This window comes from Coccinella septempunctata, chromosome 2 (assembly GCF_907165205.1).
Source record: "Coccinella septempunctata chromosome 2, icCocSept1.1, whole genome shotgun sequence".
NCBI classification, from domain to species: domain Eukaryota; kingdom Metazoa; phylum Arthropoda; class Insecta; order Coleoptera; family Coccinellidae; genus Coccinella; species Coccinella septempunctata.
The window spans coordinates 3,409,230-3,545,971 of record NC_058190.1 but is presented as its reverse complement, the minus strand read 5'-3'; the positions used below and the strand labels follow the sequence as shown (position 1 = coordinate 3,545,971).

General features: G+C 34.3%; 4 protein-coding genes across 4 annotated transcripts; 2 read left to right on the top strand and 2 right to left on the bottom strand.

Moving 5' to 3' along the window:
• Positions 1–749: 749 nt before the first annotated feature.
• Positions 750–13,854, bottom strand: LOC123308135 (phenoloxidase-activating factor 3-like). Its single transcript, XM_044890684.1, has 6 exons — positions 13,575–13,854; positions 9,440–10,111; positions 7,134–7,239; positions 5,003–5,199; positions 4,273–4,374; positions 750–1,104 (listed from the first exon to the last, which is right to left on the bottom strand). Exons 1-6 carry the CDS (start codon positions 13,615–13,617, stop codon positions 782–784), a joined length of 1,443 nt encoding a protein of 480 aa, XP_044746619.1. The 5' UTR covers positions 13,618–13,854; the 3' UTR covers positions 750–781.
• Positions 13,855–24,085: 10,231 nt separating this feature from the next.
• On the bottom strand, positions 24,086–52,721 carry LOC123308088 (serine protease grass-like). The gene is made up of 6 exons (XM_044890631.1): positions 52,474–52,721; positions 35,427–35,828; positions 30,691–30,784; positions 28,896–29,089; positions 26,628–26,729; positions 24,086–24,628 (listed from the first exon to the last, which is right to left on the bottom strand). The coding sequence occupies exons 1-6, from the start codon at positions 52,529–52,531 to the stop codon at positions 24,315–24,317; spliced, it is 1,164 nt and encodes a 387-aa protein (XP_044746566.1). The 5' UTR covers positions 52,532–52,721; the 3' UTR covers positions 24,086–24,314.
• Positions 52,722–62,622: 9,901 nt separating this feature from the next.
• On the top strand, positions 62,623–71,978 carry LOC123307468 (allergen Tha p 1-like). Its single transcript, XM_044889795.1, has 2 exons — positions 62,623–63,015; positions 71,577–71,978. Exons 1-2 carry the CDS (start codon positions 62,793–62,795, stop codon positions 71,792–71,794), a joined length of 441 nt encoding a protein of 146 aa, XP_044745730.1. The 5' UTR covers positions 62,623–62,792; the 3' UTR covers positions 71,795–71,978.
• A 6,585-nt stretch (positions 71,979–78,563) lies between these two features.
• LOC123307467 (eukaryotic translation initiation factor 4 gamma-like) lies at positions 78,564–132,394 on the top strand. The gene is made up of 2 exons (XM_044889794.1): positions 78,564–79,018; positions 130,959–132,394. Exons 1-2 carry the CDS (start codon positions 78,820–78,822, stop codon positions 132,131–132,133), a joined length of 1,374 nt encoding a protein of 457 aa, XP_044745729.1. The 5' UTR covers positions 78,564–78,819; the 3' UTR covers positions 132,134–132,394.
• The last annotated feature ends 4,348 nt before the right edge of the window (positions 132,395–136,742 follow it).

Below are 136,742 nucleotides of genomic sequence, written 5' to 3'. Positions count from 1 at the left end.
TTCGACTTGAAGGCATTAATGCTCTTATTTTCTGTAGGCGATTTTGGGTGGAATGACTTATTTTGTCAAAAAAGACCAATCTATGAAAACAATCTGTATATATTACCTAATTGTAATGATAGTCAAGTAATCCAATTTAATTTTTATTAGTAATTATGGATATTTATGAGTACTTTCTATGTTATGAAACATATTATAGTCCTGGTATCAGTAACCTCTGTGAATTGTTTTTTTTAATCCCTTATAATTAAGATGTCTCGACGCTATGTGACTCTTTCTCTTCTCTCCTTTTTTCCAACGACAACGCCCCATGCGAGGGTATGCCTCCAAAGGTACTCACATAATTCAAAGGTTTTTGTGCATTTTGTATTAGCAATTCCCAAACAAATTTGCCAAGTGAAGCATTCAAGGCTGTGGATCGAAGATTTAATGAAAAAAGAAGAAGTTACTTACATCAGTAACCATAAACAAAATAAACAGCTAGAAATATTTTGTTCCTTGTGACCAGAAATTCCAATTCTTATAATTTGAGGAACGGAAGGCATGGCTCAAATATTGATATTCAATCTATGTTTGACCAGCCTGAATCATACCAAGGGTTCTGTTGGCAACCCATTTGATAAGACTTGTCAAAGCTTATTGAAAATTCGATTTGTATAGCAACAGACTGAAAAGAAATGTGGATTTCTAGCACGTGGAGAAAAAATTATAGATATGATAATTTTTTTAGGTAAGGAACTGAAAGACCATTTCTTACGAGGCAATAATATATTATTGATTTTCAAGTGACAGTATCTAATATCCATTTAAGATATTTGTCGACCCTGGTGTAGATGGTGGGTAAGTTCTTATCTCCACAAGTTGCTGTACCGAACGAGACAATTCCAAACTGAATATGTCTCACTTCTAAACTCTTATCGAGTGTTATATTCATCAAAGGTCCTCCGCTGTCACCTTTACATGCATCTTCTGTATTTTGACCATTAGCACATATCTGCGTATCACTGAGAGGTTTCACTTGGGTAGGAATGGAGCTATTGCATTTATGCTGATCCCAGGTCGTCACCTTGGCAAATTGAAGGATGTCCGAGCCAAAGAGGTTTCCTAAAAAAGAATTCAATTCATTAGAAATTAGTTTCTACTCATACACTTGCCTTAATTGATTCAGAATTTAGGTATACGTTTAGGTGTCTCGATAAAACGGAGACACCCTTGATATGTTTCATACAGGGTGCGGCAAAGCCGATTGACAAAAAAGGGTGGTTTGTCGGGTTGTATTAGGACAGGTAGATGCAGTAAGGCTCTTTGTGTTCCTTAGGGTCTGTGATTTTAAGTCAGCATAATGATTTGGAACGGAATGCATGAGTGATACCTGAACTACAACTTTTTAACCTAACGAGATGTATGACACATTACGATCGTCTTTTTTCGAGAAACTAATGATGCCATCAACTGCATTCCTCTGTCTTCATTTGTTTTCGAGTTATAGACCAAAATTTAAATTTCAACTTTGGTCATTATTATCTCCGTTCGTGTTTGTGCTGAGATGTTGAAATAAAACCATTACATCACTTTTCGGATAGCAAACCAATGGCGTACTATGATTTTTTCCAACAGGTATATAACATAAAGATATGTTTTTCCTTATGAAAACAGTAGTTTGAAACGACTTAGAAAGACTGACGTCGATGTATGATATATTTCTGAAACGATAAAAATGTCGTTTCTTTCTAAGTCATTTTAAACTACTGTTTTCATAAGAAAAATTACAACTTTATGTTATAACTCAGCAAATAAACTTGTAGAGAAGAATCATTGTATGCCACTGGATTGCCATAAAAAAAATCTGTATAATGTTTTCACTGCAACATCCTAGCACAAACAGAAACGGAGAAAATGACTAAAGTTGAAATCGCCCAAGTTCACCTTTTGGCCTATAACTCAAAAACAAAAGGAGATAGAGGAATGCAGTTGATGGCATTATTAGTTTCCCGAAAAAAGATCATCGTAATGTGCCATTGCTTTTCCTCTATCACGTTATGGGTTAAGAAGTTGTAGTGTAGGTATCAGTAATTTTGCCCACACTGTATATTAGACATAGAGTAGAGGTTCAACCTCTACCAAATCATTTATGTATTCTTTTCTTGTTTTCTACGGTTGGATTTTAATCATTCCTCAATTTTGCCCACCCATACAGGATGTATATATAGTGAGTCTTGATCAAGACTCATCCTCTGTATCGACATCCTGTATGGGTGGGCAAAATTGGTGATACCTGAAGCACAATAACTAAACTAAACTGAACTAAAACTGGGATGACATGTTGTGTTCGAAAAAGATTCATCAAATAAATATATATTCCGAAATTCATTTAATTCTATGTATATAAAACCGTTTATGAAAAACTAAAAATAAGATTTTTTATGGTTTTTCAACATCCAACAAAGACCGGAGTCTTTGACTCGTACAAATATTTCAACAGTACATTCTGGAACTCAAAAGAAACACTTTACTATTTTTTCCGAATCGGCTCGGTTTGAAAGATACAGGATGTTGAAAAACCATAAAAAACTCTTGAAATTGATTTGGACGCTATCTGCATATTTAAGCGTTTTGTAAAATGAAAGTATTCTTCCTATTTACTCGTATAATGCGCCGTTTTCTAGTAATTTGATGTTCAAAAATAAAAAAAAATCCGTGAAATTTGAAAAATTGGGTAATTTGGCTCAATACAACTCTGTTCGAAATATCCGCAAATGTATAGTGTCACAGATTTAGCTATAGTTATTCTGAAGGTAATTTTATTTTTTCAGGGATGGCACAACTCATTATTAAAACTTAAAATGGCTATATCTTTTTATCAGGACCGAGTAGGAAAAAATGATATGAGAAAAAAGTGTTTCTTTTGATCTCAAGAATGTACTGTTGAAATATTTGTATGAGTCAAAGACTTACCTTGTATATTCTAACAAAAGATTCCTGGGGTCAAAAGAAACACCATGCATTTTTTCAATTTGGCTCGGTTGAATAGATATCTAATAGGCCATAGAAAATCCATAAAAAAATGGAATTTTCAGTGATATACGATGTAATCGAATCAAATCATTTTCGTAATATAGTTCTTTATTGATCGAAGAAATGATAATTATGAATATCATATGTTGGAAAACAAAAGTATTCCCCATATTTCCATGTATGATTCACCGTTTTAGAGTAATTGACAAATGAAAAATTTCTCTGAAATTTGAGGAAGTGGGTATAGCGGCTGAAAGCAACTCTGTTTAAAAGATCCACAAAATTAGTTTATCAAGTATATGAAATCATTTATGAAAGATAATTGATTATAAATATAGACAAACATATAATATGAAAAAAAAAAACAAAACTGAACTAACGAAATAAAGATGGAGTAAAAATTACTAGAAGCTCAGAATATATAAATATGAGTTTTTTTTTCAGTTATGTCTCTCTGTGGGTTTCTCGTACCTCTCTCGTACATGTTTATCAACCATGTTTTAATTGTCTCTTCTGCATGTTGTGCGCCTCGCACATTATTACCACAACGAGAAACAGAGTAAAGTCTGTTCAATATTTTACACAGTTCAATAGTTTTGCACACACAATTCAGCTACTCAACAAATCTTTACTCTCTATCCAAATCTAATCTAAAGCAAAATATGGCCAACGCCCAACGACTAATGTTAAACTTCCAACAAAGGACAGACCTTTTTAGGAAAATCGGCAATAACCTACTGTACTGATCGTAGGTACCTATCTGCCCTTGGAGCCGCAATATAGAAACTGTGCAGTAACTGCATATCAAATAGTGCACTTTCAAAATGCAGAATTATCAATACAGCAACTGTACAGAAACTGTATTAGCAAAAATTATCAGATTTATCAATTCAAAAGCTATGCAGTAACTGTCGTTCACCCAATTCTGCATTTTTTGAACGCAAACTCATCAAAACAAATACTGTACAGTAACTGTATATCAAATACGTTATTTGAAAATGCAGTATTGTCAATTCAGAAACTGTATAGCTTCAGTACAACAATTTCTGTGCTACATACAAATGGCAGTGGTGGCACTTGTAACTTGTAATGCAGTATATCTGAAAAGTTGTTGTATGTTGTGTTTGTTGAGAGTTTAACACTTGAAACACTAGGTGCTTATTTTATATCAGAATAAAAATTTCATTCCATTTATGTTTGTTTTCGTTAAAATAAAGATTTTTTTCCAGAGTATGATTCGTAAGCGTTTACACTTACCTGACTGGGTTTTGCCCCAACCACTAACAGTGAAATTCTGAGCTGTCAGATCCGAATATGACCAATTCTTATCGAACGGCAAGCAGATTGCTCTCACATAATCTGAAAATTGAACAGATATGTTGTTAGTTGTGTTTTGATAATGACTGAAAAGAACAATGTATTTCAGTGTATAATTCAAAAAACTGCAAAAAAATTTGTCATTGAAACTACTTGCGTCAGTTGCCTATTTATTTTTTTTCAAACCTCCATCTAAACTCAAAACAGAAAAATCTGAAAAATATTTTTTAATTAGATATCAAACAAATAATAGAAAAAATGTAAGAATAAAGAAAATGTGTATCAGATTTTTCTTTCTTGAAAAGTTCTTATTCTACTGGAAAACATATTGTGAATTGTTTATTTCCTCATAGCTTTTCAAGAGAATTTGGGAATGGAGAAAACTGTCTAAGAGTGCCATTTAATTAGCGTTAGGTAATTATCAATTTTCCTTTTTCCAAAATATATTAATTGTTCAAGAGAGATTCAATGAATATAAAATTTTTCTTCAAAGCTTAATATTTTGGGGAAAGATGAAACATTCCTTCAATTTTTGTTGGTTTTTTTCAAATTGAAAATATTCCGTTGTATGATTCAGTGTATACCAATGAACATATTGTTTGCTAGATTGTTCAATATTGATCGCATTATATGAACCAATTTCCTTCAATAATATTTTTCATTATTTTACCTGTTTCTCGCACTTCGTATCTCAATCTTATGAGTGCAATGTCATTTTTAAGCGTTCTTCTGTTATATTCGGGGTGCACCGTAACCTGTTCAACTGGTACATCCACATGTTGATCAGCACATATAATTCGGTCATCTCCAAAACTAACACAATCCCTTCCTGTACTAAGATTGTACTCTCCAAGCCTGACGAAAACTCTGAAATGAAAAAGTTCTAAAGAACACATCGATGCAGTGCTGAGATGTGATTTGGCAATGAAATGCTGAAAAAAATACGGAAGCAGATACTAGAGCGAATATATTCACGATGGAAACGGTTTTCAGGTTGCTAATTTTTTTAATCACACCTCTATCATAATTTTTGATCTATAAACTAATAAGCAAGGAAGTCACTTCGAGATTGAATACGCAGTGCTTTAAACTTAGGTACAGGTAGCAAAACCAGGTCCAGACCTTTCATTTAATTTATTTATTATATGTATAACATCCAAAAATTTAGAAAATCTACTTTATTTGAGTAAATTGAATGTTGAATAAATCCACTATTCTGTTTGATATCTGAATTCGCAACAAAGCACCAAATTACGAGGATATATAAAAAAAATTTTCGCTTACTATAGAACCAAACAAAATTTTAATGTCAAAATATTTTATTACTCAACATATTCTCCTCTTCAATTTAATACGTTCATTACAGCAAACCTGCAACGTCTCTATACTTTGAAAAAAAAATGTTTCTTTTTGCTCTGCAAATCAGACCTCCACAGCTTTTATTCTTTCCTCGTTGGAAGAAAATTTACGGCCTTTTAAACTTTTTTTCAGTAAGTAAAGAGATGATAGTCGGATGGAGCCAAATCTGGTGAATAAGGTGGGAGTTCTAGTAATTGAAACCCTAAATCACGAATTTTTTGCATGGCAAAATGATGTTTGTGTGCAGGAGCGTTGTCCTGCAAAAACAAAACACCTTTGGATAGCTTTCCGCGTCTTTTCTTTTAATTTTTTCCCGTAGAGTTGTTAGTAATGTCGAATAGTAATCTCCGGTTATTGTTCTACCCTTATCCAAAAAGTTAATCATGATTACTTCAAGGCAATAAAAAAAAACTGAAGCAAGAACTTTTCCAGCAGATTTTTGGACACCAAACTTCTTGGTCTTGGAGAACCAGAGTGTCGCCATTCCATCGATTGTTGCTTTGTTTCTGGATCGTAGAAATGTACCCAAGTATCATCCGTAGTATCAATTCGGTTTAAGAAGTCTACATATCGTTTTCAAATCGAGCACAGATCGAACGCGATGCTACTACCCTTGCAGGCTTTTGGTCAACATTCGAACATTTGGGGATCCATTTTGCAGCAATTTTTCTCATGTCCAAATTGACGTGAACGCGTTCGTAGGAAATATTCAGTGCTTCAGATATCCGTTCTAGCCCAATTCGACGGTCTGATAAAATCATGTCATGAACTGCATCTATATTTTCGGGGACTGACACAGAAACTGGCCTTCTGGATCGGTCATCATCTGCAATGTAAAATTTACCTCTCTTGAAGCTTGCAGTCCAATTTTTCACGGTAGCATACGAAGATCGTTGATCTCCAAGGGTATTAAGCATATTTTCGTAAATCTGCTTACCTCATAACCCTTTTGAATACTCGTACTTGATGATGGCTCGATACTCCACTTTTTCGATTTTCACAATTTCAGTGGACATCTTCTTTCTTTTAATGTATAGCGTAACTCTGGTTTACTTTTTTGAACTCAAACTTCACACTGACATTTCTAATGAGTAATTGTTCGTTGCTATGGTAACGCAATATTTTTTTTATGCATGGGACTGGTCTAGGCTAACTAGATATCAATACATCCTCGTACAATAATCCGTATATTCCCTTTTAAAAAAGGTTAGGGGTTAGGGAGTATAGTGTGAGAGAAATATCAAATCAAAGAAAGCATAGGAAGAGTTGCTTTTGAAATTTAAAATCGACGGATGCGAGGATATACGTTCTATAACGATCACACACTCGTATCAAAATATTTTAATTTCGTGCTTCTATAACGATTGTGTGGTTATACAATGGAGTGTGCTATTGAACGATGTTATTAAATCAATAATTTATTCGAAATATTTATTACCTACAATTCTAGAGGTCTGTTTTCGATGATACAGTGTGCTGCTGTCAAGACATGCCTGGTCGTTATTAGAGAACCACCGCATAAAAATTGAGGATCTGGTTGAGCAGCCTCTGAAAAAATCAATGATTTATCTGTCTGATATGATATGAATGTCTCCCATACCCATGGGAAGAAAACAATTTCCAATGACCAACGATTGTCTCTTTCAAGGTTTTCATCATCAGATGTATCAGCGTATGAAATACCTATACTCCATTCACATTTATATTAGCAGTCGGTTGGCCATGAAATAATTTTCTCAAGTTTTTGTAACTAGAACGGAGTAAGGTTGGCACTCATGAAATGTCGTTAATGTCATAACGCCGTTGCCACAACTAATATCAGTTTTTATTACGAAAATGCCGGAAGCGATTGAAAAAAAAACAGGGTTTCAGGAAGTGCTATTCAGAATTAAGGTCCACTTATTCAAATAGTTATACCCTGATATTCTAAAATCCACAATACGTCAGACGGTAGAGAACATATTCAATGTAAGAGAATTTATATAATGTTTTATCTGAATTTAAACGACTCATATTTCAGCTGAATATTTCTACAATCAGAAAGATTGTGAATGAAGAGGATGACAAAGAATTTCCTTCTATTGGGGGACCCAAAAATGTGGTGGCATTTGAGAATTTTATGTTTGAGTGAATTAATGCGAAAAGTTTACTTTAGGATTTTCGATGAATATTATCGTAGAATAAGTTCCCGAAAATTGATTTTTCTATTTTTCATTTGACTTGTCCTATACATTGTAAATGTCTTAAGGTACCAATAAATGCCTAATTGTTATTATTATATCAATGTATTAAGATGAACAGCCACACATATGCGCCAGTAGTCCTATTAATTGTTTATTCATATGAAATTTTTGTTCAAAGGTAAAGTTCATCTTGACTTGAAACTAGCTTTAATTCCTTTTACTTATATTGATGCAAGATGATTTTTTTGAAGAATTTAACATTCTTGTAATTATCTGTTGATTCCTTCGGGAGATATCCATTCCCAACCACTGCATCATATGCATTTCATTTCATTTCATTTTCGGGTTAATATTTTTGAAATCTACAACTGATGTAACGTATTCAAACTTTAGCCAATGAAGATAACGAACATTAAATCTCCTCAAGCTAGTGCATATTATGATATTATATTGATCTCTTGTATTGTCCATGCGAATAACTGGATTTGGTATGCCTTCTGTTTGTATAAACTTCAATTATGTTCGTCACATATTTTCCGAAGATATTCGTCATTGTAATAAAATACGTAATAACAGAAACTTTTACGTAGAATGGTCAACATAGCGTTGATTCAAAACACAAAAATGTTTTTACAAGCGTCATAACCCCACATTTTCGTACTATTCAGAGTAAAATGTGTTAAATTTTCATGGCCAACCGAGTGCTAAAATAAAAATGAATGGAGTTTACATATTTTCTATTTCAGAGTCACTCTTCACTCATTTTATGTTTTTACTTTTTTGAACCTTTGTATATTTTTTTATATTTATTTCTATAATCCAATTTTCTTTTTTGAAGCAAATTATTATCTAAGCTCAGTGCGGGAAACTTGGACCAGTGATTATGTCTCCCGACCATAGCATGGGTCAAGTCTCCTGCACTCCCTCTTTGTCTATTCAACAAATGCCTACTTGGAATTTTTCCAACTATCGTTTAAAAAGCTCATCATTTCTATAAAACAATATTAATCAATGGAAGCAATAAAAAATATATAAAAATATAAAAAATAATAAAATGCACCTATTTAACTATGTAACAAACAAAAATTATTCCATTTCTTACTTCCTAACAACAAAATCACGTTCAACCCTCTTACTCTTGAACTGTTCTAATGGCGGCCAAAATGGAGCCGCCACTAGTTGTACCTTTTTACGAGTTTGTCGCAAGCCAAAGATTATAGAGTTAGGTATAGAGGTTAACCTAACTCTATAATCTTTGGTCGCAAGCTACTTCCGATACCGGCAGCGCGAAATTTGAATTGAAATATTTGAGGTGGTTCAAGTCTCTTACCTGAGCTTCCCGGACCCCCCTACTTTTCAAAAAATTATTTTCGATAGTTTAATTCATTTCGAAAGGACTCTTGTAATTTTTTGCTTAAAGTAACGGTTTTTGAAAATAAAAGTTATCAATAGGTAGGTACGTAGCTGCTGTGAAAACCAGTAGTATAATGGTTCTCAAGTTTCGAAATTTAACACACACTCCATCTTTTAGAGGATTGCTATACACAATTCTGAAATATACTCACGTCTAAAGGCCAGCAGTGCCATCCATGGAAACTGTCCAATTTCTGCTACTTTTCCTCCAGTTACTTTATTATCTGCGAATGTCAATCCGCAATTTTCTTTGAAAGGTTTCCTCCTTCTTATAACTGGGTAATTATCCCTCTCTTCAACAGTTTGTTCCACATTTTCAGTTTTTCCTGGATAAGTTCGATTATCTACTGTATTGTAATCCGGAATATTGAATCTGACGTGTTCAAAAGGTTCCGCAGAAATTGGTATTCTGGTTGTTGTTTTCGGATCGTTGGGATAATAATTGAACACTGGTCTATTCGATATGGAGCCACTCAGGCTTGCATTCCGCGAAAACTCTTGGTTTTCCTCGTATTGAGTACTTTTATCAACGTTTTTAATAACATTTAAATCTTGCACTTGATTCTGTCCTAAATTCTGCTGAAAATTATTTGTTTTTCCGAAGTTGCCCTTGGTACTGTAGTCGAATCTATCTGTTGTGGTTATAAATTCGTACTCGTTCGTTATTTTACTAGTCAAGGGACGATTTTCCAGGATAGGGCAGCATATTTTCTTGCCCCGATTGCACGGATACACTACATAATCGTCGAAATTAATTTGGCAATCGGATGTGGATAGGCAATCAAAGTTGGGCTGGCACACGTTCGTTGGATTTTCTGAGGTACCTGGAAAAGGGAGAATAATCAAACAGAGAGGGGCAATAAGATCCAACTCATGAAAAAGGCAGCTTTCATTTATTTGTTCCAAGTCTCAGTTTGTAGGAAACGTTTTTCGCTGTCATCTTGCAATCAATAGGGAGCTATGGAAACGTTCGTTTTTGAGCAGTTACCGCTAATATACCATTCTACAAAATTACGGAAGTTCAGAAATTTTGCGACCGTTTCAAAAGTGTCCGATTCTTAAGCATAAAATGTTAATTTATGAGAAAGCAAACATTTACTCTCTTATACATCTGAATCGTTTTTTTGAAATTCTTTTGTTCGATACCTTCGCAAGTTTTTCAGAGACAAATAATAAAGAAATATTCATGATAATAATATATATTCAATAACAAGAACAAAAATATTTAAAGAAAGATAATAAAGATTCTTATATGAAAAAAATTGATATTTTGAATAAAAACGGAAATTCATCAGTGAAATAAATCAGAATATGCAACTTGACTTGATTCAACAAAAATACATCTATTAGTGGTTAAATTGATGTGGAAGTTTTTTGTTTCAAAAATTTTAAAAAATTTCGCTGGGGAAAGATTAGCTTGTTCGATCCATTACAGAATTTTTCTTTTCGAAAAACAAATTATTTCAACACCCCGAAGTTACTAATTTTCGAATGTCACTTAAGATATAAGAGAGAAAATTCCTCAGAAGCCTGAGACTGAGACGGAAGTGATTCTGTCAGATCAGATTCAATAAAGAATATTAACATGCTGAACCTAAAATTCAGTTGACTCCGTTTAAAAAGAGAGAACTATGATAAAATTTGAAGAAAAATCCACATTTTCTGATACTTTTTAGGGTTTTCACTCCCAATCTAGCTCTGGAACAAAATCAATTAAAAAAATTGACATAACCGATTTTCTCCTGCGTACATTTTTGTATTTATTTATCAGGAGCTAATCAAGTAGAAAAATTTGTTGCCTGACAATGAACTGAAAAAAAGAAATTAGTGCAGGAATTTACGAAGGAGCAAATCGTTTATTTCAATTTTCAATTGATTTTGTTCCAGAGATTGGGAGTAAAAACTCTAAAAAGTTTCAGAAAATGCAGAATCCTACCAGTTTGAATTTCAATCGATATCCAAAAATCCACAACTTCTTCAAATTAGAAAATTTTATTCAGATTTCACAGAGGATCAATTTTTATTCTGATATGCGCACCCAGCACTCATATTAACATTTCCGATCTTGTTCAAATATTTCATGAAATACTATAGTATGTCATTCTAAAAAAAAATTAGCAAAAATCATTTTATTCAAACACTTTTTCCACTGAAGAACATTGAAAATTCAAAAATACGCGCTCAATATCAGCTTCGTCATCAATGATAGAAACTGCCTTCAATAACACAATTTAGTCCTGAAATCCAAAGACACTGAAGAAGTCAGAATATTGAAAACTTTGACTCTGGACACACTCTCAACGGGGTTACGAATTCGAATAGGTACTTGTATTTCTAGAATGGAAATAGAAATGAAAAGATTCTATAATACTTTCCCCCTACTCAGAAAAAAATTTCCCGATTTGATCATTTTTGAAACATCAAAGAAGCCGCCGGAAGAATCCCACATCAAAGAAGCCACCAGGCTGCCCAATAAAACGATCATCTGTTGACGTTTAATGAGAATGCCGACAAGTTTGATGAACATAAAAACTCTTCAAAATTTGGAACTATTTCTCTATTTTTTGGGTATAATAGGGAATACTCCCACTAATGAAAATGATGTACTTAAAAATGAAAAATAAAAATGGGTATTTAAAATTTAAAGCGTTTCGTTTCTATTGCACAAGTTGGCAGCATCGACTGAAATATGCGTTGATTAGGAAGGACAACAAATACACTATCTTGATGAGATAGACAAAGATGGCTGTCTATGAAGTCTGCGACGAACGAGGAATGTCGTAAAATTTAATGGAATTTTTATGGCCAGGTGCTGTTGAGGCTCGCCAGTGAATACGCGCCTTATGATGGCTGTAAATCAGGAGCTGTTATTTTATAAACAAACCATTATTCTTTTTATATTCTAGTAGACGCTGATGCCAAATCGCAAACTAGAAACGAAGCGATTTAAATTTTAAAACCTCATACTTGAAGAATGGTTTCGAATAGTTTCCGTTGTGCATTTGAAAAATTCATGACTGAAACTCATAATTATTCAGTTTAAACTTGCATATGCTGTGATAACCCAAATTGAGGAGAATTCCCCATTGTACCTTCATTGGTAAGTATTGAATTCATATATTTTGTTCTTTATAATATCAGAAAAATATCGCGAATCAGCAAGTACAACAGAATAATATTGTGGAGGCCCCATTTACGACATTTCCATTTGTCTTGAGGGCTCCTGCTATGCCACTGTACACACCCTTAGGATATACGGATATACCCTGCATGTGAAAAATTGCGTCATTGAAAATAAAATTTAAAGCATATTCTACAAAATAGTAATTAATCAAAATATGAATTTTGTGCGTTAATGGTCACTCACACTGTAAATTATAACAAAAAATGTTTGACTAGACAGGCGGAACCCCTTGAAAACTACCTTTAGCTAATTCAATGAAAAATCACAAAATCATATAAGCTTATAACGGGTCTTTATTATTATATACTAAATCAATACTCAACATTTGACTACGTAATGTTACTCTATGCTGAAATAATGAAGAAAAAACGATCCCTGTTAGATATTTTTCAAGCAATCTTATAATCTTAGTAAGCAATTTTGGTCATGAGTTCATCAGACAAAGACCAATTGTTTTTTGGCGTTCAATATGCTGAAAATATCATGATTTTTAATTATATTTCTGTTGTTTTTCAATCAAACCTATACTAATCGTATTGTGCTGATCTAATGTGAAGATCAAAAAAACATACCAAACATATACATCTAAATAACTAATAATCCAGTAATATTTAATATTCCGAGATGCATATTTTTTGAATAAGTATTTTGGATGGGAATTATAGGACCAAGCATCATTATTTCGATAGTTTTCTATGACATTGGAGAGGAAATAAAATTAGGATTCACCCAAAGAAATTAGAGTCTCTGATTCTGAAAATATAAACATAAACAAAAATAAACAAGGAGAATTAGATGAAATCATAGCAAAATGATTTTTTTACATTCAGAACTATTTTCTATTTCGCAACTGATTCTTTTTGAATTCTGTCAAAAAAGCATTCTTTCCGGATATATCTACTGGAATTAAATACAAAACACTTCAAGTGTGTGAAGATCTGAATGTGAGGTTTGGAGAGAAATGAGGTAATTTTTGCATCATTCGTTGGTTATTCAATGAACTTCCGGTAGGAAATTATGTATGGTAATGAAGGACTTGAACAGTATTCTCAATTTTCTTCTTCAAAATGATCATTTTGAATGAAAATTCAACTACTACTCACATGAAAATAAGGCGAATAGAACTAAACCCACTGTCACGGTCATTTGAGCAAGATTGAAAAACTCACAAAACAAAACAATAGGAGAAACTTGTTCTTCTAAGTTCGACACACATGCGCCGACCGAACTTTCTGTATTATTTCAAAATGACACTTGTTCGGGTTACGAAAGGGTTGATAGCTTTCGGCCCGATCCGACCAAATGAAGTTTTTTCAATGAAAACGTTCTTGAGATAACACAATCAAGGTTGAGGTTATAAGAGTGATTTGACCCACTAATATCCTCTCTCTCGATGTTGATTAAATATCTAGTGGAGATGTGGATAATTATAAATCCTTATATTCGAAATATAAATCCCAACAATAGGTAGATTCAGTGGCGTCCAAGGAAAAGGCAATATGTTGTTATCCAGATTTCGATTTAAGTAGGTATCCATAGATTACAGTGTGCTTTTGTGACTTGTTGATTAAACCGGTATGATTTAATCATATTTTTTCTGAATGCGCAGTCAATTTACAATTCAAGTCTATTCAAGAATTTTTGAGATCCCAGTAGGACTTCAAAGTACAGATGCTCCTTAATATCGGTAACCACAAGATCTCCATAATGTCTGTAATTTTGAGTTTCAATCACAAAACTGGAATATACAGGTTGCTTCATTGGAAAATGCGGATACAGTAAGGGTAGATAGAGGACACCATTGACACCATGGTGCCTTTAAGTAACCTATATTTTATGGATCCACCTTTCTTTTTATTACTATAGGATACAGGATGATTTAGTGGATCTCCTCATTTTTTCAATTAACCTTACACGTTTTTATAATATTTGGCATATAAGTCGATACAAATAATAAAAAAGTCGTTTTTTCCAGGTCTGTCATAAAAAAAATAAATTTGTAAATCTTGAGTCGAAACAACACCCTTATGTCAATATTTCAAAACTTTATCCACAAATTTGGACAGACCGTGAAAAAATGAGTTAAACTGAATGTATTTGGTTCTTCCGCATACAAATTTTTACAATTTATATCTTGAGTCAAATTAAGATGTTTCGTTGAAGAGATGGCAGATTCCTCTACGACATACTATTTTCCGCAAATCGTTTAAGATTCGATAGACACTAATAAATTTTGAGAAAATCGCGAATTATTTTATTCATAAATGTAGATGCTTTGAAATTCGTAATGAAATTGGTTGCGTTACTATAGAAACGTATTAATGTCAAACTTGTCGCATATAAATTTAATTGCTGGTGTTTTCGAAAACAAAACAAATGATAAATGATGATGAATTTTCAATTTCTGGGATTCCTCCACAGCTGGTTGAGTCAGTGAATACTGCTTCATTAGAGTTATTGCCAAAAAATCAAGAGAAAAGTACGTATATACATATAAACGTTTAATGGACTATCGTAAGAGTAAAAATACGAGTTTTTTCTCAGAAAATGTTGTAATGACATATATAATAAACTGATTTTAAAATGTATTCTGCATCCAGCTTCTCAAAATATGAATTAATTTCTTATAGACGACGTGTTTTCAATAATTTATCTAGAACACTAACAACTGTAAGGAAATATCATTTCCTTACAGTAAATAAATGAGTACATATTTACAGTGGGGAAATCTTGACTTTTTCTTTGAGAAATTTTGTCTGGAATGTAAAAATTTCCTAGCGATTTGCGGAAAATGAATTGCCTTCCCCAAATAATACTCTTGCAGATTTATTCCATGAAATCATCAACCTTCTTATTTTCTTTCACTGGATGACAGTTTCATTGAAAAAAGTTACTGGGACTTATTACTATTATTATTATTAATGAATGAGTCCCAAACGCATTTGCAGAAAACAACTTATTTTTTAAAATTTTGTGCCACCTTATATCCGAAACTTTTCGATTTGACAAGTGAAAAATTTGTACGTGGAAACACCAAATAGGTACACTCAATCTAATTTATTTTTTCTGTTCTTCACAAATTTTGTAATGAAATTTCGAAATATTGATACACAGGGTGTTGTTACGACTTGAAACCTACTCACTTTTCAGAGCCGGACCTGGAATGAGAATTTTTGTATTATATTATTCGATAGCACCCCTGATAAATAATATAAGAATCAAATATCAAATCAAAATATTCATAAGATGTAATTAATTGAATAAATGGAGAAAATTATTGTATATTGGTATTTTGGTTGCAAAGAATGGTAGACTCATATAACATAGGTAGGTTATTTAGAGCCACCTTCGTGTCCTCTATTCACCCTAATTGTATGCGGATTTCCTAATGAATCACCTCGTATAAAGATAACCTATAGTCCATTCACTTTTATTTTAGTACTCGGTTGGCCATGGAAATGTGACACATTCCACTCTGTATAGTACGAAAATGTCGGGTTATGACGCTTGTCAAAACATTTTTGGATTTTAAATCAGCGTTATGTTGTCCGTTCTACGTAAAAGTCTCAGTAATTACGTATTTTATCAAAATGTCGAAAATATGTGACGAATATAATTGACGTATATACAAACTGATTGAAGGCATACCGCATACCTAATATATGTAGTTATTTGCATGGAAAATACAAGAGATCAGTTTTTAAATATATTTATTTTTGCTATGGAAGAAAATTGAATTATTGACACATAATATGCACTAGCTTGAGGAGAGTTACTGTTGGTTATCTTCTTTGGCTAAAGGTTGAATACGTTACATCAGTTGTAGATTTCAAAAAAATCAACCCAAAGATGAAATGCATATGATGCAGTGGTAGGGAATGGGTATCTCTGGAAGGAATTAACGAGTAATTACAAGAATGTTAAATTCTCCAAAACAAAAAATCATCTTGCAAGTCAAAATAATCAAAGGAAGTTTCAAGGCAAGAGGAACTTCACCTTAAAACAAAAATTTCACATGAATTAACTATTAACAGGACAACTGGCTCGTATTTATGGCTGTTTAATACTTTGATAGAATAATAATTATTATACAGTACTCCTCAAAATTATGGAACAAATTCATTTTCTCAAAAGAAAAATATTGGCAACAAAATTCTGAAACAGGTTAATTTTTGTTTCACTTTTATCAAATTTTTATATATTTTTGAAGGATATTTGTTGCATCCTGTGTCATCCCCGTCAACCCTCAAAATTTTTTGAATAGGCAAAGTGGGTCATGTGGTACTTTTTTGGTAAAGTCTTTGTATCTTCTTTACAGGCGTGGAGGAAATTTCCAAAAAAAAGTTTTTAAATGAGCCATGACAAAGTGTACATACTGAGAACCGCTTTGGACTAACACATTTAAAAAAAAAAAATTTTTTTCAAAAATTTCTGCACGCCTGTAAAGAAGATACAAAGACCTTGCCAAAAAAATACTACATGTCCCACTTTCCCCATTAAAAAAATTTAGAGGGTTGATGGAAATGGCACAGAGGGTGCAACAAGAATCCTTCAAAAATCCATAAAAATTTGTTAAAAGTGAAACAAAAATTGACCTGTTTCAAGATTTTGTTGCCAAATATTTTTCTTTTGAGAAAATGAAATTTTCCATAATTTTGACTCGCACTGTATATTAAGACAATCACAATGTAGAGGACAAGTTAAATGAAAAATAGAAACATTAATTTTCTGGAACTTAGTCTACAATGACATTATTCATCGATAATCCTGTAGTAACTTTTCGCATTCGTTCCCTAAAATAAAATTCTCAAATACCATAACTTTTTTTATTTGTCATCCTCTTCATTCACAATCTCTCCCTGTTGGAAACATTCAGCTAAAATTTAAGACGTTTAGATCCAGATGAAACATTATATAAATTCATTCATATTGAATATATTCGCTACAGTCTGTTATATTGTAGATATTAGAATATCAGAGTATAACTATTTGAATGAGCGGACCTGAATTCTAAATAGCACTTCCTGAAGACTGTATTCTCCCTTTTTCAATCACTTCTGGCGTTTTTGAAATATTAATTGATATTAGTTGTGGCAACGGCGTTATGGCATTCACGACATCACCTTACTCCGTTCTAGTAACAAAAATTGAGACAATTATTTCATGGCCAACCGAATGCTAAAATAAAAGTGAATGGAGTATTATATAAAAAAGAATTCAAACTGAAAAAATACTAATCAGCATTCGAAATTGATACAATTATTCACTCATTTTTTTCGATTAAATTAAGAACATCAGTTCAAAAATTAAACTATTTTAGGCCAGTTTCTATATAATTGGTCCATGGGCCAGTGTTCGTTCTCAATACCAACATGAGTTCCGCAACTCTAAGGTCCGGTTCAGTTCAGGTTCAAAATTGAACCCAGCCTAAATTTGACAATTCAATTCAATTTTGACAGGTTAAGCTTGGTTTAACGTTGAACTCGGTTTAAACAGGAACTGTACAACCGGGCCTTAAATATCACTTTATGGGCTTTTACTTTCTTAAGTTCGATTTTCCACAGTCACCCTAGATTTTGAATGGACATACAAGTAAACAAAATTCGGGGAGTATATTTCTTTGAGTAAAATTTCATTTAGATCACTGTCTCAAAAGTTAGAAGTCATTTTACGACAGAACCCATTATTGTTCTCGCCACTGTTGAGAAACAAAATGTTTTTTTTAATCACCACCAGACGATTCAATTCATCAGACCAACTGCATGTACTAAATTTCATTTGAATCCCGAAATTCTGTCAAAACTATCGGACACCTACATTTAATATATTGACTAAGTAGATTAGACCTGTAGAATCACCTCCTGAAATATATGAACGTAAAATCCTGGTATATCATACAGAAATAACAAATAACTTATAATGGCCACCACAAATTTATTGGAAATGAGTTATCCATCCCCAGTTTGCTTCACTAAATTCACAAAGATTACCCAACGAAATGAAAATCGAGAACGATTAATCGATACAGTACAGATAAACGGAAATTCCGCCTTACAAATTGCAGGGATCTCCCTATACACCTACAATCACGAAAAATGACTCATCGTAAAGTATTTCCGAAAACAATTGTTGTGTTTTACAATGCTGATATCGCATAGAACATCTTCGCAAATTACGTTCTGAATATTTAAGTCATTTTTCTTGAAGGCCTACTGCAAATGATGATAGGTGTGTTTTTCCCGAAGAAATCCATTACGAACTTAACTATATTTTGAGGTGCGATAAATTGAATAAGAATGCCCAATGCTGGGTGAGCATAGAAGGTCCTACATCGTTCAACTTCCGCAATTGTAATTTAACACTGGTCAAAAATTGGAGTGGATAATTTACTTACTTATCATAAAAGGCTGTTTCATAAATATTTGAAGTCGGAAAGGTCCTGTAGACCTAGAAATGATTCTTTGCCAGCCTTACATGTTCACAAAATGAATTGTATAACTTAGAATTAATTTCTAATGGGTAGAAAACATGGACTAGATCTAGCGTCCTCAATTTCCAGCGTCGTGTAGATCAAAAAGTTTCATTAGGAATCAAGTTTGTCGTAAATTCGAAGCTCAAATTCGAGAAAATTATTTTCATTCGATATTACAGTGTTCTATTATTAGACGTTTCTGGAGAACTGGAGATATTTGAAATCTAAAACTGGGATTATGATATTGTTCGAAATTTTCTACTGAGCTAAAATTTTTTTGGTGCCTGAGCACTTGCGGTTTTACAAGGTGTGAAAATTAATTTAATCTAAAAATTTGTTTTCAATTCTTTCGGTTCTTATATGAATGAGTATTCAATGCTGAATACATTTCTGTTAAAACTATTGTATTCATTCAAATAGTTTTCAAAGTTTCGAAAAAAAAATTGAAATATGAATGAGATATGCGTATTCAGTATTATCTTCGTTATTCCTATATACAAATATCTTAAGCACAAACCGTTTTTACATTTTTGAAGTCGAAGAATATGTTAATATCGGACATTTCCTGAGTTTTGGAAAACTTGCCACAGGTGTTCCAAATGTTGTGTCCAAAACTAGAACCAACCAAATTTTTTATGAAACCGTTGGATTCTGCGAAGAAAAATTTACATATTTGAAAAAAAAACGCAAACAACAGAATTTGAATGAATAAAAAAAAAATTTCAGATAAGATTATTAGATCTGTCACTTGTGAATTATTCATTGTCTATGACCATAGATTATTGATATGAACCAGATTGTATCAATTTGACTCTACGTACGACTTAAATAATTCAGAAAATCCTATGTAACTCATAAATTATTCATTTTAGGGGCATTAACGAGTTAGAACCCTATCATTATTTTTCTTCGCAGAATTTAACGCAATGATAAAAAAATAGGATTCTCTTTTGAAAAACGAAAGTTATGGCAAATCTTGATCCCAATTATTGACACAACATTTTGAACACCCTGAGACAAGTTTTTGAAAATTCAGGAAATCTACAATATTTCCACATTCTTCGTCTTCAAAAATCTGAAAACGGTTTTTGCTCAATATATTTAGAATATTAATAATAAACATAGTACTGAATACGCATATATCTCGGTTTTTTTTTTCAGTTTTTTTTTCGATATTTTGAAAACTCTTTGAATGAATACAATCATTTCAACATGAATGTATTCAGCATTGAATACTCAAACATATCAGGAACGGAAGAATCGAAAAATTATTTCTTCAACAAATTATTTTCACTTCTTATATAACCGGAAGTGCTCAAGCTTAAAAAATATTTAAGCTCGGAAGAGAATTCCACTCAATATCATAATCCCAATTTTCAGATTTCAAATATGTCCAGTTCACAGAAACGTCTAATATGCACTCGAACTTAATTTCCACCAGTGGCGTTCGTACGTAATTTGACCTACCTATTTTGGCAGACATTGATGATACGCCACAGATTTTTCCTGAAATAAAAATTATATTTGAAATTCCCAATCCTTTCTTACCAAAGTTGAACACTTGACTTTTTTCAATCCGATTCACAGCAACACTACAAAAGAAGGAATTTTGGGTAGTATTCCTGAATAGTTCGCTATTGAATGTATTCCATAATTTTTGGGGATCATGCCTTGTTTTTTCTCAAACAAAGATCTAATTCAAATTTTCTGTTTTGCTTATTGGTTCCTAAGTTTCGCCTAGCGTGGTGTGAAGAATAATATAGTTCCCTGAGTGCCAAAGCCAGAAAAAACATGCCTGTTTCAATGAGATTATGACATGTCATAGCTCTCTTTATTTCCATTTTATATTTATAACAACATTCATAACTTTATGGGACCGTGCCGAGTCCTGTTGGGAGCTTCATGCTCTGTTACTGTTCGGCAAATACAGCAGCATGAAGGTGGTAACACATCGAATCAGCAGATCGGTAGTTAGCAGCAAAAATTAGAGAGTAGAAAGATTGGAAACGAGGCGACTAAAGCGATGTGAGCGCCATCTGTAGGTCAAGCGTGTTTTTAAGTCGCTAGGACTGTGCCCATGGCAGACACATATGAAATTTTGTGAGATTTCAGATGTCCATTTTGATCAAAGAGGTTTTGAATGTTTTGATTCTCGTATCGTTTTTGTTTATCTAGCTCGTTCTAGTTGCTGATTATTGAAGTTTTCTGTCTTATTTCTTAGTGAAAACACCAAAATATTGTTCGAAAATTATTGAATGGTGTGAAATTGTGAATCAAATAATAACATGGATTTTCCGAGATTAAGTTTTTCACTCAGCTAAGCAAAATGGAAGCGTAATAAGTATTAATATTCATAACATGTGAATCGGTCATTCATCGATTGTAATTTTCATTGCTCCGAAGTGGATAAAACTACACCATATGCAGTTAACATTTCACTGCAGGTCAATTGAGAACTGTTCATCCAGTTGTTGTATGCAGAAAGCATCCCTTGCATGAACGGCCCATTAAGGGTAAATTATGACCTTTATAGGTCCATTCAATGATTCTCAATTGCTACTCTTTCAATATATTCAGAAATGCAGAGGTTTTATTGATTTCAAATTGGGAACCGTGTGACTGTCAAATTGTTGTTTGGAAAGTCAAAGTTTTATGAAACCTGCTGTGAGTTTTTTGCCCACTCAGTAATCAATTTGTATATTGTTGCATAAAGAGACCATATCATAAGGAAATCATAAAAAAAGCACCAAGAAACTATACTATGATGTTTTCTATGATGGCATATTGAATACTGGTTCATAATATTATAATTTGTAAGTTTATTAATTCAAAACAACCTTTTGCACGGAAATAACACCTTTGACGTAAAGCAGATATTGCATATATACTTCATTCAATTTTATTTTAGCAGTCGGTTGGCCATGGAAATTTGACACATTTCACTCTGTATAGTACGAAAATGTGGGGTTATGAAGCTTGTCAAAACATTTTTGGGTTTTAAATCAACGCTATGTTGCCCGTTCTACGTAAAAGTTTCTGTTATTACGTATTTTATCACAATGTCGAATCTCTTCGGAAAATATGTGACGAACATAATTGAAGTTTATACAAAATGTTTGAAGGCATACCAAATCCCGTTATTTGCATGGAAAATACAAGAGATCAGTATAATATCATAATATGTACTAGCTTGAGGAGAGTTAATGTTCGTTATCTTCTTTGGCTTACATCATTTGTAGATTTCAAAAATATTAACCCGAAGATGAAATGCATATGATGCAGTTGTTGGGAATGGGTATCTCCCGAAGGAATTAACAGATAATTGCAAGAATGTTAAATTCTTCAACAAAAATCATCTTGCATCAATATAAGTAAAAAGAATTAAAGGAAGTTTCAAGTCAAGATGAACTTCACCATTGAAACAAATTTCACATGAATAAACAATTAACAGAACAACTGGGGCGTATTTGTGGCTGTTTATCTTAATACATTGATATAATAATAATAATTAGGTATTTATTGGTACCTTAAGACATTTATGTATAGTACAAGCCAAATGAAAAATAGAATAATCAAAGAACAGAAAATTTCCAACTCGAAGTGTGATGGACAGACTATCTGAGCTGCAGTGAAGAAACTGAAATAGAATGAATTTTTTTTTTGAATTTTTGTAATTCACTAGGCTGAAGGACTTCGGTAGATGGCCAATAAAGAACAGTTATTATTATTATTAAGACATTTACATTGTATAGGACAAGTCAAATGAAAAATCCATTTTAGGGAACTTATTCTCCGATGATATTTATCGAAAATCCTATAGTAAATTTTTCGCATTACTTCACTCAAATAAAAAGTTCTCAAATGCCACCACTTTTTCGGGTCTCCCAATAGAAGGAAATTCTTTGTCACCCGCTTCATCACCAATCTTTCTGATTGTGGAAATATTCAGCTGAAATATAAGTCGTTTAGATTCAGATGAAACATTATATAAATTCTCTTACATTGAATATGTTCGCTACCGTCTGACGTATTGTGGATTTTAGAATATCAGGGTATAACTATTTGAATGAGCGGACCTGAATTCTAAATAGCACTTCCTGAAACCCTGTCTCTTTTTTCAATCACTTTCGACATTTTCGAATTTTCGTAATAAAAATTGATATTAGTTGTAGCAACGGCATTATGACATTAACGACATTTCATGAGTGCCAACCTAACTTCGTTCTAGTTACAAAAACTTGAGAAAATTATTTCATGGCCAACCGACTGCTAAAATAAAATTGAATGAAGTATACTTTTGTGTCCTAGTCAAAGCTATATTTATAAATTTAAATTTTTGTGAATTTTTATAAATTGCAAATAAAAATATAGCACATCCAACGGCGTTTTTCATTGATATCAATTGATTTCAAACAATGTTCAGATCAAAGGTAATATCCTGATGATGACGAAACAAAACCACTTTTGTTTTGTCGCTCAGGATGTTTGTTTTCTGATGGCAATAAAGTCGATACTGAAATTTAATATACAAGGAATAGAATTCGAATTTCGCGCCCCTTAATTATAAAAAAGAAATTGTTATTAAAAGGTTTTTTTGTATTCACAGTTACAGTGACTCTGACGAGACAGTGGCGACAATTGGAAATTTAGCAAGAATATGGCGGCTTAGACGCCATATTCGACGACAGATTTCAACGCTTTGATCTCTAATTCGGAATGCGGATTGGCTCACGTCACGTCACGTGACCAAATCCGCCATATTCTTGCTAAAACGATGAAAAATGAGACCACAATTGTTGCCACTGTCTCGTTAGAGTCACTTTATTGTTTATAGTGCTTTTTCAGCGCCATCTCATTGTCAAGCGTGTTTTCACTGACCAAAATGTAGTCGGTCTTAAGTACTAGAGATATGAGCGCGTTTCCTTTCTTTCTACTCTATAATCTTTGGTTAGTAGTTAAGGTCAGTAGGGACTTTCCTTTAATGGAGACTAAACATTTATTGGCGGATCTAGTCGATATATTACAACGGGTTTCGTATACATGAATAAATAATTCTATCATCGCTTTAGGGGCCAATTTGACAGTTTCATGATATCAAGATTAAAACCCCTCAATAAGTAGCACCACAGAATAACTCATAAGAACAGTGATTTTTTTTATTAGTCTATGAGTGTGAACGAAAAAAATCTACAATAAATTTCTTCAATAGCATCATGAATCATCCAGTGGCGAACAATAATGTAATATGTATCTTATGGAGCAATTTGCTCCTAATTCGTTATGGTCGAAGGAACACAATCCTGTTGTCATCACAATTCTCTGCATTCTAAACAGCTGAGGAACCATTCATCATTGCAGTACTTCAAAACTGTCAACGAGAAATATTGTCTAGTATCCAATCCATGAAATAAGCAATCCTTGTGTAAACTCCAGGGTTTCCTTCAGCTCCACAATTACGAGGTCCAAAGGAAGTAATTCCTTGTTGCACATACTTGGGTTCGCCCAGATAAGCTGCTGCGATTTGCAGTGGACCACCGCTGTCTCCGCCACAGGAGTCTTGTCTATTTCTTCCACCAGCGCATAACTGTTTGTGAGTTATGGGCGCTGCATTTTGATAAACTCTTCTGCATTCACTTCTTTCGATGTATGGAATTTGGACCTTCAGTAGGGTGGGGCTATTTCTGCCTAAAAAAATTTTTTTATCAGTTTTGGCCGGATTGGTCTGGGAAGAACAACGAAGAAGAAATGGACGAACCACCAGTAGACGACAAAATAGAGAAACCAACTTCTCCATTTGAAATAAAAGAGATAATCAGAAGCTTGAAAAATAGAAAAGCTCCCGGAAGTGATAAAATAACGAATGCTATGTTGAAGAAATTACCTAGAAAAGGTATAGCTGTTCACAAATATTGCGAACGGTATAATGAGGACTGAACACTATCCGAAAAAGTGGAAAAGTGCAAGTCATCGTGTTCAACAAACCAGGCAAAGATAAAAAATTCCCCCAAAACTACAGGCCGATAAGTTTATTGTCCGCCCTAGGAAAAGTAGTAGAAAGGGTAATCGCTAGGAGGCTTACAGAAGAAACTGAAAATCTGAATCTCATTCCAACAGAGCAATTCGGATTCAGAAGAGATCACTCAACTGAACAGCAATTACTGAGACTCACAGAATACATAACAGAAGGATTCCAAAATAAACAAGCAACAGGTCTTGCACTACTAGATGTCGCCAGAGCATTCGACAGAGTATGGCATGAAGGATTGATTTACAAAATGAGATATGCTGGATATTCAATGAAACTATGCAAGTTGATTAGGAATTGTTTGAGGAACAGAAGATTCTACGTGAAAGTGGAAGGAGAAAACTCCACAACCAGATATATGGAAGCAGGGGTGCCTCAAGGGTCAGTACTTGGGCCGTTACTGTATAACATATATATTCACGATATACCAAAATCTCCAAGGACTATGCTATATGCCGACGACACTATATGCCGACGACACTATATGCCGACGACACGGGAATCGCAATTCGACATTGCAAGCCAGAAATCATAGAAGGAAAATTACAAGAAGCTATAGATGAAATAAATGACTGGTGTATTAAATGGAAAATAAAGCTCAACGGACAAAAGAGACAAGCGATATTACTGCAGAAGAGGAGACTAAGAACTACAACAAATCTAGAGGTAGATGGAGAAGAAATCGAATGGAAAAACGAAGCGAAATATTTAGGTATCACCCTAGACAAAGGTCTAACTTGGAGAAGCCATATCAAACAAGCCGTTGATAAAACCAAGGCAGCGATGAATATGCTCTACCCGCTGATAGGTAGAAAGAGCCACATGTCAAATGAGACAAAATTGAAAATAATCAAAGCCGTTGCTAGACCGCAACTGACTTATGGATCAGGTGCTTAGGGATTCGCGGCAAAGAGCCATATACAAAGAATTCAGGCAACAGAAAACAAGCTACTACGATGTGCCTTGGTTTGTCAGGAACAAACAGATATATCGAGATTTGAAGTGGGAAACCATCATCGAATTCATGAAGAGGAAAGCTGAAAAGTTATTCGAAACAGCGAAGGAACATCCAAACGAAGAACTCGGGAGACTAGTGGACTACGATCCGGAGGAAGACAGAGGAAGAATGAGAATTTACAAAAGGAGACCGCGAGATCAATTGAGGAGAGATTAAAATGAGTACGGAAACTTATTAAAACTATACTAAGAAGAGATATCCGAAATGGACGAACATGAAAACCCTAGCACGACAAGAAATTAACCGATTAAGGGATAAATGGTTTATAGGCAAATGCCCGGAACCAATGTAAAGCAGGTTAGGTTTAGTGGGTCGCGAACTCAGGAGAGTGAGTAACCCCACAGTCTTCCCTAGAAATGGGTTCCTCTGGGCGAGAGATAGAGCCCCGTGTTTTCACGGTTGCAGATTCCCCCTGTTATAAAAAAAAAAGTCTGGGAATTTTATGTTATCGCCATATCCACGTTTTTCCTCTTTCTCGACCTTCTTTTTTAAATTTCTAAATCCAAAGTGGGCAGTGTGTTTTCGAAACGCCTTAGCACTAATTTTGTTATCATAATCTACCTAATACGAAGATTTTCTTTATAAAATGTAAATAGGAAACAAATTTCATTCAAATATCATATATCTCTTCAACATCTCACCTGTTTCAGTTGCTCCAAATCCTGTCACTATAACTTGACGGGAACTGAAGTTATAAGCTGCTAATTCAGCTGTTACTGGCAGGCAAACTGGTGCAATATTAGCTGAAATAAATGGATTATATTTTACATGGTTTTTGAAGGAGACCAATGTTGAAGAAAATAAATATTAGTAGTTTGTTGAATATCGAGCTCTTCACAACGATAAGAATGAGGAGTATTGGATCCTAATAAAGCATCAAAAAAGTAAAGTTAAACGATTTTAGGCCATAATCGAAGACTGCTGCCATTAACTGAAAGTTCTTAGGGCCCTCAACATGGTTTTTTGCAGAATACCTAGTTTGAGACTCATGAACACCGATAAAACGACTGCCAAGATCAAAACTACTACACTAAAGCCAGAAATTGAAAGCGGTAGTATTAATGATGAATTCAAATTTTGTTTGGTGACGTGTTGATCTATACTCCATTCAAATTTATTTTAGCAGTCGGTTGGCCATGATATAATTTTCTCAAGTTTTCGTAACTAGAACGCAGTAAGGTTGGCACTCATGAAATGTCGTTAATGTCATAACGCCGTTGCCACAACTAATATCAATTTTTATTACGAAAATGCCGAAAGTGATTGAAAAAAGAGACAGGATTTCAGGAAGTGCTATTTAGAATTCAGGTCCGCTCATTCAAATAGTTATACCCTGATATTCTAAAATCGGACCACAATGCGCCAGACGGTAGCGAATCAATATAAGAGTATTTATAAAATGTTTCATCTGAATCTAAATGACTTATATTGCAGCTGAATATTTCCACAATCAGAAAGATTGTGAATGAAGAGGATGACAAAGAATTTCTTTCTATTGGGAGACCCATCAAAAAAGTGGTGGCATTTGAAAATTTTATGTTTGAGTGAATTTATGCGAAAAGTTTACTACAGGAATTTCGATTAATGTCATCGTAGAATAAGTTGCAGAAAATGGATTTTTCTATTTTTCATTTGACTTGTCCTATACATTGTAAATGACTCAAGGTATCAATAAATACCTAATTATTAATATTATATCAATGTATTAAGATGAACAGCCACAAATACGTGCCAGTTGTCCTGTTAATTGTTTATTCATGTTAAATTTTTGTTCAAACGTGAAGTTCATCTTCACCTGAAACTTCGTTGAATTTCTTTAACCTACATTGATGCAAGATGATTTTTGTTAAAGAATTTAATATTTTTGTAATTATCTGTTAATTCCTTCGGGAGATACCCATTCCCAACCACTGCATCACATGCATTTCATCTTCGGGTTAATATTTTTGAAATCTACAACTGATGTAACGAATTCCAACTTTAGCCAAAGAAGATAACGAACATTAACTATCCTCAAGCTAGTGCATATTATGATATTATACTCTTGTATTTTCCATGCAAATAATTGGAAATGGTATGCCTTCAATCAGTTTGTATAAACCTCAATTATGTTCGTCACATATTTTCCGAAGAGATTCGACATTGTGATAAAATACGTTATAACAGAAACTTTTACGTAGAACGGACAACATAGCGCTGATTTAAAACCCAACATTTTTTGACAAGCTTCGTAACTCCACATTTTCGTACTATACAGAGTGGTATGTGTCAAATTTCCATGGCCAACCGAGTGCTAAAATAAAAGTGAATGGAGTATATAGAGTGGAATTATATTTTTTCAATCAAGAACTTAAAACGAAAACGCTGAAACCCGTCAATTGATTTTTAATTACCCTCACTTTCTATCAATTAATAGTTTCTCAACCAATAACTAAACATGGCGAAACACGTTAATTGAGTTTTTGTTATATTTATTTCCGGGAAATGAAATTTAATATTTTCCTCCAACCCCTCAGTCGCAATCCATTCAACTTTCGGTTTTCAATTGGAAGCATTTGAGCTCGTTGGAGAGCTCTCGGAAAATGGAATAGTACCAAAATCGTTGTTTTTTTATGTGTGTAAAACTCAAAAGTCTCTTGACTTAAATTATTAATATTTAATTTAAAAAAACAAACATTTTTATGGGATTCCTCTTTTCCATTTTCAGTTATTGGTTGGATAAATAGTTTTTATTTTTTTTTTGCACGCTTATGCCCCTGTATATCCTGGGTCTGGCCGACCTGAAGGGTATGAGCCCTAACCGACTGCTTCACTATGGAAGTGTTTGTGTACGTTCATTTACAGATGAAGTTATCTATCCGTTTCATAAAGAAAAAAAATAGAAGATGGATTATCAGATGAAGTCATACCTACGAAGTTCAATCTCGACCCTAATCGAATGAGGCCAATATCGTTAGTGAATGACGTCCTATTGTATCCAGGATGAACAATCAACCTTTCAATCGCGACATCCTGAACAGGAGGAGCACAGGTAGTCCTATTCTTGACTGTCTCACAATCTCGCTTAGTTCGTAAGTCATGCTCTCCAACTCTGACGCCAAGTCTATAATATCAAAGAATCCGGGAATTATTCAATATATTGATGAAAATATGCCTACCATCGTAGGCACACCTACATTATTACTGGGGGTAGGTAATCATACAAATCATAGTTGTCGTTGAATATATAAACAAATTTCCAGATTTGAACCGATTTAGACACACCATCATGATATCCCATATTGCGTACCCGTAAAAACGAACAGATCTACCTAAAGAGTTGAATTTCTCGTGGTAATTTTCTAAAAAAAAAAACTGAGAACAAAACAAAAAAGAGTTACTTTATCGAGAACTACTCTTTGTGATTCCGAAAAAATATTCAAAATCATTTATTTTATTACGCTTACTCAAAAAACCTGTTCAAATGAAACCATATTTTGAATCAAATTCACAATGCTAAAACTATGGCATCCCGGACTTTTTCATAGATTTTTTCGAGCTTTAGAAAATGTGCACCCTTACAGTTTACTCAGAAAAGAAGGGGATTATTCCGACGTTTTTTATTGAGAAATGCCCCTCAAGAGTAACAAGGTCCAGTGAATAACTGTGCGATCCACATACGACTTTCGTCATAGACAGCAGTTGTTTCTGACACTCGTACTTCTTGAGAAATATGATGATCATGGTCTAGGGATAGACACCCTTTTCGTGATTTGACTTGAACCGACTCTTTCGCAGACGGCAGATCTACTTGAAAAAGAGTATTGAGCCAAAATGAAAAGCATCTATCAACCTGCAAAGAATCGCGATCGCAACTTTCCAACAATAACCTAAAAAACGAAATACATATGATTACAAAAACAGCAAATTCATAAACATTCGCACTGACAGTTGGATTCAAACACACATCGCTCGCTTTAGGATGGCCATGCTTTTATGCTTTGGTCTAGCAAAGTTTAACTTAACTGAAGAGGTAAACCTCGGCGTATGTGCCACTACATCCGATAAAACTCCAGAGGTGTGTGGGCTCCAAGTTCTCAAGATAAATAAACGCTACGTGGATGGGCGGCTTTATATTACCGAGTGGTCGGTCGAGTGGTGGGGACTAGATGTCATAGGGAGACTCACGCTTAAATTAATTTGTTGCCAAAATATGTTACTTTTCAACTTGCAACTATTCGTTGAAGGAAGATGCATCAATGAGCATTTTTCGTCAGGAATAAAAGTCGAAGATGAGGGTCATATTCTTTCGTATATTGATATGTTGACGTTCGAAGAGAATGCGGACAAGCTTGATAAACATAAAAAACTCTTGGAAATAGGGGATCACACCTTATATCATGTTTTTTACTCAAATTTTGTACTTCCCTATTCTTTTAGGTATAATTGTTTAAATTTATATGTTTTGTTCATTATATCATAAGAGAAATTCGGCAGATATTAGAGGTGTTTGTCTAGCTAGAGTATATTAGAATAGACACCAGAGCAGGGCATTCATACCACTACCCCTTTTTCCTTATATTTTGAAAGCAATTTTGAAATATTCAAAGAATATAGAGACTCTATAATCTTTGGAAATATTTATGAGCTCAACTGGCTTAGTGTAAGGGAGAAGTAATAAGATTTCTCAATCGAAGTAATGAGGAAGGAATTATTTAGACTTACATTGGATATTTCAGTTCCGTTATACAATGGGCTGCAGTCAATATATATCTATTGTTGATAATAGAACCCCCGCATCTGAACTCTGGTCCATTTGCTGAAATAAATGCATATACTCTTTTAATGATTAACTAATTAATAATCAATGATCAAGGCACAACATCATTCCAGATATACTAACTGACAGAGAAACTGCAACACATAGAAGGAGCTGTTTAAATTTCAAATTTTTTTTGGTGAAACATAGATAGTATAGCAAGAATTATATGATTAAAATTTGGAAAAGAAATCGTGAAGGTTTTTTCATGAAAACATTTTTTGTTACTTAAATATTGTAGTCGTTTTTTGCAATTTTTTTAAAATTTTACAACAAACCAGCTGTTCGAGGAGATCCAAAGTCGATGTTTAGTTGTTGTTAAAATGCACGTGTACGCAGAATTTATCGCCAGCTAAGTGAATTTGAAAGAGGTCGAATTATTGGCGGGGTTGTCATTTCGAGAAATCGCTAACCGTATGAACAGAAATCCAACTACTGTTATGAGATGTTGTCAAGCGTGGTTTGATAATGCACCGGACGTTGAAGGGACACAAATGAAGTTCAAGATCGGCGTTTAAGACTTATGGCCATTAGAGACCGATTTTCGATAACTCGATCTTTGGCTAATGAGTGGTTAGGAACAAGGCCATCCTTAAACTGTCCGAACGGTTTACCTGTTTCGAATTGGGTTGTGAATTCTAGGTCAATCTGACATATAGAAATTAATTTAATTATCTCACTTCTTCTGCTTTTGTTTTTTTTTATTTCAGATAAAATTTTCTGCTAACTTGGGAAAGACTCCCTGGATGATGAATTTTTGTAAAGCGAGATGGCCTTCAATATCAAATATTTAGCAAATTGTTTCATTTCTTGCAATCCAGAGAGAAAGAATTTTTTACTGGGGGTTGTTGCCTAAGCTCTTGTATCATAGGCCAAATTGTATTGTAGCGGCGTAATTGTACCCATGGTAGAAGAATACCTCATCTCACCATGGTAGTACCAGAGGTAGCCAAACGATGGCATCACTGCTCTCAACGGTTGCGATCACAGGGTAGCATACATGTCTATTACGGTGCAGCATACGCCAAACGATGGCGCCACCGGCGACGCACTACTCTATACCTTCGACGTAACCGGCGTTTATAGCAGGCAGGAACTACGACCCTACCAGTATCGCACTGAACGTTAACATTAAACGGTAATATCTTGGAGTGGGGGTCTGAAGTCAAATACCTAGGAATAACCCTGGATAGCAAACTTCTGTGGAATAAGCATGTTGATAATGCTACTGGCAAAGCTACAAGGGCTCTGATGGCGTGCAGACGTCTATGCGGCAGGAATTGGGGCTGTAACCCAAAAATACTGCGATGGATGTACGTCATGATTGTAAGAACTATAATCACATATGGGGCAGTAGCCTGGTTTGCTAAGGCAGGTCAGGTAAGTACGAGGAGAATGCTCGACAGAGTACAAAGGCTTGCCTGTGTGTGCATCACAGGAGCCATGAGGACGTGTCCAACTAGGGCGCTTGAGATCATCACAGACCTCACACCTCTACATCTAGTGATTGATAGGGTAGCTCATGAGGCCATCCTCAGATTATCTAAGGAAGGAACAGGTAACGAGAGAATCAAGAGTCAGAGAGTTTGGTCCTCCCTGAACGACTACATCTCATCTGCAAACCTTCCTAGTTACTTAATGATTAAGAAAGTAAGCATTGAGAAAAATTTCAGTACAATGCTAAGTGAAAGAAGAGATTGGGAACGGGAGTACACCGCCTACAATCTTAAAGAAAATACATTAAAATGGTATACAGATGGTTCTAAAACCGCTACAGGAGCTGGCGCTGGGATTTATGGGCCAAGTACCAAGTGTGCACTATCGTTAGGCTCCTGTACAAGCGTCCTTCAAACGGAAATACTGGCAATCGAAAGATGCCTAGATGTAAATCTAGAAAGAAACTATCAGAAGTGTGATATAGCTATTCATACAGATAGTCAAGCTGCCGTAAAGGCACTGAGCTCCTATGTCATCGATTCAAAGCTGATTTGGGAGTGCCGGAATAAGCTCAATGATGTAGGCAAGAAGAATAGGGTCTCTTTAATCTGGGTTCCCGGTCACTCGGGAATCGTAGGAAACGAGAAGGCCAATAAACTTGCCAATGAGAGCGCACAAACGCCACTCACTGGCCCAGAACCCTTCTGTGGTATAGGAAAATGCACCTACAAGAAGGAGTTTATGGAGAAGGAGAAAGCCGAAAGGGAAAAACTCTGGCGGAATCTCCCAGGAATGGATCACTCCAAAAAGTTCCTTCGGAACTTTGAAACTGCTAGATCCAAAAAATATCTGGATCTCAGTAAGAACCAACTACACCTACTCACTGGCTTTCTCACAGGACATTGTCGCCTAAAGAAGCATCTGTTGAGAATGGGTTTGTCGGACACTGACGAGTGTAGATTCTGTGGGGAGGAGGAGGAAACTCCTATTCACCTGGTTACGGAATGCTTTGCCATTGCAAGCCAAAGGAAAGAGTGCTTTGGACGAGAAACTTGTAGGAGTGGGGAATTATCCTCGTTGAAGCCGTCCCAGATATTGGATTTCATCAGATCTCTGGATCTGGAAGGCGAGCTGTAAAGGGCGCGATGAAAACAGCTCTGTTAGGGGGCACAATAGACCTTAAGGTCGCAGTGAACTGTAACCCCTTCTCACTATATACTATCGCACTTGAATCATTTAATAATTCCAATTATAGTGGATATAGTACTAAAAGCTCCTAAAATAGGTAATCTACTCAGTGAAAAAGGTGGTTTTTTATTTTAAATTTCCCTAGAATATATATAAATTTTGATACTCTTTATAGTCTTTAACAAAAAAATATTCACACAATTCATTCTTGATATACCGTCTCTCAAAATATGAGAATATAGAAGAGCCAAAAACCAGAAAGTTGTTTCACTGAGGCATCACTTCATTCTCGAAGAAATTGGAGTTTGGTGTGCTATCACCCAGATGCGAATTGTTGGATCTATTTTCTTCGCTGGAAGTTCAACAAAAAAACGTTGTGAATATTGAACTGATGTTGCCGATACTTGATGAAAATCCATAATTGATCTTACAACAGATTATGCCATTTTCACAGAATGAGTTTTCAAACCACGACACGTGTTTCGCTATCACAATAGCATCTTCAGGTTGGTAAAAGTAAACAGTCTACCCCCATAACTCCAGCAGTCAAATGTCATGGCAAATGTTGTGAATTCAAAAAATTTAGGGGGTTGACCGAAAATAAAATGAAGAAGTAGGAAAAGGTAAGGTAGTTAGTTATCTTTAAATCTTTCATTGAAGTAATTCTTATCAGCTAAAGAACATTCATTCATCCCGTAACCGGGAATTAATTTACAAAAAATAAAAAAAAACGGTGCGAACAGACTTATACTTTCTTAGGGCTAATTGCGACTGTGTGCCCTCCTGTGACTGAAGAGACCCAACCGTGATCTACAGATCCTTCCACACTATTGGATAGTCACCAACCAGATCTGGCCGCCGCTGTATTCTTCTCAAGTCTCCATCATAACTGTGTACCAAAGGTCTCCACTGATCTGTCTAACGCTAGTTGTTCCCAGTTATGATTGGCATTGACTGATTTTAGGGATTGATGTAGTAAATCCTTAAAACGCTTATACTGGCCTCCTGGTTTCCGGACTCCCTCTGTGAATTCGCCATACAGAGCTATTTTGGGGAGTCTTGCATCTTGCATCCTCAGAATGTGGACGCTCCATCTGAGTCGGGCCGTCGTTACTTTAGTCTCAATTGACTTCTGCATTTGAAACTTTGTGGAACCATCTAAAGTGCATTATTTGTCTTAGATCACGTTGTTGCGTTTGTTCAAGTTCTTTAATATGTCGCCTGTAGGGCATCCAGCTTTCGCTTCCGTGAAGAAGCGTTGGGAGGACCACTGCTTTGTAAACAGCTGCCTTGGTCTTCAGATTGAGGTCATGATTTTGAAATACTCTGTCCTTTGGCTACCAGAATGCCCGTGATGTCGAATTGATAAGGTTGTGTATTTCCATGTCTAGGTTAGCCCTAGTATTTATGAAGCTACCCAAGTATTTGAACTGCTTGACCTGTTCTAGATTTTCATTCTCCAGGCTGATATCTGTTTGAAGGCTTTCTGGAGGACTTACCAGGATTTCGGTTTTGTCGACATTGAATCTATATAAGGCCTTAACTTTCGTATATATGTTTAAAGGTGTCCAACATTATCTGTAGATCCTCTGAGCTGCTAGCGATAAGTGATAAACTTTGTACGGGTTTTTGCTCTGAGGCGCTGAGCTAAAAAACAGCAGAATAAAAAGAGACACCGGGGGGAACTAACAAAATAAAAATAAAAGGATTCCAGAGAATATTAAATCATGGTTACATCGGTAGAGAAGCTAATAATGTTGCTTCAAGAAATTAGTCCTCAATTACCTAGACGTACTAGGCTGTAGAATTTTGAAGGATGATGTTCTCTGATCTTTGACTGAACGTAATTTTCTCACTTCATGTCTCCAAAATTAAAATATATAAAGTTATTTGAAGGTTTACCTCCACCCACCTGAAGATGCTGTTGTGATAAATAATATATAAAAACTCCTTTTGTGTTTTATCACAAATCCTCGCTACTTAGTAATTGAAAGTGTGATAGGTACTTAATACTCACTTAATCTGTAAGACAATAACGCCATCCAAGGAAACTCGAATAGTCCTGTCTGGTTCCCGTTTATTATCCTTTCATCCGTGCTCAACCGTCCGCAATCTTCAGGAAGCAGTCTCAGATTCCTGTGGGATGAAACATCGGGAGCTTCTGGGTCCCCATCGCCGCCTCCGCCAGAACTGGACCCCACCAAGCGTGCAATTTCGCCAGGATCTGAAGGACAGCACACTTTTATGTTCGTCTGCTCGAAGCCACATTGGTAACTCCTGATCAGATCGGCGTTTTCTCGAGACAACGGTCTGGGAGCGTTCCTCAAGAATGTGACTAGTGGCTGACAAGAGTAGATGCCTACACATGATCCATAACCTCGGAATGGTGTGTTGCAACCATCGTCGTCAATCGCCCATTCTGAAATCGGAGGGGAAATGAGAAAATGTATGGAAGAGAGATTGAGTACTATAAATGTTCTTCGTGCTTTGCCAATCACGCAATCTTTTTGAGGTCCTAAAAAATCAGTAGGTAGGTAGTAGAACATGACTGGTTCTTCTTTTTATAGACCCCTGAAGAAGCTTCACAATGGAAGCGGAAGCTTAGGTACCAATCAAGAGTAAAACCAATTAAGACCTTCTTTTGGACTCCCAAAAGGTGCTTTTACCTTTTCTGAATCCGTACTGACTAAAGGCCAACAGACCATTTTCCTAGAAAATGGTCTGATATAACCTTCTCAAGGATCTTAGAAGAGATTGGCACCAAGGAGATCGAACGATAATTATTTGGATTGATTTTTTCGCCTTTTTTGTAAACTGGTATCACCTTCTGACATCCAGAATGACTAAAAGGAATATCAAATAAAAAATAATGTATATGAAATCGAGAATTACCAAATCAAGAACAAACATAGTATGACCGAATAAAAAATGATTACTGCCGTCAGGAAGAGCAGTCCTATTTATCAACATTTTAGTTGACAAAATTCATGCTGTATTAATCAATTTTACGGTGTTTTTGTAGACGGAAAAACAACATCGAATCCAGGATGACACTTTTTCTTCGTTCTAAATAATTACGGCGGATTAACAATGGAAATTTCAACTTAACGGATCTTGAATTTAATTACTCAATTCTAAGAACACTGAAAAAATGTTGGAACGAAACGGATATTCTACGTATCCGAACTAAAATTGAAATTTTCATCAGGTGGGAGTTGCATAGCCTCAATCCGAAAAAAATAGCGGCATCTAAAATGAAACCTGATTTTTATCAAAAGTATCGAGTATCATTACAATTTCCTACGTTGTAACGTGGTCACCTCGAAGAAAACTTATCTCGAGCGCCAGCTATTCTTTTCGCTAGGAAGAATAGCAAACCTACCAGAGTAGCTGCTAGTCGGAGACAGAGTTCGCTGTTATCTAGGGTGGTAGCGATAACGAAGTAGTCAAAATCAAATTATGTACTAGTTTATTCACACCTTCGGAAACTGGTTTTATATACAACGGAAATATGTGTAGGTATGAAATATGAGCGAATCGATCAGCAAACATACATTCGGGAAATTCGATCCGATCACGAGCACTTTATAAAGTTTATACCGGGTACAGTGAAAAATCAAAGGTTGTTCAATAAAATGCGCCAACCAGAACTGACGAAATGAATACTAAGGATGACCTCGCGAAGTGAAATGACTTGCTATACGGTATCGGGATGTAATTAATTGTATTTCTCCAATGAAAAGAAACACAACCAGGGCGGATCTATACGAGACCTTTATTCGCTACCCCAAGGGCTAACGCTCCATGACCGATAGCGAAAAAAAGGGCTATTTTTAGCGCAACTACGGGATTTCACTGACGACGAGCGGTATCTCTTATTCTCTACCCCAAGGGCTTACGCGTCATGACTGATAGAAAAGAAGAGATTTCGGATTCAACACTTATGACGCGGAACGCGAACAGGGGGGTTGACGGGACTTTCTCTTCAGTACCCCAAGGGCTTACGCACCATGACTGATAGGGAAGGGAAAAGTCAGACTCGCGAAACAGGGTAAAGTACGATATAAAATAACAGAAATCGATACAGTACAGCAGTGTCAAAGAAGTAACCGGTGTAGGTCTAATGAAGAAACTGAACGGTAAAGACGGGGACCTACCTCCTTTATTTCAGGCACTAGCGGAAAACAAACGAAAACTAAAAATTAATTCCTAAGAGCACTAATACTCGCAACACGAAATTATTTATAAATTTGTTGAACGGCTTGTCGTGCACACAATTAAAGTCGAATCGCAGAAAAGTACGGAGCGTAAACTAACTAAAGAGACTAAAGAGTAAAACAGTCAAAGTCAAAGAGTCGAAAGTAAAAGAGCAGAAGTGAAAAGTCGAAAGTAAAAGAGACCGTCGCGGGGAAAAATCTGCTTTTATAGGCAAATCCCCCCACACGTTAAAAATCTGAAAATTCCAGAATGCGACAAGAGTGAAAAACGTCTTCAGCTCCGGTTTATCGCATATCAACATCAGAAAAACGTCGAAATCTTCAACGGCATGCAAGAAAAACAACGTTAAACACAGATAAACGGTTTTTTACATTTACTCTGCCTATCGGAATGAATGTACTGAATATTTGAGATTTAAATATTTTCAAAGGCGGAAATATGAAATGAAAGGAATGCACTAAAATGAACTCCAATTTTCCTCAGAAAACTGGAGATCATTACAACGTATCAATCATATGCTTTCCTTAGGTGAGTAAAGCATTCAGTTTTTGAATGAGTTCACTAGCTTATTTACGACCGTTTCCAATAAACCTATCTATCCATCGTTTCACTACTGACGATTGGTAACCATTGGTAACCATTCTAAAATATATCTACAGATAGATCATTGAAACGAAATAACATGCATTTTCTATCTTCAGTAAGTGAAACAATGGATAGAAGGATAGAAAGGATTATTGAAAACGGCCGTTAATGAGCATCTATTTTTTGATACTTAAACAAAGTTGAGGTTGAATTTTATTGACATATGAGGATATATTGAGAATTTCTTAGCCTACTATAGAACCAAACAATGTCCAAATATTTTATCACTCAACATATTCTCCTCTCAATTGGATACATTTATTACAGCGAACCTACAACGTCTCTAGAACTTTAAAAAAAAAATGTTTCTTCTTGCTCTGCAAACCAGACCTCCACAGCTTTTATTACCTCCTCGTTGGAAGAAAATTTACAACCTTTTAAAATTTTTTTCTTTTGAGGAAGGAGATTGTCGGATGGAGCCAAATCTGGAGAATAAGGGGGGTGTTCTAGTAATTCAAACCCTAAATCACGAATTTTTGCATGACAACATTCAGATTTTTGTGCAGGGGCGTTGTCCTGCAAAAACAAAACACCTCTGGATAGCTTTCCTCGTCTTTTCTCTTTGATTTTTTCCCGTAGTGTGGTCAGTGAGGTCGAATAGTAATCTCCGGTTATTGTTCTATCCTTATCCAAAAAATCAATCATGATTACTCTATGGCAATCTCAATAAACTGAAGCAAGAACCTTTCTAGCAGATTTTTGGACACGAAAATTTAAGTCTTGGAGAACCAGAGTGTCGCCATTCCATCGACTGTTGCTTTGTTTCTGGATCGTAGAAATGTACCCAAGTCTCATTCATAGTGACAATTCGGTTTAAGAAGTCTACAACGTTTTCATATCGAGCACATCTCGAACGCGATGCTTTTACCCTTGCACGCTTTTGGTCAACATTCAAACATTTGGGGATCCATTTTATAGCAATTTTTCTCATGTCCAAATTGACGCGAACGAAATGATGAACGCACTCGTATGAAATATTCAGTGCTTCAAATATCCGTTTTAGCCCAATTCGACGGTCTGATAAAATCATGTCATGAACTGCATCGATATTTTCGGGGACTGACACAGAAACTGGCCTTCCCGATCGGTCATCATCTTCAATGGAAAATTTACCTCTTTTGAAGTCCAGTTTTTTACGGTCGCATACGAAGGACATTGATCACCAAAGGCATTAAGCATATCTTCGTAAATCTGCTTACCTCTTAACCCTTTTAAATACAGGTACTTGATGATGCCTCGATACTCCAATTTTTCGATTTTCACAATTTCGGTGGACATCTTCTTTCTTCAAATTTATTTCTTAACTCTGGTTTACTTTTTTGACCTCAAACTTCACACTGACACTTCTAATGAGTCATTGTTCGTTGCTATGGTAACGCAATATTTTTTTAGGCATGGAACTGGTCTAGGCTAATTAGATATCAATACATCCTCGTAGGTACTGATCACAATCTCGATCTGAACTGTTCATGAATTTTTAGGTCGATACAATTAGGAGGCTGAAGAACTTGAACGACTTCTGTAATCCAAGTTCACTTAAATTCCATTAAAATTTTGACTGGAATGCTTTACCTCATTGTTATAGTAATTGAACTGAGATTATTCTGGCAAAAATAAAATGAGGGAATGAGGCTGAATGAGCAGTTACCAGGAAATGAAAACTAAACACATTTCAACAGAAGATGCGAATAGAAATCACATGCATGCATGAACTCACATACTGAGAAACAATTCAAAAAGACCAAATTGCATAGTTTGTATTCAGATTTTAACAGGAGTTTATACCACGGGACTTTCTTGGCATCCGTATAAGGCGTAAAGGGGGAAAGACTACCAAAATCTAGGGATATTACAATCGTTTCTGATTTCCTAGAAAATATGGCAGCAATTAACGAATTTTTTTTTCAATTTCACCAGGATACGAATTGTAGCCAATGGAGAGACTTTTCGAGAAATTTCTTCATGTGGGAATTCATAGAAGAGATTATTACATCTCGGAAAGTTAATAACGTGAATGAATATTTGTTCTTCAACGAAAAGTTTCTGACTTTCCCAGGTGACGAACTGATTGAATTGAATAATGATGAAAACCCCACATAAATTAGTGGTTTCTGAGGTAAGATATTCATCGTCTCTTTTTGAACTGACCACTAAAACGGTGTAGACCCCTCCTAATGAGTATCATCAACAATTATTCTCTTTCGGAATCAGAGAACTCTCAACTGCCACTTTCACCTTGCTTTCTTGTCTATATGGAGAATGGAAAAAGCTTAGCATTATGGATATAAAAAAATTATATAGAATATGTGACAAAAAGAAATAACTTTAATCATATAATAATATATCATGAAAACCTTTAACAACACAACAGAATTTTTCACTGGAAGTTCCTACAATTTTACTATACGAATAGTGGAGTTAATTATACCCTTTATTTATCAACTCTCTAGTCTCTTCACAGTGTATTCACTAACTACATAGTAAAATTTTTGGGAATCGAAGTTCTGTTAAAGAGAATGAATAGTGACAATTCTTGATTTCTGAACCGTATGTAAATGTAGGCTTTGTAAAACTTCATTCCTTCTGAAGATTTTGAAGGCATCTCGATTCTTCAGAAAATGTAAAACGAACGTTGTGTGTGAGATCTTCCACGTAGATCTATGAGTATCATAAGCCCAATCATTTTTTAATATAGGGACATTAATATGTTCAATATTATGTTGGGCCTGTTCCGATATTGCTGGTTTTACTGGCCAGCAATTGAATAACAATAGAACTCGAACGACTGGACCAATAGGCATCGTCTCTGAAATACTGACAGTACTGTTCAGGAATATCGGAACAGACGGGTTATAACTTTCTTAACTATGCTGAATATATGTTAGAGCTATATATATTATTTTCCCAGAAATGGAAGTTTCAGAAGTGCGAGAATAACAGGAAATAATTTGAAATAGACACCCAAATGCTTTTTTGTGCTGTCGTTCAGACATTTATTGAGAAATAGAACCGTTTTGCTATGATTTCCCATTCAGATTTCAACACCCCATATCTCCCCCCCATATCTTCCATTTAAAGAAACATAACTATCATTCTTTAGACCTTTGTGGGCGACTCTGTATATTTCAAATTTCAATCTTTCACTGATAAATGAATTTTTAACAGCCGTACATATTTTACATAAGAAATGTTCAGGTAACTTCCGTATATCTTGAAATAATCGATCGTTATCAGTAATTTTTCCTACTATTTGAAAAACAGATGCTAGATGGGGTTACGACTTAGCGGTTGAAGACAAATACCAAATTTAATTGCCACATAGTGAGAGTAGTTGTATCAATTGATGGGTTTCAGAGTTTTCATTTTTAGTTGTTGGTTGTATACTTCATTCACTTTTATTTAAGCAGTCGGTTGGCCATGGAAATTTGACACATTTCACTCTGTATAGTACGAAAATGTGGGGTTATGAAGCTTGCCAAAACATTTTTGGGTTTTAAATCAACGCTATGTTGCCCGTTCTACGTAAAAGTTTCTGTTATTACGTATTTTATCACAATGTCGAATCTCTTCGAGAGATATGTGACGAACATAACTGAAGTTTATACAAACTGATTGAAGTCATACCAAATCCAGTTATTTGCATGGTAAATACGAGAGATCAGTATAATACCATAATATGGACTAGCTTGAGGAGAATTAATGTTCGTTATCTTCTTTGGCTTACATCATTTGTAGATTTCAAAAATATTAACCCAAAGATGAAATGCATATGATGCAGTGGTTGGGAATGGGTATCTCCCGAAGGAATTAACAGATAATTACAAGAATGTTAAATTCTTCAACAAAAATCATCTTGCATCAATATAAGTAAAAGGAATTGAAAGAAGTTTCAATTAAGATGAACTTCACCTTTGAAAAAAAATTTCACATGAATAAACAAGTAACAGGGCAACTTGCGCGTATTTGTGGCTATTCATCTTAATACGTTGATGTAATAATAATAATTAGGTATTTATTAGTACCTTAAGACATTTACATTGTATAGGACAAGTCAAATGAAAAATAGAAAAATCAATTTTCGGGAACTTATTCTCCGATGACATTTATAGAAAATCCTGTAGTAAACTTTTCGCATTGATTTACTCAAACATAAAATTCTCAAATGCCATCACTCTTTTGGGTCTCCCAATAGAAGGAAATTCTTTGTCATCCTCTTCATTCACAATCTTTCTGATTGTGGAAATATTCAGCTGAAATAGAAGTCGTTCAGATTCAGATGAAACTTCATATATATTTTCTTACATTGAATATGTTCGCTACCGTCTGACGTATTGTGGATTTTAGAATATCAGGGTATAACTATTTGAATGAGCGGACCTGAATTCTAAATAGTACTTCCAGAAACCCTGTCTCTTTTTTTCAATCACTTTCGGCATTTTCGTAATAAAAATTGATATTAGTTCTGGCAACGGCGTTATGACATTAACGACATTTCATGAGTGCCAACCTAACTTCGTTCTAGTTACAAAAACTTGAGAAAATTATTTCATGGCCAACCGACTGCTAAAATAAATTTGAATGAAGTATAGGTAGATTATTAATTTAATTCTATGCTAATGCCCAACCCTCTGTATTTTAACGCTGTACCAGTCCACCTACAGATACAATCGTATTGAAAAAACATGTATCTCATCTCATTTTCATGAGTTTCATAATGAATCTCCAAAGATAAAATAGTAGAGAAGCTTTTTTCCATTCACTATAAAAGCCTTCAACTATCTGTGGTCACGCACACGCAACATCACACCACAGATATAAGTTCGTATGATTTCTCAATGAACTATGATAAATCAAGGAAAATCCAAACCTGGTTCATAGTCCCAAGATCTTAAAAGTGCAAAGCGAAAAATACGTTTTTACATTTTCTTGGAATAGTGCCAATTTCTAATGCTCATCAATCATAAATTCACTCCATCCATACATTAGAAATACAATATCGACTAGAGCTGATTCCACTCTTTTTCTTTAGTAGAACTTTTTTTCATTATTAAGTCAGTTGCATCAAACAAATATTTTTGTGCATCATTAGTGTTTGTATTGATTATTATTCATTACTTTTCCTAAGATGCCTACCATATCACTCCCACCTTCAACCAACCCTTATGTATTTTGGTTCATTAGCATGAATCTGTAATGTTGAAAGTAAACACTATTAATTCCTGCGATCAAACAAGAGGATATATAATTAGGTGTTTATCTTGTTTCCTTCCTCTTTTCTCTGGAATCGATCGATAAAAATTCCCAGTTACATGAGCAATTGAAAGTGCTTTAACTATCCTACGCGGAGTTTGAGTGACTTCCGACCGACTTTTGAATTGAAACAATTGAAAAACACCTCGGTCGCAACCTACTTTATAATATAAAAACAGCCCTGAGCGAGGCTCTGAGCGATAAGACGCCTACAAACAAACCTATATTTTCGTGAGAATTGCTGTCCAACCAATTTTCACACGTATAGTCCTCTCTCTCTCTAAATGCTAATTGAATTTTCAATCAATAAAAATTTTCGAAGTCTTCCTGCTGGAGTATGCCGCAAAATTTGTACATGTTTGAAAGCATGATCAAATACCTACCGAAAGAAGAATAGAGCAGTTAGGTAACTCCCCAACCTTTTCTGTTGTCCAGATTCATTATCAGTTAATATTGTAAAAATTAAAGATTTTTTGGTAATAATTTATACAGAGAGAAACGCACAAAATACATAACCTCGATATTCACTATATTTCTTATGAAAATGCTCGAACAGGCCAATTATTATTATTATTCAAGCCACTCTACATGTATAGGGAGGGAACGGGGATGTAATTGATATATAGTTAGCCCAGACCAGTTCCATGCATAAAAAAAGATTGCGTTACCATAAAAACGAACAATAACTCATTAGAAGTGTCAGTGTGAAGTTTGAGGTCAAAAAACTAAACCAGAGTTACGCAATAAATTGAAAGAAAGATGTCCACCGAAATTGTGAAAATCGAAAAATTGGAGTATGGCGCCATGATCACCTGTATTTAAAAGGGTTAAGAGGTAAGTAGATTTAAGAAGATATGTTTAATAACCTTGGTGATCAATGTCCTTCGTATGCGACCGTGAAAAATTGGACTGCAAGCTTTAAAAGAGGTAAATTTTCCATTGAAGATGATGACCGATCGGGAAGGCCAGTTTCTGTGTCAGTCCCCGAAAATATGGATGCAGTTCATGACATGTTTTTATCAGACCGTCGAATTGGGCGAAAACGGATATCTGAAGCACTGAATATTGCTTACGAACGCGTTCATCATATATAGTTCAAGTCAATTTGGACATGAGAAAATTTGCTGCATAATGGATCCCCAAATGTTTGAATGTTTATCAAAAGCGTGCAAGGGTAGAAGCATTGCGTTCGATCTGTGCTCGATTTGAAAACGATGTAGACTTCTTAAGCCGATTTGTTACTATGGATGAGACTTGGGTACATTTCTATATCCAGAAACAAAGCAACAATTGATGGAATAGCTACCTACACTCTGGTTCTCCAAAACCTAAGAAGTTTCGAGTCAAAAAATCTGCTGAAAAGGTTCTTGCCTTTTTTTTAAAGGTCTAGAGACTTTGCAGGTTTGCTGTAATATATGTATCCAACTAAGTGGAGAATATTTTGAGAAATAAAATATTTTGAAATCGAAAGTTTGTTTGGTTCTATAGTAGGCTAACAGAGCCGGAACTAGGATTCTGGCGCCTGTGGCGAATTCTCATAATGCGCCCCTAAGAAATTCTCTTTCCTATGTTGATTTGTATTTATCTTTCATAATCGAATACCTAGCTTTTTTTGCTCGGAAAAATCTTTCCTATTTTGAAGAAATTATTACAAATAAAATCAAAATAAAAGGGATACGAAATAACAATAACATGCATTCAAAATGAACTATAATTTGACTTTTGTTGCTTTGGTTTCTGCAAGAATATCAATGATGTCGTGATTCTTTTTCTTTTCTATTGATGGGACTGCTATGCTAAATAAGTCAGCTTTTCCTGTCCAGTTAAAGACCTTAAATAGGTTTTCACTAATTTCAATTTGTTGAAAGAACGTTAATATGTAGCTGTGGCAGCTGTAGTTACTGATAAAGTCAAGAATATTTTGAGTGGACACAAATTTGTATGGATCTGAATCGGGACTATACTTCAATGCTTTCTTGTTTAATTCGCCAAGTAGAAAGCCTTGCAAACGTATTCCCTCGAGGAAGCTGTCTTCAGAAACTTCTGGCAAAACACTGAATCTTTCTTCGAGTTGCACTGAAATATAGTTCAATACTTGAATGAGGTCCTTTTTCAGCTTATTCTTCTAGTCAAAATTAGAATGTTTCATCATCAGCTTCTTCTCCAGGCTATTTTATTTTTCTTCTCTTTTCCTCTTCTGTAACCTCTATCTGTGATAATTTACCAGCTCTCCAGTTCTCCAGGAGCTATTGTTGTCTATGTTCTGAAGGAAATACCCCCAATCGGCTAAGGTTTTGCGCCTCAATCGGTCTCCGATAGTTTTTTTGTGCGTAGATCTCGACATGGCCTTTGTTATCGCGTTGGTAGTTATGCGACGCCACAGCCGTCAATAGAGACGTTCTTTAGAAGGCTGTGGCGACGCATTCTGTTTTCAGACTGATGGTGTGGACTATATCTTCATAATTTATTATTATTAAGTATTTGATTATTATTCTCCAGTCCATGCTGTGGACTACGGACGTTTACAGTCCCACCTGTATAGTGTTCGTTTACGTTCAGATTAATTTAATTCACACACATATGTATAATGTGTTTGGCATATTTTTATAATATTATGTTTTGTGTTAAATATTAAATGAAAAATATTCAATTGGAGAGAATACTGTTTTTTTATTATTTTTATTTTGCGCCCCCAGATCGCTAGCGCCCGTGGCGACCGCCTCTCTCGCCACGCCCTCGCTCCGGCTCTGTAGGCTAAGAATTTTTCAATATATCCTCGTAGTTCAAGCTTATGAATAGCAATCTTAACATTTTGTGCCAGAAATGGACAGGGCTTTTATTGCTGTGGATAATTTGATGACGATTTTCATGAATTATCTTTTTGTTTTAGGGAGAAAATGGTTGAATTCGTTGAATTCTAAGTTTTACCTATTGAAGTAATACTACAAACTTCATTTTTTCAAATGGGACACCCTATATCCTATTTTCTATCCCAACTCCTGATACTTTCTGAGATATTAACGGTTTTCCACGAAACATTGCCAAAACCAAGCATCCAATGAAATATGCATAGAAAAAACTGAAGTTCTGAGAATAGGTTACTGGGATCCTGAGGATTAGTTTAGTGTAGAAAAAACTCGGTTCGTGATATAGAGGTTGTTCCAGAATTCTTCGCCTTATCACTCGATACAGAAACGGCAATGAAAACATCTCACTTTTCATCTGATATTTTCAGAAGGAATCCAAATTCGCATCTAATGGCATCATTCTCCTCATAGTTTCGGAAATAAGAGCAATTTCTATGAAATCGAGGGTTTTCAGCGTAGGACTTCTATGAAAAGCCCTTTCCCTCAAATATGTATCTACTAGAGATTGAAGTAGTTGTTAACGCTGAGAATGAAGCTCGCATAGACTGGAATTGCGCTTTTCCAAAAACCAGCCAAATATAGTCCTTTTAGATTCTAGACATAGAGCTGAATGTGAAATACTGACACGGACTTGTACAAGGATTCACTTCTTTTCATTTCATTTTTATATTATTCTTTCTCAGTTTTTTCATAAATAAAATTCGAAAAGTAGAATTTTGAGTAGTGCTCTGGGAGGTGGAGGTTAATAGCCCCTTTACCCTCCATATTGAACCGCCCTTGCTCCAAAGTCCAAAAAGTCATTCCTCTCTTCCTTGTATTTCATGGCCGGGTTTGCCTCATTTCCTTTTCGACGATCAAGTGAGTATTAAATCCAAGGAGTTCGTCGATCCGTTTCGTCTTAGAGGATACGTAGTAATTTAAGAATGGATTCACCTCAAATCTGGTCAAGTTGAACCACTTTGGTGAGTTTTTCGACCTTCGCGACAATAGAAAATACATATGATTTAAGATATAAGTAGAATATTGCTTTCGGGTATATGAGGACAGAAAAACCCAGTATATATGTATAGATAATTTCGAATATTAGATTGGTGATGGGTTGAATGCTTCATCGATTATAAGAATTGTTCATTACTGATCAGGATTTGATTTGAAAAATGTGTTGGAAAATGGAAATCACAATCTTCAACTTACGATTTCCATAAATTTCGAACAATTTACATCTTTTTTCGAAAAATAATGAACCAGGTTAAATGGAATATAAGATAATAACGGAAAAAATGACAAAATATAGTAAAAAAATTTTAACAATAGATTCTTGTGGTAAAAAGAAACACTTTTTATATGCACTATTTTTTCCGATTACGGCCCGATAAAAAGATATTCAGCTATTTAAGATTTTCATAATGATCTGTGCCATCCCTGCATACACAAAATTACCTTCAGAATAAGTAGCTAAATCTGTGACACTACACATATGTGGATCTTATAAACAAAGTTTTATTCAGACAAAGTACACAATTTTTCAAATTTCAAAGAAACTTTTAAATAAGGCCGTTTGTGAGAACTAAAAATGACATTTTATACAGCCTGTATATTCTAAACCGTGCCGATTCGGAAAAAATGGTAAATGAAAAAGTTCATTTTGGCCAGAAGAATCTACTGTTAGAATATTTGTACGAATGAAGGACTCATCTTGTTTAACTAAGGAACCGAATTACATGATTTTCAATAACATTTGGCCAATTTCTTCAATTACCCATGACGTTCGAACCACCCTATATATTTTGATGATATTTGGTGCGTTTATTTTTTTCAAAAACAAGTTGCTAGCTTCCGCCCATTTACCAATGAATCACCTTGTATAATTGCATGCTGTCATGCACTCTGCACTAGAGTTGAGTCCTTGTTCTAAAAGATTCTAAAAGAGCAGAAAGAACAATACAATAACCAAAATTTACTCATTTACTAAAGTAGTTGTTTCGGGGAATAAACGTACCAAATATCATCAAAATATATAGGGTGGTTCGAAAGATATTGGTAATTGAAGAAATTAGCAAATTAAGTAAAACACTCTGTATCTTGATTATAAAGAGAGATAGGCTCTTTAATTATAAGTTATTCTGATAGTCCTAGGAGTATCTACCGTTAGCTTCCGCCCATTCACCAATGAATCACCTTGTATATGAAAACATACTTAAATGAAAATAAAAATTGAGCGTTTTTCTTCAAAATAAAAGAAAATGGACACATTAATTTTTCGCGTTGCATTTTACTCACACTGTATAGGAAATTAATACAACAACATTTGATCACCGAATCTAAGGAAAAAAGTAGAGGACTCTTATTTTTTATATTTTCCAAAATTCTTCCGAACAATTTTTTTTTCAGTTTTATGCGAAATTAATTAGTGGTACCTATTTTAGCGATGGGCCCCCTTAATGCACTTTTTACTTGGGCCACAATATCTTTGGAACCACTAAACCTTAACCGCGTATTTTTGAATTCCTTGAAAAATTTCAAACCATAAGAGAAAAACTTGTATGTCTCTTGCAATTTTTCATGAAACGCAAAGATTCTTGAGAAAAATTTAAAAGTATGATCTAACGCATTTCGATATTCCTATGGAATTCAACGTTAAAAACAGTGGGCAGCTGATCTTATTTAATTGTTGAGAATAAAGAGTCCTTATTCAGAGAATTTCAAAGTGGATGCCATACTACCTCTTGTCTTTTCAATTTCATCAACAAATAAACGTTAAAAAAGTTCTAGCATTTGATACTCCAAATCTATCACTGTAGGGATGTATATTTGACATGATATTAAGGCGAAAAATCACGTTCTGCATTTTTGCCTCATCTTTATTGAACACTCTTTTTTTGATGAAATGTTTATTTTCTATACCAGAATTTTTTTGTCCCTCTTCTTCTTCTACAGGAAGTAGTGTCTTAAAGATTTCAATAAAATTATTATTACTTTACTGTTTTCCGTTTAGATGTTCTCAATTATCTTTTTTTTCTCTAGGTAGTGTAAGGGGTCCATATATTGTCATTGTCTAGCAATCTTGGAAAACCTTGAAAATTTCAGCATGATGTGTTTTTATACAACTCCGTTCAACAGGTATTGTTTCCGAAATCGATTTACACTGAAGTAAATTGCAAATTAACGAAACATTTAAGACAGGATGATAATTATACATGTGGTCGGCACAGTCAATTAGTTCAATGTGAAAATTATTGCAGTCATTATTGGTCTGATTATATGCTTTAAATCATAATAATTCATTGTATACCATGACTAAACTATTCCGGCTGTTGCAATGAAGACAGTTCAAGCACTTCAATGCTAAAAAGAGTGGCTTTAAATTGTACTGTCAGATATCTACAACTTAACCTATAACTCCAGAGTTCCAACTCCACTTGAGAGGGCTTCATTTCTCTAATAATTTTCTTGCATAATCTTGCAATGGCGAGGCACTTTCATCAACAGGATTTTTCTCCTCTTCCCAAAAGAATCTACACACCACAGTTTCTGATAGGCCCATTCTCATCGCTTTCTTAGACGACAGTGTCCTGTGAAGAAACCATTGAGGAAGCGTAACCTATTTCTTTTAAGATCCGAATACTTCTGGGATCTTGCAGTTTTAAAATTCTTGAGGAATTTTTTGGAATGATCCATTCGTGGAAGATTCCTCCAGAGTGTTTCTTTTTTGGTTTCTTCCTTCTCCAGAAACTTTTTATTATCAGTGATCAGAAACACAGAGTGAAGAAACTTTGTTGTTCTTGCCTATTTCATCAAGTTTCCTTCGTCACTCCCATATCAGCTTTGAGTCAAAGACATGGGAGTTCAATGCTTTGATAGCGGCTTGACTTTCAGAATGGATCACTTTATTACATCCCTGATAGTTTCTCTCCAGGTTTCTGTCTAAGAATCTTTCGATTGCAAGTATTTCTTCCTGATAGACAGTCGGGCAGGAGCCTAATGATAGTGTACAGAGTGGGCAAAATTCTATGGTATTGAATGGCAGCTCTGTAACCGTCAGAGCTAGGGAAAAATTCATGACACGTTTCTTACTTCGACTTTCAAAAGATGGATAATGGCTAAAACCGAATCCCTTTATCTGCTTTTGTTTTCAAGTTATAAGTAAAATTCATTTTTCAGCTCTTCGAAGTTGTGCCTCTATTTTGTAAAATTTTGATGATTTCGAAAAACAAATTTAACATTCTACAGACACTTTTTTATGTTGAATGCAGTGGCGTAGCCAATGATTTTTTTTCAGTCCGCCACTTCAGTGATATAATAGTAACTTTTTTTTCCAAATAAACCCAATGTTTTTTTTAATATTCCAGTCAAATATTTTTTTTATTCAGAATCTATATTAATAAAAGAGGATCTATGGTTTACTTTAAAATGCTTTATTGTTCAAACGATCGCACCAAATTGGACAATTCTTTTTTTGTTGTGTTTATTATTGTTAGGGCAAGGTTTATATAACAAAATATTCCCAAAAAAAATTGTACAGAACAGAAAAAAAGGTATTCCTTTTTCTTACGACCAATCGAGCAATCATAGAATACTTATAGGTTTTCGACATTTGGACAAAAAGTTATTATTATCTACCCTAGAAATAATTTAAATGGCAAAACTAGGTTTGCCGGGTCAGCTAGTATATAATAAAAGTCGTCTCTCTAATTTTTCTTCCAACAAAAAGAACTCAAAAATTAGTTCGATCGAGTTGTCAGGTTATTTTCATTGATAATATGATAATGAACTTTATGCTTCTATGTTGTGTCAGGTTATAAGAGACTTCGAAGATCACTTTCATTTCAGATATACGAGAAGATGCTCGGAAAATGAGGAAACAGTGAGAATTTCAATGATGATTTCATATTTACCTATATACAAGTAGTAGCACAGGCGTCGTCATATATAAAGGTTTCTGAAAATGCCTTAATACTAGTACCTACATATTTATATAGGTTATCTACTAGTTGAAAAGATTTCGGAACATATTTCCTTCCATTATTTGAACATTTTTGTTAGCTTTAAGTTGTTTTAAATAATTAACAAAAAAAATATGGGTTGCCTTTTGAAAAAATTAAGATTTTGATGAATTTTTGTTTCGATAATGGATCTACGTTTTCGTCGACCCTGTTTATAATATGGTGATTTACAAAAGAAATTTTCAGTGTATCATTTATTAACTAGACACGGTCCAAATTTGAATCCATTACATAGAATGGGGACAGAGCTATAGTCCTTTATGTAAGTACCTTAAACTGTCAAAATATTGATAAAAAGTCAAATTTCTCGAAAACCGTTGAGAATTCAGACATAGTTGTGTTATCAAACTTATATTCAAATTCAACAAGGAATTCAAAAATGTGAAATATATTCAGGATATTCTATTCAAAATAACGAGCGAGGCTGTGCAGAAGAAATGAAGCAATTTGCATAGTTTTAAATAATTTAAGAAGATGCTCTACTTAAAAAGAGGAAAGTTTTATTTGGAACACTTCTTCGTAAAGTTATCAGAATTAGAGTAATTGACACCCTGTATATCCGAGTAAATGGTACTCATTTTTTACCTTTCAAAAAGTGATATTTTGTCACCAGTCAACCGAGAAAAAATGTCAAACTTTTTCCCAACACAGAAAAAAGGCTATTTTTAGGGGCTGTAACTCAAAAAGAGAGGGCCTCCTGGCAAGAATCACAAAAAGGAGGCTCATATTTTGCCTCGAGAATCTACGACCAAATTTTGTCACATTAATTTCGGGATACTTACCCTGTATAATATCCTACTCCATGTAGTATATTCGAAATTCAATAAGAAAAGAATTTTTTAGGTTGAAATCTGTTTTTAAGAACCATCCCGAATCTGAGTTGAGAAACAATAATTCACGAATGAAATTCTTCACAGTGTAATCAATCTTATTTACATCAATAAACACTTTGAATGTTGATGAAGATATTCGATCGTTGAAGGTGAAACCCTGATTTTTTCCGGTTATAGTTGAATCGTTCATAACAATCATTACTGAATCTCGAACTTCCAAAATGAACAATATTCATGTAAAAACTTACGTCCTTTCACGAAACACACACAGAGACACAGGCATGTCACGAATGTCAATTTACTCATTCTGACCGAAGTGAAAAGTTCGAAACACTGATGAATTGGAACGGTCGTGAAAACAACGTCGCGGATGTGTCTTATCGCTGCTGGTGGACCTGCTAGTCTTGCCCCAGGCTGACAGTATATAAGACATTATCCACATGCCGATCATGCACGCTTCCACGTTATTTCATTTGGTTTTTGTACGAATTTCCGAGGAATTCGGGGAAGGAATGTGTTGTCGGGAAATCCGCTAATTGACGATCTGATCTCCCTCTTCAGGGTTTTCGATTTTCGATTTCGGATAATGCTCTCTCAATCGGAGGAAAATAACCGATAACTCTATATGATTAAAGTTATTTTTTGTATGAGTGAATGGGATAGCATTTTATACACGCAAGAACGTTCAAACGGTAGAGCTAAGCCAGAGAGTTGTTAATTTTTAATTAAATGTAGTCCAACGAAAACTAACACCTCGATTTTCCGGCTTTGAAAGGAAAATATGGAAAATTGCTTCCCCGTTAGTTTCTGATTCGAGAGGGAACAACTTTTCCGCACTTTGCATCATCACATTACATGATTATAGTTGGGGAGCCGGGATTTACTCAAGCGTCGTGGAGACCTAGAAGATTTTGAAGATTAGATGGTAGAAAGAAAAAAAGGTTCTATGATGTATGCACAGCGGTGAGGAAAGCGTCTGCAGGTTTTCAAAGATTTAAAAAAATCGTCGGGTGTACATACTCGAGCGTGTCACATTAAGATACTGTATATGCCCAGCCTATGGTACATTCATAGCCATATATCTGAAAAACGTGCAAACGTTGCTCCGGACAAAATCTTCAGAGAATGTTATGCTGTACAACTTTTATAATGAATGCGAAAACAATTTGAAGCCCAGGAGAGGAGATAATTCAAAAAAACTGATTTTCTGAAAGTTCAGAAAAAATATAATCTGATTGTTTCAGTGGGCCGAATTGTTTCGTCTTACTGAAACTATTAGATTATATTTTTTCCGTTATTCTTGAATCATTAGCTTTAAATTAAGAAAAAAAGCCACCGCGCTAGAGAATGTATATGTAACGTTTGTTTTTGCAAGTTTGGTGTTTTCCCACACATTTTCGCTAGGCTTAAATTCCAGATTAAGAGAATATATTATACTTTTCAACATAGAATCATTCGAGGCAACTGTGCGCACTTTTGCCTTTCAAGCCAAATGTTGAAGCTAGGAAAATTAAAAAATATTCATAACATAGAGAATTTTCTAATCTATAAAAAAAACCATCAAGAATCAAGAGGTTTTTTTTTCCGCAAAAAAAATTCAATAGTGAAAGTCGGAGTGCGTTCACATGCCCCATATTGCGGGTAAGTGTGCGCACCCTCACGGGTTAAGTGAACGCAGTGCTTAGTGAACCACACCATCAAAACAAATTACAAAATAATGTCATCAAAATGTTACAATATCAGGGAAGTGGTGTTTATTGTCAATACAGAAGCGCCATTTTACAAGCAGTGCATTATTGTTCGTGCCACCATTCCTGGTGAACACAACAATTGATACATTTCCCTGTTGGTGGCTCTTCATATTTTTCTGAACAAATAGGACAATATTGATCGACTCTTAACCAAGAAAATCAACAATGTCATAATTTATTCCTCACTGAACTAATGCCCATGTAATTAATATTTGCGCACACTTTCCCTAGTAAGCCAAAATTTGAATTAACGTTCTTATAGAGTTGAGCAGCTAAGAGAACCTAAAATTTTTTATCATATATTTGGATTAATATGCGGATGATCGAATAAAATATTGTTTAACACTGTCGGACTCGGAACTTGGACCTGGCAGAATTTGCAGAGATGCTAAAAATTAAGAAGGAAACTAGTGAATTTGATTGATTGCAAATAAAAAGTTAACGAAACGTCGCACGGGGCACTGCTATGAATAACTAATTTGGCGATTCTGCGCCCTTGCTACATCCGAATGAATACCCTCTTTCATACATTGCATAGTCGAGATATACGCACTGCGCACACTTACCCACTGCGCTCAGTTACCCCGAATGACTCTATAATTAACCACACATCTTAATCTGACACGCATCGAGTATGTACAATGATCGTTGTCCTAGACTCTAGACAATTCCCCCTTTATACAGGTCTAATTTTTGGTAGAGGTACTCTACAGGGTCCAAGGTATCTCCCCTTACATTAAGCTGACACGCTCGAGTAAATCCCGAATTTACCTCTTGGGCTCCCTAACTATTACCTTGAGTTTTAACTCATTCATCATCATTTCATCTCTCAGTGAATATGGCTCCATCTTGAAACTGTTCAATGTCGTCTCTGCTCTTATTTGGGGTGGCAGTTTATTGAAAAATTTTGTGCAATAGTACTCAGCATTCCTCTCAGTTAAAGTAAGCCTATGTTTTGGGTATTTCAATTCAGTTGTTTTTGTGTTTGTGGTTTTCCCTTCGAAGTTACTCTATTCTTATAGACAAATGACAGACATTCCTGAATGTAAATGGCGAATGCTGTTAGTAAATTGTTTTCATGAAATTTTCCTCTACATGATTCTCTGAATTCCAGTCTATAGGATACCATCCATATGATGCGAATAGCTCTCTTTTGGAGTTTGAAGATCTCCTCCATTCCCGGAGATGCCCCATAGAAAATGATACCGTATCTCACCTTTGATTCGAATACCGCTTGATAGATTGTCTTTATAGATGTTGAGTCAAGTTATCTACTCAGAACACCCAAGGAGTAAGATATAGAACTGAGTTTTCCACATAAGTTGATAACATCATCACGCCAGTTGAGACTTTCATCTATGGTCAAGCCCAAAAAGTTACAATTTCTTTCCAGGGGGAGCTTAAAATCAACAATCTCAATGTATTGAGGAATTTCAATATTTGCGTGGTTGGTGTGAAACATTGCATCACTTGTCTTCTGAGTATTCAAACATAACTGATTTTTATGAAACCACTCATTTACTTTTTTGATGGTAGATTCAATCAGGCATTTTAGAGCACCAAGAGTTGTTGCTTTTAATAAAATATTGGTGTCATCGGCATTATTTATCAATGAGCAATCGGTGATTGAGGCTGCCTCAGCAAATAGATCATCAATGAAGACAATGAAAATAAGTGGACTCAAAATGCTTCCTTGTGGTACACCCAAATCAACTGGAAGTGGATCTGAGACGGCTTGGGTTTCTTCGTTGGTGATTGAGACTTGTTGTGTTCGAGAAGGGAGATATGATCTGAACCATTTAAGTGGGATATCTCTTATTCCATAGGAATTCATCTTTTGCAGTATGTGTTCGTGGTTGAGGGTATCGAAAGCCTTTGAAAGATCAAGAAAGACAGCCATCACAATTTCCGAACCCACCAGGACCCCCAAGGTTTTCCTAATGAACTCGTATATTGCAGTCTAGGTAGATTTTCCTTTTATGAATCCATGTTGTGAGGAGGACAGAATATCCTGATCAATAAGGAAGGCCACGAGTTCAAATATTTTTGAGAAAGATGGAAGAAGGCTTATTGGCCTGTAATTTCCTGGTGCATCTTCACAACCCTTCTTGAACAATGGTTTCACAAGTGCTTGTTTTAAATGTTTAGGAAATTCACCCAGTTCCAGCGAGTTATTGGTCAGGTATGTCAAGGGACGGGCAAGTTGTTCTTTACATCTTTTGATCACGTTCACTGGCACACCATCTATTCCAGAGCTGCTTTTATTTTTCAACAGATCAATCATACTTATAATTTCCTTCTCATTTACTTTTTCGAATCGAAATGTATTAGGATTTGGTGGAATATTGGAAGAAACTTGTGATATTTTTTGTTTTATTATGTTTTTAGCCGAAAAAGCTTGAAAAGTAAGAATTAAATCGCTCTGCCATCTCCTTAGGATTTTCTAAAATGGCGGAAGTTCTTGTACCTTGACCTTTGATGGTTCTGACTATGTTCCACAAACTTTCAGTTTTGTTGTCTGACTCTACAATTTGCTTCTTAAATAATTTCCGTTTTTAATTTATTAGTAGGTTGTCATATTCTTTCTTTACTTCTTTATAGGCCTCATTGAAAGCAGAGTTCTTCGTTTTGTATAGATGTAGGATATCAAGTTTCATCTTGCAGTTTTTTATATATCGTTCTCTGGTCTAATATGGTTTGGCTTAATAACAGGCATTCTCTTCAGCGGACATGCATTCTGAAATTAATTCATAAACAGTCCCAAGAAGGTATTCCACTGCTTGTTAATATCGTGTTTCGGTATTTCATGTAGACCATTCCAGTTTACATATTTCAGTCTTTTTTTAAGTTATCAGTTCTTTCCTTGGACATCATTCTTTTATATTGATATTTTGTAGATATTTTTTGTGTAGGTATTGTTAATATCATAACATTATTAGAATAAAAAAACATTCAATTTTTGGGGAACCCGAGAGAATGCAATCTTTGCTATTCATCTGACCAATACCGACAGTTATCATCCTCATTCAGTTCTTGAGCCAATGGTATCTTACAAATTTGGAATTTATGTAGAGGATTTTCATGATTGTTGTGCGTGAAAAACCAGAAACATCGGACAATTTCCTAGTACTAAAGGTCGGATGTATTGCTACATGACCAAAGACAGCCAAGTCCCCCGCTTTATCTCTTTCATGCACCCTGTTTTGATTTCCGACTGAACAAGTAGCGTAAAATTTGGCAACCAGTTGCACAACGTAAGTGGCAGATACATTTTTTCCAGGATGTCGTTCGTCAAATAAAGCCACAAGCACAGAGTAGTTGTAAGTTAGGTATATTGAAAAAATAATTTAATTATATCAACCCTTACTTCTACGGAATACACCATTTTAATTGCACTACAAATTTACAATCACTGTAACACAATTTTATCGTATAACTATAACCAAAGATTATAGAGTAGAAAGATAGGAAACGCCCTCATATCGCTAGTGCTAAGAACCGACTACATTTTGGCCAGTGAAAACACATTTGACAATGAGATGGCGCTGAAAACATATTGTCCTGATATTGTTTTCTGTTTTATAATTGAGGGGCGCGAAATTCGAATTCTATTCCTTCTATTTAATTGCAATATTGACCTTGTTGAGACCAGGAAACAAAAATCCTGAGCGACAAAACAAGAGGATGGTTTTGTTTTGTAACCAGGATGTTAGTTTTCATCTGAACATTGTTTGGAATCGATTGATATCAATGAAATACGCTGTTGGATGTGATAAATTTTTATTTGCAATCTATAAAAAATTTACAAAAATTTGAAATTATGGACAACGAATAGAGCTTTGACTAGGGTACAAGAGTACAAGGTTGTTATCTGCTGTGGGTAAGTGAAAGGTGTTTTTTCTGTGGAAACGTTTTGAATTAATAAACTGAGTTGAATTTGTACATTTTATATCAGAAATTGATGCGAACCAATATTCAATTTACCGTCATAGGATACACATTTCTGTTACTTACATATTATTTACAAAATTTTCAGAACCACAATTGAATAAAACCTTACAGAGGTATAAAAGACCGTCAGTATAATTTCTTCATGCTTTTTTATGATTTCTTCATGGTATAATCTCTTTATGGCAAAATATACAAATTGATTGAAGAATGAACAAAACACTCACAGAAGGTTTCATAAAACTTTGACTTTCCAAACGACAATTTGACAGTCACCCGTTTCCCAAATCGAAATCCATAAAACTTTTGTATTTCTGAATATATTGAAGGCAATTGAGAATCTCTGAATGGACGTATAAAAGTCATAATTTCCCCTAAATGAGCCCTTCATGTAAGGGATGCTTCCTGCATACAACAATTTACGTGGATGAACAGTTACTTGCAGTAAAACCATTGCAAATGGTGTAGTCAGTATTGTTTGCAGGCCTTTACGCCCTGAAAATGTTATCCACTTGGTAGCACTGAAAATAAAAATCAATTAATGACCGAGTCACATGTTACCAGTTTTAATACTTACATTCCCATTTCCTTAGTAAAATTCGTTTTATTTGATCCACAGTTCTTCACCATACAATAATTTTCGAACGATATTCTGAGGTTTTTGCCAAGAAGTTACACAAATTTCAATAATCAGCAACTAGAACGGGCTTGAAAAACAAAAGGCGATACGAGGTTGTCTATGGATACGAGAATCAAAACATTCAAAACCTGTTTGATCAAAATGGCCATATAACTGTGACACCTCGCAAAATTTCATATGTCCCTCGAATTAAAATTTCAACCAGTCTTAGGGCCTTAAAAACACATTTGAAACACAGATGGCGCTCACATCACTTTAGTCGCTTCGTTTCCTATCTTTCTACTCCATAATCTTTGACTATAACAATATACATTTGACATGTATCAGATACGAATAGGTAATATTCCCGAGAAAGATTCCATATTGCCTCCTTTAATATTTTGACTGTTGTTTCATTATCGATGGATATTTTGGAGTCAGATATTACTTGATACGATCTTCAAAATTAGTTATCGCAACTATTCAAAACCAAGGGTTTGTGCTCATCCCCTTTGGGGGGTTGAATTTTGGTTGGAACACTCTATATGTGACTGTCCAATGTGAGATGTGACCTATCAGTTTTTCGTATGATAGCTGGGGCACCATTGATCTATGCATAAAGGTCAGATTTTTTTCATCAGCTGAGTCGTTGGTCCCCAATATGGTCAGAGAGAGATTAACTCTATGTCTATAATCTTTACGTGAAAGATGGTTTTATATCTTGGAGTATAGTCCAACAAAGGATTATTTTATGAATATTTGAGGCATTTGCTCCATCTACCATTTCATAGAGGTATTAAGAGTCATCTTGTTCATAGTAATCTACAATGGTATCTGAAAAGACTACTTACTGCGTTTCCCCATTGTAATGATAGTCTAGTAAATGAAAGTTATCGCCTCATTAGCCTTTGAACGAGATTAGAATTCTTCGGAATTTTCGATAGGTAGCGGAAGCTAGCACATCAGTAGTAAGTGGTACACAAACAGAGGAAAAGTTTGGGAAAATTCCTGAGAACTCTTTCGAATTGATCGAGAGTTTCGAAATGTGAATTTTACAAAAAATGAAGAAATTAATTCATGAAAATAAATTCAGTTCCAGTTTCCAATATTTTTCAACCTGAATATTATCCATGTAACGAAGGTAGAAAATTGTTATATACGTACAATGGATATTTTTGATTGAATTTTTTGGACAATAATATTCTCAATTTTCACTTCTCTCGATTTAACTTCATTTCTTTAGTTTTTTGTCTTTGTCTTAGTGTCAAAATGCTGATCAAATATGTTGAATGACCTAAAATGAGTAATTTGCACATTGAAAGAAAAAAGAAAAACATTTTATGATTCCTCGTTCGTTCGAAGGAAAGAGGAATGCCTTTTTTTCTTCCCCATACGACTTTTTCCTGAAGTATTTCGTGGCATAAACTTTGTCCTGGCAATAACGAACGCAAGAAAACAAAAATTATCCAATTTGGTGCAGTCGTTTGCTTACATATTTTTCATAGATTGTCTTTTATTTATAGAGGGTGAGTCTTTGACTCCGTACAAATATTTCAACAGTAGATTCTTGAGGTCAAAAGAAAGTCTTTTTTCACCATTTTTTTCAGATTCGGTCCTGATAAAAAGTGTAACCATTTCAAGTTTTCATAATGAGCTGTGCTACCCCTGAAAAAACAAAATTACCTTCCAAATTACTAAACTGCTCCACATGAGTTAGGGATATTGACTTAAATTGCAAAAAAATATGTATAGTTAAAATAAGATTTTTGTGATAAAAATTCAAATTAGAATGATTTCAAGTTGCAAATTAATTTTAGCCTGTCTGCAGCGTATAATAACGAAATTTTATTCCCAGAGAATTTATGCATTTTAAGACCATCACTACAATGTATGGCCTCCACGGGCATCAATAACAGCTTGACCTCTTCTTTGCATACTACACACGAGGTTGTTGAACATTTCTTGAGGTATTTGGTTCCATAAACCGGGAAGAAGATCTCTCAGATCATTTAAGGATTCTGGAGTAGGTTGATGATTATCTAATCTTCTTTGGAGCATATCCCATGCAATTCAAATCTGGTGAGTGCGGAGGTATTGGTAAATGTGGAATACCAAGCTCCTCGCGCGCAATCTCAACTATGGCTGCACGGTGCGGTCTAGCGTTATCGTCTAGAAATTGAAAAGTTTCACCAATAGCAGCGTGAAAACTTGACACAACATTGTCAATGACATGCTCCCTGTAGTATAAGGCGGTCATATTCCCAGGACAAATGTGTAGATCTGTGCGCCCGTTGAAACATATCCCGGCCCATACCATAACAATACCCCCTCGGAATAGATGGACTTCTTGGACATAGCGACGATTACGGGGTGTGCGTGGAATTGTCCACACCCTTATTCTTCGAGAATCTGAAAATCGTCCATATCTGGATTCATCGGTGGAAAGGACACTACGCCATTGATCGTTCTAATTGACATGTTGCCTTGCCCATTCCAGTGTTTGACGCTTATGGTCACTTGTTAATGGAACTCCTCAATGGACGTCTAGAACCTAGATTCACCTCTCTCAAACTTCGCCTGATGGTTTCGATGGAATCTTGGACCCCATCTGCATTTTGAAGAGTATTCCGTAGCATTCTACACGTAGATGTAGGGTTTCTTCCCGTCGAAACGGTGATGAAACGATTCTGAGCAGGTGTTGTTTTTCGTCGCCTACCAAGCCCTGGTCTTTCCAACACGGAACCTGTCTCCCTGAACCTATTCCAAAGTCGAAATATCACACTTTAGCTGACTTGGAGCCTTTCCGCTACAACCTGAGTTAGGCCACCCTGTAGCGTAGCATTCCGATAGCCCTATTAGCCTCAGCGTTTGTTAATTTACGTCTTGGCATTTTCAGAAAACTCGTTTCAAATCGAAGCCGTTGATAAACTGACGTCATTTCAAAATGAGAACATTCATGAAGCATATGCAAAGAACTAAACTTCAGAAAAAAGGCGACCAGATAGACGAAATGTTTCATACTGATTTTTATTGGATCAATTCAAGTTGTTATTGAGTTTTAAATGATTTGACAGAGATTTTGTCGATGATTACATACTCTTAAAACGATTGAATACGATATCCCTAACTCTTGTGAAGCATTTTAGCTGATTCTGTGACACTACACATCTTTGGATCTTTCAAATAGAGTTGTATTCAGCCAAAGCACCCAATTTTTTAAATTTCTCAGCTACTTTTCAAGTTTCAACATCAAATAACTCGAAAACGGCGCATTATACGAGAGAATATGAGGAACACTTTCATTTTACAAAACATACAAATATTCATTATATAGTGTCCAAGTTAGTTTCAAGAGATGGATTCCTTGAATTTTTGGTACTTTTATTCTACGTAATGGTCATAATGGAAAACGTAGGTGATATCTTATGTGCTTAAGAGATTCTTCAAATAAATTAAAAACTATATTCTGAACTTCATTTCATTCGATAAAACCGATTGTGAGATATATTGTTTTATGGTTTTCAACACCTTGTATCCTTTAAACCGAGCCTATTCGGAAAAAAATGGTAAAGGAAAAAAGTGTTTCTCCTGACCTCAAGAACCTTCTGTTAAAATATTTGTGAGAGTCAAAGTCTCATCCTGTGTAGATATTATGGATCAGTCTGTAAGTAAAACTATTTTTCGAAATATGAGCTGTGTTTCATTTGAAAGGCTTTTTTAATGAGACAATTCATGAAAAATCGACATAAAATCATAGGTACCTTGAATATTTTATCCTTTGTTTTGTGTTTGAACACAATATCGCACCTTGCGGTAAGCAACAATTATTCCATTTTGCATAAAAACTGTGTGATGCTTTGACTTCCCCAGTATACAAGTAGAATAGGTATATAGTAATTATTTACTTGAATTTCAAATCAACCTCTCCTCTATGGAAAAATATGACAATTTCGAACGTAGGAATGAAAATTTATTTCGAGTAAATAATGAACGATGAGAATAGAAAACAATCCTTTTTTAATTTAAGACATAATCTTAATATTCTAGAATAATATATCACTGACCTTAAGGTTTTTTTTCACTAATTACAAATAAAGTGATCATTAGCAGAAACTGAATCTCTAGATCCAGTCCCAGTATGACTTCAACTATATCCCGACCAGGTTACCTTGAGTTCAAGCTGAAAAATAAGTTTATTCGGGGATAAAATATCATATTATTCATCAGTTTGGGCTCGATACCTCCCGAAATGAATTCAATATTGCCAGTTCTTGCAATCGTATTAACATTTTTCAGCATCAATGGAGGGTTTTGTATGCACGTGAAATTAAAAAGAATGGTTGAGACATATCCTACGAAATATGATAATATTGATGTGAATGCTATTCTGGCAAGTGAAAGATTGCTCAAGAATTACATGAATTGTTTGTTGGATAAAGGATCTTGCTCTCCCGAGGGAAAAATATTGAGACGTGAGTTATCTATTGACATTCATAATTTACCTTCTTCATAAAGATTTGATTTAGGATTTCAAATCAAAAATTGTATTTTCACTGTCCAGTTCCAAAAAAACAGGGGTTTATCAATTATTGTCACATAGCAGTTGGTATTGAATTTTATGTTTTTTTATTTAATGAAATGAAGGTTTTTAGCGGCATGCAGACAGGAATTGAATTCTGAAAAAAGTACCACCCTGTCTGCATGCCGCTAAAAACCTTCATTTCATTATATTTCAGACAATAAAACTATCATCACAGTTGAAGTTAATATCACATAGTTTCAAAATTGACTCCCTACGATGTTACCATCATTTGAGTATGAAGACTCTATATAATATATAATAACATGTACCTATCTTTGAAATTTCTATAATATAATATTGCTGATTTTGGTATTCTTAATATTTCCAAATCCATTTGAAAAAAAGCACTATTTTGGCTGTATACAGCCAAGAAATCCGATATATTGGATCATTAGATGTGCCAGAAACGAAAAATAATTCTCTACAGTCTTTCTCAAAGAGAAAATAGTGTAGGTGGCTTCATAATGGGTTTAAAAAATTATGTCAAATTCACAGGAGAAGGATATCTGAAAAACAAAAGAAATGAAAGATTTGAGGGTATACAGGGTGATTCACCTCGATTGCGTTTATGGATAACATTATACAATTTTGTGTTGAAAATTTGCATGTTTCGGTTTTCGATAATAAAAATTCTGCCTAAAATATTTTTAAACCCCTGCAACTAAAACAGCCTACTACTTTCTTACATTCTACAATTCATGAAATATCGAATATTAGTTTCCTTCCATGGAATAATTAAGCAGTTCTAAGTTGCTGTTTCTCCGTATTTTTTGTGTTTTCTTGATAACGTTGAAAGTTCTCATTTTGGGAATAGAGTTTAACTGGGTAAACCCCTTTCTTTACGTAGAATCAACTGAAATGATAAAGAATATAGAGTATAGGTTACTACTTGAAAATCTTGAGTTTCAATAAATTCGATTCTTTCAACTTGACGATTTTCTCGTTAACATACATGTACATTTTCACTCTAAAGAACAAAGAGTATCGAAGTAGGTACTATTGGGCGAGTCCGGGAGACTTGCTCGGGTAGGAGACTCGCACCACCTCAAATATTTCAATTCAAATTTCGCGGTACCGGTATCGCAAATAGCTTGCTCGTAACAAGGCACACCTAGTGGCTGCTCCATTTTGGCTGCCATGAGAACAGTTTAGGAGTGAGAGGGTTGAACGTGATTTTGTTGTTATGAAGTAAGAAATTGAATAATTTTGGTTTGTTACACTGTCTCAAAAAATTGCGTAGTGATATTTAGTTTTATTACTTTCATTCATTGATATTATTTTACAAACGATGAGCTTTTTCAATAATAGTTGTAAAAGTACAAGAAAACATCTGTTGAATAAACTCTAAGGGGGTGCGGGAAACTTAACCAATGCTATGGTTGGGAACATAATCAGTGGTCAAAGTTTCCCGCACTGAGCTTAGATAATAGGTTGCTTCAAAAAAAAAGAATTGAATAATATAAATAAATATAAAAGAATATACAAAGAGGTTCAAAAAAGTAACAAACTTCTCAACAAAGATTATAGAGTAGAAAGATAGGAAACGCCCTCATATCGCTAGTACTAAAAACCGACTACATTTTGGCCAGTGAAAACATGCGTGACAATGAGATGGCGCTAAAAACGCACTGTCAATACAGGAAAACTTTTTGATAACAGTTTTCTGTTTTTTAATTGAGGGGCGCGAAATTCGAATTCTATTTCTCGTATTGCATTCCAATATTAACTTTGTTTCTATCAGAAAACAAACATCCTGAGCGACAAAACAAAAGTATAGTTTTGCATTGCGATCAGGGTGTTAGTTTTCATCTAAACATTGTTTGGAATCAATTGATATCAACGAAAAACGCTGTTGGATGTGCTATATGTTTATTTGCAATTCATAAATAATTTACAAAAATTGAAATAGTGGGCAATGAATGAAGCTTTAACTAGGACACTAAAGTTAAAGTATATGGTGATCTGCTATACGTCGAAGGTGTTGTTTCTGTACAATAGGTTGTTCTGAATTAATGAACTTAGTTGAATTTGTAAAATATACATATATCAGAAATTAATATGAACCAATATTCAACATACCATCATAGCATACATATTCCAGTTACTTACATATGTAGGTATTATTTAAAGAATTTTCAGAACCTCACTTAAAAAAAACCTTACAGACATATGCAAGACCTGTATGTCAGTATAGTTTCTTGGTGCTTTTTTTATGATTTCCTTATGATATGGTCTCTTCATGACACAATATACAAATTGATTAATGAATGAACAAAACACTAACAGCAGGTTTCATAAAACTTTGACTTCCTAAACAAAAATTTGACAGTCACATGGTTCCCAAATGGAAATCAATAAAACTGCATTTCTGTATATATTGAAAAAGTAGCAATTGAGAATCATTGAATAGACCTATAAAGATCATAATTTCCCCTTAATAGGCCGTTCATGCAAGGGATGCTTTCTGCATACAACAATTTACGTTGATGAACAGTTCCCAATTGACCTGCAGTAAAATGTTCATTGTACATGGTGTAGTTAGTAGTGTTTGCTGACTTAATTGTCTTCAAGCTCTGAGAATTTTATCCACTTCGGAGCACTGAAAATTAGAATAAATGGAATGGCCGATTCACATGTTACGACTTTTAACACTTACGCTTCCATTTTCATTAGTTGAGTGAAAAACTTAATCACGTAAAATACATTTTATTATTTGATCCACCGTTCTTCACCATTCAATAATTTTCGAACAATATTTTGATATTTTCACCAAGAAATAAGACAAAAAACTTCAAAAATCAGCAACTAGAATGAGCCAGATAAACAAAAAGCGAAATGAGAATCAAAACATTCAAAACCTCTTCGATCAAAATTGACGTCTGAAATCTTAAAAAATGTCATATATTTCTGCAAATGGCACTTAAATTAATATTTTAACCAGTCCTAGCGTCTTAAAAACACGCGTGACACACAGATGGCGCTCAAATCGCTTTAGTCGCCTCGTTTCCCATCTTTCTACTCTATAATCTTTGCTTCTCAAATAAGTGAGAGTGACTCTGAAATAGAAAATATGTAGGGGAATTACGTACAAAATGACATGGTGTTTTGTTTTTTCATGATATTTATTTAACGCGATTGCAATCAATCTTCTTGGTTTTTACTCATTTCAGGTTCATTGACTCTCAGTAGTCTCAGAATCAAAGTCTTTTGATTGAGTAGGAACTATAAACAAATATATATTAAGAAAAAATGCAACCTATCATAGAAACCATTTTGTCCATATAGTACGGAAAAATGGTACTAAAATATTAACAACACAATTCACAAGTATATCGTTTGGTAGACTTTGGGAGATCACCGGGCTAAGAACGTGAAAAGAAATATTTGCTTCTTGAGCTACCATCTATCTGAGCAATTGTAAGCTGCCTCGACAGTCTCAATCTCTCTTCTGATGATGGAAGCAGGAATATTTCCTTTATCATCATCAGAATTTTTTTTAAATTGTCTCTTCTTTTCTGCCCGTGGATCCTTTGATCCGTTTTTGGCAATAATTTCTGGCATTTTTGGAGCGAAGTTACAAAAAAACACCTTTGTCTGGTTTATATGCTTTCTCTTTTTTCTTGGCCTCGAATGAACTGGCTCTGTGGTGCTGGCGAAATAGTTGCATCTGGATATGTCGGTGATATTTTTTTTGTGAGGAATTTACTTTATCGTTATTTGCTGCCGTTGGATATAAAATAGATTCAGCATCGTTATTCGCATCTTTTTGGACTGTTGAGACATTCAGTTGATGGCAAATGTGAGCTGGTAATAAGTTCAGGTGTAATGTCTCCAATATCCATTTGATTCAACGCAATATTTGTGATTTCTGCAGGTTCAAACGTGTAGTAGAAAAATATCAGGATTGATGAGCCAGACGCCTGTCTATTCGAAACCTACTTGGATTGATTTTCACGCACGCTTCATTAAACAAACACTACTCTAACTCCAACTTAAGATGTCTAAAAATATGGTGTATGCACTCGTCAATTTTTGAATGGAATGACATTAGACTAAATCGAAAATAAGAGATTCGTTTCGTGGCGGCGCCACCATGTTCTATCCTTGTTCTATGAAAGAAAATCTGATGATACTCTCTCGCTTTATTTTGTTCTGCGTTTATATAGATCACAGATTACAGTCACCTCTGTGTTCCTGATCCATCAAAGAATCAGCTGTTAACGAATATTTTTTGTGATTTACACTTGTATTTTCGTTGTAAAAACGAATCTGCAGATATTTCAACACTATAGAAGGATTCGAAGGAGTACTTCTATTTTTCTTCGAGATAATTTTTGTTTGACAAAGTGTATTCGTGAGGAAAGGAATTCAATATGATTTCAATAAAACACAGTTGATTGGCGAAATATTCAATATATTCAGTTGACTGAAACGCAATTTTCACTATACTTGTGAAGAATATTTGAAGAACAGACTCGAACAGATTAACATATTTCTGTTTCTTAATACATGCTCACAATTCACATTACTTATTTTCAATACAGTTCCTTTATTGCTTGAATATTGCAGAAGTCACCATAAAACTGTTAGCTCTATCCGTGCCGAATGTTCATCTGATTTGGCTCTGCCTCAATTTCCAACAACAAAGTGTGATAGTCCAACAACACCGAATTCTTTGCTGTAGTTCTTGATTGTCCATACAGAAAACTGAACGACATGTTCCATAAATGAATATTTTACGACCTTTCTCGAAAGTAATACATTTTCACACACCAATAACCGCTAATAAATACAGCACATTCGCAAGTCGTAGGAATGGATTCAAATTATTTTCAAATATCATTTGACAACTGTCAATTCCTAAACGGCGCTAGCTACAGTGGGAAAAACGAAACTTATCTCTTATTTTCGAAGCGGGAAAAACAAAATCTAATCAGTGCATACACCATGTTTTTAGACATCTTACTCCAACTCCAGTTGAAAAAAAACACAAAAAAGCAACAAATAAGTCACAAGAGAGAAAGGAGAAAATCACTGTAAAATAAATTTTTATAGGCACGAAACACGTTCGAACAAATGACTGCGGCTAGACTGTGACAATGGCGCTCAACATTTCACAGTATTGTAAATATGGCTACCTTCACATGGTACGGTTGTTGGCAATTCGCTAAAGCACACCAATTTTGAAATAAGGCGACTATGTCATTTTGTACATATATGTCATTTTGTAAGTATTTCCCCTATCTAATACCCTGATACATCTGATGATGAAAACCTTGAAAGAGACGTTGGTCATTGGAAATCGTTTTCTTTCAATGTCTTTCCTGATAAACAAACTTATGGTCAAGTCTCTCAAAATTATGTATTCAAAACAGTGTGGCTTCCCGTTTTCACAATTCCAATAACGCATAAACCGTTAAGTTTTCACCCAAAGTATGGCATATACTGTAGCAATTTTCATCAAATCAGGTATCAAATGATGCAAGGATATTTGAATCATAAGGTAGTAGTTTCCGCTATAACCGGAAGTATCATAAAGGTCTGAAAACATACTATAAGGAGAAAGTTTATTGTCAAACACCCCAAAATGCAAATTTTCAGCACAAAATTATGATTAGTTTCACACAAACGTCTAATAGACCGTTGCAACAGCGAATCATCCTGTATATCACTCAAATTTGCGTATCTCCAGCCAGAAAACCAGAATCGTCGAATCTTAAAAATCAGGAACTTATTATTTGAGGAACGTGAATCTACCAAGATCAGCTGAATTGACCTACTAATAAAAAAATTCATTATTCGTTCAAGGATTTTTTTGAAGAAGAATTACCACAAATTTCCATTAATCGCTGAATAATCATGATTTTAAATGCAATGACACTTTAATTGAAGTTGAATAATGATGTTTCTATGTGTAAAATTCTTATGTGTTGTGAATATAATGATGAAAATGATCTCATAATTAATACCTTTATTCATTTTTTCATGGAAATAACTACTGACGTTTTTTTTCAAACTTTTGGATAATTCTAAGGGCCAAGAAAAATACTGTGTTTTCTAAAAACTTATCTGCTTATACAGGGTGAGTCTTCGATTCGTGCAAATATTTTATCAGTAGATTCTTGAGGTCAAAAGACTTACTCTTTCACTATACCATGTTCTTCGAATCGGCTCGGTTCGAAAGATACAGGCTGTTGAAAGGCCATAAAAAATGTTATTTTGTGTTCTATCCCACACATTGATGAATATTTGAACGTTTATAATGCGCCGTACTAAAAACCGAATACAATTTGGTGAAAACACACTTGACAATAACATGGCGCTGAAAACGTACTGCCAATACAGAAAAACTGTTTGATAACAATTTTATAATTGAAGGGCGCGAAATTCGAATTCTATTCCTTATATTGGATTTTAATATTGACTTTGTTGAGACCAGAAAACAAACATCCTGGGCGACAAAACAAAAGTATGCTTTTGTTTTGTGACTAGGATGTTAGTTTTCATCTGAACATTGTTTGGAATCATTTGATATCTATGAAATACTCTGTTGGATGTGCTATATTTTTATCTGCAATTTATAAACATTTACAATAATTTTAAATTATGGACAACGAACAAAGCTTTGACTAGGACAACTCTTGTGATCTGCCATACGTTAAAGGTGTTATTTCTGTGCAATAAGTTTTTTAAATATTATACACTTAGTGGAATTTGTACAATTTATATCAGAAATTAATATGAAAGAATATTCAATATAACATCATAGCATACACATTTCAGTTACTCACATACCTATTATTTACAGAATGTATGTTAACATGTCAGTATAGTTTCTTTATATAATTTCTTCATGATATGGTTTCTTTATGACACAATATACAAATTGATTAATGAATAAAGAAAACACTCATAGCAGGTTTCATAAAACTTTGACTTTCCAAACAGTTTGACAGTCACTCGATGCCCAAAACGAAATCATTAAAACCTTTGCATTTCTGAATATATTGAAGGAGTAGCAATTGAGAATCTTTGAATGAACGTATAAAAGTCATAATTTCCCCTAAAAATGCCCTTCAGGCAAGGGATGCTTCCTGCATACAACAATTTACGTCGATAAACAGTTCTCAATTGACTTGCAGTAAAACATTCATTGCAAATGGTGTAGTCAGTAGTGTTTGCAGGCCTTTATGCCCTGAAAATTTTATCCACTTCGTAGCACTGAAAATAAAAACCCATGAATGACCGAGTCACTTGTTAGTTTTAATACTTACAAAAATTTCAATAATCAGCAACTAGAACGAGTTTGATAAACAAAAGGTGGTACGAGAATCATTCAAAACATTCAAAACCTCTTTGATCAAATGATCAAAATGGCCATCTGAAATGTCAAAAAATTTCATGTTTCTGCAAATGTCCCTCGAATTAATATTTTGACCAGTTTTAGGGCCTTAAAAACACTTGTGAAAAACAGATGGCGCTCACATCACTTTAGTCGCTTCGTTTCCTATCTTTCCACTCTATAATCTTTGATTGTAACGAAAAAATGGATGCATAGAAAATGCTGCATTTCGATTGCAACATTCATGAGAAACTTCCTTTTTTCACATCGAAAACCCTGTTAATGTTATCAGATGTATTCCTGAAAAAAAAAATATTGTTCCATCAACCATTTGTGTTATTGGCCATCTTCTAGATATTTCAGAAATTACACGTGCCTAAGTTACAGGTAACGCACTTTACCATAATAAAACCGTCATCAAATTTCTTAGAATAAAAAACAAAAATTACTCCAATGACGGTGCCTGATCTGAAAAAAAACACTCAAAGTTCATTTCAAGGCATTTGTTCACGCGTCACAGAAATGCTTCATGTGTTGCACTCCTAATTTCATCGGAAGGAGGAGATCTGGCAAAGGAGTTTGAACAATCTATTAGGATTGTTAAAACAAATCAGTTACTGGTCAGATAACAAAGAACACTGGAACTGTATGACCATTTGGGCGTCAGCAGCAACAGTAAATCTTAGCCTCTAACAGGGTTCCTTGAAAATTTACGTGAAAATCCGAGGATAATTAACAAATATCACACATGCTTTTCACAACATCGGAAGTAAGATATGGGTTATAACAACAGTACCTTCTACACATATTCCTATGTTTGCAGGTGATGGTCAATAAGAATCGATTTGTCGAAATGAAATATGCCCATACTTGTTTCAAATAATTTTATTTTTTCGAATCATATCCATGAGAAAACATGCACGACCATTCTTATTTCCGACTCATCTTATACTTCTCTTCGAAAATTAGTTGAGCCACCCAGTAGGATTGAATGCAAACCTACGTCAAAGTCCAGGATATACTCTCAATGTTTGAAGATTCAGAATATTCACCCCGTTTATGAAAGTTGCGTAGGAATATAAACACTTATAATCGATTAACTTTTCCAGAATATCTACCCGATGCTATGCAATCTGAATGTTCGAGATGCAGCGAGAAACAGAAAAAAATTGCTGGAACCGTACTGGCTCACTTGTTGCAGTATCATAAGGACTATTGGCAGCAACTATTGAATAAGTATGATACGGATGGTTCATTTATCAAGAAGCATCAGGGCTTTGCACCCGGTGAAGCAGAAGATTACTCAGATTTGGATGAAACAAGATGATGCCTATATTAGAATTAATTATAAGAATGTATAATCTAGATTCACGAAAGAGAATCAGTGAAATGTTATGAAACTCAGTAGATATTTCGATGGAATCTAACAAAATTGAATTATGAATGAAATATAAAATAAACTCTTCATTTATGTGTAAAATGAGTTCGAAACTATGAAACAATTACTCATTTCAAATAAACAGACTATCCATATTCCTTGGACATTTCCATTATACAGGGTGTCCCATCGTGGGTGGTCTATTAGAAGTTTATAGAGAACGTCATAGCTTTGTTCTGAAAATTTGGTTGCTAAGGTTTACGCTTCTGATCTATCTGAATAAAATATTTTCAGCGACATTATCGCTTATACGAAAAAATACTACACAAACGGTATTTCAAATGAGACACCTTATTCATTGTAAATTTTTTCGCTTCGCTATCCCTATCTGAGAATTTTAGTATTTTGTCTAGTATTTCCCTATTTATATTCCTGATACTTCCGGAGACATCAATGGTTTTCCAAAACAATTAATTAATACATGCATCCGGTGGAATAAGGGTGTAAAACGACATTTATTTTTTTTGGATGCTGAAATTTTGAAAATAGGTCATTGAGTGTAAAGTTTCGTGTAAAAAACTTGTTTCATATTATAATAGACACGGTGTTCCACAAATCTTCGTCTCTTCACTCGATACAAAAACCACAAAAAACTGATTTTTTTCAAATAGATAGAAGTAGCCAAATTTTCAGATCAATCCTATGATCCGTTTTCCGTGAACGTCTATGAATTGATGTGGCCTATTCTTGATGAAAATTCGTAATTAAATCAAAAACTGATATTACCTGATTATCGCCAGGATGAGTCAAGAAAAAAAATCATCCTTAGCAACAAAAGGTCTATGTCTATCCCTTTCTGGAAAAAAAGTTAGGGTTGCCACTATACAGTGTGGAATATGTTAAATTTCCGTAGCGAAACGAGTGCTTCTATAAAATGAAATGGAGTATACTCTCAATCATTCATTTGAAATAATAATTATTGACCTATCAGAAAATTTCTCTACAAAATTGTGAATACATACCGTAGATTCGGGTGACTTGGGACGATTGTTGAATTCAACTTTTCTCATATTTTCAAAACGATAACCTATTTTTATCTTAAAAAGAGGTTCGAATATGCTTAATGACTCAGACTATTGATTCAGATATACACCATGCTTCAGAATTCGGATATAAATTTTGAAAAAAATTAAATATACTTGTCCCAAGTCACCGACCGATTTGGGAGGCTTGGGGCAGTAGTAGTAGTAGTAGTAACAGTCGTTTATTATAAGGACCTTAAAAAAAGCGCGCTTTTACTCTCCTGAATTCGTTAATTTTTCCTGTCAATTCAAACGCTCTGGTCAAGGCGAACTCAACAGGAATTAATTGTTAAACTAACCAATCTTATGAGTTTGTCCCTTCACTCATAAATGGTAAGAAACAAAGAAATCTGCACGGGGGGTAATTATCCCAAGTTATAGGACTCTCCCAAGTCACCCGAATCTACCGGTACCGAAAATATAGCATAATAAGGTCTAACTCAAGAAGAAGAAGAAGTATGATTGTGATTTTTGTACAATTTTAGTATAGCGACCTCACGAATAGGTGTCTCATCCACCGTTTCTGACCCATGTGATAAAAATTCCAGACGTAGTTCTTTTTAAGTCAATGGCTTTCTGAGCTTTTTCATATAAACCATAGTTATAGAGAATGGACTGAGCATTATCTGCTTGAAAGTGTATACTCTGTAGAAAGAGATAAAGCAATTAAACGGCTATTACCTGTCTCTTTTATGTGGACATAGACATGAGTGTGGACCAATCAAAATTCTAGAGACAAACAACTATTGGCCGCACGTTGGGTTGTCACTTAATTTTTCTGTCATAGAAGATGATTAGGGAAAGCTCAGTCCACAGTCGATTCTCTATATGTCTATGATAAAAGCCCTACTAGTAAAAGACTATAATTGTATAATATATCTCCCATTATTAGAGATCCTTCAACATTTGAAAAAAAGAAGAATCATTTTTTAATGGTAAACCGGCACTGGCCAGCCCTCAACAGCGATTTTCATGATAAAAAGGGATAAAACAGATTTCAGACATGGGGACTGCCAGGCTCGCTCACTTTTCGGCCTTCCACTCTAGAATGATATATGGCATAATCATATGGGGACAGAATGTTGCTTTGGAAAAGGTTCTTCTGAAACAGAAAAGAGCTGGTATCAGAACATTTTATGGAATGCATCAAACTGAAAGCTACCGACTTGTATTCAAGAGAGAAGAGATACTTACAGCAACATCTTGTTTCATTCTTACGTGTGTCAAATATGTACATCAGAACAAAGCAAAACTTCCCACAAATTCAGATTCCCGCAGCTACAATACTCGACGCAAACATGATTTCAGTCTTCCATATTCCAGAATAAATAGGGCGCAGCAAGGTCCTAATTCAATTTGTCTCATCCTTTACAATAAATTGCCTGAAAACTTCAAACAGCTAAGAGAACACAATTTCAACAAAAAGGTTAAAGATCTGCTGCTTCAGAGGACTATTTACAGATTGAATGAATTTTAATTGTACTATGTCTCTGTTTTTTCGTTATATTGTGATGGTAATTGTATAATTGTCTTTTATTTCTTTTGACAAACCGTGTAATCATTTTGATGAAAAATATTCATAGTATACGCTTTAAATGAAGCTACATTGATAAATAAATATTATTATTTTTATTATTAAGCCCGTTTGCAACAGCCTAGTATTCTCTAGAGAATTTACTCGAAAATTCATGCGCCTTGAATTATTTACCGTTGCATACGCACTTTCGGTAGAATTCTCTGTTCAGTTACATACAAAATAATCTCTGCCGTTTTGTTGCGAGAATTTTGTAAATAATTCTCCAGAGAATTCTCGGCTGTTGCAAACGGGCTTAAAACATGATTTTGAACATTCTGAATAACGACATTGAAGGTATTTTCAACATCTAAAGTGATTATTCACTAAAGTTGGCAAAAGATTAAGACGTAAAGGTCTTCATCCTTGTAACTGAAACCCCCTAACGGGAAAGAGCACAACATCCAACCTCCCGATTTTAAATAGGGATGAGGGGTGTTTCGATACCTTATGTTGAAGATCTTATCGAGAACTATCCGAACCAGAAATTTCGCTTAAAAATTTTCATCTATAACGAAATGATAGGCAAAATTGTGGAAGAATACTTACTTTCGTGATTAGTTTATTAAATGCAGGAAATGGGCAGTGCCGTGAAATTCCCGGGTATAAAAAAAGGTCAATTAGGTGATTTCCATAAATACTCGCCCGAATATTTAATTTTTAGGGAAGCTAAGGACGCACCTCACGAAATAATCTTGAATTTTCATCTGACCAATACCGAGAGTTATGCCGGTTTACAATGCCGTTAAGGTAAAATGAACCCTCGTCCGAAAAATAGATATCTTACATGTAGTTTTGATTACCGTTAGTCTTTCATTGACCAATTGAATTGATTTGGCCGATATTTGATGAAAATCTATTATACGATTTTCAAAAAATGACTTTCCAAACCACGACTTGAGTTTCGCTATCAGAATAGCATCTTCAGGTGGGTGAAGGTAAACTGAAATATTTGATGCCGAAACAAAATTATATAAACACTAGCTGACCCGGCAAACGTTGTTTTGCCATATAAATAATTTCCATGTTGTATCATAAAAAAATAGAAATTAAAAATTTTGTCTAAAAAATAGAAAAAAAAATTAGGGGTGGACTACCCCTAACATTTAGGGGGATGAAAAATAGATGTTGGCCGATTCTCATAGATAGCTGACCCGGCAAACGTTGTTTTGCCATATAAATAATTTCCTAATGATTAAATTACTAAAATGGCTATTAAAAAATAAGGGTTGATCGTAGAAGGGTGAAAATTGAGGATTGTATGTATTTTTGTATGTTGTATCATACAAAAATAGAAATTAAAAATTTTGTCTAAAAAATACAAAAAAAAATTTAGGGGTGGACTACCCCTAACATTTAGGGGGATGAAAAATAGATGTTGGCCGATTCTCATAGATACCGGATAAGCACAAAAAATTTCATCAAAATCGGTCAAGCCGTTTCGGAGGAGTATGGTAACGAAAACTATGACACGAGAGTTTTATATATTAGATGCATTTGACTCTACTCCTAAGAATCTGGAATGGGTAATGTAATGATAGTTTCCGGAATGTTCCGAGCGCTTTGAGACAGAAACAAATCAGACTAGAGCTAATTATGGTAATTTCCGGAAATGTAACAAGGTAGGTGGCAATCGCAATCGCTCATAAAATAATATGTGAAATGAAACTTTCAATTATTTAAAATAACAAAATCTTTATTCGCCGATGTTATCGAAAACTATAATCTACCCTTAGATTTCAACGAAGTTTTTTACTTTTTCCTTTTTTTTTTTCATTTTTTACATTTGAATTTTATATATTTTTTTGTTTATTTTATGTTAGCACTACTGAACTGACAAAAATGCTGCTAGTTGAACACAAACATTCAAAATAAATTCAGTAATGAGGAATTATTTAGGTAATCTGGTCCTTGAGTAAATCCCACTATAACTTACAATTATAGATTTCCAAACTGTCTAAAAGATTCAGTTTCTGACTCTTAGTTTCTATACAGGGTGGCCATTTGAAAACGAAACAGACGAGATTACAGACGAAATAAATTTTTTCGATAGAAATGCTCGGACAGGTCGATTTCTGTTTCGAGGGGGACAACTTAAGATGTAGGTTACGGACGCATAGCGCTTCAACCCTTGCTACTACAACCCTCACCCCCAATTTTTGAATAGGGAAGATGGGGTGAGTGATACCTCATTTGGAAGGTATTTTTATACTGATTTCAGCACAGTAATTGTTTTTTCATTTTATGCATTAGTTCTCGAAATATTCTTAACTAAGTATTTGAAAATGAAGTGGTGTTTTCATGGCACTTGTAGTGTTTTTTTGTGAAAAATCGACATTTTGAGCTTCAAAACAACCATGACTGTGGCTTCCTCCCTCCAATCCACTGACATAGTAGTAATGGGCATTACTACCTTAACTACCTTAAGAGTCATAGTTACTTTCTGGGCGTATATTTACGTCAGAATGTTATAGTTGAAAAAATTAAAAGTAACTATGACTCTTAAGGTAGTTAAGGTAGTAATGGGCATTACGCAAGGGGTGGAAATACCAAGTATTAAATCACTTTTCAGCATTTCAGTATTTTGAAAATTGTTCATTTCTCTTCTTTCACATAAGATTCGGTGAAATCCTGAATTTTTCTTCCATTAAGGCCCGGTACTTTCACCTTCGAATAAATTTTATTCACTGTCAATAAGAATCCGACAAATAATTTCCTATCTGAAGAATACCTTATTTCGGTGATTTCAGATGAAATTCTTTGACGAATAACAATTCTGTGAAAACACGGTTTACTACTTTTCACTGATTAATGTAGAATAAGAGTCCGCATTGTAGAAATTGTCATAATTCCAACTACAAAGCAAATATTTCATGAAAATCACACAAAAAATAACCATACATCCAGAATCTTAAAAATTCAACCAATAATGACGTACCGACATTCGATCTATGACAAAAAAATCTTATTAACGAGTTTCAATGACAGATTCATTCGATGAATAACACTATCTGAAAATGAAAAGACTGCATTTTTACTTATCCTAAGTAAAGACTTATTTATCGAATAAATTTAGTTATTCGCACGTGAAAGTACCGGGCCTTAATGTGTCTTGTTTCGTTCAAAACCTTCCCGAGATAACATAAAAAATATAATAAGTTATAAAGTCAATGTAGAGTGAACTTTCATTAAAATTGAGATTTTCGGAATGTGCGTTAATTTTTTTGCGCAGTGAACACATTTGAAATGTGTCAGATACGAATGATATTGTCGAGATAAATTCCACATTGCTTGTTTTACTATTTTCACTGTTATTTCATTATTGATGCATATTTTGAAACGAAATTTTATGGTCAGATAGTACTCGATACGATCTTCAAGAGTCATCGCAACATCCCTCATCCCTATTCAAAATCAAGGGGTTGTGCTCATCCCGTTTGTTACCTAGATGAAAAAAGTGGAAAAGTTTTTCCCCTTCGAATCAGAAATTGATAGTTCCGAGCGATTTTCTACATTTTCATTTTAAAGTCGGAAAAATGAGGTGTTGAGTTTTCGTTGGACCACATCTTCATGTTGTTTCCCAAAGCAAACCTGTAAATGAATGACTTCTTTGGTCTATCTGTTATTTATTGGTCTATGGGCTCACTAGATGAGGCTTCATGTCCCATCGGCCGAGGGGCATGACAAGACCAGACTTTATGGTCTCGTCCCGTGGTCATTACTAGGATAGCTACAACCCCAATGTCCAGAGACTCTGCCAATGACTTTTATGCTTATGCTCACTCGATTTTTAGTTGAGGAATATGGTACTGTCGAGGCAGCATCCATATTACCTAAGCATATTGATATAAAGAGCATTTTACTTCATCAGTACTCACGTACTCATCATCAATTGATACGGTATCGATTTCAAAAGCATCTTCATGGAACCTGATATCTCTCTAATGACACAGGTTCTGTTATCACTGATGTTCAGTACGATCTGGTAGGAAAAAGAAACGACTAGAAATTCACGAAGAATATAAATCGCCTCAATTAACACTAACGCTCATTACCGCTCCAAGAATGACATTGAGTTCTGTTCGAAACGCCAGAACGACAATCGAATCGCCTATCTATGATAATAATCACGAAAATTGAGTGAGAGACCGAAAATTTTCTCACACCCATCAGAAGAGTCGGAGAATAGAGGGTGCTACCGAAAAGAAAGGTCGCACTTCGTAAACAATAACACTGACCTCGCTCTCGACGATTTCCTTCCCGCCGAAGACTTCGATTCAGTAGTGTTTACCTGGCGAAGCACGAGAGAAGTTCGAGAAATGAAATTCTTCATCGTGGAGGTAGTTGTGACAGTTGCAGTGATAGTTATCGCGAAAGGTAGTCCGATACAGTTCTATGCAACCAAGTATGATCATCTGGACATCGAGGAGATATTGAACAATAGGAGGATGGTGAAATATTATGCCAACTGCCTACTCAGCAGAGGTCCTTGCACGCCACAGGGTGCAGAATTGAAGAGTGAGTGTTATCCCTAACTATTTCTCTTCCTAAGGATTATTTTCGAATTTTGGGCAATGCTTACGCCTGGAAGCCCATTGAACTTGAGGGAAAAAATATTTCGAATTTCTTCAACGTACTTTTCGAAGAAATACGAATTAGTCATCTAAACATACTGCGAACATTGCAGAAATAAGAATCTTCCGATTTAACGAAAGGCCACATAATATTTCGAAAATATTTTTCGCAATATTCCGTCATAAGTCTTTTTTTATTTATTTTCAATTCAGTGCGGACAAGCAGAGGGTGTTGTATGACAACATGGATCAATTCCTGATATACAGAGGGAGATCCTGAGTATAGGTACACTATTTTATATTGTTTTTCTCTAGGTTGTTCGAACAGGTACCCTACAAAAAGGCTAGGGGGGTCCTAGACTGATTTTCTGGGAAGGGTAGTAATTGAAAGAACAATTGAAATTACAAATTAAGACTTCAAATAACACCTTATAGGTATCTCTGAGTAGCATTTGCAGTCCCATATTTTTTTTCTTAAAATTGTACAAGGAATCTCTCCTTTTCATTTCGTTATAATATTGTTTTTTCTTAATTTTTCCATATGAAAAATTTGAAAAATCGAATTCGTTGTGGGTTCTGGGGGATAATTACCCCCTTTACCCTCCCCGTAGGACCGCCCTTGCGAAAAGGACATGTTTGCTATAACACTTCAAAAAAATCAACCTCTCCTTATGCGTATTCGATTAACCTTAAGACACAAAAAATAAGTGAAAATTCAATTCAATATCACTATAACTATTATTAAAAAAACTCATCAATGACCAAATAATCCTTACGAACTAGAGATTAATTAATTTCTGGTACAAAAACCTATTTTATTCCTTGAATATTACACTCAAAATAGTTCCTTTTTCTTGGAAAGCTTCACCTCAAAACTATTGAAGTTATCGAGATTTTCAGCATGCAAAATTTTTCATTTTTTGATACTATGAAACAGAAATATTCCAAGTACTTTTGTTCCTGAATTACAGGAAGAAAAGGAAATTGTTCACTTCTGGAGATGTTATTATTTCTCAGAACCTGTTTAGGAAAAATGAAAACTGCTCATGATAGATATTTTTACATGAAAGTCAGTGGCTGAATAAAAAATTTTTTTTAAAGCATTGTTTTCAAGAATGGGCACCAACTTGGTATTTTTCAAATGGAGCACTCTGCATATTTTAACATCAATTTTTTTGCAATTTTTTTTCTGAATACATTGATGAATCACAGCCTAATCTTCAATAAATTTAGATTTTCAAAAATCTGAATAATCCATATTTATATCTCTTCACAAACCTTTTAGGGCTTTCACTCCCAATCTCTGAAACAAAATTAATTAAAAATGAAATCAACGATTTGCAGGAGCAAATCGTTGATTTCATTTTTAATTAATTTTGTTTCAGAGATTGGGAGTGAAAGCCCTAAAAGGTTTGTGAAGAGATGCAAAATCCTCCCAAAATAAATTTCAATCGAAATCCATATTTATGTTTGTTTTTTTGAAGATAGGACATGAATTCTTTCACATATGCATTTAATTATTACTTTTTTGAAACGCCTTGTGATTTAAACCCATTTTTCAATTATATTTTAAACATAAACTCAAAATATCGCTCTTCAACATTAACTCAAAAATGTTTGAAATATGAATAAATAAATAGATTCAAATCACATGGCGTTTTGAATAAGTCTCGAAACAAGTAATAATGGAATGCATGTTTGAAAGAATTTATGGCCTATTATTAGAAAAACAAACATCAGAATAACAAACAATCTAAATTTACTAAAGATTAGGTTGTGTCACATCAATGTTTTCAGAAAAAAATTGCAAAATTTGACGTTAAAATATACAGGGTACCCCTTTTGAATAATACTAATTTTGTGCCCAATCTTGAAAACAGTGCTCTGAAAAAAATTTACAATTATGCCACTGACTTTTATGTAAAAATATCTATCATAAGCAGTTTTCATTTTTTTTTTAACTTATACAGGGCCTGAGAAATAATAACATCTCCAAAAGTTAATATCTTCTTTTTCGCCCTGTATATCAGGAACAAAAGTAGTTGGAATATTTCTGTTCGTAGCTTTAAAAGTTTTACAAAAAATTGATACATAATACAGGGTCGAGAAAACCACATGTCTCTATCTTCAATAATAGCGTAGATACGATGCAGACTCAATCAAAATGGGTTTCACATAAGCGGGAGTCCCTGGATTTTGTGGCTTATTAATTGGAGAAAACTGAAAAATGAGCCATCAAAGTGATAGTACTTCTCGAAGAGAATCTAAATGTGCTATCGGAAAAACTATAAGATATTTTTTATAGGTAGAAAAGGTTATTACGGAAAGCCCATTAAAAAAAAGTTTTTCTGGTTTTCAGATTGAATGGTTTAGAGACAATTTCTGAACTATCTTTTCTTATTTCAATTTCCGATTCAGAATTTTTCTGAATGATCGATAAATAAATTCTTAATTGGAATATGTAAATATAAAGGTAATATATAATATACATATAATAGAAATATAATATAAAAATGTCCACGTTGTCTAGGGTTCAATGAAAACTTGATGGCAGAAAGGTATTGAAGTTTTATCTATTTTGTTCCATTTCACGCCAAGTTCTTATCGAACAATCTACAACATACGATATATTTATGGCATTTCGATTTTAAATTTCGTCAAGGTAATTTTGATTAAAATTGCTTGAAATGAATATAAAAGCACCATATTTTTATATATTTAAATTGAGAATTGATTGAGTGATCGGAAAATATGAGCAGAATTTTTCTAAATACACCATAGATTAATAAAACAGGAGATAGAGCATCTCGACAAAAACGCGTTCACAAAATACTGCCATAAATATGAATTTGGATATCTTGGGTGGGGGAACTGGACAGGGGCGGATTCAGAACTAGTCACACTGTGAATATTTCAGGTAGTCAGCAATAATTTTATATCGAATGGAAATATGTTTCAATGCAAAGATTTCGAGTATTTTTCTTATGACAACTAATCAAAGGGATGTAGAACTAATATGTAATACCAAAACAACTTATGTAAAAAAGAATTTATTTTGAATACAATGTTACCATTCACAAATAGTCAATATGACCTTAACCTACATACAGATTATTTGAAATTTTATTCACTAAGCATAAACTGAAAACCAAAAATTACTTTCATGAAAAAAATTCCCTTTAGAATGGTTAATTCTCAAATCAATAGAAGTGGAAGCAGCTGAAGTTTATGGAATTTGTATAATGAGAATCTAATAAAGTTTGTTCATTGAAGAAATCCTCAAGTCTTCCGTACAGATTTTGCGGAATGAAACAGTAATGTAATACTGTAAACATGAACCAATGATTGTGAAATAGGAAATTATTTCTTATTGTATACAGTAACTCATAAAAGAATCCCTCAATTCTAGATGAAGCATCAATATTTTTTTTTACGGGCAGTTTTAAATTGAATTAAGTTATATTGCATATAAACTAAAGAGCAGTGTTTTTCAGCAACTCAAATACCTAGTTCAACAACCTGCTTCCCCTTTCAAATTTTTATACCACCTCGAAAGTGCTTTTTGGTGTTATAATAATCAAGAGTTATTTTACGAAACTGTAAGCTCTAACTCAATAATAATGTAACTTTTAAGCAAATTGTTCGAGGACATTGCCAAATTTATGTATTTTATGCATGCAGCTGTCTTCGAAGAAATTTTATAGTAGGTATTTGCCTCGGCTTTCCAAGCTTTCATCTTGAATTTTTCTTTCCAATGAATTGGGAACTGCTTGTAGTACTGACGACTCACTGGTAATCTTAAATCGGTTTTTTGACGTCAATTAGCTGTTTTTTAATTTCTGTTCTCCGCTTGTCTTCGGCAACAATTTTTCAACTGAAGTTTTACTTCGAAATATGAGGTATCCTGATAACAGACATTTTCATTTAATAAATCATAAAAATAATGGGAATATCTGAGCTCTAATTGAATGGTCATTATTGTAATCATAATTACAGTAGTAGCATAATTTCTACATTGAAATACATTTTAGAAATAAAGGAAACTTTTTGATTTTCACAAAAAGTTCCAAACATGACCTCAGCTCATTTTTATGGATCTTCATTCCTAAGACGAGTTCTATTTGCCATAGCAGTTTATAAGGAATTTTGTATACCTTCCTGGGTAGGTATGTACCTCACTTGTTTTATCCTTGAACTTCAAGAAGCTTTCATTTCTGCAAATCCTGAACTGGCATTCGTGTTTCTTGATATTGTTCCCATTTTCCTTCCATTTTCCTCAAAAACTCCAGTACTGATAACAGGTTTGGCACAGTAGTGGCTATAATTACAACATTATTGAAGCAATTAAAATCTCGTTCTACTGTTCATCTCGAAACCAGGAAGAATGTTTATACAAAAAAGCATGATATAATAAGAAAAAGAGAATCTACTATAAATTTCAAGTTCAGAAGTATTCAGAAATCACTTGCAAAATTCCAAAGAAAGTGATAATCAGACAATAAAGCGAGTTAAATAAGTGGTAAACTACCTATCTTACCTCACTCGAGATGGCATCTGCTTTCAAATTTACGGCAACGATTACGATTACTCTCATTATACTGAAGTCTGGAGTATAAATTACAAGAGAAGTGTAAATTGTTTTCAAGACCCAGTGCAACTCTCCACTGCCTTCGTCTGGTTTCATTTCTGGGAAATCTAAAATTGAAATCAATTATTTGATTAGATAAACTCAACATTTCAATCCCATCATTAGATGGGATTCAAACAAAATACGACCCTGGCGTCCCCTAACTCCCTCCCCTAATTTCATAAAGTCGTGAACTCAAACAAGAATAAAATATCAAAAACTTACCAGAATAAATAAATCGCTTTCCTCTTTCGTGTATAAATTGCACTTTTATTTCGAACACACGTTTTTACGGCACATCGCTGCTTATTTTCCAAAATATTACGACGTGAATGATTGAAATAATATTTTGACAATTACAAATACACACGCCGTCTTAGAAATTTTAGAAGCGATCTGGAGGGGAAAACAAGCGAAAATTCATTTCATTGGTGGTTATTGGGAGTGGGAATAATTTGAAAAATGAACAGTCTGGAAAATAGCTTATGATCCATCTATTTAATCTATGAAATACACTCACTAGCAAAAACATTCGGCCACCTAAAATTTTACTGATGTTCGTTGTCCAAGAACTTTCTTGATTTTTCATCGATTTCAATTCTTTCTATTCCAAATTAAAAAGTACTTAGATAAATTCTTTGGTATTGAAATAAACTGCAGAAAAATTTTACAAAAATGTTGATATTAACACAGGGTGAAAAGAAAAACTGAGTTTACGCTCAGTTTATTACAAAATCCATTGCTTCGCCATCTTTCAGTTTTAATTTCACTTTGATATTTTGATTTCTTTCGAAGATACTTGTCTTCAAATAAAAGCCTGGAATTTTATGAACACTCCAAGCTCTATACAAGAAATAAAAATATCAAGGAGGTTCTGTTATGGGCCGGTATATCAAGAGTAGCACCTACCGAATTATTATTTATTGAAAACGAAGCTCTAAATGCTCAACGTTACAAGAAGAAGTTCATGAGGGAGCTGTTATTCCTTATGCTCCATTTGTTGGAGATAACTTCATTTAAATGCACGACAATGCAAGACCATGTCGCAAATATTGTTAACCAATATTTGGATGAGGTTGATATCCAACGTTTAGAATGGCCTGCATGTAGCACAGATCTGAATCCGATTGAACATCTCTGGGATGAAATTCAAAGAATGTTCCTCAAGATTGCATTATTCGTCTTATCAATTCGATGTCTCGGTGATTGCGTGCAGTTATTTCCGCTAGAGGTTTTTCATTTTGTTTCAAATTGCTGTTGAATACTTAAACATTACAAATAAATTTTATACCCCTAAAAAAATTCCAGGCTTTTATATGAATACTTTTTGTATCTTCGAAACAAATCAAGATATCAAGGTAAAATGAAAACTGAAAGATGGCGAAAATGATAATCCTTGTAATTATCTTAGCTTAAACTCCCGAAATGTTCCACAGAGAGTTAAGAAATTGGACTACAAATACATGTTTTTTTTTTCATCCTGTATAAATCAGCAGTTCTTGGACCACGAACAGCAAAATTTCGGGTGGCCGAGTTTTTTGCTAGTGAGTGTATATTGTGCAAGAAAAATTTTGTAGTTCTCGAGAAAACCGGAAGTTGAACAATTCAGGATAAACACGATTTCATCTACAAAAAATCAGATGAATTATCTTGAATTTGAATGAAATGATATTATGTACTGAACGAACGAGTAGGTAAATAAAGTGAACTCGGAAACTCATAAAATTTGCACAATTAAATATTAACGGTCATATCAACCGTCTTGCTCAAATTGCGGAAATATTCGCAAATGAATATCATTGAGTCTAACCTGTTTATGAATTTGTTGGTCATAAAAACCAAAGCAACCGTCTTCTTTAATTTCATTCCTCCCGCGATATTCAGAGGATGACCTTTAATACAGAAATTGCATACCTACTGCAATAGAATGTCAGAATGGTGAACTATGGATAAAGGAATACTTCATTCATATGGCTGAAGTGTTGACTGATGATGTTGAGAATTTTCCTTCCATAAATGAAAAAGTGACGAAAATTCTGTTACTCTCAACAAGTCATGCCATGTGGAATGAGTGAATTAGTTTACAAGAATTTCTTTGACATTAAGAGAATTAAGAATTGATGTCTCTGATGCCGATAAATATCTCCTTGTCAGATCATCGTTATGATCTGGAGTTCACAAACCTTCTTAGTCCAATTTGATAGCCTCAGAATTAATAGTCCCCTTGCGGTATATTATGGTACACTTCATTCTTTTTATCAAGGTTTACATAAGATACCAATTTAAAATGGAATCAAATTAATTCACTGTTATAAAACCAGATTGGAGCAAACACGGAGATAATAAAAGAGCAAACAACAAATGGCCTATGAATCTCCTCGTGTGAATAAATTAACACTTAATACGCAGCTTCACCCTGGACCCTGATGGAAGCCAGCTCATTAACAGTGTCACATAAAAAGAAGTTTAGTATTGATTAGAATTCCCATTTTATTCTTCTCTGTACAGTGTGTCTCACACAGCTTAGTGCTGAGAATTTTCATGTTGTTTTCGACAGTAAACTTTCTCCGGAAACAGCCAAAATCAAGCAATTTGGGATACCCTGTACAAGGTGGGCAAAATTGGTGATACCTGAACTACAACTTTTTCAACCCAACAAGATGGAAAATGCATGGCACATTACGGTCATCTTTTTTCGAGAAACTAATAATGCCATTAACTGCATTCCTCTATCTTCTTTTGTTTTTCATTTATAGGCCAAAATTGAAATTTTTACGTTGGTCATTGTCATTGTTTATGCTAGGATGTTGAAATAAAAACATTGTACAGACACTTTTTGGCATACTATGTTTTTTCCAACAGGTACGTATATTTGCTGAGCAGTAACATAAAGATATGTGTTATCTTATGAAAACAGTAGTTTAAAATGACTTAGAAAGACTGAGGGATTTGTATGATATATTTCTGAAACGGAAAAAAAATGGCGATTCTTTCTAGTCATTTTAACTGTTTTTATACGAAAAAACACAACTTTATGTTATAGCTCAGCAAATGAACCTGTTGGAAAAAATCATGATACGCCACTGGAATGCTATCAAACCAAAAGTGTCTAATGTTTTCATTTCAACATACTAGCACAAACAGGGACGGAGAGTTGAAATCGCCCAAATTTAAATTTTGGCCTATAACTCAAAAACAAAAGAAGATAGAGGAATGCAGTTGATGGCATTATAAGGTGAACGTAATGTGCCATTCATTTTCCTCTATCTCGTTAGGTTAAAAAGTCGTTGTTCAGGTATCACCAATTTTGCTCACCCTGTACACTGTTTGCTGTTCGGGCCGAAAAGGTACAAAGTGTTTATGAGAAGATCATAAAGTTGTACAAAGCGTATTAAAAATTTATTAACCCTTTGTCATCTTGGAATAAAACTAAAAATTGTGTTTTTGTTTGACTAACAGGATACATAAAATAAACACACGAAAAAATGATGACTTTCATGTCAAATTTTATCGAGGTCACGTCAGAAACAATTTCAAAACAATTGAAATTATGGATGCAGCCAACAAAAAAGTGCCTGGTCTCAAATTATTCACTGCAGCAAATATTAATTGAATGAGAAAACTTTTTTTGCTGAAGATGATTTAGTTATTTATCATAGATTAAATGAACTATGATTATTTATGACACTTCAGAAGTGATTGATGTTTTTAAAGTGTTATCACAATTACGCCCTCGATTACGCCTTTTTCGTGAGGTATCAATTCATGAAATATCTTAAATGAAAAGTCCTATTTCACTCATCTTTCTACAATTGCGTCGATCCAAAAATATCAATCACTTCTAAAGTGTGTACCTATCATGGGCCTCAAAATACACAAAAATGAGATTATTCGAATTCGGTCTATTTAACCATTTCATTCCAGTAATGACCAAATAATCCTCAGCAGTCAAAGGTCCATCCATTCCAACAAAACCTTATTCAAAAAAATTACAATCCCACCCCTCTTAGGACGCATAGCAAACTCTTCAATATTACATGAGTCTCGTATTTATAATGAAAATTTATCTGTAATTTTGGTAATTTTACTTTTTACTCACTCTGCGTATAAAGGCATTTTCAATTCTCTGAAGCACTTTACATTCCCCTTCTTTCATAGCGATAAATTCATTATTTTTCGAGTTACGTTAATTATATTATTTTGATTGAAATGTGTATTGAGTAATTAAAAAAGGTTCTCATGTCATTGGATTATATTGTTTACACAAATGAAACTGTAATACGAATAAAGAAAAAACATTCGCGTGGAGAATGCAATTCAATGACCAAAAAATCTTTCATTATTAATGCCGTTGTAATCAGAATAATTGCGTTGTTCTTGAAATATTGGTGAAAATGATAGATAACTTCATCGCAGAGGGGAGTACAATATTCACGTAGAAAGTATTTAAAAATTGTTATAAAATTGCACTTCCTCCAGTAGAGTAGAATTTGGCTAAACAGTCATGTGCCCTGTTCAAACCCTGTTGTTATAAAAGAGATACCTACGTTTATTTGACATATTATTTAGTAGAACTACAACAGTACCGATATTTTTGTTGGAAAATATGACAGGTAATGTTCTTCAGAGTAAAAGTTCTGCACAAAAATGATTTGAAAAGTCAAATGAAACATCCTATGACTCGGACGGAAAAACATAATGTCAAAAATTTCTATTAGAAAGAGAGTTTTCAGCGTACGATTTCTGTTGCTACCATTTAAATACTGCCACATTCATTTCGTGAGTTTCTAAACTCATTGAAAACTATAAAAACTCGACTGTAGGTGTTGTGTTAGATAAAATAAGCAAGGTACTCTGAAAACTCTCACTTTCAGAGGAATTTGACTTTATTTCCGAAACCATGAGGTTCTCGTACAGGAAGATGATACATCGTTTGATGCACATTTTTATTTTCTTTGAAAATATCAGATGAAAATTGTGGTGTTCTATTTGAAAGAATGAAGCTTTCGCCGTTTTTGTATCGAGTGATAAGACGAAGAATATAAACTATGCTTTTCCTACACAAAACTCATCCTTCAGAATCTGAGGGACCTATTTTCAAAATTTCAGCTTCCTAAAATATGGAATCTCTTCTCTCATTGGATATATGTTTTAGGCAATCTTCTGTGGAAAATCGTTAATATATCCGAAAGCATCAGGAATAGGAATAGGGAAGTAATGGTCAAAAATTCTCAGATGGGGCTAGAGAAGCGAAAGAAGTTATAATGAATAGGGTGTCCCATTTTAAATAAAGAAATTTTACGTATATTTTACTATAAGCGGCAATGTCTCAACATTGAAAATAAACTGCTCCACAAATATAGTTAAAATAATATTTTTATGATGACAATTCATATTAATATGATTTCAAGTTGCAAATTAATTTTAGCCTCTAGGTCTGCAGCGTATACAGGGTGGTTAAGAAAAAATTCGAGTAAAATAACGAAATTTTATTCTTAGAGAATTCAAGCATTTTAAGACTATCAATACAATGTATGGCCTCCACGGGCATCAATAACAGCTTGACATCTTCTTTGTATACTACACACGAGGTTGTTGAACTTTTCTCGAGAAATTCGGTTCCATAAACGGGGCAGAAGCTCCCTCAGATCATTTAAGGATTCTGGGGTAGGTTGATGATTATCTAATCTTCTCTGGAGCATATCCCATGCATGTTCTATGCAATTCAAATCTGGTGAGTGCGGAGGTATTGGTAGGTAAATGTAGAATACCAAGCTCCTCGCGCGCATTCTCAACTATGTCTGCACGGTGCGGTCTAGCGTTATCGTCTAGAAATTGAAAAGTTTCACCAATAGCAGCGTGAAAATTTGGTAAAACATTGTCAATGACATTCTCCCTATAGTGTAAGGCGGTCATATTCTCAGGACAAATGTGTAGATCTGTGCGACGTTGAAACATATCCCGGCCCATACCATAACACTACCCCCTCGAAATGGATGGACTTCTTGGACATAGCGACCATTACGGGGTATGCGTGGGATTATCCTACCCTTATTCTTCGTGAACCTGAAAATCGTCCATATCTGGATTCATGAGTGAAAAGGACACTACGCTATTGATCGTTCCAATTGATATGTTGCCTTGCCCATTCCAGTCTTTGACGCTTATGGTCACGTGTTAATGGAACTCCTCTTAATGGACGTCTAGAACCTAGATTCACCTCTCTGAAACGTCGTCTGATGGTTTCGATGGAAACTTGGACCCATCTGCTTTTGGAAGAGTATTCTGTAGCATTCTACACGTATATGTAGGGTTTCTTCTCGCCGAAACGGTGATGAAACAATCCTGAGCAGGTGTTGTTTTTCGTCGCCCACCAAGCCTAGGTCTTTCCAACACGGAACCTGTCTCCCTGAACCTATTCCAACGTCGAGATATCACACTTTGGCTGACTTGGAGCCTTTCCGCTACAACAACCTGAGTTAGACCACCCTGTAGCATTCCTATAGTCCTATAAGCCTCAGCGTGTGTTAATTAACGTCTTGGCATTTTCCAGAAAACTCGTTTCAAATCGAAGCCTTTGATAAACTGACTTCTTTTCAAAATTAAGAACATTCATGTAGCAAACGAAAGAACCAAACTTCAGAGAAAAGCCGACCAGATTGACGAAATGTCTCATACGGATTTTTATTGGATCGATTCAAGTTGTTATTGAGTTTTAAATGATTTTACAGCGATTTTCTCGAAGATTACATACTTTTAAAAACGACTGAATACGATATAACTAACTCTTGTGGAGCAGTATATTTTAGCCAAATAGATCAGAATCGTAAACCCTACTACCAAAATTTCAAATACAATTCTATAATCCGTTCTCAGTAAACGTCTAATAGGCCACCCACCGATGGACACCCTGTATTAAGATGCTCTTCACTAACAATAAGTACCAATTGGGAACAACGATGTGTAGGCAGCTGAATAGTTGACTAAAGAGAATATTTTCGGAGAACACTTGTGATATTATTGTGAAGGGTGCGTCAGTAACGAAATGGAGTCTGCCTTCACATTGTATGTTAATTTCTTCAAGAAATCATAAGTCTATGTTGACTGTTTGAAAAGTAATTAATGTACGGTATAATTCGAATGAATTTTGTTTTTGTTCAAGGTTCCAAACAGACATAGTTCAAAATAAAATGGTCACAACAGATAGTTATAACTTATAATACCTGCAACCTACTTATATGTCAAACTGAAACAAGACTCATAGCTAAATTAACAAAAGATTTGATACAGTCCCCTTTATTTTGTATTTAGATGGCGATTTGCTTTCATCTGGTTTTCAATTTAAAATCTATCCCTCAAGCTCCAAAGGCTATTTCTTGAATTGAGGTGACCGATACTTGATGAAAATCCATAATTTAACTAAAAGCAAAAATTAAAATTATATGATTTTCACTGACATGAGTTGTTAAACCACTACACGCATTTCGCTATCACACAATAGCATCATTAGGTGCTACTTGTACACGTTCTGAATTCAATACCAGTGACATACCATATAGATTTTGGATTGTATTCTCACTCCGAGCCGAGTATAGTTCTCGACAATTAAACCAGTAAAACTCATAGTGTAGATGTCGACATGCAAGCATTTCAACGTTCAAATAACTATCATTTTGAATTATTACGGTATTAATAATAAAATAATTTCAATGACTCCAGATAATGAAGGATGATTAACAGGGTGCCAGGCTATGAAACAGATAAAAATTATGGTGTTATAGGGATTGTCAATTTATTGCTAAATGCCATATACAAATGTCCAAAACCGCTTCATTGCCGTCATACAGAGTAATTCATGAATTTAGAGAAAAAATTCAATTCACCCAACTGAATACAGGGATTGGCAGATTGAATTTTAATGAAGTACTTGAATTCAATTGAACCTCGAATTGAACTGAAGGACCTCTACATGTAGACCTGTTGAAAAAATCCAATATCAGGTCTGATGGAATATTCTTCTTTTTCTTTTCATGTCAATTTCTTGTGAGAATGATCCTTTATAATAATAGCCGCAATATACTATAATATACTATACTAAAATATACTATACTATACTATGTACAGGGTGATTCATAACTATTGGGACGTAGGCTAAGGGCAGATTGTTTGGACCAAAATATGGCGATAGGACCAAATATACCTCAATAAAATATTGCTGTAGGAAAAAGATAGAGGACGTTAAAGTTGAATTTTTTATAAGGGGGCGGAAAAATATTTTCTTCGAAGTTCGAAAGACCTTTATTGAAATAATTAGAAAAGGCATAGAAGTCGGAGGAGGCCACGTAGAACATTTAATTCAAGTTTTCATTGTTTTAATTTATGCTTTATCGTCGAAATAAATAAATAAAATAAATAAATCGTTACTTCAAATCCCCTTCCGATGCTCTGAACTGTTCAATTGTGTTTTTCTTAAAAAGAGATGAAAAAATATACAGTGAAATTATTAGCAAAAAACGAAAAAAAAAATTCAACTTTAAGGCCCTCAATTTTTTTCCACAGCAATATTTTATTTGGTCCTATCGCCATATTTTGGTCCAAACAATCTGTCCTTAGCCTATGTCCCAATAGTTATGAATCACCTTGATTATAATGATTCTCCGGAGGTACCGAAGTATACAAAATCAAATCAAATCAAATCAAATCAAATCAAATTTATTGTATAAATTATTACGAACAAATGGTAACAATAATATTCATATAATAGAATACCAAAAGGAAAAAAGGAACAAGAAATATCTATCTGATTATGAATTTTTACTACCTGGAATCATCTTACATGAATTCCCCAATCGAGTAGTAACATTCAGACATCAAAAGAATCCTGAGACGTTTTTTGAAATCGTTCGTCCATTTTATTTCTTCCGGAAGTTTATTATATAATTTGATTGCTAAGTAATTAGTAGCTTTCTGAGTTCTCCTTATTCTGTGGTACGGTACACTCAGATCTTGTCTGTAACGTGTGGCATATTGATGAAATTCACCACTTTCGATGTATGCATTATACGAAAAAATATGAAGAATTACAAAACGTCCAAATATTCATGAGATAGTGTCCGTCTTAGATTCAAGTGTTGGGTTAGTTGAATTTTTGGTACTTTTATGATACGTAATGGTCATAATGAGAAAACTGGAAGACTTGAGTGATATCTCGTGTTCGAAAAAGATTAATCGAATAAATGAAAAACTATATTATGAAATTCATTTCATTCGATAAAACCGTTTGTGAGATAGAATTAAAAATAAGATTTTTCTTTGAGGTTTTTCAACAGCCTGTATCTCTTAAATCGAGGAGATTCAGAAAAGAAGGTAACGGAAAAAACTGTTTCTTTTGACCTCAAGAATCTACTGTTAAAATGTTCGTACGAGTCAAAGACTCGTATATTGCCGATCCACCAGGTATATTTAATTTCTATAATTTTATATATTAGGAAATCATAATGTATGAATTCTTCTCCGTTACATCCCAAGCTGCAACAGATGAAATAAGTTCAAAATACCTCACTTTTAGCGTAGGCGTAAATTTAGTGAACACCCCTGTTGATGACCTTAACATTTAGGAAAATATTTTCATGTGAAAACAGGATTAATGAAATCTCGCCGAATTTTTTTGTCAGCTGGTATCAATATCTAGAATATTTTGCATATACCATTCGCACAACCTGTTTCGTGGATTGATAATTACCTACCAGTCACAGAAATATTTCAACTGACCCATAATGTATTTTTTATGTTGGGTGGGTGCGAAAGTATTTCGAATTCGATTTATTCAGTTTTTCTGGTATCGTCAACCGAATAGTAAGGGAATTGTATCATGTAATTCGATAAACATGGTGTACCTTTCGGCACTTTGTGGCTGTTTCTCAGGTGTGATTAAAGTAAAGAGGGTGAGTCTTTGACTCGGACCAATATTTCAATAATAGATTCTTGAGGTCAAGAGAAACACTTTTTTCCTTTACCATTTTTTCCCATTCGGCCCTGATAAAAAGATATAGTCATTTTAAGTTTTCATAATTAGCTGTGCCACCACTGGAAATACAAAAGTACCTTCAGAATGACTGGCTAAACATGTGAGACAACACATCTGTGGATCTTTTAAAGAAAGTTGTATTCTGCCAAAATATCCAATATTTTAAATATCACAGATACTTTCTTTAATTTTTGAACATCAAATTACTCGGAAATGGCGCATTATACGAGAAAATATGAAGATGAAGAATACTTTTACTTCACAAAAGGTTCAAATATTCTTTAGACAGCGTCCAACTAAGGTTCAAGATTTGTGTTCTTTAAATTTTTGGTATTTTTATGGTACGTAATGGTCACAATGAGAAAACTGGAAGACTTGTGGGTGATATCTTGTGTTCAAATAAATGAAAAACTATATTTCGAAATTAATTTCATCCGATATAACCGTTTGTGAGATAAAACTAAAAATAACAATTTTTTTTATGGTTTTTCAACTCAACAGCCTATATCTTTCAAACCGAGCCGATTCGGAAAAATGGTGAACGAAAAAAAAGTGTTTTTTGTGACCTCAAGAATCTACTGTTAAAACGTTTGTACGAGTCAAAGACTCACCTTCATATCGACATCTAATATAATATATTTTTGAAAAGCTAATATTTTTCTGTATAACATCAGATCAAAATAAATCACCTTTTTTTGAAATCAAGAAGTAGTCCTTAGTTCAAAACGAAAAAATGTTGAATATAGTGTCGTATTCCTAATGAAAAAGTGCCTGTAGAAAGTTTTTATCGTTTTCTGTAAACAAAGATAAAATGACACATCTTTTAAATCGACAAAACATAAGAGTTTGGTTATATCTTCAAGGCAAATATAGATATCGTGACTAATGGACATTTCTCGAAAATCGACCCAAGACTACTTTTAACGTGTTTACCTATCTACTCTAGAAGTATAAGACACAGCCAAAATCGAGTAATTTGGGATACTCTGTACAAGCTGGTCAAAATTGGTGATACCTAAACTACAACTTTTTAACCAAACGAGATATAGGAAAATGAATGTACCATTCATGTCGTCTTTTTTCGAGAAACTAATAATGCCATCAACTGCATTCCTCTATCTTCTTTTGTTTTTGAGTTATAGGCCAAAATTGAAATTTGGGCGATTTGAACTTTGGTCATTATCTTCGTTCCTGTTTGTGCTAGGATGTTGAAATGAAAACATTATACAGACACTTTTTTGATAGCAATCCAGTGGCATACAATGATTATTCCTACAGGTTTATTTGGTGAGCTATAATATAAAGTTGTGTTTTTTCTCATGGAAACAGTAGTTTAAAATGACTCAGAAAGAATCGCCATTATTTTAGCGTTGCAGAAATATATCATACATCGCCCTCAGTCTTCCTAAGTCATTTTAAACTACTGTTTTCATAAGAAAAAATACATCTCTATGTTATAGCTCAGCAAATATACCTACCTGTTGGAAAAAATCATAGTACGCCACTGGACTGCTTTCAAAAAAGTGTCTTTCTAATGTTAAACATCCTAGCTAAACGAAAACGGAGATAATGACCAAAGTGGAAATATCAATTTTGGCCTATAATTCGAAAAAAAAAAGAAGATAGTGGAATGCAGTTGTTGGCATTATAAGTTTTTCGAAAAAAGACAACCGTAATGTGCCACGCATTTTCCTTCATCTCGTTGGGTTGAAAAAGTTGTAATCCAGGTATCACCAATTTTGCCCACCCTGTACATACAGTATCGCAGAAAAGAATATTTTTCTGATGTCTTTCTTCAATTGAAATTCAAATCTCAACTGAGGACGGTATTCAAATGAAACTGAAACAACTCGACAAATCGTTGGATCGTTAGAAGTGAAGTATACATATTTTATTTGAATATTTGCATAATTCTGAACGAAATACGAAAAGACCATTCGCCCGACGACTTGATGCATTACTGTCGAGGACAAAACTAGACAATACCCCAAACAACCTTCAGAAAAAACTTTTTAAATCATCAGGCTTCTGTATACGGAAGTTATAATTTCATCTTGAGAATTAATGATTTTGGGTAAACCAATTTTTGAGTTGATTCGGATTTTTGTGTTAACTAACACGAAATTAGCCAATTGCTTCATGAATATTTCATTAGCCTTGTTGAATGCATGGATTGATTTTTTTTTTCAAGTTCGGAAAAATGAATATATGTATAAACACTGAGGAATTGATCTGAATAATGAAAGGAAATTTATACATTTGAAGAATACCAGAGTCAAGTTCATTCAAGTGAAAAAATGTTTGGCGCAGTACGTAAACTTATAAAATTCGAGTTTATTCAATTGAACATGATGCAAGTGTTGAGATGAGTGAATAGTGAAAGTTGTATCAGACTTGCATCTACCCATGAATTGCACGAAATGTTATTGATTTGAAGATAAGAGGAATTAGTGTTGCAAAATGAGATTCTTAAATATCGTTTTATTGATGGACTTCGTCGAAAAAACATTCGAGGTCACTTTGCCCAAAAATGTATTCACCTCTAAAGAAGAAGATTCCTTGGATTTCTAGAAATAAAAACCAGTTTCACCCGTAGTGGATATTTCGCATATCTCTTCCCGTAAACAACAATAAATCGAAGTCGATTTATGTTAGAGCCGTATGATGCAAAACAGGTTGTTGGAATTTTCGAAGCAGACAGGCAGAAAATTTCGATTCATTATGCCCTAAACGTTATGAACTGAATGAAACGCGGGTTCAAAAAACTTCGTCATCAAGTAGTTTATGGCAGTGGCGGATTTACATATCCGCCGCCAGTAGGCTATTCAAATTTTGCCGCCCTTACCATAATTATTTAGTTCAAAATATTAATGACAATTTTTGTGTCAGTGAAAATGTAACTTTGGAATTTGTACACGTTGGTCCTTATAACAACTAATAAATTATTGTGACCTAGGGAATCGATGTGTCCGAGTTTCCAGATCATTTTTACAACGCAACGATTAAGTTGAGATTTCACAAGAAATAGAACGTTTATTTCTGAATGAAAGAAAATTTAGTCAAAGACTTCTAATAAGGGAAAGTAATGGATATATTAATTGATATTAGTCACACAGTGATATACATTCAGTAAACTTGATAATTTTTGTTGGGCACACAGTTCAAAATAGAATAGATAAATTCTATATCAAACGAAAAGAAGAAATTTATTATCATTAAGTATGGCACAGCATATATACATGGTTACATGGTCCATAGGAATAGTTGCAAAAAAATTAAGGGGGTGATTCTTCGTCAGAAAATAGGGTGGACCTTTCATATGCAATTGTCTTTTCTGAGTCCTCCTGCTTAGTTACAGCCCGAAAAGCAGTTTTCAATTTTTTTCTTGCTAATCGAAAAACTGACAAGAACGACGAAATCAAGCAGATATTTTATACGGGGTAGAAAATCTCGGTGCTGTTCCTCTATGATTGAAAGTGCTAGAAAAAGCTACCCCTAAATATTGTTCCGCAAGAAACTTTTTTCCATATCCGTATTTCAAAATAAAAGATTGATTTTGGATAGCTTGATTCATTCCTAATAAATAAGGTCTCTTGTAGTTTCTTGGGAAAATTCACGGAAAAAAAAGACAGTAAACAAAGTGCATAACGAATATTTCTGCGTTTGTTCACACAATCATCTTGATGAGTTTATGTGACAAAAATCTCAAAATGATTTTTTGAGAAAGGATTAAGTTATCCAAAATTAATTTTTTATTATAAGATATGAATATCGAAAAAGTTTCTTGCGAAGCAAGGATCAGTAAGTCATAAAAGTCTCACCTCGGGTTTCATAAAGCTTGATCAGGGAATCAACGCTTGATTGATCAACAGAAGACGTCAATTTGTTTTCAATCGATAATTCAGTCATGATCATTCATAATATCATTCTCGTATCAAATTATGTTCATACGTCCATTAAATTATTCTCAATTGCTACTTGTTCAATATATTCAGCAATGAAAAAGTTTCAGTGATTTCGTTTTAGAAATCAAGCGTTGATCGCGCAATCGAAGTTTTATGCAACCCGCTGTTAAAATATCTTTCTGCTATGTCGTCATACGAAATTTTGTTTAGTTATGACTTTATACACGAAAGAGCCAAAGCGTTCAGCTTTTCTTGGCTCAATGTGGTTCTTAGGTACCTAACTTTTCACCTTTTTCAAGCAAAAAAAGCTTCTCTCACCCGAACAATAAGTCGATGGTGTATACAGGATGGCAAAATTCTTTATCTACTGAGGGAAACTCGAGAACTATGGCAGCTGAAAGAAAACGGATGACACATTTTCGAGCTCAGAAAAACAAAGAATGGTAAAAACCGATTTTGAGTTATTAGCAAAAAATGAAATTTTGACGATTTCGAAGTTCGAAGTTCTCATAACTTTTTTGTCTTTGAAGTTACAGATCTGAAACTTGAGCCTTCTACAGACCCTTTTTTACGTGCAATCCACTTACGAGCACCAAATATTTCTTCATTTCGAAACATTACGCGAACTTTTGTTTTTTTAAATTGAATTTGTAATTTTTGAAATGGAAAAGAAGATTCTGTCAGTAGAATCTACGTATAAAAGTGACTAAGGAAGTAAGTTTCAGATATGTAACTTCAAACACAAAAAAGCTATGAGAACTTTTCGAATTCGTCAAAATCCCAATTTTTGATTATGACTCAAAATCTAGAAATGATAGGCCGGTTCTCTTTTCAGAATTGGATTGGTCATGAAAAAAGAGCTAGATAATGTGTCATCCGTTTTCTTCTTGCTCTGATAGTTCTCGAGATCCCCTCAGTAGACAACGAATTTTGCTCACCTTGTAAATAGAGGCAATAGAGCCAAAGATACGAACATTTCTTGAATTGTGTTTTCGTAGGAACCGAAGAAACACATCCCATCGATTCAGAATCTGGTTACACCAAAATTTTTCAACCTCACGAAATTTCAGTATAGAGTCCAAAGCGGCCGAAATAAGAGTGGAACAGGAAAATAGTAATGATGTACTACTTGGTCAGTTTTTTTTATAATTAGGGAAAATCAGATGTAGATAGATATTAAAATATCTTTGAAATACAAGTATTTCAGTTTCTATAATTAGTGCAAGCAAAATTGTCCCAAAATTTGCCGCCCCCTGAAATCTGCCGCCCTAGGCTGCAGCCTACTTAGCCTCTATGGTAAATTCGCCACTGGTTTATGGAATATTGGAAATTGATATTCTGGGCTTTAACGTACCTACCTAATATTAAGCTCCTGCTAGGTATAACTCTGCGCCTGGTATAACTCTCAAATTTTATAAAAGTATCAAATAGTAGGACTAAGAAAAGCTTTAAAATTGCTAGGACTTAAAAATTGATTATGAAAGTGGATGTGGGCGTTTTAGATTTCACAGGAAGTGATTAATGTCATTGAAAGATTAACATATTGTCACCCTCCGAATGATGTTGTAAGTTGTACAAGAAAAACATGATAAAACTAATAAATAAAATGAAATAAAACCAGGGATTTACCATAGAATAATTTTCTTCACTTTTTGTAAGTAGAAGGTTGGTACGCATGAAATGAAGTAAATGTCAAAACGGCGTTGCATAAATCATTCACCAACTCCTATTTTTTAACGATTCAAAAATGTCGAGGTTGCTTGACACAAAGCAGAGAGAAATTATCACTAACTGCTACTGTGAATTGAAGTCTCCTGGTTTTATTAAGTAGTACCCAACATATTCGATTTTAGTGAATTTATTTTATATTTCATCTGAATATGAACGACTTGAGGGTATTTTAGCAACACGTTTTCACAATCAGGAAGGTTGTGAGTGAAAATGATGACAAAGAGTTTCCTTCTATTGAGGGACCCAAGAAGATTGTGGCAGTTGAGGATTTTATCTTATAAAACATCAGCCAGCAGCGACAAATTTAGAATTATAACTCGAAAAATGAACACTTCAGTATATTTACATACACACCACTTATAATTAATGAATACAGGGTGTATTTGAAGGTAAGGCTTTTTTTTCAAAAGAAAATAGAACTGGTCAAAAAAACGTTTCACCAAAACTCAACTATATTAATCTTCCAAATGATAAAGTTGAAAAAAAATTTAAAATGATTACTGAAATTGATCCTAATAGGACCCTAGAGGGTTTGTTAGACGAATTATTGCAAAGCAGTGGGAAAAAACTTTCGATCGATTCAACCGTGTGGTTTCGTTTAGGATATTCGTTCGATATTTACGTGGTAATGAAAATGGAAACTTAGGATTGCCGAATTGTTCACATTATTTTTTAGTTACTTACACGATTTTATGAAATGGCTCATTTCGATACCAACTGACAGAAGAGACTTAAGATACAATTGTAAAACATAGAATAATACTTCAAAATCTCCCCGATAAAATTCATCTGAATTATTCACGAACTTTTTTTCATAATGGGCATCACCATTTTCTTTTTCGAACATTCCAACAATCTTCGTGAAAATGGCATGAAATGGGGAAACATCATAGCACTTTTTCAACATAACTAACATAAGCACTTTCAAGAAACTGCCTCGATTTCACACTTTTTTTTCACCCTAAATTGCACGATACAACAATTATGATTCTCTCAAAAGTGACCTGATGCATCTAATCCGATGAACTTGGTACTGAACCATTGTCTAGCCATATGTTTATGTTTTGTTTCGTTTTTGCGATGCCGGAGTCACCTTCCACAGTCCCGTACTTGAAATTCAATAAAATTTTGTCGAACTAGGTTTTGTATCTCAGATATCTTGGATATTTTATATAGACAATTTTTGGTTCACCGATTTATTTTGATGAGTTCTACCTTCTGTCAAAAAAAAGTCTCACCCTGTATATAATATAATTTGCAATTAAATGGGAGACGAACATCACTTCACAAAATTTGGAATTCAATGGAATAAAAATATATAAGTGTGAACGAACGTAAAATTTTACGTGAACAATATCATGATATTGTAGCCTTAATTACTTCACAATATAAATGTTTGGATGAAAATATTCGATTCCTAGATGAAACTTTGATTTTCCAAAACTGATGTCGTAAGTCAATTTTTGGTAAAAGAGGATAACCAACATTTTTTCTTTCAAGCATCTGCATATTTTGTATCAATAATTTAAATATACTTAAATCTCTTGTTTAATTATTAGGACCTTAGGACAACATAGCGCCGATTTAAAACTAAACCATTTTTCGACAAATGTCATAACCTTACATTTACTTTACAGGATAAGGCCCAGTTGCAGGAAAGTCCATTAAGATTTGATGTCCTATCAAAATTTAAAACTGTCATTTTTGAAGGGGAAAATGGAGGATTAAGATTTTAATGAAGTATTAAATTTTAATGGACATTCCTGCAACTGGACGTAAGTCTTTAACTCGTACAATTATTTTGACAGTATATTCTTGAGGTCGAAAGACACTTAAGCTTTTTGTCCGATTCGGCCCTGTGAAAAAGATATAGCTATTTTAAGTGTTCATAATGAGCTGTGTCACCCGTGGAAAAACAAAATTACCTTCAGAATAACGAGTTAAATCTGTGACACATTTGTGAATATTTCAAAAAGAGTTGAATTCGGTCAAAGTACCCAATTTTTCGAATTTCACAGATATTTTTTATTTTTGAACATCAAATCCTCAAAACGGTGCATTATACTGGAAAATATAAAGAGTACTTTTTTTTTTCAAAACGTTCCAATATTCAGTAGATAGCGTTCAACTCAGTTTCAAGAGTTGGGTTCTTCGAATTTTTGGTATTTTTATGGTACCTACGTAATGGTTCATAATGAGGAAACTGGAAGACGTGGGTGATATCTTGTGTTCGAAAAAGATTCATCAAATAAATAAAAAACTTTGTTTCAGGATTCATTTCATTCGATAAAACCGTTTGTGAGATAGAACTAAAAATATTTTTTATGGTTTTTTCAACAGCCTGTATCTTTCAAACCGAAACGATTCGGAAAAAATTGGAATTCTTTTGACCTCGAAATCAACTGTTACAAAATATTTGTCTAAGTCAAAGACTCGTTCTGTATAGTGTGGAGTGTGGCAGATTTCCAACCGACTACTTTTATAAAAGCGAATGAGCTATACAAGCTGAGCGACACAGAACATCATTCGAAGTCCATAGTCTACTTGACGAGAAATTCTTTGAGGTTATATTGTTAAATTTTTTCTACAGTTTTTATAACATGAAAAATCAACCTTTATTACTCAGTTTGAAGTAAATGCTTCCAATAGTTTTTGAGCTGAGAGTAAAACGTTGATTTGAATATTTTTCAATCAAATGCGACAATGTCGAAAATTATAATAAACAAAAGTTTGTTTGTGATCCTGATATTCTGCATTTTCTGGCTATGGGTTAGAAGTTTTTCTGAAAATATTTATGAAATGCAGTTTACATCAAAGTGATGTAGATATATCTTGTTTTCTGTTTGCGATATCTTCGAAATTAATACACGATTTTTTAGTTTTTTATGGCTTCTATGCCAATCTTTTCCATCAGAGAAACAAGTTAACATCAAAAAATTATAGAAGAAAATTTATGTTTTTTCATGGAATACCCTTTACTTTACAACACATTTAGCCTCATTTGTTAAATATTAGATTTCGCTAATCACTAATAACAGCCTTGTTAACAATCGATGCTGAACCAGATAAAAAATTTAGGACACTGCGTGCTGACCCCCTTTTTTTTTTAAACAGGTGATCTCATGTTTTTAGATCAGGTTATCAACCCCATAACATCAACCACATTCTAGAAAGAATGTGAAATTGAGCTAGTGATAAAATCTGGTCGCTAAAAAAAAACCAAACTAGACCATTCATGCTTTTTTTTTCGAATGATGATACCGTTACAAATTTTGCATATTAGGGCGTGCTTCGCATTTTCGTTCTTGTCCGATTAAATTATAAAACGATAATTGCTTCCGTCGCTACTTACGGTACATACATGAATAATAGTTTTGCGTGACATGAGTCATTATAACCAATTGATTAATAATAGCTCATTATGTCAATTTGTGCATGTTGGCGTGGTGTGAATGAAGCGTAAGATGATCATGAGCACTTTTTTAACATCTGGACTTTTCAGCAAATCAACGAAATAAATTAGGTACGCAGGAAATGAAGTGAGACAGCTAAAAATTTGCCTAAGTTGGCCCTCTATAAATTCGCTATTACTTCGCCGATTTTGGATTTCATTTTTTATTCATTACTTACTTGATGTACAGGGTGTGAGTGTGGGGCAACAGGAAACTTGTTTTGGCGAAGAATTTGCAAATAGTGGGGGAAATTACACAGTCTTTTCTGATGTTAGGTGGATTATTAGATCAATACCTCGGGATGCTTTTGACATTTTTCCGATATATTGCGTTGCTATGGAAATATCAGCACCTGATGAAAGTCTGGTTTTTTCTTGAAATTTCAGCTATAACTTTCACGTTTCTCCACCAATGTTGGATTGTACGATTGGAATCGAAAATCGACGTGTTCCAAAGTTTCTATATAATTCGGTTCTGCCGATCCGATCTACAGAGCAGATGTTTTTAATCGCCCACTCTGTATAATTTCAATACAGTGAAACAAAAACTCAATTGGTCGAAAAAAATTATTTTCCATTATTAAGACGGTTTTAATGGAATTCTAAAAAGGTTTGTCTGTTATTATAGAATAAATTAAATGTCAGCAAAAAACAACAATAGGCCATAACAGACAACAAAGAATTTAAGAATTTAATAAACACTGGATGACCACAAAAGTGCACTAGTGCGTGGTGAAAATACATTTTTTAAATATTTACGTGTGGGTGAGTACTATGTTTCAAGAATACAATAAGAAAACTCGGAAGAATCTACAAGAAAACAAAAAGTGTTACTTTCATTCAAAGGCAAGATATGAATTTTTAAACGAAATTATATCTATATAAGAAAGGAGATTTCTGAATGTTTACAGTGCTCTTGTCCAATTCGTATCTTCTTTGTACCGTAATAAATCATGCGAAACCAGTTTGACAAATCCGTTCATTAATCAGAAGATTCATCACCCATATGATTTTCGTTTTTTGAAACCCAAAATTGCTGCTTCTTCTTGGAACAAGATCTGTCGTATCATCTCAGAACGAAGAGCAATTTATAAAAAAAATATTGGATGTTCGTGGATTCAATGAACTCGAGGTAAATTGTAGACCTTTATAATTAATTCACATGTGAAGGTTGCAAATTATGTATAATTACCTACTCATTCATGTTTTTGATCGAATATTGAGTAGAGGCATCTCTTAATTTGGGAAAGAAATTATTTCGTGAAATTATTGTGTTTTTTGTTTCAAATTTCACGTTTCCCGAAAATTTCATGGGAATTTTTTCTTCCTTAGATATGAGGAGGAGTAAATGTCATCTTGGATAATTAGATGTTATGCTTCATCTCATCTCAAGTTCGAGACCTTATTGACAATCAATAACAGCCATTGCATGGTCTCTTAACATTATTATAACATCGTAGTGGGCGTAAAAATATTTTCATTCTTAAGAATTTCAATCATTTTCGCGGTTTCGGAAAACAAAAGGTCAAGAAGAAATCTTGTAATACAAATATGAGAATAATTGTCCATTACGAAATTCCATGATAATTGCTCGAGTTCATTTATTATCTATATTAACCTTTACAGCTATCGAAATGCAGTTGGTGCCAAAAAAAACTTTGGAAATATCAAACTTCATACGAACAGAACTGCTCAAGAGCAGAATTGCCAATTTTAAAACTGCAGGTTTTTTTCAATGAGGAAATCTATACTTATGTGAAAGGGCATCTGTTAGAATTTGAGTTCAGTTACCTTAGTTTCTTGTATCATTGTTGCATTTACATTAGGATTATAGCTTGAATACAAAGAAGTGGAGTTGACATAAAAAGGATAATGGGAAGTAGGACAGCCAATGAAACACAACCTCTTACTTCAGCGACGTTTCGTCCATATATTTGGACTTCTTCACAGCTAGAACAATGGACCATTACAGAATGTTTGGAAAAAACTATAGTGGTGACTCACCCTTAGTTAATTGTTGTGGGCCAACGGTGTAATACAAAACATTGAACACACAGTGTATAAATAAAATTTGTTCAGATATTTACATTTACATTTACATTTGCATTAGTGAAATGATTTTTATAAATATTAACTCTACTGTAAATGACAGAACGGATACACATAATTTGAGTTCTGTGTATTCCAATATTTTGAATTTGTACAGGGTGAACAGAAGTCGGCTGAGAGGGAGAATAACATGAACGTTTATACTTGGTTCGCATTACAACCTGTATTGATATTATGTTATCACACTACATCTGGTGATGAGATAAATTACTATTTGATGTGAATTTCTGGTTGATGTTTATTATATATGATGTCCGTTCTAATTTATTATTTTAATTGTAAATATCTGAACAAATTTTATTTATACACTGTGTGTTCAATGTTTTGTATTACACCGTTGGCCCACAACAATTAACTAAGGGTGAGTCACCACAATAGTTTTTTCCAAACATTCTGTAATGGTCCATTGTTCTAGCTGTGAAGAAGTCCAAATATATGGACGAAACGTCGCTGAAGTAAGAGGTTGTGTTTCATTGGCTGTCCTACTTCCCATTATCCTTTTTATGTACATTGCAAAGGACGTGATATGGCTGATAGGAGTTGACATTAAAAAAATTACAAGGTAACTAAAGACTGAAAAGAAGTCCGAATGTTAATTAAACGAATCTGAGTTCAGTAGTTGACCAAGAACTGAACAGTATCTTTAGAAATAGTTTCAAAGTGTGGATCAAACCATATACAATGATGTCATAAAGCTACATGTTTTGTTCATTTCATATTTTATTATTTTTTATAAAAAGTGTCGTTTTTAATTTTAGATCTACTTATATCTTTTCAACTTCAAATTGGCGCTAATCAAAATCAAAATGACATTAGTCAAAATTAAATTGACAATATAAATTTCTGGCATTAATCAGAAGCAAAGTGGCATTAATAATTTTCAAATTGGCATTTATCGATTACAAATTGACAATAAACAAAATCAAATTGGCAATTCTGAAATTGAATTCTTCATTGGAATAAAATGTATTAATGAAAAAATTTTATTGAATGACATACACAGTAATTAACGTCATAATTAATCAAAACTATTCTAGAATAAGGAATTTTCTCAAAAAATTTATATCTTGCATATCGAATGCAGAAAAAATGAATCTTTGGATATGAGCGATGAATTTTGCACAATCAACAACCGTTGCCTTGCCAATATTATTTTGAACGATATTCTCTAATTTTTGGTAATTCTGGATTCTACCATTTCGTTTCATTCACAGAACAGAGACGGAAGATCGTGTGTTTTTTAATAAGTTATCATAAAAAGAGACGATTTAAGAATCCCATTGTGTTTCAGAATCAACGTTTATTACTGTTCGCTGTTCTTTGGATACCTATTAACTATTTCATTTCGCAGAGTATGCAAAGATTTAAGAGACCCCGAATACATACTTAGTAATACTTTTCCAGATGTTACCATCAGAAAAACTCATAATTTTTTAACGAAAAAGACAGAGAAAAAGAGCTTTGTTGATCTGTGTGATCAACTACTGATTAAGTTCCATTCGAACGTTGATGCCAATTTGAAATTGATAAATGCCAATTTGAACTTGATTAATGCCAATTTGCTTCTGATTAATGCCAGTTTGAAATTGATATTGTCAATTTGATTTTGGCTAATGTCATTTTGATTTTGATTATCGCCAATTTGAACTTGAGAAGAAATAGTTTCTGGAGTTATGATATGGAAAAAAAACCGTTTTATAGAAACAAAAAAAATTATCCAAAAATTCGTTAATTGTTGAACATGTATATTTATGAAGAACTGATCATAATTTTGTGCTGAAAATTCACATGTTTGTATTCCCGAAAATGAAATTTCTGCCTATAGTATTTTCAGACCTCTCCAACTTCCAGTTATACTCAAAACAGCATACTACTTGGTCATTTCAAATGACACACTCGGTATGTTTTTGAATCGTTAGATTTGATGGTAATTTCAACTTTATGCCATAACTCGGGTAAAAACTGAATGGTTTATGAGTCATTGGTATTCATAAGAAAGTGCCTTATGGTGAAAACAGGAGATCCCACTTATTTTGATATTTCCTTTGGGGAGGTTTTTCTGAATTTCTCATATAAATCTGTTTTCTCTTCGGACCGAAAATATAACTCAAAGTACTCATTTTACAATTAATTAATCCACTGATTAAATCTTTTATTGTTTCAGTCGATTCTACGTAAAGAATAAAGAAGGAAGAGTTCCCTAAATAATAAATTGTTTGTTGATTTTTTCAGAATCAAAATTATTTTCTGACACACTAATCACTAATCTTTCGAAATTGCTGTTTTTTTATATTTCTGTTTTTTCCCGTAAGTTTTCATTTCAGGTATAGTGTTCGTAACCTACCTTCTTTTTTAACGTAGAATCTTATCGTATCGTAAATAGCTTGCGATACATACTCGTTGCTAGAAAATTGAATAATTATTGTTTGTTACACTGTCTGAAAAGTTTAATAAAAGGTGCGTGGTGTTATTAAGTTTTATTACTTTCATTGTATAATATTGTTTCACAAACGATGAGCCTTTTCAGTAATAGTTGTAAAAGTTTCAAGAAAATATGTGTTGAAAGGTTGTTAAAAAGGAGTGCGGGAGATTCGACCTATAATAATCAGTGGTCCAAGTTTCCCGCACTGAGCTAAAATAAGAGTTTGCTTCAAAAAAAGAACATTGAATAATAATAATAAATATAAAAAAATATACAAAGGTTCGAAAAAGTGAAAAAATCTCGGAAGTAAGTGAGAGTGACTCTGAAATAGATACATCTGATGATGAAAACCTTGACATAGAATATCGTTGGTCATTGAAAATTGTTTTCTTTCAATGTTTTTTCTAATGAACAAACTTATGATCAAGTCCCTTTCGCCCCCTGTTCAAAAATTCCTAATTTATTGCCACTTCGGTAACCTACCTTCAGCATTTGAAATTTCCGACCATTTTTTCTGAAAATTATCAATAAATCTGAAACAATAATTCGAGACCCATAAAACTATAAAATTCCGATTTTCAAGCTTTTCTCAAATTTTACACGAAGGAAAGGTGTTCACAAAAGATGTCCTTTTATTGTCACCCCGTATTATATCATTAAATTATTGGAGAATGATCTATCTAGAAACTTTAATTTGACGAGTTTTCTTGTAACTTCTGCAGTTTCCTATATAAGGCAGAAGAAGAAGTTTTTCTGGTAGACACCCTGTACTCTTCAGGTCTTCTAAACCGCGATATGTCAATGAAAAATGGAGAGTTTGTTTTCGTGAAAAAAAAATCGAAATTTAAATTTCAAAACTTTTCTCTTAGCATGCTTCAAATGCAGGGTATCCCAGATGTGACTTCAAGACTTTACTTTTGCATATTATTTTTATATAATAATCAATAATGTACACTCTGGTCTGGAATTCGAAGCCAGCTGTGCCAGCTTGGAAGAAAATGTCACTTTTGGCTCAACCAAATATTTGTATTTCCGCCTGCTTCATCTGACTGTACTGAAAAAAGTAGCAAAGTATTCAGCTTTCTTCAAAGATTCTCTATACACAGAAGCTTCGGATCGACTAATTGAGCACTAAGTTTTGTGAAAATATAGTGGAATTTCCAGCGAATTCATTTATTTCTGAAATATTCCGAAATATTAAAATTAAGATATGTGTTACAAACCGTGGGATAAATTATATATTTATTCACTCAACTACTTCCACTTCGCCATTCTATTTTAATCAAATCAATCGGGAAAACCCACACTAGTTGAATCTTTCCATAATCAGATAGGAAATACAAAAAATTGTTGAAAATGCATTTATTAATTCATCTGAAAACTAATGTTTCGACAAAAATGTTTGCAAATTAGATTGAGGAAACGAATTTAATTCGATATTATACCCCAGAGTCAATGAGCATATCGAGAATCGTGACAAATTTCTTCAGGTAATCATTAGAGTTCAGGAAGGAAGAAGAAATATGATACGGTTACTTTCACCCTATATATCGACGCTTTCAAAACATACGTATCAGTTTCTGTAACGTATTTATTTGCATGAATGTGATCTCTTTCGCATATCGACGAAGAGTACTTAATATGGAATTGCATCAAGTTTATCAAGGCTGCAAACTCGTTCGTTTTCTTAAGGTATTCGCCGCTCCTTTATTACGCAGGATTCGTTGATACTGTCATTCATATGAGAGTTGAAAAATTTATAGTGTGAACCGGTCATCACAAACTCATAAAAAATTAGCCCACTATGTATATTTCAATTACTTCAGGACTCGAGAGGAAATGCTGTCTTTATTTTATACAAGATATACTCCATTCACTTTTATTTTAGCACACGGTTGGCCATGCCATGGAAATTCGACACCTTCCAATCTGTGTAATACTTAGACATAGAAATATGTACTGTGCCTGCCCTTTCTATCTATGCATGAAATACGGTCAAAAAAAGTGATAGAGAGAATTTGAACATCGGGCATGCTAGCTAGAATTTTGATTGGTCCGCACTCACCTCTATGTGAAGAGCGAAAAGAGACAGGTAATGGCCCGACGATCATTTCTCTCTTTCTATAAGAAAGGAAATTACATGCTGGCATTGCTCAGTCCATGTCCCTATGTTTATGGTGTAGTACGAAAACAGTGTGGGGTTATGACTTATGACGCTTGTCAAAACATTTTTGGGTTTTAAATCAGCGCTATGTTGTCCGTTCTACGTAAAAGTCTCAGTAATTACGTATTTTGTCACAATGTCGAATGACTTCGGAAAATACGAAGTCGAAAATGGGTGACGAACATAACTGACGTTTATACAAACGGATTGAAGACATACCAAATCTAGTTATTTGCATGGAAAATACAAGTGATCAGTTTTTAAATATATTTATTTTTGCTATTGAATTATTGACACATAATATGCAGTAGCTTGAGGAGAGTTAATGTTGGTTATCTTCTTTGGGTAAAGGTTGAATACGTTACATTATAGTTACAGATTTCAAAAAATTAACCCGAAGATGAAATGCATATGATGCAGTGATTGAAAATGGGTATCTCTCGAAGGAATTAACAGATAATTACAAAAATGTTTGATTCTTCAACAAAAATAATCTTGCATCAATGGAAGTCAAAATAATTGAAGGAAGTTTCAAGGCAAGAAGAACTTCACATTGAGTAACAATAAACAGGACAGCTGGCTCATATTTATGACTGTTTATTTTTAATACTTTGATATAATATTAATAAATATATATGTATTCATTCCATAAGGCATTTACAATGTACAGCTCAGTTCAAATGAAAAATAGAAAAATCAGTTTTCGGGAACTTATTGTACGATAACATTCATCGAAAATCCTGTAGTAAACTTTTCGCATTAATTCATTCAAACATAAAATTCTCAAACGCCACCACTTTTTTGGGTCTCCCAATAGAAGAAAATTCTTTGTCATCCTCTTCATTCACAATCTTTCTGATTGTGGAAATATTCAGCTGAAATATAAGTCGTTTAGATTCAGATGAAACATTATATAAATTCACTTGAATTGAATATGTTCGCTACCGTCTGATGTATTGGAGATATTAGAATATCAGGGTTACCTACTATTTGAACGAGCGGACCTGAATTCTAAATAGCACATAGATAGCACTTTCTGAAACCCTTTATTCTCTCTTTCTCAATCACTTTGGACATTTTTGCAATAAATTGATAATAGTTGTGGCAACGGTGCATGACATTAACGACATTTCATGAGTGCCTTACTTGCGTACCTTACTGCGCTCTAGTGAGTGAGAAAATTATTTTAAGGCCAACCGAGTGCTAAGATGAAAGTGAATGGAGTATACAAGGTGTCCCAAAACTAGCGAATCAAACGCCACACCACGGTAGAGTAGATCAAATACTATCGAATGACACCAACATTAGTTGAGTGAAAATGTACCGTTTCCAAAAAATCCTAACCTGAAATTGTCGATTTTCGTTCTATTTTTCTAATTACTGTGCCAATTTGTGATTAAGGACAGTGTTTTTCGCCCATATTATCACCCCTATAGAGGGGGTTTATTCTGAGTAATAAAAATTATGTAGAAAAAACAATTGTTTTAATTTACATTTACTTGGGTTTTCGATTAACTACTTGGAATAATTTTAATTAGGTGTGATAAAACAATAATCTAGGATCAATATGATTTAAAATCACTATCCTTTGTCACAAACTGGCCCTGTGATTGAAAAAAAAAGTTTTAATCGACACCTTGTATACTCCATTCACTGAAACCTTTTCATTTGTAAATATATTGAAAAAGAAGCAATTGATAATAATTGAATGGATGTATGAACATCATAATTTGATGTGAGAATGATAATCTGAATGATCATGACTGAATAATTGATTGAAAACTGACTATTCTATTCGTCAATCAAGCGTTGACTTTCCGATCAATCTTTATGAAACCCGGGGTAGGCCTTATAAATGAATGTAAGAAAACAAGCAATTTTGAACTTTTCAAAAATTAAATGGATAGAAGATACACGCCGAAATTCCAAATGATATACTACACAAATAGCAAGACAAAAACATTCGTGGTTTGTAATGTAACCAACAATTTTGTTGATCATCTACTCATCGCTGTACGTTTGAAGATAGTTCCAATATTCACTAGAACAAATTGTCTCATTCACAGAACAACCCTATAAAACTGCTATTTCCTGTGCAATTTCAACGCATATATGAAAATGATTAACGAAAACAAGGATGCCCACTTTATTTTTTCTAAGAATTTCCGCTGTTACGAAATGCATCGAATTATTGAAGGTGAATTATTCGAACGAAAAATTTGTGTTTAATGATACGGAACAATTTTTCCACTGCAACACTAACCTCAATAACAACTGAAGTATTTCGTATAAATCTAACAACGTTTTTATGCATAGAACAATGGTAATAATCCCACAGAAGATTATTTGAATAAGGAATATCAAATTGAATTTCCATTGTGTATGCAAATTCTGGATTGCCAATGTCATTCTTGCAACACCTACCATTGCTTTAATGTTCAGTATTCTTCCTGAATTAGAGGATGTCTTAAACTTGTTATAGATAGATATATGTACACATGTTATAAGTAGATATATGTACAATATTCATTCCTATATACATAAACTTCATCTCCATATTCAATTTCCTGAAGGACAAAAAATTCTTGCATGTTGAATTATTTCCTTAAATTATTTGAGGAAATAGTTCAACATGGTACATAACTTGAATTGGTTTTACGCAACATTTATTTGTATTCTACTGAAAATTAGTTTGCAATATGCAGACTCTGAAATCATCAAGAAATCATAACAAGAAAGATTCTAGATATTCAAGGTGTCCCAAGGTCGGGTACCTATTAGACGTTTCTGAAGAACTGGACATATTTGAAATCTCAATATTGGGATTATGATATTATTCGACACCATCTACTGAGCTAAAATATTCTTGAAGCCTGAGCACTTCCAGTTATAAAGAGAATGAAAATGAATTTTCCAAATTTTTTCTCTATTTTTTCGTTTCTGATATTATGGAGTATTCAATTCTGAATATATTTCTGTTCGAATTTTTGCATTCGCCCAAATAGTTTTCAAGATTTCTAGAAAAAACTAAAGAAAAGGAAAATATAATATTAATAATAATAATATTCAGAATTATATTCGTTATTCCTATTCTAAATATTTTAAGCACAAACCGTTATAACATTTTTGAACGAAGAGTGAGGAGTGTGGAAACATTTCCTGAATATTGGAAAACTTGCCACAGTGTGTTGCAAATTTTGTGTCAAGAATTGGGATCAAGATTTGCCCATAACTTCAGTTTTTCGAATTAGAGCTTTAATTTTTTATGATTGCGTTGGATTCTGCGAAGAAAAATAATGATAATGTTCTAATTCTTCTCAAAATAAATAATTTCTGAGTTATTAAAGATTTTTTGAATTTATGTCGTATGTAGAGTACAATTCATAAAATCTGATCCATATTATAATCTATCTGAATTCATTTATTTGAAAAAACCGCAAAACGCAGAATTTGAATGAATAAAAAAAAAATTTCAGATAAAATTATTAGATCTGTAACTTCTGAATTATTGGGATAATATATCTTTTAAGACCATAGATTATTGATATGAAGCAGATTTTATGAATTTGACTCTACGTACGACATTAAATCATAAATAACTCAGAAATTATTCATTTCAGGAGCATTAACGAATTAGAACCCTATAATTTTTTTTCGCAGAATTCAACGCAATGATAAAAAATAGGGTTTCCATTTTAAAAACGCAAGTTATGGGCAAATAGTGATCCCAATTTTTGACACAACATTTAGAACACTCTGTGACAAGTTTTTGCAAAATTCAGGTAATGTAAAATATTTCCACACTCTTTAAAAATGTGAAATCTGACGTACAAAAATGTTTGATCGTACATGCAAAAAAATTCATTCAGGTCCTGCGAGATATTCGGGCATAATTCAAAAAACATTTTCATCATAACCGTCTCAGCTGTCAAGGAGAAAAAATTTTGGTTTAATACAATCCCACCTACAGGGCTTGCTTGTGAATATGCACATACGGGGCAAAACTTATATACAGGTGAGACTTTGACTCGTACAAATATTTCAACAATAGATTCTAAGGTCAAAAGAAACGCTTGAAACGCTGAATATTTGAACGTGCTGTAAAATAAAAGTATTGTTCATATTTTCTCGTATAATGCGCCGTTTTCGAGTAATTTGATGTTCAAATTTTGGAAAAGTATCTGTGAAATTTGAAAGATCCACAGATGTGTCACAGATTCAACTAGTTATTCCGAAGATAATTTTGTTTTTCCAGGGGTGACACAGCTCATTATGAAAACTTAAAATGGCTATACTTTTCATCAAGGCAGAAAAGGAAAAAATGATACTGAAAAAAGTGTTTCTTTTGTCTTCAAGAATCTACTGTTAAATAAAAAACAGCATCTCAAGCAATGCTCAGCCCATTCTCTTATTTCAAATCAATTTTTCTCGAAACATGAAGCAAGGTTCATTTATGGGCATAATAAATAGGAATTAAAATAATAGAAAATCTTGGAGTTATAACACATCTTTCACTTGCACTTGAATCGAGTTCGGACCAATATCAAGGAAGTAGTAGGTATTTCGTCTGAAACAAATCACTTAAACGACCACAAATTGTTGATGATATTCGATGGAATGAATAAATCATATTTATGTCCGTTATATAAAATTTCACTTTCACCGAAAGTAAAAACGACTTCCACATTTAAGATGCGGTAGTCAATTATGGGATTATACGTTTAATTGCACATGGATATTCGACGAAAGCTCAAATAAAGGTGGAGTACCCTCATGAATATGCAAATACATCCATTTAACACGAAAACCACCAGCGAAAGTACCTCGAACTTCTATTTCTCGAATTCCAAGGTAGAGGTCAAGATAGTCTTACCATTAAAATATTCGTATCGTTATTAGTATTTCATTGAAATCCCCGTTATCAAAAGATTTTGAAGATATATTATCCGCTTATAGGAGCTTTCTGCTTCATGAAGATGATTTGGAATTAAAACTCGAATTTAAAATGTTTTGATTTTTGTGTAGGTATCACCTGAAAGATGACAGCTCTGAGTGTTCTAATTAGTAGGTCTGGAGAATGAAACTCTAGAACAGGTCGAGCAGTACGAATACTTGGGAAGCTTCATGAATACTAGGGCTAACCTACACACGGAATACACAATCAATTCGGCATCACGGGCATTCTGGAAGCTAAAGGACAGAGTGTTTCAAAATCACGACCTCAATCTGAAGACCAAGACAGCTGTTTACAAAGCAGTGGTCCTCCCAACGCTCCGCTTCTTTATGGGTACCACTCACGAGGCGTTTTCTCGGGACTATACGATAGGTACTATCGAGGAATATCCATCATAAGTCCCTGTGTGTGGCCGACCAGCCCCTACTATCGGCATCCCCAACATCTGGGGATTTCTCGTACTCGGGCGACCGAGTGATATTCATTGATGCTACACTCGAATAAAGTTCCTAATACCGAGAAGAAGCCCCGTGTATGGGCGACCTAGCATAGTCTAGCATCAGATTCCTAGATGGGATCCTCTTCGGCATCGATGCTCTACCTGATAGTCCCGAGAAAACGCCTCTGGAGTGGTACCCTTTACGGAAGCGAAAGCTGGACGCCCTATAGGCGACATATTAAACAGCTCGAACAAACGCAACAACGTCATCTAAGACAGATAATGCACGTCAGGTGGTACAACAAAGTTTCGAATGCAGAAGTCTTGCAACGCGCGAGTTGTACAACAATTGAGACTCAAGTAACGAGGGCCCGACTCAGATGGAGCGGCCACAGAGGATGCAAGACACAAGACTCCCCAAAATAGCTCTGTATGGCGAATTCACAGAGGAAGCTCGGGAACCAATAGGCCAGTATAAGCGGTTTAAGGATACACTACATCAATCCCTGAAATCAGTTAATGCCAATCATAACTGGGAACATCTATCGTCACATCTATACAGGTCACGGTGGTGGTCTTTGGTCCACAGTTATAATGGAAACTCGAGAAGAATACAGAGGCGGCAAGATCTGGTTGGTGACTATCCATGCCTTGAGTGTGGAAGGATCTTTCAGTCACGGTTGGGTCTCTTCCATCACAGGAGGGCACTCAGTCGCAATTAGCCCTAAGAAATTACAAGTCTGTTCGCATCTTTTTTTTTGTCTTTTTGTAGATTTATTCCCGGTAACGGGATACAGCAATGATGATGATGATGAATTAGTAGGTACCTCAGATGGTCAGTAATTTTCGGTTTAACAATTTTTTTCTGTAGAATTGAAGGTTTCACGTTTTTATAGATTGTCTTGAGTTGAAAGGGTTACACAACAACGCAACCTTAAAATTTACAGAGTGATTCACAGGCAAACAAAATGAAAAAAAAAATTTGGTGCCGGAAATCTAACATCTGATTTTAGATGTTTTTAATGTGCTGATTCCAAAAATGCCACCAGATTTTTTCTATCAGCTCTAGTTTCTGAGATACACGTTACAGGTTAAATGGTATATTGACAGTTCAAAACGTAGTTTAAAATGTGTTCTTTTACATAACGGTAACAAATATGGCTCAATTCCTATTGGTCATTCTACTACCATGAAGGAAGAATATGAAACAATAGCATTAGTTTTGAGAAAAATTAAATACGAAGAACATCAGTGGTCAATTTGTGTTGATTCAAAAATGATTAACTTCCTCCTTGGACAGCAGAGTGGTTATACAAAATATCCTTGTTTTTTGTGCCTTTGGGACAGCAGAGCTAAAAATGAGCACTGGGTCAACAAAAATTGGCCTTCAAGAGATGTCAAAACGTGATCAACGAACCTTTGGTTTCAAGAGAAAAAATCTTACTTCCGCCCTTGCATATCAAGCTAGGCCTAATGAAGCAATTTGTGAAGGCTTTAAATCGAGATGGAAATTGTTTTGAGTATTTGTCACGTAAATTTCCTGGCATTAGCACGGAAAAACTAAAAGCTGGTATATTTGATGGTCCTCAAATAAGGCAACTTGTTAAAGATCCACAATTCACCACATCAATGAACGAGACTGAATCTAACGCTTGGAGTTCATTTGTTCAAGTAGTACAAAATTTTCTTGGCAATCATAAAGCAGAGAATTACGAAGAATTAGTGGAAACTATGCTTTCAAATTTTAATATTCTCGGCTGTAACATGAGTATAAAAGTTCACTACCTCCACAGCCACCTAGATCGTTTTCCAGAAAACTTAGGTGATTGTAGTGAAGAACAGGGGGAAAGATTCCATCAGGATATTAAAACTATGGAAGATCGTTATCAAGGACGATGGGATAGCCACATGATGGCGGACTACTGCTGGAGCCTTCAGCGAGACTGCCCTAGTAAACTCCATTCTAGAAAATCGTATAAAAAATAGTTATTTTCCTATCAAGTGCGGAAAGTGATACTTGCGGGCAAGACACTTTCCGCAAGAGTTAGGAACAATATTTTTTCTACAAGCGCTTGAAATATATAAATACATCAATTTCACGATACAGATCATATCTCATTTGATTAATTGATATAAAATGACAGACGTAATTCTGCATGTCGTTACCATGGGTTACTTCATCGTTGACGTTCGGTGCATAGAGACATGATAGAATTTAATTTACTCTATAATATTTGCGTGCGGGAAAAACCCCTGCTAATCCATTCCCGCACGCAAATGCGTGCGGGAAAGAAATAGCAGGCGTTTTTCCCGCACGTTTTGGAAAAGTGACTCTTTGCAACTTGAAATGCGTGCGGGAAAAAGGTTAAACGCGCACGCTTGTAGAAAAATTTTTTTATGTGATTAGTGACTAATGTAATTAGGTAAATTAAGTTTTTGCAATAAATACTTAAATCCATGTGTCTTTGTTTTTTTCAACTGTCAATAGTAATATTATATATTATAACAGTTATAGCGTAAATTATATACACAATTTTTTTTTAAAATCTCAAAAACTAGATCTGATAGACAAAATCTGAGAACTCTTTTACATTCTGCATCCAAAAATTACTCAGGAACAGTTAACAAATCGCAGGCACCAAAATGTGTTTTGGCCTGTGATTATTTACTCTGGAATTTGGGATCGCTTAGGGAAGGTTACTTCCGCACCTATACACAGGTGATTTGGAGTTTCCTCCTCTTCCCCATAGAATCTGAACTCCTCAGTTTTCGTTAAACCATTTCCCATCACGTACTTCAGTGGAAGTGACCTCAGAAGGAAGCCAGGGAAGAGGTGGAGCATATTGTAACTAATATCTAGATATTATCTAGCAATATCCAGTTATGAAAGATTTTAAGTAAACTATGTTTCAATCTCGACTTCGCTAATTAACAGATTTTAGTATCGATACTAAAATCTGTCTATAAAAGGTTTTTTTTAACTATTTTATTTTATATCTTCTTTTGAACCTTGTATGTGCATTTTCCCATGCTACACAGCGGTTTTAGTCCTATAAAAAAGTTCGTACAGATTTTTGATAAGCATTTTATATCTTATCTCTATTTCTTGTTCATTATGTTCTTCTAGATAGTCGCTGATGATATGTACTGGATCATGTAGGACTAGATCATCTGAATCTCAATTCTCTTCTCTGTTTTACTTTTCTCAGATATCCTGAGAATGATCGGATTGTTTAATTTGTTCGTCACTAGATGGGAAAGTGTGAGATCTATAATGTTATCCAATGCCCTACTTGATAAGGTACCCTACTCTACTAAAGTGCATGCCTTCAATAGCTCACTAGATTATATTGCACAATTTGAAAGAAAGAAGGTATTACACTTTTTTATTTTTGCCAAGTTTTACAATAATAGTTTTATTCTTCTTCAGGGTCTTTCTGTATAAACCGATAAAATTTCATTTCAACACAAAATATCAACATTGATACGAATAACAATTTTTACGTTCACTGTAACGCATCCACTCACACGAAACGAGTTTCTTTTCAGGTCCATGTCTCCAGCCCCCCCAAATTTGAATTTTCACCTTTTTTTGATGCTAAAGTTTTATACTAGTTTTGTACCGAAATGTACCGTTGAAAAAAAGTTTTGTACCCCTAATTAAAATGATGAAAATACGGTTTTCAGTTTGGGGAGGCCGTAGACATGCTCACCCCCACACTTTTGAAATTGCAAATTTTTTATATCTCAAAGTTTTGTACTAGTTTTGTACCGAAATGTACCGTGGAGAAAAAGTTTTGTACCCTAAGATTAAGAGGTCTTAGGAGGGTTTCAAATTGGGGGGGGCTGGAGACATGCATTTCGGAACAAAACTAGTACAAAACTTTGAGATAAAAAAATTTGCAATTTCGGAAGTGGGGGGTGAGCATGTCTACGACCTCCCCAAACTAAAAACCGTATTTTCATCATTTTAATTAGGGGTACAAAACTTTTTTCCAACGGTGCATTTCGGTACAAAACTAGTACAAAACTTTAGTGTCAAAAAAATTTAAAAACTCAAATTTGGGGGGCTGGAGACATAGACCTTTTCTTTTCATAAATTCAGTTACAATTTTGATTTTGAGTTTTTGATTGACAATGTATTTTTCCTTCTTTTATTTCAACATTCCTCCTTCTACTATCTATCAAATCATCTTGTGACAGTATGAAAAGTTTGTTTCGAGTTAGTACTTCCCCATTTATTCGACAATCAAAGATATTCAGAATGCACTCAGTATCTATTGATTATTTCGAAGACTTTCCTTTATTAAATTTTTTTTGGAACGGTTTAGGTTGAAATATTCCGTAGATTTCAGGAGTAATGAACCTCGTAAAGTTTGATTTCATTTTCACTCGAACACCATCCTGCAGTTTCTCCGGAACTTCTATAAGCGGCATTAGCCAGTTTAATTGATCAACATGTGTTTATGTCTTAGCACATAGGTTGAAAAGCCTTCATTATAATAATCGAACATAGCTATTTTCTCACATGTGTAAATATAAGTCGATATTATGAAAAGTATATGGTTTCAATGCTAATGCTGAACAATAACTTGACAGTTGCTTTCACTCTGTTCTGTTAAAATGACTCATTCAATGCTTTAAGTTTGAATTGGGTTATGTTCGATTGATCGATTCATTTCTTGAGTAAAATCACTTCGTTCTAGTATTTCGAAGGACTTGTCGACGAGGAAATTTCACAGATGTTTCCGTCTTTTCATGAGGAAAATCTTGTTAACCACAAATCAACTTGATCTACATGATATGCGCGAGTCTTGATCTTTTCGTATAATAGTCTAGGTTCGATTAAAGTGCAGTTTTGTAATTGCTTATACATAGATATATTAATTCGAAATATGAATGGATACAATACGAATACCAACATCAAAAATATTATTGCTCCATATCACCTCAGGACAGAATGCCTAGCCATTGCAAGCCAACGACGTCAAATTTGCAGAATTTAGGAGGTATCTAAACACCTTGAAGCCATCCAACATACTGAAGGGTTAAAGTTCCGTAGAAATTTTTCCAAACTTTCTGAAAGATTCAGTTTTTGACTTTAAGATTCTATATTTAAAAATTAAGAAGTCTTCGTTGAAAGTTAGAGGAAATGAAGAAAATATAAGAAACTCGTTGAAATCTATGGGAACATGATACTTTGTCATAACATCCCATATAGAATTCATAATGTTTTTAGAGGGTCAATAGAATGTTTCTTTGGCTATATTGTTTAAAGGCCGATCCTCCAATTGGTACAAGCCCTGTAGTTGTTCTGAACGTTCTGGAAATAAGCATTACTCGCTCTAATCCGACTTGTACTTACTCTGAATGTTCTGGAAACTATCATTACACCCTCTAGATTTTTAGGAGTAGATTTAAAAGCTTGTTTGATCAGGGCGTAGCTTAATGAATAGCCTAACCTGCGGGTAAAGGACGATGTGGTAGGAAAATATGTTTTATGTTCAGTAAAAGTCCCTTGGTTTTCGATATATTCGAGATTTTCGAAAATTCACAAAAATTATACCTTTTGTCACTCTTTTTAGTTTCAAGACTTCAAATGAAGGAATTTTTTCAATCTGTTTTTTCGATGATATTCCTGAATAGATGCTCTATCAAGTGTGACTCAGGATTTTTGGTGCGCATGCCCTTTTTTTTTTCAAAAGATCTAAAGTAGTGTGAAAAAAAAAGGTTTCCTTGGTGACAATGTGAGAAAAACATACCTATTTCATTGAGATTCTGAAATAGCTTAAATCACTGTATTTCCAGCATTCAATACGAAAGAATTCTGATTACAATGAATCAAGGCCTAGTTTGATGTAAATCTTCTCTTTAAAATTTGTAAGCAACTGAAATCAGACATGCAAGAAGAAAAAAGCAATCATTAGAAGGTGTAGAGCATGTTTAGGAGCTCTTGGTAGCCAATTTGAATACCTTTTGTGAAACTCAATTCAATAAAACGATATTTAAAATTGCTGTGCTCTCGTTTTCTTCCATTATAAAATTTATAAAATCAATATTTTCGGGTGAATTTTCTCGTTTTCCTTCATGATTAAACTTCACAATCATGAAATCAATATTCGAGTTAATTTCAAGTAGGCAATGAAGTGAATTTCAGCACCTTTGTAATAAAGAAAAAACTCTTGAATTATTTGTGATAAAAAATTATATCTATACTTCATTCAAATTTATTTTAGCAGTCGGTTGGCCATGAAATAATTTTCTCAAGTTTTTGTAACTAGAACGGAGTAAGGTTGGTACTCATGAAATGTCGTTAATGTCATAACGCCGTTGCCACAACTAATATCAATTTTATTACGAAAATGCCGAAAGTGATTGAAAAAAGAGACAGGTTTTCAGGAAGTGCTATTTAGAATTCAGGTCCGCTCATTCAAATAGTTATACCCTGATATTCTAAAATCCACAATATGTCAGACGGTAGCGAACATATTCAATGTAAGAGAATTTATATAATGTTTCATCTGAATCTAAACGACATATATTTCAGCTGGATATTTCCACAATTAGAAAGATTGTGAATGAAGAGGATGACAAAGAATTTCCTTCTATTGGGAGACCCAAAAAAGTGGTGCCATTTGAGAATTTTATGTTTGAGTGAATTAATGCGAAAAGTTTACTGCAGGATTTTCGATAAATGTCATCGGAAAATAAGTTCCCTAAAATGGATTTTTCTATTTTTCATTTGACTTGTCCTATACAATGTAAATGTCTTAAGGTACCAATAAATAACTAATTATTATTATTACATCAATGTATTAAGATGAATAGCCACAAATACGCGCAAGTTGCCCTGTTACTTGCTTATTCATGTGAAATTTTTGTTCAAAGGTGAAGTTCATCTTAACTTGAAACTTCCTTCAATTCCTTTTACTTCCATTGATGCAATATGATTTTTGTTGAAGAATTTAACATTCTTGTAATTATCTGTTAATTCCTTCGGGAGATACCCATTCCCAACCACAGCATCATATGCATTTCCTCTTCGAGTTATTATTTTTGAAACCTACAAATGATGTAAGCCAAAGAAGATAACGAACATTAACTCTCCTCAAGCTAGTGCATATTATGATATACTGATCTCTTGTATTTTTGCAAACAACTGGATTTGGTATGCCTTCAATCAGTTTGTGTAAACTTCAATTATGTTCGTCACATATTTTCCGAAGAGATTCGACATTGTGATAAAATACGTAATAACAGAAACTTTTACGTAGAACGGGCAACATAGCGTTGATTTAAAATCCAAAAATGTTTTGACAAGCTTCACAACCCCACATTTTCGTACTATACAGAGTGAAATGTGTCAAATTTCCATGGCCAACCGACTGCTAAAATAAAAGTGAATGAAGTATACCTACTTTTCCTCATTGAAGCCATCATTACGAAATGAGCAGGCCTAACACTATTAGTCCAATATTTAAAAAAATATAAAAATAATATTTCTCATTTTCCATGATCAGTTCCGTTAGCACACTGTATGGAATACAAATATGAAACGTATTTTTGTTGGTCCTGAAATTTTTTTTTACTGTACTAAGGCCTTTCATCAATCCTGAAAGTGCTAAGATTTACTTCATTACACGAAAATTATTTGAGAATATTGATTTCATAACTTTGGGGTCCAATCATGAAAGAAAACCAGAGAAAATTGCAATTCAAAAATAAGTATCTTTCAATTGAATCAAATTTAACAGACGGTATTTCAAAAAAAAACTATGCATGCTCCCAAAAAATCATTAAATAAAATAGATTGTGCATCTTCTCAGAAATGCAAGTGTTACAGGAGTGGTAAATCGTGTAATTTTGTTGAAATCTCGACAACCCAGTAATTTTTACTGAACCGCCACAATGTCCTCAACACACAGGTATCTTTTCGTGTCGTAGTTTAACAACTCATTTTTGAAAAAATCATATAATGTTGTTAGTTCAATTAGATACTGATTTTCATTAAAGTATATAGGACACATAACTATTATTCTTGATGTATACCACACTGTATAGAATTACAGAGTGTAAAGTCAAGTATTATATCCAGGAGGTAGTGGAACTACATATTTCCAAGAAGATAATGATCACATGTAGCCAGAAGTAGAGAAGTTCCAGCATATTATTGATTTCCCTATATTCTCAAAGGTTGAAATTTTTTTCAAATTTCAGTCGATTACTTACCTTACCCCAAGTCGCATGTATAAAAAAATTGTTATAATCAATTCATTCATATTGGTTATTTTTTTTCCATATGTCACCCATCAACCAAAAGAAATGAAGAAAAAATCGCAATATTTCCTGAATATGCATGAATCAAATTCCCAAAGGAATACATGCAGTATTGTTTTCCATCAAGGAAACCTCTTCAATTATCGTTCACCATTCATCGTCCCACGAAATTAATTTGTTGAAATGAATTTGAAATTTATTCAAAGCCAAAAACATTCTGTATACTTGGACACGGAGATTTGATCAGACTGCATCACGTTTCTTTTGTAAACATACTACATAATCACAATCAACAAATCTGGGAATTTCTGAACAATCTTGATTTTTTATGGTTCTAATAATTCACGTCAGCTCATCAATGTCTTGAGGCCATATTATGGAAATTTCCGTCTTGGACTGTTCTCCTTGCTTGCTCCATTCCAATAAAAGGGTACTGTTTATTTGTTATATGATTATTCATGACAATTAATTCGAGAATATATTTTCGAATATGTTATTCCACAAATTGAATAAAATTTTTTACGCATTTAGTAGCATCCTCGAGGGTGCTGACCATGAAATATCTTTAATTACATTCAGGTGAACGAGGATGAAATAAAAGGATATTTCAGATTGAAATCTGCATTTTTGGAAAACTGAACCTTATACAGATAAACCAAGACAGTCCTCAAATTTTTGAGTTGTATTATGAGTCGAACGATACATCAACGTCTTTTAAATATAGGTTCGTTCTACATTAGTTTTAGGACTCTGATTGAAATTTTAGACGAAATTGATACGACAGCTGAAGATATTTCAAAGTCTTGTCTACTTAGGAACCTTTGTGAAGAATTTCAATAGATTTTCGATTTAAAATTTCTGAAACTTGATCAGTTATGATATGGTTATCAGTAACCATATAATGGTGAGCATTGTCCAAAGAGTCTCTGTTTACTAACATAACTTTAGAGGCAGTGCCAGAGGCAGAGACTACGAAACTGGATGTCTTATTGACGAGACAAGAAGAGAGTTTAGTAAAGTCTCGTCTCGACGGTCTTTTGGGCATCACTACAAGCTCTCTGATTCCTAAGTCTCCAATCCCCTGTACCTTTCCTGGATATTCCTAGGATGGCCTCATGGGCTTATCTATCTATCACAAGATAGAGGGGTGCAAAAAAGTTTTTGGCCGGTGGTATTCTCAATATAATTATACGAGGATGTATTGATATCTAGTTAGCCTAGACCAGTTCCATGCCTAAAAAATATTGCATTACCATAGCAACGAACAATAACTCATTAGAAGTGTCAGAGTGAAGTTTGAGGTCAAAAAAGTGAACCAGAGTTACGCAATAAATAAAAAGAATGAAGATGTCCACCGAAATTATGAAAATCGAGAAATTGGAGTATCGAGCCATCATCAAGTACCTGTATTTAAAAGGGTTAAGAGGTAAGCAGATTTACGAAGATATGCTTAATACCCTTGGTGATCAATGTCGTTCGTATGCGAGCGTGAAAAATTGGATTGCAAGCTTCAAAAGAGGTAAATTTTCCATTGAAGATGATAACCGATCTGTGTCAGTTTCTGTGTCAGTCCCCGAAAATATCCATGCAGCTTATGACATGATTTCATCAGACCGTCGAATTGGGTTAAAACGGATATCTGAAGCACTGATTATTTCATAGGAACGCCTTCATCATATAGTTCAAATCAATTTGGCCATGGGAAAAATTGTTGCAAAATGGATTCCCAAATGTTTGAATGTTGACCAAAAGCGTGCAAGGGTAGAAGCATCGCGTTCGATCTGTGCTCGATTTAGAATCGATGTAGACGTCTTAACCGAATTGTTACTATTGATGGGACTTGGGTACATTTCTACGATCCAGAAAAAAACAACAATCGATGGAATTGCAACACTCTCAAATCTGCTGAAAAAGTTCTTGCTTCGATTTTTTGGTATTGCCATGGAGTAATCATGATTGATTTTTTGGATAAGGGTAGAAGAATAACCGGAGATTACAATTCGACATTACTGACCACTCTACGGGAAAAAATTGAAGAGATAAGACGCGGAAAGCTATCCAAAGGTGTTTTATTTTGCAGGACAACGCCCCTGCACACAAATCACATGTTGCCATGTGAAAAATTCGTGATTTATGGTTTGAATTACTAGAACACCCCCCTTATTCACCAAATTTATCTTCATCCGACTATCATCTCTTTGCTCAACTCAAAAAAAGATTAAAATGTCGTAAATTTTCTTCCAACGAGGAGGTTATAAAAGCTGTGGAGGTCTGGTTTGCAGAGCAAGAAAAAACAGTATTTTTTCAAAGGTCTAGAGACGTTGCAGGTTCGCTGTAATAAATGTATCCAATTAAGAGAAGAATATTTTGAGTAATAAAATATTTTGACATTGAAATATTGTTTGGTTTCATAGTAGGCTAAAGATTTTTCAATATGTATATCCTGGTATATAAATTTGTACGTTGAGATAAAAAAACTATAGTTTTGCTTCACGATCTTTCTTCTTCAAAATACATCCTGCTGAAAACCACAAAAAAATTTTAAATGTTTTTCTGATTCCTTTATCTTATCCACTAGTTTTAATCGACGAAAAGATCTCTCGGGAAGTTATCGAAGTTCAAGCAGTGGCTATACTCTGTCTCAGATTATTACAGAATCAAATGTTTCTATGCGTCATCAATATATCATCATTTTTTATCATAGGTACTTTCATTAAAGCATAATCCATTCATTACCATATTTGTTTTGGAATTTCTTGTTGCATCATTACTTCCACGTCTTCAACACTGTCGATAAGAAGTTGACATTTTAAATGTCACGTAGCTTCAATAATGTGACCGGACTTCGAAATGCTCATTGTCAATGAAAAATCCAGTCATCATCGTGATCGTATCAAACTTCATTAGATTAAATTTTCTTTGATGTAGTTCTTTTCATTATCTTGATAAAAAGAAATACTTATAGGGGTGATGAATTTTGAATATCATTCCGTTAAAAATACATTAGACGCTTGATGAATTATTCACTTTGTTGTTCTCATGACTTCGTTTTCATAATGTTGATAAAATCGTGATTAGAGAAAATTCGCATACGATGAGTGAGTAGAAAAAAAGCAAGCACCTTTATTCCCTTCCTGTTTATCGTTTGTTTTTCTGTATTATCATGGTGGGTTCATGCAACTTTTCCTTATGACCAATATCAAAAAACCAAGAAAATATAGCAAAGGAGGCGAAATTCAGCAATTCGTCAGAAATATGGGGCTTATGTCAAACTTAATTGACAGAACAGGTATCGTTATCAGTGGCATAGCAAAGACAACAGATAAAGTTAGAAAAAAGATCATTTTGATGGACTTTTGTGAGAAAATGTTGTTTATCTGATGAATGAGTCAAAGGAAGTGCTACAGATACTTTCACAAGGAAATTATTTAAATTTATTGTACTGTAGGTACTACCTAATTTTATGTGAGTTACGCCAATGAGCGCTCGATGTCATTCTGCGCGAAAGTGTGACGTAGATGGGGGCAAAATCCGAGTATTTCCGAGGCGACCATTTCCAGGTCCATCTCCAGTATCTGGGATGGCTTCAAAAGATCACTTTCATTATCTCTTCCAAAGTCCAAAGCATTTTTTGCATTGGCTTGCCATGTTGAGGCATTCCGTCACTAGGTGATCAAGAGTTTCCTTCTCCTTACAATGTTTGCACTCGTCAGGTTCTTCTAAACTCATTCTCATTAGCTGCTTTCTGAGGAGCTAATACCTTGTAAGAAATTCATCAAGGAGGTGTAGTAAAATCTTACTAGGATCCAGATATTTCTTAGATGTTCGTGCTTGAGTTCCAAGGAAAATTTTGGAATCAACCAGCTTTGGAAGATTCCTTCAGTCCAGATCAATTTTCTTTCGGGTTTTCCGTTCTTCTTTTGGTATATTTTCCTGTACCACAGAATTCATTCATGACCCTTTACTGGAAGTGTGGGAGCCTTTTGATTTCCTTAGATTACTGACTGACAAGATTCCACACCTTCTCATTTCGCCTATTTCGTCGAGTTTTTTCTCCTATTGCAACTGAAAATTGATTACATGAGTGCTCAGTGTTTAAATACAGCCTAACTGTAAGAGCTATGACACACTTCTTTGTGAAGTTGAATCGATTTTTTTCTTAACATTAGGTATATACGTAGCGTAAGCATAAGATTTTAATATGTCAATCATTATCAATTGAATATAGATTATTGAATGTTATAATAATTTCAGTTTTCATCTCATCGAATACATAAGTTTTCTAGGCGTCTTCAACAATTATTTTTTGTTAAGTCATTTAATCAGCAAGAATAACTTATAAAGTATTGGATATGGATAAGAAATAAGTGAAATAAAAAAAGAACTAAGCCGCTCTCATTGTCTGTTATGAAAGCAAACTACTTAGATCTTTCTGATTATTTATTCAATCTATCATAACAAGTCCACTCCAAAGTGGGAATAAATAAAAGGTGCGTACTATAAGAAATAACAGCAGATAAAATTATCTATGCAATCAAAGTTGCACAGTTATTTCATTGATGAAATTCATTAGGATTCATTATGAAATGAATAGGATGTTAAATATCGACACGAGAGAAAAAATCAGTCCCCGGCCGTCTGCATGTATGGTGATATGAAATATTATTTGGCACATTGAATAAATGTATTTGACAGTTGGGCAGATATCTAAGAAATCGTGAAATTCATTTTACATGGTGGGTTCTCGAACTTTCAAGAACTTTCTAAATTTATGTGATACGCTCCTTCAAATCAAATGATATTTGATTGTAGTTTTCTGGAACCTCATTACGAATTTCGGATGAATCGGTGATTCCATTCAAGAAATAGAGTGGTTTTAATTTCCATTCAAATTTGAAAACCACCCTGTAAATCATAATCTTTAATTGATGGGGGTTTTTGGTAATCCTCTAGGTGTTCTTTATCTACCATTGAAATTTTTTCCATCTTATGCAGGACAGCCTGTATAAAATACCCACACTATTTTTCAACAAGGATTCACCTCTTTAAGTTTATCGCAATTATTCATTTACAACCTGTATACATATACATACAGGCTGGGCCATCCATAACTTTCCACCCCGAATTTTGAGCTTTGGGATGGGATAACGAAAAAACGCTCAGACAGGTCAAATTTTGTTGAAAGGGGGACAAAGAAGGGTGTTCAAATGAGTTTGGTATCACTACCCCTCTAGCCGCAAGCCCTAACAGCTCTCATTTTTGAATAAAGAAAGGGTCGAGCAGCACCTTTTTGGAAAGGCAATTCGATTTCCTGCATGAGTGAATTTTTTTTATCGCTTTATTATTATACAGAGTGACTTAGTATTCCATCAATAAATTTCACACACCTGCAACGTCTCTAAACCTTTCAAAAAAAAAAATTCTTCTTGCTCTGCAAACCAGACATCTACAGCTTTTATTACCTCCTCGCTGAAAGAAAATTTACGACCTTTTTTTTTCGAGTTAAGGAAAGAGATGATAGTCGGATGGAGCCAAATCTGGTGAATAAGCGGGGAGGTTCTAGTAATTCAAACTCTTAGGCCTTGTCCCACCAAAGCAACGCAGCGTGTATCTTTTGTGTTCATCCCATGTTTTCTATAGGGCGTTGTCTCACTAAAGCTACGCATCAGCAACGCTACAGTAATTTGAACGCGTTGAAATCGTGTAGCTGTGGCGTCTCTGTTGCTAAGCTTTGGTGGGTCAAAGCCCTTAATCACGAATTTTTTACATTGGCAACATGAGATTTGTGTGCAGGGGCGTTGTCCTGCAAAAACAAAACACCTTTGGAGAGCTTTCCTCTTCTTTTCTCTCTAATTTTTTCCCGTAGAATGGTCAGTAATATCGAATAGTAATCTACAGTTATTGTTTCACCCTTATCCAAAAAATCAATCAAGATTACTAGATGACAATCCCAAAAAACTGATGCAAGAACTTTTCCAGCAGATTTTTGGACACGAAACTTCTTAGGTCTTGGAGAACCAAAGTGTCGCAATTTCATCGATTGTTGCTTTGTTTCTGGATTGTACAAATATATCCAAGTCTCATCCATATCAACAATTCGATTTAAGAAGTCTACATCGTTTTCAAATCGCGCGCAGATCGAAAGCGGGCAAGGGTAGAAGCTTGCCCGCTTTTGGTCAACATTCAAACATTTGGGGACCAATTTGGAGCAATTTTTCCCATGGCCAAATTGATTTGAACTATATGATGAAGGCGTTCGTATGAAATATTCAGTGCTTCAGATATCCGTTGGAATATAGATACAAAAGGAATGGAAAATAAACATTTGTTGTTGTCTAAAGACTGGAGTGAGATAGTTGCTTAGTGTCACCAATCACAATTGAGAAAGTTGACTTTGACATCATTGTCACGTCAATTTTCCGTTCAAAAACGTAGAAGCTATATAAATTCATTTACTTTACGCCACTGCCTTAGTGTCGCGCTAGACAGAGAAGCATCGAATGTTTGTACCACAACAAATACATTCATAGCACGTCAATGTCCATTCCATGTATTTATGTTCTTCTGAGGTTTTAGCACAATTCGACGGCCTGATAAAATCATGTCATGAATTGCATCGATATTTTCGGGGACTGACACAGAAACTGGCCCTCCCGATCGGTCAGCATCTTCAATGGAAAATTTACCTCTTTTGAAGACATTGATCACCAAGGGTATCAAGCATATCTTCGTAAATCTGCTTACCTCTTAACCCTTTTAAATGCAGGATCTTGATGATGGTTCGATACTCCAATTTTTCGATTTTCACAATTTCGGAGGACTTTCTTTTAATTTATTGCCTATGAGCGTATGTCTGGTTTACTTTTTTGACCTTTACTTCCCACTGACACTTCTAATGAGTTATTGTTCGTTGCTATGGTAACGCAATATTTTTTTATGGATGGAACTGATCTAGGCTAACTTGATATCAATACATCCTCGTATATTGTTCAATAATAGTTCGCCCGTAATTTTTATTACAGCATATTATATCTATTACTAACTACCCAATCATTCATTCCGTTCTTTTACTTGGTTATTAGCCTAGAGTTGACCACATTCTCTTTGGGAAAAAATACTCCAATATATCAAATTTGATTAATTGAATCTAACCTCACAATCGCAAATCTCCGTTCGCTTTCTTGAAGCCGCCTTATAATCTTTCGCATAAAAAAGACCCAAAAGAATCAACAAAAGTGAAACTGAATGAAAGTATATTTTCCACATTTATGATTAGGTATACCATACCTCAACATAAACGCAGTGACAAGGAAGTTTCTGCTACTAACACTGACAACATGAGAATGTTAAATTAGAGAACCTCATGATAGCGCAGAGAGAATCAAATCGAAGAAATCATTTTGTCTTAAAGCCATATTCCTGAGTTTTGGTTTTGATAATCGAAAAGTGGACACGTTATTTTTTTTACACATTTTATTCGAATACAAAAAATATTTCTTATTGGACCTCAGGTCAATTGCCCTTTGCTTGTAAGCAATAAAGTTGTGATATTATTAATATTATTATTTTTTATTGTTCTTAATCTCACTTTAGCCTTGGATATGTAAATCTTTCCAAAAATATGAACTAAGATCAAAGAAGCAAGTAATAAACATATCTGAAATAAATTGGTATTTTTGTTAATTCCGATGAAAATGATGAATTCAAAAACTTTTTTCAAATAATAATATAGAATATTTTTTTTCTCTGAAATGGAATTCATTATATATTTTTTCAAGGAATTCTACCGGAAGCTCTCGAGACCAATTGCTTACGCTGTACAGAGAAGCAGAAGGCTGTGACATACCAATCAATCAAACGTTTGAAGAAGGAATATCCGAAGACCTGGGCTCTGCTCGAGACCAAATGGGACCCCAACAATGTATATGTCAGGAGATTCGAAGAGTCCTTCAGACAAACACCTTCCACTCCTGCCCCAGAGAACGAAATCATAATTGAAAATAGGTTCGGTGATTCGGATGATGACGTTACCAAGCCTTCAACAACAACAAAAACCAAAATCAAGACGACTAAACCAACAACCGTCACTGTACCTATAAGTTCTACGACACCTTCAACATCCAAGTCAACCAGGAGACCCTCGATAAATAGTTTAACTTCGGCTTCAGAAAATAAACCTTTAAGTGTACCACAGAATAATCAGAACACAGGAACGCGAGTCACTGGAGTCAATGTGACAAATCAGGTAAACCAAGAAGATAAATCTGGTAACAAAATAGAACTTTCATACTCTGTACAGACTTCTTCAACTCCTAGAGTCCCACCTATTTTCACCACTTCTTCTGCACTAACTTCTGTAACACAAAACTCTAAACCCATTGATTCAGCTGGAGTTATCTTTGATATTCCCCAATCGAGTGTGAATTATTCCCAAACCACACAATTTCCTCAGAAGAAAATCGTACCAACAAAAATTACCAATGTTAAAGAACTGCCAGTTAAGAAGACACCAACCAGGCAGCCTGATCCCATATCCCAGTTAGTCTTTTCATTCCTCAACGCCAACAAACCATCCACGAGTAAACCCAGAAATTCTCTCGATAAAATTTCGACAACTACAAGTCCGCCAGAAAGTCCCAACCTTCAAATCAGATTGCCCAAAATTTCGGGTCTCATTAGAAGAGCAGGTATGCGGAATAGACTCAGGTTAGAATCGAACACGACAGTTCAGATCAGCCTCAGAAAACCAGAAATTCAGGTCAGATTGCCGGGTATTACCGTAAATAACAGAGTCGAGGGGTTCAATCCTATTGGTAATGTAGTCAGAGGTCTGGCTAATGCTGGTGACAGAATTATTGAAACAGGTACTTCGATAGCCGATAGTGTACTCACATCGGTAAGGGATCTGTTCACCCCACCGGCCAGAAGAAATCGGGCTTCACGAAGAACCTGATTACCAATTTTGTATAAATATTTGTATCATATATCATACAGATTGGGTAGAAAGTAACGCACATAATTTATATCTTCGGTATTTAATATTATCTAGAAAAATGCTCGAACAGATGGATTTTTATATCGAACTAGCTGTGTTCTCCTGCTCTGCAAGACGAATTCGTTTTACTCAAATTCACTTTTCTCTAGTATCCTCTACTCTTCTCTACTCTACTTTACTGTAATCTACTCTACTCTACTCTTCCCTACTCTACTCTTCCCTACTCTACTCTTCCCTACTCTACTCTTCCCTACTCTACTCTTCCCTACTCTACTCTACTTCACTCTTCGCTTCTCTACTCTTCTCTATTTCATTCTACTCTTCTTCTCTTACCTCTCCTTTACTTCACTCTATACTACTATATCTAACATACATTTACTTTTCCGTACTCTTAGGCCTTCCTTAGAAGGCCCCCTCTAAACAACAGTTTAGGCTGTCCTGAGATCTAGAGATTACTTCGAACAATCATACAAACACACACAGACAGACGGACAGACAAATATTACTCTACTCTTCTATACCCTACACATCCGCTCTACTCTACACTATTCAGCAGTTAGACAGACAAAAAAATTCAAAAGAGCTTTCTCTACTTTACACTACCTTCTTTTTCTCTACTCTACTCTCTTTTTCTCTACTCTACTCTTCTCTTCTCTACCCTTCTTACCTACCTATGTTTACATCTTTTATACTTTAATGAGGCCTTCCTTGGAGGGTCTCCTCTAGTCAACAGCCTAGGTCTTAAATAAGAAATCAAAAGAAGACTCTATTCTAATCTACTCTACTCTTTTCTGTCCTTCTCTAGACTTCTCTTTTCTACTCTTCTCTCTACCTTACCCATCTGCTCTACTCTACACTATTCAACAATCAGACAGACGAAAAAATTCAAGAGTTTTTACAAAATTACAGAGTCTGCTCTACTCTTCCCTACTTCACTGTGCTCTGCTTTGCTCTACTCGACTCTACTCTACTCACCTAAATGTCGTTTACTTCTTTTAAACTTCTTCCTTGGAAAGGTGCACTCTTTTCAACAGCCTAGGTCTTAAATAAGAAATCAAAAGAAGACTCTATTCTAATCTACTCTACTCTTTTCTGTCCTTCTCTAGACTTCTCTATTCTACTCTTCTCTCTACCTTACCCATCTGCTCTACTCTACACTATTCAACAATCAGACAGACGAAAAAATTCAAGAGTTTTTACAAAATTACAGAGTCTGCTCTACTCTTCCCTACTTCACTGTGCTCTGCTTTGCTCTACTCGACTCTACTCTACTCACCTAAATGTCGTTTACTTCTTTTAAACTTCTTCCTTAAAAGGTGCACTCTTTTCAACAGCCTAGGTCTTAAATAAGAAATCAAAAGAAGACTCTATTCTAATCTACTCTACTCTTTTCTGTCCTTCTCTAGACTTCTCTATTCTACTCTTCTCTCTACCTTACCCATCTGCTCTACTCTACACTATTCAACAATCAGACAGACGAAAAAATTCAAGAGTTTTTACAAAATTACAGAGTCTGCTCTACTCTTCCCTACTTCACTGTGCTCTGCTTTGCTCTACTCGACTCTACTCTACTCACCTAAATGTCGTTTACTTCTTTTAAACTTCTTCCTTGAAAGGTGCACTCTTTTCAACAGCCTAGGTCTCGTAAAAATTAGTAAGAGAAAAAAGAAGGAAAAACAGAGAGAGAAACAACAAAAATTGAAAGAGTTGTTTCAGAATTACAGACACTCTGCTCTACTTCACCCTGCTGTAGTCCGCTCTACTTAATTTAACTATATACTCCACTCTATTATACTCTACTCTAATCTACCCTAACTGCTCTATTCTTACCTACTTCACTCCACTTTACTTTATTTGACCCTGGTCTACTCTACTTTACTCTTCTCTGCTTTACTCCACTTTACTCTACTTCACTTTACTCCGCTATACTCCACTCTACTCTACTCTACTCTACTCTACTCTACTCTACTCTACTCTACTCTACTCTACTCTACTCTACTCTACTCTACTCTACTCTACTCTACTCTACTCTACTCTACTCTACTCTACTCTACTCTACTCTACTCTACTCTACTCTACCCTACTCTTTTCTGTCCTTCTCCAGACTTCTCTTATCTATTCCACTCTACGTTTCCTTATTTTCTAACATTTTTGTGAACTATAGCTTTCTTTGGAGGTTCCCATACTCAACAAAGTCTAGGTCTCGTGTAAATCAGAAAGAAAAGAGGAATAAACGAACAGTCAGGCAGACAAAAAATATTAAAAGAGTTGTTTCACAACTACAGTCAGTCTGCTCTACTCCACCCTGCTGTACTCTGGTCCACTATATTTTTCTATATACTCTTCTCTAACTTTCTCTAGTCTTCTTTACTGTAATCTACTCTGCTGTACGTTTCCTAATTTTCCTAAATTTTTTGTACTCTAAAGCTTCTTTTCTTGACGGATAAGTGTCCGTCAATTCCAAGCGTTATCCGTCGGAGAAGCTGAGTATTGTTGCTCTGATGAGGTCAAATGAGACTGAAACCTTTGCCATCACATACTCTTCTTCGGTGGAACGTTTTCCCCATTCGTTGTCCTGACGATGACAAATTGTTCTATTCATATCGTAACACTTGTTGATAATTGTATCAGCAGGTGGTACCCATCTGAATTAATTCTTATTATAATTTAAAATAAAATTGACCAGTTCGAGATATTTCTATAGGAGTATCGAAGATCTGGATTTTGTGCGTTAATTTTTATTCACTCTGTATACATTCTCGTTGGGAAGGTCTCATCAGCATCATATTATTAATGTTATTGTCGTACATGTATATTATCATAATTCCACATTTTATTCATTCTTTTCTTCGTCCATGAGCTTTTGCTTCTCTTTTCTTGTAAATCGTTCTCCCTACAAAATATGAATTTGAAAATGAACAACATACAAAATAATTCACATTGAAACAAACTTCTGTTTGTGGAATTCAGATAATTCAGTACAAAACAGCGTGTTATAATATCAAAAGAAGAACAAATGTTGGACTCCCTCTGAAATTCTGTTCATTTTCTTATTCATATGCTAATTTATGAATTATCTTCATTTTATAGAATACCGCTTCTTGTTTATTTCCATAAATATCAACTTTAAGCTTTTTCTCTGTACAAAATGCATTTTTGAACAAATATTTAGGTACATATTCTCATTGCTTGTATCATGGTTGTGAATATTGTAGAAATTAACTTGTTTTGAACTAATTTTAATGCAATACTATGTATTGTTCAGATAGAGCTTCATCTTTCAATGTATATTTATCTTTTATTGAATAAACTTCAATCCTTTATCCTGGGCCTATTCATTCATCAACGTTATTGTTATTTCTGTTTATTTTGGTGAATCCGCTAAAAGTTATTCATTCGATAACTTGCATGCTAAGAGGGAATTGTTTTGTGAAACAGGGCTCCATTATTACGGGGACAACATGAATACCTTAAATGTAAGAGAGTTGGTTTCTATTACATTCCAAAGCCTAATTTTCGTCTGTATCATATTGTACAATGATGTTCTGCCAATTGCTTCTTCGACATTCTATACATGTTAAGAAATTGCTGAAAACTCAGTATTCACAAGTTGGGCAGCCATTTGAGTTTCTGTTTGTTTCACTATTATGCTCTGATAATACTAAAGTACTATATTATATCAGTAGCAAGGGGTTGACTTTATTCAAGGGCAGAAAAAATTCGACCAGACACTGAGTCCTACTTTCTTCCTTCGGGCGCATCCACCATATTTAAAAACGGCTGTGCCTATGCCACGAATATCTATGTGACTTATGACAGTTACCCAAAATAAATGTTTCATTACCCATTACCCCCCGCCTTTAATCTGCCCATCTTACTTCTCTCATTCACTTCCCCAAAAACGCATTCCTAAGTGATTTCCCACCCGATATCTATCAATCTGAAATCAACGGCCACATCAGGCAATACACAATACGTGCCAAGCCAAGCTTTCTATCAATTTAACACCAATTCCAGAGACATTGTCTCTGCCGATTCTCTGACAACTACAATATGTAGAATTCGTTCCAAACCTCGTTCCAAACATTATTGTTGTCCTTTCCACCTGAACAAAATTAAAGTTTTCAAATAAAAAATTTTATTTCGAATATTTAAATCTGTGGATCTTTCAAACAGAGTTACCTACATTCAGCCCCAATTTTTCGATTTCTAAAGAGATATGCTTTATTTTTTAATATCAAATTATTCAAAAACGGCGCATTTCACCAGAAAATATCAGGAATACTTCTATTTTCCAAAATATTCGAATATTCATTAGTGAAAGTTCAACTTCTGTTGAATGCCATTAAACTCGTATGATTTCAAGCAATAGGCAGGCAGAAAATAAATACAAAAACTGAGTTTTTCCCTCTCGAATCTATAAGTTATAACCAACGATCTTCGTTATCGAAAATGTCCAAAAAATAATTAATATGCACAGAAAACTCTTCTTCTTTCCTATATGTATAAGGATCTTAATTTTACATACCAGAACCCTCTACTGATAATATTTTTTGTATATTTTAGG

Coding starts and splice junctions, on each gene's coding strand:
- LOC123308135 (XM_044890684.1), bottom strand. CDS start 13,617: ATGACCGTGACAGTGGGTTTAGTTCTATTCGCCTTATTTTCAT. Junction 10,112..13,574: donor TCTATTCGCCTTATTTTCAT/GTGAGTAGTAGT, acceptor TCCCTTTTCCAG/GTACCTCAGAAAATCCAACG. Junction 1,105..4,272: donor TTGGGGCAAAACCCAGTCAG/GTAAGTGTAAAC, acceptor ATTCTTTTTTAG/GAAACCTCTTTGGCTCGGAC.
- LOC123308088 (XM_044890631.1), bottom strand. CDS start 52,531: ATGAGTAAATTGACATTCGTGACATGCCTGTGTCTCTGTGTGTGTTTC. Junction 30,785..35,426: donor GTTATTGTCTTACAGATTAA/GTGAGTATTAAG, acceptor CATTTATTTCAG/CAAATGGACCAGAGTTCAGA. Junction 26,730..28,895: donor GTCGAGATTGAACTTCGTAG/GTATGACTTCAT, acceptor CATTTATTTCAG/CTAATATTGCACCAGTTTGC.
- LOC123307468 (XM_044889795.1), top strand. CDS start 62,793: ATGAATTCAATATTGCCAGTTCTTGCAATCGTATTAACATTTTTCAGC. Junction 63,016..71,576: donor CGAGGGAAAAATATTGAGAC/GTGAGTTATCTA, acceptor TAACTTTTCCAG/AATATCTACCCGATGCTATG.
- LOC123307467 (XM_044889794.1), top strand. CDS start 78,820: ATGAAATTCTTCATCGTGGAGGTAGTTGTGACAGTTGCAGTGATAGTT. Junction 79,019..130,958: donor ACAGGGTGCAGAATTGAAGA/GTGAGTGTTATC, acceptor TATTTTTTCAAG/GAATTCTACCGGAAGCTCTC.